Consider the following 141557-nt stretch of genomic DNA (forward strand, 5'->3'; position numbering starts at 1 on the left):
TGGCTGTGTTCTGCAGCTTGTGGTAGGTTAGCCCTGGTGTGCATGGAGTGTGTAGATAAATCGGTGCTGTGGCGTGATTGTGCGCCTACTGTAGCTGGGGGCACAGGCCTCCTGTGGGGTGGTGTGACAAGGTCCTGACCGATGTGACAAAGTGTACACCCCGCTGTAGCCCTATGCAGAGGCCTGGTACTGGGAAGTGTATAAAACAGTGGGGTTGTCACAGTGTCTGCGCTGGTTTGTGTCTTGCTGGGATGTATTGTACTTTCTTCTCTGTACATTCTTCTGTCCCCAACCCCCTTCATCAATACACAAAGCCAGCCACCCATGAGGCAGTTCCGATGGTGACAGTAACGGAAATGTGCTGGATCTGGGATTCCCACCTAGACTTGGAAATTTATTTCCCCACTCTTCTTCCCCCACCCCCCCAGGATGCTTGCAATGGGCAGTCTCTAGCACTCCGGTCACCTGTGGTAGACTATTATTTATTTAGTTAGGATTTTTTCAAGACAGGGATTCTCTGTGCAGCCCTGGCTGCCCTGGAACTCTCACTCTGTAGACCAGGCTGGCCTTGAACTCAGAGATCCACCTGCCTCTGCCTCCCTAGAACTGAGATAAAAGGCATGAGCCACCATGGCCCAGCTAAATGTTTTAACAATTATGTTATGTGTGCTCTGACAACATGTCATGCATATAGTACCCATGGAGGGCAAAAGAGATCATTGGATTCCTTATAACTGCGGTCACAGATGGTTGCTCGTAAGCTGCTATGTGGGTGCTGGGAACAGAACCTAGGAACTCTGGAAAAGCAGCTCTTAACTTCTGAGCCATCTCAGTATATCTCCTAATTAGTGCTTTTATTCATAACTTTTAAAAAGATGTATTTATTTTATATGAATGATTTGTCTGCACCTATGCCTGGTGCTCATGGAGTTCAGATGAGGGTGTGAGAATGCCCTGGAACTGAAGTTATGGATGGTTGCAAGCTGCCACTCAGATGCTGGAAACTGAACCCCAAGTGGGTAGGTCCTCTGAAGAGCAACCAGTGCTCTTAACTGCTGAGCCATCTCTCCAGCCCTCAGTTTTCTTATTATGTAAAATGATTTTATTTCTTAAAAAAAAATATTCATCAAGAAAAATTTATGTCACTAGGCAAACTCATTTTCACCTGGCAAGGAGAACCCTTTGGGTATTATAATGAAAGAAGTTTTTAAAAACGTTTGTTACTACTGGAATGTGTGTGCATGTGTGTGCACTGGCTTAAGAGGCTATGTTTATTGCCTTGGGGAGTGCACAAGTGACAGAACACCTTTTGGGATTTAATTCTTTCCTTCCATAGTGGGATCCAGGATCAAACTAAGGTCCTCAGGTTTTCCTGGCAAGTGTCCACTGGCTGAGGTACCCTCAAAGGGTCCCCATGTTTTTGCCATTTTATTTATCTGAGATAAAGTCTCATATATATATATATATATATATATGTATGTATATATAATCTGGCTGGTCTAGAACTCAGTGTATACCCAAGGATGACCCTGAGTTCCTGTTCCTCTGGCCTTCACCTCTAGACTGCAGTGGTTAACTATGCCTGCTTTTTATGTGGCACCAGAAAGCTACCTCAGAGCTTCACAGGTGCCAGACAGGTGCTCCACCACCTGAGCGACACCCCACGTCCCATGTTCCTTCATTTCTGAATGACTTTGGGTGATTAGATTATTGTAGCATGCAGTCTAAACTGGAATTTATCAAAAGGTGGTTTCCAAATGGTAATTTTCCTTGTAAAGGAAGTCCTTGGCCCCCACCTCTCAGTTCCCTATAAGTATCAGCTTTATGATACAATGTTTTCTCTTAGGGGTAGGGTCCTCTCAAAGGCCAGAAAAGGGCCTTGAATCCCCTGAAATATGGTTGTAAATCATCTACATGGTTTTAAGCAGCCATGTATGAGCTGGGAATTAAACCCAGGTCCTCTGCAAAACTGACAAGTGCTCTTAACTGCTAAGCCATCTCTCTGTGCTCACTTCTTTTTAAATAGTTACTTTTATTTATGTGTATGTGAGTGTGTGTTTGCAGGTGGCCTCAGAGCCAGAAGAGGACATCAGATCTCCCAGACAGAATGGAGTAACTGGCAGGTATGAGCTGCCAGATACAGATATGGGGACTCCAGAACCCTAGTATGGAAGAATGGCGACAGCTCTTTAACCCTCCCCCATGACACTTTTATTTCTAAATAATTTTAACTCTTACGTTTATTTACCCAGACATGTATGTGTGCCTTATGAACATATGTGTATGTGGGAGTGGATGCTGGGAGAGAGTGGGATCCCTATCCCCAGACCCTGCTGGACTGCAAGTAAGCCACCTGACCTGACATGGGTGCTGGGATTGATCTCGGATTCTCTGGAAGAGTACCAGATGCTCTTAACCACCGATCCATTACTCCAGCCCTGACACTTCTGATATGAGGCATTCTGTTGTGACCTAAAAACAATACACCACCTTTATAGCTTGACTCCCTCTCAAGGTTATCAATTTGTCTTATTTATTTATTGTGGAGCTGGGGAAGCCCAGGCCCTTCCATATGACAGCCACTTACCATAGGTTATATTCTACACACAACTTGCATGGCCTTTGATTTCAATATAATGCAAAATGCTCCAATTTGCCTGTCCCGAGCCTTCAGCATTCGAAGGCAGTGAGAAGTGCACTGTCCCAATACCAACCCCTGCAGTTGTGTGGATGACAAAAGACGGAGTTGGACGCATCTGCCAAGTTCTGGAGACCTGCTGTTTGCTCTTTCTCCTTCTACTCCACCCCCACCCCCCACCTTTGGGTCTTTGTTTTCCTCCCTTTTCCAGATTCCCAAACTTCTTGGAAGGCTTCTGGGAAAGAGGAGGAGCTTGGTTAGGGTCATACCAAAGTCCGCCTCCGTTTCTCAGGGTTTCTCTCGAGGTCTTTTGGGACAGTGTGGTGAGTACGGATTTCCCCAGTCCTTCAGAGACAGCAAGTGACTTCCTTGGCTATATTCGGCCAGTACTGGGTATGTCCCAGGATAGCGCATGCCCCTCCCCATCTCAGCCCAGGCCCAGTGGGAGGAGGAGCTCACCTCCCCTGGAGCTGGCAGGAAAGAGTCTCTAGTTCCCTTTTCTCAGACCCCCTCTGAGTTCCTTCTCCCACGCAAAGCAGCTTGATATAGACTTATTGAAGCTTGGGTTCTAGTCCTGCCCCACTGTGAACCCTTGAGCTTCTTCGTTGTAGAGTAGGTTGTTTGCACGGATCTTCCTACAGACATCAGCATCTGGTTACCCCTTCAATCACTTCCTGTGTGTGTGGGTAGGGAGGGGCTTGGTAGGTGGTCCTCTTCCCCTCCCCCTCCTCTGGGGCCTGGCTGGTAGTCTTGGAGGCTGTGGGAGCTGGAGTTAGGAGAAGCCCAGATACAAGATTATCCTGCCCCCAGCGTGTTGCATGGTGTCACCTTACAGCTCAAGCCGGCTCTTTTCCAGAGCTGATTTGGCTCAGGGAACAATTGCTAGCTAGGTCTGTTAGCCAAGTACTCGCTCTGCCTGCTAGGCAGCTGCATTCCCCTCCCGGGTCCTCTCACCTGGCCTCTGGGTCTACATGTGAGGGTTTCCTACCCATCCATCAGAATCTAGCCCAGATATCCCATCTTTCTGAAGGCCCCTTAAGGGCTTTCTAACTTCCAGAGACCTAACCCAAGTTCTAGTTGGAGAATCCCCACCTAGATTGTTAGGTGACCCTAAACAAGTCTCTTCTCTGCAAGCCTCAGTTTTCACTCTGGTCAAGCCTGGGGCAATGGATAAACAAGGATCCATTATTTTAAGGTATCCAGGAATATTCTAAAATTCTCAGAAGCATGCGTGCTTGTAAGCATATGTATGGCATGTACATGAACACGTGGGTATGACTTAGACTTGTGTACACACACACACACACACACACACACACACACACACACACACACACACACACGGCCATGGGCATGGTCAGTGTTTGTGTTCCTGGGGAGGGCTCAAGACTATTGTCAAATTCTCAAAGGAGATGGGTCACACATTTAGGAATCTCAGGGACCACCCTGAGATCTTCCCTCTGGTGCCAAGGCCACCTATTCAGCCTCTGCTCAAACCCCAGCCTTCCATCATTCTTCCAAGCACAGCCTCCCCTGGCCCCCTGTCTACCTTTCTCCTCCTCTGCCTTCTCCCCTCCCACTTCTCCTCCCCCTCCATAGACTTTTCACCTGCAGGCATAGCAGATAATTCACTGTGTTCCTATGGCCTCACCTGCCTATCTCCCTGCTGGGAGGGCAGGGAACTTTACTGACTCTGCTTGCACCAAGCACAGCCTGGCACATTTATCTCGGGAGCTCCACAAACCTTGCCAAATGGCCAGGAGCCTCACGCGCCTTCTCTGGCTGGCTTCTGTCTTCTTTTTGAGGAATACCTCTCACCAGAAGGGTCTGTGGGGAACCAGTAGCAGGAGAGAGTGCAGAGAAAAGTGCCAGCCCCTTGGTGCGGGAGGCCTCGTCCCTGGAAAGTACTTTTGGTGGCAGGGTTGTTATGTGGCCTGGGATAACAGTATCATTCTTACTCCATACCCAACACACCCCCAAGAAACTTGGGCCCCTGCTCTATCTTCAATTCCAACTAGGGCACTCTGGCCCTGTACTTTCCTGAGCAGCCCCAAAGACCCCATGAGGTGACAGGAAGAAATGATTAGGTGTCTGAATAGCAGAGCTAGGACTCCAGCCCAAGTTCTAGATCCTAAGCCAGGGCTTTAGCCACCAGGTCAATTCCTAAGGGACTAGGACATACCAGCCTCTGACTTCATCCTATTGTGGGATGAGATAAGTAAGCCTCCTACCTGTCACCAGAAAAAAAGCTGGGTCTCTGAGAGCAGGAGAGACAAGGGGAAAGCAGGGAAGCAAGGGATGCTGGGTAGCAGCTCATCCTGGCCTCAGAGGTCAGTGCAGACCTGGAAACAGAATTGGAAGGGAACAGCATGCAGGCTGAGGAAGTTCATAAGCAAAGGCAGTGAACTTGTTCACAGTGCAGCCCAAACCACAGCTAGGAGATGGGGGTTGGGTGGGGGCAGGGGAATGAATGTAAGGAAAGAAAACTCAAATTGAGCATCCAAGGAGCTCTGAGGAAGCATCAGATCCCAGAGTGTCCTCAGGCAATAGCTGACATCCCCTATTGGCCTTAGTGGGGCGAGGACAGATGACTGAGGAGACTGGGTCACACCAATGTCTCCACCTAAGCTGCTTCTTGCCTCAATATCCTTGGAGAGAAGCAGACACACCCACTATTGTAGGCATACCTCTGCAGGCACCCAGAGACCCAGCCCCGACCTGTCCCAGCTTTGTAAAATGGGTATTTTACATACCATTCCACTCTCCCTCATAATCACATCACCTTGTATAGACAAATACCACATGTGCACACCCAGGTCATACCCTTGAGCCCACAACCTCGTGCTGGGCACTCCCTGAAAACCAATACCACAACATTCCATGAGAGAAGGGTTGGGAACCAAGCATGAGGACCTGACAGGGGTGATACAGAACTACCCAGAATCCCTCTTCTGCCTTTATGGCCCTCTTGGATGCACAGCAACGCCTGCTTCAGAGCAGGACCAGGATGTTGTCCTGACCTCAGCTTCAACAGCTGGATGACCAGTGGTATCCAATGTCTATCCTTTTCGTAACTGTGCTGGCCCTTACCCAGTAGCCCGTTGTCTCCAGGGAAGATGACAGGGCTGGGCCCGTGTGACCTCAGGAATATCCAGACTGCTTATTTGAGTCCGGAAACCATGGGCTCAGAGGTGACCTGTGTTGTGTGGCTCAGAAGCTTCTCTGGTCTTTTTGATGAGCAAAAATACAATGCGCCATGTGTTGCTTCAGTAGTGATCAAGGGTCCAGGCTGCACATCTGTAGCCAGGATGGAGAGTAGAGCTGGAAGCTCAGCAGGATTCATCCATAAAGAGCAGCTACGAAAAGGCCACAGGACCTACTGTCCATCTGGGTTGGTTGGGAGAATGACCTTTAGCATATGCGCAGCCTGACTGTGGAGTAAGAAAATGATGGCTCAGCAGATAAAGGAGTATGTCAGTCCCCGAGCCTGGAGACCTGAGACCCACACGGTGAAAGCAGAAGGCTGAAAGATCCCCCGACTGCCATCTGATTCCACAGGTGCTGAGACTGACGTGGCTACTTATTTTCTAAATAACACGATGTACATCTCTGTGTGAGTAGGTGTGCACTCGGGTGCCGGTGTTCACATATGTTCAAGACCAGAAGCACTGAACCTTCCTGGAGCTATAGTTAAAGATGGTTGTGAGCTCTTGTCTTTGTCACATGGATGCTGTCACTGGGAGCCACAAGCAGAAGAGGGTCTGCAGAAATGGCTGCCTGCCAGCTCTCCTCCCTCCTATGGTTTCTCCCAGAACCTGGCTGGCTGTGACTTGATCTGTTCACTATTAATGAAGTGAGAGTGACCAGAACCTTTCCAACCTTCAAGCCTCAGGTGACTTTTCTCCAGGGAGAAGTGAAGGCATGTAATCATCCTGCTACTGAGGATCATGAAGAGATAGCGGTCTGATACCCAAAAGCTGGATTGAGGGTACTGAGATGCCAGGGTGCAGAGCCAAGTCCAGGTTGGCCCAGGGTTATGCTCTAGAAATAGGAGCCATTTCTGCTATCAGCTGTGGGGCAGTGGGCTGTGAAAATCCTGGTTCCCGGGTGAGTTAAAGCTAGAAACCCCCAGTGACCCTGAAGGGACAGTAGGTGTTTCACCTGACTCCCAGGGAACCAGGCCCCTATGACTGGCCACAGCCCTCCATAGATTTGTGGCCATCAGTAATGTAAGGGCAACACCCCAAGCCTCTCCACAGGTAGAGGACATGACCACTGGTCACAAAGGCTCAAGACAGATCTCTGTTATAATGAGGTACCTAAAGGCCTGGAGGCTTAGCCAGTGAACTCTCCTTCCCAGACACTCCTCCCTGCAAAAGGTATTTAATCTCAGGCCCACCCTGAGAACCCAGGGTATGGTTTTGTTCATCCACCTTCCACCATAACAATAAATGCCTTAAAACCATGGACTGTCTCTTTTCATTGGGATCCACTGTGGGGAGCCACGGAGAAGGCCTTCATGTCGTGTAGAAGGCCTCTCGGTGCTCCCAGCCATGGCCACCACCAAGCCAAACCAAACCTACCACCGTCAAGCCAAGGACTCCCCTGAGGGACCAGCCGGAACTCCCCCTTTCCCCTCTTGGCCCTGAGCTGGATACAGCCCGTGAGCCCCCACTCTATTCTCAGCTCTTCCGTGACGCCTGGGTGTCTGGGAGCCTGTGAACCAGATGACCCGGCCTCATCACAGACCCGAGGACCCCCAAGCCAGCTCCAGTGTCCCCAGGGATCTCAGACTGTGCTTTCCCGCCCCCGGAGCAGTGTCCCGAGGCTTCTGTACAACAGAACACCCAACCAGCAAAGGCTTTGGGTAAACGCAGTTAACTTCCTGTGTTCTGCCTCCCAGAGCCGTCATACCCTGTGGTGGAGCAGATGCAGGACCAGCCATGTGGACCCTTGCTGTTTCATGGAGGGGAGCCAACAGTCCTATCCCAACAGCTGATGGCTGCATCCTGTAGTTTCTCTACCAGACATGGTAGACACTGGCTACTTTCCCTTGCACTGACCAAGAAAGGTGCAGTTGCAGAGAGAAAAAAGACATTCTGTTTCAAGAAAACAAACAAAACCACCCTTAGGACTTACCCAGGTGTACACTTCCCATGGAGATTAACCAGAGCTGCAACAAGGATTACAGTTGCAGGGACAGGATGCTACCATGTGCCAAACCTGAACACAAACAAAGTAATTGCTTCCCAGCTTCTCAAGACTCTCTTCTCCTGAGGTATAGGGTGCAGCCTCACAAGAGAAGGCTGAGGCTGAAGGAGCTCCCAACCCAGACCTGGCCCAATGTGACTGTATTGTTCTAACGCATGCATGCATGCGCGCGCACACACACACCTCTCTTTGTACTTCCCTGTCCCAAGGAAGAGGAAGTTAACTTCCCAGGCCCAAGGATGAGCCAGGCTGACCCTCATCTCCAATGCTGTCTACCCACCTAGAGACCATTCTAGAAAGCAACTGTTGGGAGCTCAGCTAGAGCAGGGAGAGATGACACCTTCCCTAGACAACAACTCCATGAGAGCTTTCTCGGCCATCCTGAAACATCTGGGCTGAGGGCTGTGAAATTCTACAGGAGGCTCAGAGAGGAAGATAAACTCTCAGCAAACATTTGAATTTTTTGTTGTTTTTCAAGACAAGTTTTCTCTGTAATAGCCCTGGCTGTCCTAGAACTTACTCTGTAGATCAGGCTGGCTTCAAACTCAGAGATATGACTGCCTCTGCCTCCTTTGCGTGCTGGGATGAAAGACAGGTACCACTTGACCTGGCTCAGCAGGCATCTATTTTTATGGGACCTGGGATTGAACCCAGGGCCTTGTACTCAGACAAGCACTTTATCACCACTTAACTCTATTCATAGTCCTTTTATTATTATTTTTAATCTCTTTTGATCATGTGCTGAGGAACCTGTCCAGAGTTGGTTCCTTCCTTCACAGTATGGGTCCAGTTGGCCAAACTTAGATCATACTTGTCAGCAGGCACTTACACCCGCTGAGCCATTACACTGACTCTATTAATTCCAGCCAGCTGGCCTTGAACTTGATGTATAGCCAAGGACAATTTTCACAGTCTGATCCTCCTGCCCCCACCCCTTGGGTGCTGTTTTATGAGATGCTGAGGTTTGAAACCATAGCTTTGTGCACACTGGACAAACACACCAACTAAGCTGCATCCCTTCCTCATATTTTTATTTTACTCAGGCTTTCACTATATAACTTAGATTGGACTCAAATCTGAGATCCTTGTGACTTGGCTAGCTTCCTCGGATTCCAGGGACATATTGTCTTACCTGTGTAGAGATAAGATGGCTATCACTGAGATCTCGTGCATTATCCAAGATCACCCAGAGGCATCTAAATGAAGAAATCCTAAGCACCAAACCAAGATGGTACGCAGAAAGGTGGGCACATGTCTGCCCGTCGGTTCTTATACACCTGCAGATGCTCATGGGTCTCAATGAAACAGCACTGTCCTCTCTCTGTTTGCTTTGCATATCCAAAGTAGCGCCAGAAAACCTGTATTTTTAACAACCACCCCCTGCTGGTTGCCAAAGGACTTGGCTGTATACAGCCAGGCTGGGGCCAACATTACAAGCCTCTCTCCAGTTAATACCAGCTGGTATGCACCTGCTCATGCCCCACCTACCACAGACAACCCCTTCCAACTTCCACAGGCAGCTGTGAGGCAGTCTTCTGAAATCAGCCTGAATGGTCTCCTCATCCCTCACCCAGTCTTGACCCGAGTTATGCATTGCAAGCTCCTAGCAGCCACCAGGAACATAGGCATTTGATTGACATCACCAGGGCCCTGCAATCTTGGGCATCATAAGGTGGGGTAGGGTAGGGGAGTGTTAAGAATGGGTTTAGTTTGCTATAAGGCTAGCAAAGTGTTCATCTTGGTACATCAATTTACCTGAGGAGACTTTTTTGTTTCTTGAGGGGTCGAAAAGGAGGCTCTACAGGTTGTTTCCAATCTTGACCACTGGAGTTTAACCCTTAGGACCTACATGATGCAAGGACAGAACTAACTCACACAAGTTCTCCTCTGGTCTCCACATGCATTCACACATATGCTTCACAAATAAGCAAATGTGAGAATACTTAGAATATTTCATGAAACATCTAAAGCTCTTGGCAGAGCACTGTGATATTCTGTAGGTATGTGCTATAGCCACATTTTGGGAGGTTAGCTCTTGATAGTTTGTGCTTTTGTCTACAGCTGTCACTTTATCTTTTTAAAACAGGGTCTCATTATGTAAGCTTGGTTGGCCTGGAGCTTGCTGTGTAGACCAGGCTGGCCCCAAACTCAGAGATCTGCCTGCTTCAGTCTTCCAAGTGCTGGCATTAAAGGCATTGCCACCGCACCTAGCTATTTGGCATTTTTAGATATTTAAATGTTTATTTTTATATATAAATTGTTATATGTGTGTAGACTTGTTTAATGTATACATTAAATGTTTATATAGGTATGTTTATAAATATATTTATAAATGTGTACACACACACACACACACGTCCCCTTGTAAAGCCAGAATAGGGCACTGGATTTCCCAGGAGAGGGGGGGAGGTTATATGTAGTTGTGAGCTGTTTGATGTGGGTATAGGAACTAAACTTGATTCTTCTGGAACAGATGCTAAGCCACCTCCTCAGGCCTTACCTTTTTTTTTTTTTCAGGGATGGGGGAGAGTGTTTTGAGACTCTCTATGCAGACCTGGTTGTCTTAGAATTATGTATGCTGCTATTTACACCAGGTTGGTCTTGAACCAAGTGTTCCATCTCTGCCTCCCAAGTCCTGATATTAAAGGCATGTTTCACCAAGCCTGGCTTTAAAAAAATAGTGTATGGGTGTTCTGTTGGCATACAGATCTGTGTACCAGGTACATATATGCCCGGGGCCTAAGGATGCCAGAAAATGGGACTGGAAACCCTGGAACTGGATTTATAGATTGTCTTCTGGAAGAACAGCCAGTGTTCTTAGCCACTGAGCCTTCTCTCTGTTCCATCATTTGACATTTCCAGGTTGGTCCTAGGCTGATTGTGTGGAGCACTACTCAGGGCTGGGAGGGACCAGCAGGTTGAAAAATGACTCACGTAGCAGGTCCTGGGAAGGTACACAGATCCAGGTTCTTTGGACCATAGGGTGACTCTGCTGAAGTGACAAGAACAGCGGGTGGGGCAAGGCAGACACAGGTTCTAAGTCCCACTCCTGCCTCCAGCCCAGCACAGTAAGAAACTGGCTCAGGCAGTCTCCAAAAGCAGAACTGGACCCAGCCAGTGGTCAATAGTGATAGAAGCTGGCTTCAAGGCAGTCTGTTGTCCATGAGGCCACCCATGCTTGTTGAAATGTCAAGAGCTTGTTTGTACTCTGAGCTGGCATCACCTTTGTGTGGGAATGTGCTGAACCCGTAGGGGGTGGGGAGTGGGGCTGGCAGTGATGTGTTCTTATTTGGTTTCCAAATAGGGACCCAGAAGGAAGAATCGTGAGATTCCTGTATCACCGGAAAGATTTGGGAGCCTGGCCAAAGGCATCCATCTGGGCTTCCACTTAGAAGCCACTGCCCCTAGATGAAACTGCAGGTGGTCCTGGCTTAGCACCAGTGCAGGTGACAGTTTTGGCTGAGCTGCCACTAGACAAGGTGTCTGGATTTGGCACATGGTAGATCTTGTCTGACACTCTTGTGACCTGTCCCTGGCCCTTGTGGCATTGCACGGACTTACCTCTTGCTGTAAGACTACCTATGTTGGTTACAGTCTTATTAGGAAGCCATCCTTATCTCATTTGAAAGGTTTTAAAAATCCCAAGACTCATCTCCAGTGTCTGTCCAAAGTCACACAACTGTCCCTTCATTTGTTCTAGTTGCTTAACCCCTGTGAGAGACCTCTCTATGCTAGGCACTGACCTTAGGGCAGCTAGGCACATTAGTGAATTTGGATGGGGGAGGCCTCCTCCAGAAGTTGGTATTTATGCTAAACCCTGTGTGACAAGAGCACCCAGAGTGCCAAGAACACCACTGTCTTTGAAGTCAGTAGATGAAATCCCTCGGATGGGTCTTTCCTCCAGGCAAGTCTGTGACCACTGCCACCCCTGTCAGGCTGGTGATAGCCAAGGGCACTGTAAGGATCTGACTGAGCCCAGGGACACACTGATTCAAGCGGGTGCCTCAGTTAAGCCTGGGACTGAGTTCTGGGAGGGTATAAAGGGCTGACATTGTGAGCTTCCTTTCTCATCTAGCCTCGGGACAGGTAGGACAGAACCAGCCATTTGCCTACCTGGCTGGGACACTGCTCTGCCCTAGCTTTCGGGAGTTTTTTTCTGGTCTTCACACTGAGCTCCACCTGAAGTCTAAAGACTCCCAAACTCTAGTCTGTCCCAAGCCATCTCCCATCAAAGGGAGCCTGGGACTCGAGAGAACATATTCCACCCCACCTGCATGAGACAGGTTCCCATGGAATGAGTGGTAGAAAGTCAGGGTGCGATGGCACAAGGTGGAGAGTGCAGGGCCACTGTAGCCCTCAGGACACCTGAGGGCAGAGCTGGATATGAGGGTAGCAGGCCCTAACAGGGAGCTCTACATGTGGAGCCCTGTGCTAAGAGCCTCTGGCTAGCAGAGGGGAGGATGTGGGGAACGCAGTGACCACAGTGGACAGAGCCCAGCTTTGTTCCTAAGCAGAGCATTTTTCAGCCCGTAGGCAGACAATCCAGAGAGGGATGGGTAAAGTCCTCAGATGAGAAAGAGGAGTCATGCAAAAAAAACTTCAATCAAATAAAACCAACCAGCTGGGGGTGGGGGTGGGGAGAAGGCAGCGTCGGGGCAAGGCCCCTGACCTGTGACCCAAGCCTCATGCAGTTACCACTCCAACCCTGCTGTCTGAGCCGTCTTTAGCTCAGACAGCAGGCCTGTGGGTGAGGGTCTGTCAGGTCTGGTTCTCAAATCTCTTGGGCAGAATCGGAGGCAACCACCTCCCGGGTGGTTATAGACAGGCAGGATGACACATGACATCTTTACTGCATTAAGAACATGGTTCTATTTCTAGAGACCAAACAGCACCACATTCCTGGGGTAGGACCTCCTCTGTCCCAAGTCTGCGCATCAGCTGAAAGCTGCTCACCAGCAGGGCAGAGGTGACTTCCTAGTGGAGAGCAGGAAGGCTTCTTCCTCCTTACTCCTCACCACCCCAGGGTTTCTCCTCAGCACTGAGAAGCAGCCTCACTTTAGGGAAATGGAGTCTGAGTGAGAAGTGCTCTGAACTGGCCTTTGCCAAGAGGAGACACTGGACACACTGCCCAGCAGCTGCACACAGTGGGGAGAGGGTTGCAGAATACCAGTTACCAGGCTGCAGATTTGAGCTACTCCAGTCCTGATGGAAGGGCTCAGGGAAGGGGAGCACCTGGCCTGCTTCCTCCTCTGAGCAGAGGCAGCCACACTGCAGGCAGCTGTGGTAACCCTCCTGTCTGAAGGTAGAAAACGTGTGAACAAGTCCGAGTCAGGGCCTGACCAGCACAATCTTTCCCCTGAATGTCCACATCATCACATCTGATGCCCTTGGTCTTTCTGGGTGGACAAGACTCAACCTCTTCTGTCTCACAGCCATCTTCTACTCCTCTTTCAGCAGAGCCACAACCAGCTTCCTCATCAGTGTGAAGGCTGTTCACACTGATCAGCACTCCCGATCACCGGCTTCCCAGTACCAGCTGGGAGAAGGCACTGGCTTCTGACTTGGCCTGCTCCACCCCGGGGCAGGATCTAGCAGAAGCAGACACTGCAGCTGATTGGTAGGCCTGGCCTACCATCTGTACCCCACTGGGAAGCCAGCTCTCTGGGTTAGCTCAGCTGCCAGCTGGCTGACCTGCAGCTCAGGGCTAACATTCCTTGGCCAGCTCTCTATGGTCCTTCCTTGTCCTGCTCCCCTGGACTTTTCCAGTGACATCCAGTGACAGGCACCCACTCCCCACTATTCTCTACTCTGGATCTAGGAGTTTAGGTTGAAAGATGGGAAGGGGATAACCACCCAGAAGCAAAGGACACTAGCAGAGGCCACAGGCTACTCCAGGGGAAGTTGAGGCAGGTAGAGCAGTCTCAAGGGAGCAGTGTCTGTCAGGCCTGTGGCAGTTGGGAGCCACAGGATGGCTTCCTTCTTTGAACATGTCAGGAGGCACTCTTGATGGTTTGTAAGCCACCTGCAGCTTTCCCATTTGCCCTAAGGATGCCTGTGGTCTGGACCAGCAATGCAGTCTGTACTCAGGCTACAGCCAAGTGCTGTGGGTCAAACCTGCAGTACATTAGTGACACACTGCCCACTGGTTCCATGGCACCTGCAGAGGTTAAGAAGCTTGTCTTGCTTTGGCACTAGCCCTCTGTGTCTACACAAAGTTGTGCCAAGGCTGCCCTCTGAGGCTAGACTATGGTGCCGTCATCACACTCTGTTCGCCGTGGTCCACGCTCCAGAGTCGGTAAAACTCGGCAAAGTCCACATAGGGCTCAACACGGCCATCCTCTCCAGGTGGAAGTGAGTGAACGGGTCTGGAGCGGAAGAGGCCCCCGTCAGAGCTGGAGCTGCTGCTCTGGGTGTGTGTGTTGGTAGACTGCAGGGTCAAAGTGGGGCTCTGGCTACAGAAGAAGAGGGAGGGAATCAGTCTGGGGTAGATGCATCAGGGGATCTCACCTTCCCACCCGGTAAAAAGAGTGGCCCTTTAGACTCAGGCCTCTCTGTCAAATATCCCATAAAAGCCAGATGGGTGAGATGTTTTTAAAGATAGGCTGACCTAGGTGACAGACTAAGGCTCAGAGCCAGGGGAGCTCTGGAAGGCTCAGGCAGTCAGACAGAGAAGCATGAAGTTTGCCTGGTTGGCTTGTGGACACGGCTGGTGGTTTCCTGGGGAAGCCTGGTGGGGAGGGAAGGCTACGTCGATTGTGCTGGGAACGACATACAGAGCTATCCCCATGCCCGAATGTATACCAGGCCCCTCCATCCACAGAGGTGGTGGCAGGAACAGCAGCAGCAAAGACTTGGGGACAAATGAGAGGCCCCCTGAAGAGGCAGAGGGAGAGGCTGAAGAAAACAGGGACACTCCCTCCCTGACAGCCCTTCTAATTGGCTACATCCGGCTAAGCTCGGTCCAGGGAGAGGGGCTGGGTGTGGCAGCTGTATTATTTCCTCAGTGCAGGGCTGGAATGTGGAAACCAGATCTCCTTAGAGAGGTGGGGTGGGGGCAGAATACAGTCACAGAAATGAAGGGCGGGTGGACAAAGACCTGTCAGGCAGGTCTGCACCGTGCTTTCCTCTCAGACCAAGACCTCCACCCCCAGTACCCCTTAAACTAGACAGCTGACAGCAAAGGCACATCATAATGAGAGAGCAGCAGCTCTGAGGACCCAGTAGAGGTCAGGCAATATTCCCCAACTACAGATGTGTGAAGCCCATGACCCTATGTTACAAGCTCCAAAACAGAAGAAAAACCCAGAGAAGCTGCCCATGGAGGAGAGCGGGTCTGAGACATCAGTCAGCTGCCTTGCTCCTCTCTCAGGCCCTCTTGTCCACCTTATCTTGAATCTCCACTTACCCCAGGTCCAGTTCAACACCTGCTAGAACTAACAGTACTGCTCCTATCTACCTGTGTCTAATAAGACTCCCTACCCCAAAGATGAAAGTGGGGAATTGGAGGCCAAAGACCCCCAAGGTCCCCAGACCCCAGGGCCTCTCTCATCCCACCCTACTGAGCCCTAGGACTTGGCTGTATAGCTGTTTATCTCCAGGTCCCCAGAACTGCTCCTAGGGTAGGACAGCTTACTTAGTGAGGGTGGGAGTAGCTTCATCCAAGGTGGAGGCACTGTGAGAGCCATTGACCATCTGACCCTGAGAAGGCATGACAAGGGACAGAGTCACACTGGTCTTGCTGGTGCTTTGGGCACTTGAGTAGGGCACAGACACAGGGTACACACGGCCCCCTGCAATAGGAGAGAGAGAGTGGGGGAAAGGGAAATCAGTCTGGAGGGAAGCAAGGTAGTAGGCTCAAGGCTACTCTTGAGTGATAAGGGCTATGTGAGGGCTGAAAGGCCCCTAAAGCCCCATTGTGGTCCTCCACCCTTGGGGTGGCCCAAAGTAGATGTCCCTTGGTACAGTCTCTTCCAGAACACAATGGGACCTCCTTCCAGCAAGGACACCCACTAGAGATCGAGGTGGGAATGGAATGCTGGATGGGCTCAGAGAAAGGGTTACTGCACAGCTTTGCATGCAAGGACACCTTACTAGAGAGGTAGACTTTCTTGTTGAGGCCCAATGAAAATATGGTTGCAGTGGCAGGCCAGAGGGACTCCAGCTCCCCAGTGTCTATGGGAGAGCAAAGCCATGGGGAAGCGGGAGCTCCACAGTTTGTTTAAAACCAGAAAAGGGAATGCAGCGCTTGGACCAGTACAGAAGGTCTCTCCTCTGCCTAAGCAACTTAGTTCAAGGACTAAAAAGAAAAAAGGGAAGGAGCCAAATGTCTCCGCAGCCCCAAATGGTCAGACAGTGCCAGCTTTGGGGGTGGACCATCTGTCCCACACCTGACCTCATCCAGATTCCTCCATGCCGGAGCCTTTCTCCTTCCTGTTGATAGTAAGGGTGAGAAGTGACCACACTGGCCACAGGCTAAGAGGGACTCCCATTGATGATAGCAGCTGTCACCTCTCCCATCTGCCTTTGTGGCTGATGTTCTTATGCAGCAAGACTTTAAGGGTGGCCAGGGCAAGTGTCCTTATTTCACAGACAAACGGAATAAAGACTTGCAGCTCAGAGTCTGGAACTCTGCCTGTGTTGAGCAAGGCCAGGCCACTGGCTCCATCTGCATTCCAAGCGGGGAGTTCATGTTATCTGCCAGTCTGTGCTGCCTCCAGCCCGGGGCTCATCTCAGGTGCTCCAACCTGTATAGTACGTGGCATACGTACCTGGGGCTGGGGTCGGTGTAGGCTGGCTCATTTCACCCAATGGATAGCCAAAGTTCCTCACCAGCAGGGTCATGTCTTCATGCCGGGGGCAGAACTTGGCACGCTCACCACCACTGGCAAAGGTGTCGCTGTGAATACGCTTCACACGGTCTACCACAGCCTGAGCAACTGCATCCAGGGAGGTCTGTTTGGCAAATTCTGTGTCAATCATTGCGGCGACCTCCTGGGGTGTGGAGAAAGAACCTGATGAGGAATCAGGGTGATGAGGGTCGGGGTGGGGGGATAAAAGGGAATGGGGGGGGGCAAAATCCCAGAGGCCTGTGTAGAAGTCTGAGAGATCACTAGCCCAGCAGGTGAAGGAAGTCTCTGCCAATCAAATTGTAATCTGAGCTTTCCAAGCTGTTCAGGATAATCCTTCTGGAACACATTGATTAGAAAAGATGTGGAACCTTGTGTTCTCTCTACCTGCTTCCACACCTCTAAGTGGGTTACATTCGCCTCAGTGGGTTGTCACCAGGAATTAAATAACACACGGGTACAAGGGCACTCTGAGGACTGCTAAGAAATGTAGGGGAAAGGCTGAAGTTATGCCTTCTTCTTCCCTGGATAAAACATTCATGCTACATGCAAGGCATTTTGCGAGGAACTGCCCTCTAAAAAGTCCTGTGTCTGGTGTATTCTAGAACCTAGTAGATGCTTCTACTGTGAAGACCAAAAGAAAAAAAACAACAAAAAACAAAACCAAATTCACACTGAAGGGTCAAACGCCCAGCCGAGTGTGGTACTTTTACCCCAACACTCAAGAGGCAGAGGTAGGGGGATCACTGCAAGTGCCAGGCCATTCATAGTAAGAACCTGTGTCAAAGAAAATTAGAAGAAAAAGAACAAACAAAACAAAAAGATCAGAAGTACCAACTCAAGCCACTCCCTGAGCTCTCTGGCTGTGGCTCCTGGAAGCAGGAGCCCCGGGGAGGGGAAGGAAGAAGAACCTGAACCTGGTGTGAAGCTTGGCTCTGGGTTTGGCAACCACACTGCCTGAGACAGGACCCTAGACCTCCGTGAGGATATCTACTGGACCCTTTATGCTCCAGGCTGCTAGGATGAAGGATAAAATAAAATGTCACCTGAACACAGGGGTCAGGTGACAGACAGCCAGGTTTTAGTAAGATGCAGAACTGAGTGCCAGGGCATACTTGTAATCCCAGCACTCAGGAGGCAGATAGAAGAATTCCAAATTCCAAGGTAAGCTTGGACTGTATCACTAGTTTCTAGCTAGTCTCCATCTCAAAAAGAGAAAGGAAAGAAAATCAAAAAAAAGATTACCTTCTTACACGTATAAGAACCACATCTAAAACAGAGATATACCTGAACTCAGCCACACAGCAACCCCAGGTACAGGCAGCTAACTTCAAATGCTAGCCAAGCATGTGGTACAGGTCTGTCTACCTGAGAAGCTGAGGTAAGAGGATGCTATGCTTGAGGCCTGCCTGGGTTACACAGTCCAAACCTAGCCCAGGCAACTGCTTTTCTCAAAACATGAAGATAGAACAGGGCCTGTGGGTATAGCCTGCCCAGCAGCCTCAATAGGCAGAACACTCAATCCTGTGACCTTGGGAATCACTTTGATGGCTACTGTCTGTCTAGTAGTTAGCTCCAAAGTGTAGAGCACTGGTTGAAGAACTGTATCCTCCCACCCTTAACCCCAGAGGGAGACTGTGTCACAAAGGAGGCAAAGATAGCACCTGAGGCCCTAGTGGGAAGGGGAATTGAGCCCACCCGAATCTGGACACTGTTTGGGGCAGCAGGTCACAGCCCTTCCCTGAAGCCCCGGGCAAGATAGTTCCCAACTCCCCTTTGCTTCAGGCCCTGACTTTGAGCCCTAAAAGGACGTCTGGTGACAAGATCAGGGCTCCAGACACCTGCCTAGCCTTCTCAGCTCACCTGGTTGGCCTGCCCAGGCCCATGGGCTGCCTCCAGAGCCTTGTAGAGCCCCTCTGACATCAGCACCAGGAAGCCCGTCACGCCATCCAGAGGCTGTGCACCATGGATCTCCGGCTCTGCAATGATGGGTCTGGATTTCGCAGCGCTATGGGAAAGAGAAGGCTTTGTGTGGAAATCTCCCACCTCCTATGGGCACTGCTTCTGCTGAGGTAAAGATCTACCTCAGAACATAAAAAATAAAACATCTGACTTGCTAAAGAGGGAAAGGGACAGAAGGAATGAGGAAAGCAGACTAGATCTGTCTGCTGGGGTTATCCACTAATGTAAAGCCCAGGGGTCATGCAGACAACAGTCAGGTGCCAGACCCGGGCTCCACTCTGCCCTTCTTGGCACAGCTTGTCAGAATGGAGCATCAGAAAGACTTTCTATTTGTTTAGTCTTTGATCAGGTCTCATGTAGCTCCTCTGATCTACAACTATGTAACCATGGATAGATAACCCTGGGCTCCTAATACTCCTGCCTCTACCTTTCAAGTGCCAGATAGCAAGCGTGTAGTACCACTACACCTGGCCAGGAGGCCATCTTACAAAAGCCCATATGTCAGATGGGAGATGTGATAATGCCTATCTTCCTAGTGCTTGAGGAAGCTGTGATGGGAGAATGAGAAGTTCAAGTCAAGACAACACAGGTCTCAGTCATTAAATGTCAAAAAAACTCTAGCACACACTCCCTGAGGTAGTCTTGACAAAATACTGAGAAGGGAAGTCTGGAAACATCCTGAGCCATTCTCTTGGGGCTGCTCAGGTAGATGCTGACACAGCCATCTGCTAGAGTCATAGTGTTTGTTACAAGGCAGGACAGCAGCCCAGGGCAGATGTACAAGGGTAAAGGGACAGACTCCACTCGTGAAAACAGAGGGCATGTGACCTGTCCACCACACAAAACTACTCATATTAAAGGATGATAATAAAGTGGCTCAGAGAGGGCAGAGCCCAAGGAGTGTGTGGGTGCACCCCACCTCCCATGACACACACACACAAACACACACACACACACACAGTGCATGTGCGTGTGCAAAGACACCTGGAGGCTGGACACATACAGGCCTAACAGCCTCTGGGTGAGGTCTGGTTTGAGACAGAAGGCTATATGCACCTTTTCTGAAGTGCTCTGTCACAGACCTCCTATCCAGTAAACTGAACCCTGCAAATTAGGGCCAAAGCTTTTACATACTAGATGTTCAGACTCTGAGAAGGGAGGGAGTGCTAACGTAGCTGGGGCTGGTCCCTGCTGAGAGGGTCTCTGGTAGAATTTTCTGGCTGTGACACAATGCTGGACTGGCACCACATAGGCTCTCATGAGATGTTCCTCACCCAAGCTAGACAGCGGTAAAGGACACATGTTCTAAGTTGAGGATGCCTGGGTCCATCACCTGCACTATGACTGGCCAGACTCCTGAATGTCTCCATGCCTCAGTTTCCTCTCATGGACATGCCTGCAGGGCAATGACAGCAGCCAGTTTAGAGGGCCTGAATAAGGGGTGAATAAAAGGCCATGCATTAGGAGTGAGCAGTCCAGGTACAACCAAGGCTCACCAGAACTGTGACTGCCCTGGGGACTGGGGCGGCACTCACAGAGAGGCCCCCCCCCCAGGCTAAGTGAGAGACAAACACTAAAAGAACTCTGGACCTATCAGTTCCCTTCATTCTGGCACCTCATGCTATCACTGGACCCTCCAGCCAGGACCTGTGGCACTTTTGCTTTCAGGACCAGACTGCTGACTTAGGCCCTACTCCACACCCAGCTCTCGGGAGGCAGGCAGTATCTCACTGGGCCTGGGCTTTGGATGGTAACCCTGCCACTGTAGCCGGGTGTCTGCTTCTAACCCAGGCCCTCTGGTCTCAGTGGCTAGGGCTGCAGAGATGACCACCTACCTGAGCAGGTCAATGTCAGTGTAGCCATATTTGACCTTGTAATCCCCAATTCGCCTGGTGCTCTCCTGTCCACAGATGATGCCAACCTGCTTGATCTTTCCTGCGTCTAAACCTACCAAAGAGAGGACAATGTGGTCGGCCCATTTTTCCTCAGTGAAGAGTTCAAAGGACACATGGCTGTGAGATCCATGCACAGGGTGAGGACAAAATGACAGAAAATGGAAACGGTACCTGTGTACCACAGAGGACACATGTCCCATGGTCTCAGTCCCCTATCCTTAACAGAACATCCCTCACTCAGGTCCTGCTATAGTCTGAAGGGGTCATGCCCCCATGGGCTCATGTGTCTGAACATTTACTTCCTAGTTAATATTGGGTCTGGCTGGAAGTAAGAGTGTAGAGTGGACTTTGAAAGGTGTAGGCCAACCAGCTTCTTGTACCTTTCTTCTCTTCCTAATGTGCTAAGATTTAACAATTAGCTGTCACAAAATGCTGCCACCACCTGTGGAGGCTGAACCACCATGATTCCCTGTCACGGTGGGTAGTTACAGCTTTAAAGCAGGAGCCAAAAACCAAATCCCCCCCTCCAAAAAAAAAAAAAAAAAAAAAAAAAAAAAAAAACCAAACAAAAAAAAAACCTTTTTCTTACTTCAGGTACTGCTGTGGGTATCTGGTTACAGTAATACGGAAAATAACTATAATAGGCCTCTCCCTACAGGCATGGCAGCACTAGCCTGCACAGTCCTGTCTGCCTGTGCCCAGAGCCCAGAAGGCAACAGTGTCCACAGAACTGGAAGGGAAGGCAAGGCACCGGAGACACTGGGATTGCAGGACTTCTCTGCTCTCTTGGCCTCTATCGGGAACAGAACATGTGCCTAGTATATGCCAGGTATTCCTCTCAAAGGTGGTCTACAAACATTAACTCTCTGAAGGGGGCTCACTACCCACACCACACAGATGAAGAATTTCCCAAGTCACAACTGGCCAGCAACAAATCCAGCCCTGGCTACAGGCCCAGTCCTATGCTTCCTTTACCCAGCTAACAAAGGAGGAAACAGAGGAAGCCCAGGAGCCAGCCTCCCTGTTCCCACAGGTCCCTCAGCCCAGCCTCTTTATGTACCCAGTTGTGAAAGGCGAAAGAGCTCATCCTCGTTCTCGGTGGTGTGGTCCATGTTTAGCTGTGTTACCTGTAACCCATCCACTGTAGATTTGCACAGAAGGGCCCTGTTTGTACCTGCAGCACAAATTGACCAAGATTAAGCAGAGGAAGGAACAGGAGCCACTGACACAACAGACAAGACAAGCAGATGTTGCACACACCAAGGGGCTCAGAGCTTGGAGTAAATCACAGGCAAGGACAGCAGCCTCAGCAGGGAAGCAGGCTTCGAGCTACAGTGTGATCACAGGACTGAGTTCAATAAAAGACTTCAGGGGTCCATACTAAATCTTCAGATTATCTTGACACAATGTCTGTGGTGGCTTCAAAACAGCTTGTAAACACAGGGCTCTGGATGAAGCAAGACTGCCACAGGACAGAAAGTGTCGGGGCTAGAGTGGGGCGTGGAGGTGTACCAACTACTTATCAGCTGTTTTACATTTCGTAAGTTGATCCCTAAGAAAACCTTAAGGGAGTCAGGGACACCATGAGTGGATGGCTACTGAGTCCTTATACTGACATGTATCATACATACACAGATTCTTGGGTTCCCTGGTGGCCCCTCCTTTGACCTTAAATCCAAATGTCCCCATCATCCAGCTTCCTGCTGTTTTTAAGAATGCAGAGCAGGCCTTCACTGCAGGCAAATTGGTTTTCAAAAGAAGCAGCCATGGGGCTGCAGATATTGGGCACAGAGGTCCTTGCGCCCACAAACACTAGGCAAACCTTGGATGCTGAACATGCAGGGCTGTCTCTTCAAAGGGAGAGATACACAAGCTGATTTTCACCCAGAGGACTGGGAATGGAGGTGGTTGACAGTCTAGGTGACCTTTGTGCTATCTGTACAACCAACATCACAACAGGTCCTCCCCTAAGGCCTTAAGGCCTTAACACATGTAGTTTATCTATAAAACCCATCTTCATGAGAGAAGTGATATGTACTTTGAAGAGTTACTCTGGGTATGGTGGCACAGGCCTTTAAACCCAGCACTCAGGAGGCAGTGGGAGGGGATCTCTGCAACTTCATGGCCAACCTGGTCTAAAGAGTGAGTTCCAAGATAGGCAGAGCTATGTAGAGAGACCTTGTCTCAAAAAAGAAGAGGAAAGGAAATAAGAGTCTTGATGTAATTATGTCTTACTGTACCCACAGAACTATGTGATAACTGGAAACTTACTTATTCCAAACTGTACTCTATGCCTAAAATAAACTGCCTACTGTCAGACTCTAGACCAGTAGTCTCAGCCTTCCTGATGCTCCTACTCTTTGATACAGTTGCTCACGTGGTGGCCCCAAACATCAATGTATTTTCATTGCTACTGTGATTTTGCTACTGTTATGAGTTGTAATATAAACATCCATGTTTTCTGATGGTCTTAGGTGACCCCTGTGAAAAGGTCAAGACCTGCTGCTCTACATGTCTGAACCAACATCAGCTACTAACTCATGTTGAACTAGATTTTCTTCTTGCCTCACATGCCAGCCCTGCTGTGTGCAGAGACCCCCACAGAGATGGCTCGGCAGTTAAGAACATTAGCTGCTCCTCCAGAGGACACAGTTCTATTCTCAGGACCCATGTGGTGGCCCACGATAGTCTGAACTCTACCACCAGGGAATCAGACGCCTCCAGTAACACCAGGCACACGTGTGGTAGAGACAATGCATGTAGGCAAAACACCTGTACACATAACATAACTTAAAAAGGAAAGAATGAATGCAACTCATCGAGAGTCAGGTCACCCACCTTGCCTTATTGCTCTCCTTCCATCTGAGACTGACATAGACAACAGAATGAGGAGGAACAGACCCAGTCACCCTGGGAAGTTTGGGGCACCCATGGACAGAAAGCAGACGGGTATGGGGCAGGGAGGTGGCTCACCAACATTGGCAACGTAGAGCTTGTTGTTGAGAAGAACTGCCACAACAGCCATGGCCCCTCCCGAGATCTCCCTCTCCAGTGCCTTGAGTCTCTCAAGGATCTTCTGATACTGAGGTGGCAACTGGTGTTGGGGCACACCCTGCAAGTAGTCATCAAGAGATCAGAGCAGCACAGGTGCTTGAGGACTGCCTTACCAGCCTTTTCCCCTTGAGATAAACCATGCAAGGCCCCTGAGCAGCCAAGACAGACAGATGACCATAGATGTGGCCAGGCTGGATACCTGTAGGATGCCCTGGGAAGGTCACTGAGGCTTTAACTAGGGACAGCCTGAAGGTGATCCTGGCTCTGGACTGAACCAGATCACAGAACCTGGAAAGGCCTTTCCTCCACCTATCCCTGCCACCTAAAAACGAGCCTCCGACAAAAGCTGCCCACTTCTGGGCTAGAGTCTCCTCAGCAATATACCCACTGCCACCCCAGCCTGCCCATCAGGATGCGGCCTCAAGATTCCTGCTGTAGGCCTTACTGTGCCTATGGGTGGCAAGTGACACAGAGGTCCAGGCCGATGACACCCTCTGGCACCCAGCAGTACTAGTACAGACAGTTGCTTACCTCTGGCAGCTGGGACTGGAGGCTTGCTTTCTCAGCCAAGGCGTCATCAATAGACTCCAGGAAGCTTCTCTCCACCACATCAAAGGCCTGAAGAGACACAGGGCAAGGCAAGGGCTGGCTCAAACAACACCATCACCTCCTGCTAAGATGTCCCTATGGAGAGTAACAGATCCATGGCATTCATGGACGGCCTCGTGTGATGGGTGAGACATCATCTCTGTCTCCTATGTGGGCCTTCCCGCCCACTGTTTGACAAAGACCTTTAGCTGTGGGTTGGGAGAAGGGTGCTACTTGTGCAGCCTGCAGAGGAATGAGAGAGGAGGCTAGAGGAAGGGCCAGGCACTGCACTCAAGAATGCTGGGGTGTGAGGAGCAGCGCTGCACATTTGGGTTCATGTGAAGTGAGATAATCCAGGAGTGCTTGGTCAATGAGTCTGAGGGGGCATAGCAACACCTTCTAAAGAGGCCTTGGTCAGGACCTGCTGGACACTGGTGAAGCAGAAAGCTTCCTCCTGGTCTAGCCTCTGCAAAGCTCCAGTCTAGCACTGAGGCCACAAAAAACAGAAAAAAATTTAGGGTCAATTTCTCAAGAAACCTTCCTAGTAGAAGGAAATCCTAGCACAGAAATATATTAAAAAAAAAAAAAAAAATGCAAAAAGCCAGCCCAGGCCAGTGAGGTATAGGACCTAACAGGAAAACAGGAATGGGAATAGATCCAGAACACACAGCACTGGAGAGTGAGCTCCCGACCACAGCTCAAGCAAAGGGATCTCTGCACAGAACCTGTTTCCAGTGATGCCTTCTCCCAAATTAGTCCTGCTATTGACTTGGAAAAGCTGCTGCCAGCTGTCTGTCCTGGACTCCTGGTGGCAAGGAGCCCCTACCATCATGAAGTGTACCCGGAACTGATCTTTGGTAGGGAATGAAGAGGCAGGTAGTCTTCGGATCACCCTGTCTGAATTTATAGCTCCAAGGCCCAAGTTCCAGGGAGTGGAACACAAGTCAGCCAGGCCACCGGCACCTAACCAATCGATCCTCTTACCTGCAGCAGGACTCGTCGCACATCAGCGTCAGTGTGTTCTGTGTTGAGCTGGCCCAGCATGAGCTCTGCAGAGAGCCTCTGTGCCACAAAGTTGGTCACGCGGTTGCCATCATAGCCATTGAAGACCCCATACAGGAAGCAGTTGTTTTCACTTCTAGCAGAGGAAGGGCAGGGGGAGGGCTGAAACCAGGGACATGCAGGTGGTGGCGGAGGAAGAAGGAAAGGAACTGGGGAGGGACTAAAGGCAGAAAAGGCTTCAGGCACTCATCTGGGTCCCCGCACTGTGTCCATCATTTTACCACAAAAATGACTGCTTGCTGGATGGATCTCCCCTGTCAGCCTCCTCCATCCCTATCCCACAGCAGTGGACACTTCCCATAGGCCCCACTTCACAGGCAAGCCTCATACATGGAGGTGGTAAGACAGTATCCTTTCTTGCTCATGAACTGACTTTCTCTGTTCAGTCATGCCAACACACGTACCTGAACTTGAGCCAGTTGTCCTCCGGAGGGTGACTCTCAGAGCCCTTGCCATCAGCAGAGTAGCTACGGTTGGAAGCCGAACCAACTCCAGAGAGGTGACACAGTGGCAGGTCATCTGTCCAGCTTGGCTGCTGCTCCTGGGAAGCATCAGGAAACTGAAAACCACCTTCTTCCCCAGATCCCATTGCACCTGCTTCTCTAAGAAGGGCAAAGGCAGGCCTGCGGCCCACAAGATGCTGGGAAATAATCATGTTTGTCTGAAGGGACATTAACAAAAGTGTTTCCTGTTTTTATGCTGCATGTACTAACTGGCTCCCTCCCTTGGGAGCTGAAAACTACAGCATTCCTGAGTGGGAAGCTCAGCATGGCTACTTAGAAAAGAGAATGAGCTACACTAAAAAGCAAGCAATGCTAATGTAACACACAGGCATAAACCAACTTAGAGCAAACTTCTCCCACTGAGGTTCTAATTGTACAGCATAAAGGAATCTTTGGGGTACTGGTTCCAACTACAGAATGCATGCCCCACCACACATGCCTGACCAGTGTGCAGCTGGGGCTGTCTGTGCTATAAACAGCTTCCCACACACGTACTCGGGAAGATAGCTTCGTCCTGGCCTCCAGAAACTGCAGCTGCAAGTCACTCTGTCATACTCCCTGGTTTGGAGGCCTCCACTGTGTCCTGCCTCCTTCAAGCTGCAGCCTGAAGCCCTGTGCATACCCTTTTTCTTGTTGGGCAAGCTTTCTGGGGTTGTCAACTTCGAGTCACTGCCTTGTGTATTCATTCACCCTGATCTCATCTCTCTCGCCTGTAACTCTCATCCTTTTCCATCAGATTTGGATCTCAAACCAGGATGTTTTGCTTAATCACTGCACACACGTCCAAGTCTTGGCTTAAATATCCCAATTCTTAATTTTGTAAGGTTCCCGGAGGTGGCCCCTAAGCACCGGTATTTTCTCTTGGAATGTAAGCCTTATTAGTAAGCATGATACAGTGATAAGATACAGCACAATGGACGTCCTCATGGGTGCAGGACTCAGGACTATCTGATCCCACAGCCGCTGGGGTAGGCTCCTCAACATGTCATTCTCATAGGCATTAAACGTGGTTAAGAACCCATTTTAAGATGTAGATCTCCTGGCAGCCAGGAAAGTTGGTCTTGTGTGAGGCTTCAATTATACATTTTCTATCCTGTACCTTGGGAAGGATGAACATGAGGACCTGGCCAGTGTCCTGAAGTTTCCCCAAAGCACCTTGCATATACACCTGAAGCCTAGACAGTGAGAACACAGTATCAAAGACAAAAACAGCCACTGGAAGGCTATCTGAAAGCTACTGCAAGCACATGTGCAAGGCAGGCATCAGATCTGTATGTGGTACACACACATACACGCAGGCAAAAACACATGGATAAAGTAAAAATACTCTTGAAAAAAAAAGTTGGAAAGTCTTATTGAAATATTAAACAATTACGACCACTAGCTGTAACTTCTTACAAGTTAACAGTAATGATCTTAAAAAAAAAAAAGCAGATGTTAAACAGCTGGGGGAGGGTCCACATACCTTTAATCCCAGCACTTGGGAGGGAGAGGTAGGTGGATCTGAGTTCCAGGACAGCCAGGGTCACACAGAGAAACCCTGTCTTGAAAAAATATTAAAAAGGGGGAAAAAATGTGGGGAAGCATGAAACCACTGCAACCGGCTGCTCCACTCAGCTATGAAGTCTTTGGCTAACTTCTGTGGCAAATTTCATCTGCTTACTTACATACACTAGATAGATATACCTCCTTATTAGAATTGCTTTTATGCCACATACATCCATTTCAAAGCTTTTGGAGCTACGACTGCAGGGTGTGGGAGTTTTATTTGAAATGATCATGCAGTAAAATCGATGTCTTTGCAATCATGTTAATACACTAGATTCTGTATTACCACCTTCAGTCAGGACACAGGATGCCCTGCTGATGTCCTTGGGAGTTGTTCCACCCACTGCAGGCCTGCTACATTGGTCTACTCTTCATCCTGTGGTTTTTGCCTTTTTAAGAATGGCATCTGTCAGAGTGTGTGGGGCTGGCTTCTTTTGTGCATCCTGCCCTTGAGATTCAGCCTCACTCTTGCTTATGTGAATTAATAGCTTGCTCATCTTTCCTGAAGCACTTGTAGTTCTCCTTTCTCATTGTTAAATACAGTAGTCTGTTTATCCCAGCATCCTCCCAAGCACATCTGTGCTACCTACAGTCTTCAGCATTTACAACTGTTACAAATACTCATGTTCAAGATGCTTTTGGAATGGAGCTTTTCCTTTCTTTTGGAAACTAGGGTTCAGGCTGCTAGATCTACTGAAAGGCTGACAAGCACGTGGCACACTACTCAAATACCAAAAAAAAAAAAAAAAAAAAAAAAAAGAAAGAAAAAAGAAAAGAACAAAAAGCACCAGGTCCAACTAAATGATTGTTTAGCTTTTTCTTTGATATTTCTTTATTGGGCTGGGAGTGATAGTATATACAACATTAGTCAGAGGATTTGAAAGACAGGCCAGCCAGAGCTATACAGTGACCCTATCTCAAATAGGAGAGATAGGTCTTTATTATTTTAAATTTACATATATGTGTACATAAGCAAACACTCCATATGTTTGGGTGCTCCTGAAAGCCTGAAGAGGGTGTGTGGTCCCCTGGGAGTTAGAACTTGAGATGTGGTGAGCCACTGGACACCCGTCAGAAAAGAAACTTAAGTCCTCCGGAAGAGCAAGGATTTTTAACTGATAAGCCACTCTCCAGTCTCTGGGTGTTTGGCTTTAGAAGAAACTGCTAAACCATCTTCTAGGGCAGAGGTGCCACGTGTTCATCCTGCCAGCAGCAAGTGCTCCAAGTGGACAGCACTGTGGTAATCACTAGGTGTCCTGTCTGTTCTTCACTTCATTCTAAAGCATGCCCCATCTCATGTGTAATTTGCATTTTCCTGATAGTTAACGATTTCAAGTGTTCATTTGCCACCCAAGGTCCTCTCTGGCAAGTTTTTATTTTATGCCTCCTTTTAAATTGGGTCTGAAGAGTTCTTTATATATTGGCAGTAGAGTCCTTTGTTGGCTACATGATTTTAAAATGTCTTCCCAAGTTGTTGCCTCATACTGTTTTTGGTAAAAATAAACTTAAATTTCATGATTTTCATTTTAATGATTTCTTCTTTTGTGGTTTGTGGTTACACCCCCCCACCCCCCAAACACTCCCAAGTTAGCATTTCTCTGTGTAGCCCTGGCTGTCCTAGAACTAGCTCTATAGAACAGGCTGGCCTCACAGAGATCCACCTGCCTCTGCCTCCCAAGTGCTGGGATTAAAGGCGTGTTCCGATACTTAAACCTTCTTGGACTGTGCTTTCAGAGTCACACCCAAGAACTTTTATGAAGAGCAAGCCATGAAAACCTCACATTCACTTGAAGCTCTATGTCTACACCTGAGACCTCTGTTGAATTAATTTCCGTAGAAGGCAGCTGTAGGTTGATGCTCCCCCGAAATGGATGCCTAGCCATTCTAACACCTGTTGGAGAGCAGCTTCCTCCCAATGAGTCACCATCACACCTCTGCAAAACAGTCCTACTGTGTTTCTGGACTCTGTTCTGTTGATCTCTTTGATGAACATTTTATCTTCAGCTTTGTTATAGTGAGCCTTAACTTCACATAGAGCAGCAATTCTCAACCTTCCTAATGCTGTGACCCTTTAATACAGTTCCTCATGTTGTGGTGACCCCCAATCACAAAATTATTTCACTGCTACTTCATAACTGTAATCTCACTACAAACAGCCTCTGGGTGTTTGGCTTTAGAAGAAACTGCTAAACCATCTTCTAGGGCAGAGATACTTCTATGGTTATGAGCCATAGTGTAACTATATGAAATGAAGGATGTCTAATGTGGTCCCTGTGGGGGGTTGTGACCCACAGGTTGAGAACCCCTGATCTAGGGGAAATTCTTTAACTGTATTCTCTTTCCAAGAGTGGTTTGGCTAGTTTGTTTCTCTACCTTTCCATCTAAAGTTTTCTTGCTTTGTTCACATGCTGCACGCACACACACACAAAAAGTATTGTTGGGAATCCTGGCATAGGAGTATGTGCCTGTAATTCCAGCATTTGGGAAACTGAGGCAGTAGGATCACAGTTTGAGACCAGGCTGGGCTATACAGTGAGACCTTGTCTCAAAAAGAATGAATAAATAAGTTAAAAAAAAAAAGGCTAATAAGATGTTGGCTGCAACTACTTGAATCTCTAGGCCAGCATCTGATGTTACAGGATATTTGATTATTATACAAAGCAAACCTAATTGTTAGCAAAATAGAAACGTTAAATGAATGTCAGATGTGGTTAGGTGTGTCCTAAAAGCCTCTACAGACAAGAATGCTATAGAATGGAAAGTTCCTGCCTATTTTAAGACAAGTTGCTTGGGAGAGGCAAAGTCAGCTGGATGGCCTTGAGCTGCCCCACCAAAAAGGTGACTCAGCCCCTTACTGATTCGGCTTGCAGACCTCTCTGTCCTTTTTGGCTTGGAAGAACCTTATGGAAGGAGCTCTGGGTAAGAGACTGGATTTTCCTGGGCCTGCAAGAACATCAGAGAAGCAGTTGCAGGACACAGGTTAAAAACAAAACAAAAACCAGTATTTTAGGAAAGCTAGCTAAGGCACCCTCTTAGGTTTGGAAGAGCTCAAGAGAAAGGTAGACCAGCTCGGTAGAATGACACAGAAAGAGATTTCTAAAGAACTAGCAGTTCAGTTGTAGGATCAGGCTTGTAAATAGATGTTTGTATACAGTGAGGAAAATAAAGCTAACTCGCTGAGCTAACACATTTACCTCAGTTTATGCTTTCACTGGCATCAATATTGGCTGGCCTGATACATATCACACTCTGACATCTCCAGCACGCCAATCTTCTGAGCCATGAATATGATGTGTCTTCACTCACTCATGCTCCCTTAATGGGTTTGCTTCAGTCAGTTTTGCCATTAGAGCCTCCTAGTTGTCTTTCAGAACAGACACTATGTCCAAAAGCTACACTGGCAATGAGTGAAAGGGCTGAAATCCTGCTCAGCTCTGGTGACGTTAGGTCAATGGAGGACAAAGGAAAAAGTGCTTCCTGGTAACAGAAACACTTCCCAGCTCTGTTCTTGGCTCTGACACACATGGGAAGGTACCTCACTTAGCCATATGTCTTACGTCTTTGCTGAATGTTCAGTTAACATACACACTCATTCAACAAATCTATCTGTGGGTGCTTAAACCAGGAGGGTGTCACACTAAGTCCCAGGAACTACACAACAAAGTAAAACAGGAAAACCCGCTGTTTAAAGCCTCCTTTCTAGGAAAGAAGACACCAACCACATAAGAGCAAATTGGCATGGCAGCTTGGCTAGAGAGATGGGCTGCAGAGAAACACCATGAAAACCAGACAGAAAGTGACGGGGTGAGCTCTGCAATGAGGCAGCAAGAGCAGTTGACCCGTAAGCCAGACTTGAGTCTTTCTAGAGAACAGAGATGAGCTTTCCAAGCAGAGGGAAAAGCACGTGCCAAGACCCTGAGGTGGAAGCTGAGAGGCGGGTATGGTTTCCGTGGTGAGCAGGAGGGAAAGCAGCTGGAGACTTGAGAATCTATACAGATGGACACCCAGCAGTGGGTCATAGTAAGGAGGTAACATCTAGGGAATTCATTTTTCAGGAACTCATCTCTCCCCTTAGATCTGGTGACTAAGTCTCTACTCCTTGCTCAGGGCTCAAACAAGCTGATGAAGGAAGTTTCTAGGCTCTGCCTCATACTGTGGTGGAGACACGAATAAGCACAAAGGCACCTTTTCAGCCAGGGGACCTGTTCTGTGAGTAAAGGTGGGTGAGAAGGCACTATCCAGCACCCTACAGGCCGCAGATGGAATGGTGAGATTAAGATGGAGTGAAATCACTACCCTGAGACGTGCTGTCTGATGCATACCATCGAAATCCGCTTCTAATCTCTCAACAAAACATAGTCTCCCAAGACTGGAATCTTTCTAACATCACTGTGACCAGCAACAATAAGTACAGTATAGGCAACTCATTCAGCGTTAGAGATACAGTAATAAGAAGGCTAGTGGCTGGGCCTAACGGCACACTCCTGCAATCCCCGCACTGGGGAGTCCGAGGCAGGAACCCTGGAGCTCAAGGCCAGTCTGGGATACTCAGTGGGTAAAGGTGCCTAATGCCAAACCTGATGATCTGAATTTGATCCCGGGGCTCACATGGTAGAAATAAACAACCAGCTCCTCTCACCTTCCCAAGCATGTCTACACACACACACACACACACACACACACACACACACACACGAGAAAAACTAAAGAAAAAAGCTTGCTCTTACCATGTGTAAATATCGGACAGACGCTTGATTGGAGACCTGCCTTGGTGTTGCACAGTGGGGACCCAGAAAGATGTGATAGGGTGGAAAGACATTACACTGACCACCAAGGCCATATGGGAATAACAAACTCTCCACAAACCAGAAACCTGTGAGCACGACAAAGTCCATGGACACAGCTGGTGCCTTGGCCGTTAAGTGATCACAGTCTGAAGACACCTACACTACATTTTTTTAAAAACCTTTTTCAGGGGGGCTGAAGAGATAGAGAGCTAAGAGTACTAAAGAGATGGCTCAGCAATTCAGAGTAATGACTGCTCTTCCAGAGGTCCTGAGTTTAATTCCCAGCAACCACATGGTGGCTCATAACAATCAGTAATAATGAGATCTGATACTTTCTCCTGGTGTGTCTGAAGACAGCGACAGTGTACTCATATACATGAAATAAATAAATCTTTAAAAAAGAAAAAAGAATTATCTTAAAAAAAGAGTACTGGCTGGCTGGGTGGTGGCCAAAGCCTTTAATCTCAACACTCAGGAGGCAGATGCCAACCTGATCTGCAGAGTTCCAGGACACCCACAGCTACAGAGAAATCCTGTCTTGAAAAACAAAAACAAAATAAAATAATGTGCTGGCTGTTCTTGAAGAGAGCCAGGGTCTGATTTCCAGCACTCACATGACCCTGTGCAATTCCAGTTCCAGAGGCTCTAACTGGTTCCCTCTTCTGGCATCTGTAGGCACTACACGCAGTGCAGACATAGGCAAAGCTCCTACGCACATAAAATCAAAGTTGTTTAGGCGGGGAATGTTGGAACAAGGCCTCACTGTGTAGCCCTCAAATTCCTTCTATGTAGACCAAAAACTAGCCTTGAACTCAAAAGAGATCTGCCTGTCTCAGCCTCTCCCCTGAAATGCTGGGATTAATGGTACCACTATGCCCAACTCTAAATCTTTTTAATTTTTTAATGTTGATTCTGTAAATTATAGAGTTATCCTTTTACACGCTAGTGAACAGTAATTTTCAAGGCTCTAGTGCCACTGTGCACTGCACTTATGAACAATCTTGAAAAAAAAAAAAAAAACTCCCAAAAATCCAATTAACACTTTTTCTTTTTGTGTGTGATGGGGTAAATTTATATGTGTACCCATGTCTAGGTATATATGTGACAAGGGGCTAAAATTGACACTGAGTGTCCCTCACTGCTCTCCATTTCATTCACTGAAGCTGGGTCCCATGACTGAACCTGGAAATGGGCAATTCCAGCTACTCTTGTTAGCTAGGGATCTTGTCTGTTTGAGTGTTGGGATTATAGGTAGGCCAGTAAAGCTATCTGGCTTTTACATGGCCTTCTTTCTGAGAAGTTTGGCAGGTCAGTGTCCCCCAGCCATAGAAAGCTTTTGAAACTTAGATTCACATAAGTCAAATGAGACCTCAATGCTTTCCTTCTAGCCTTCCAGGGTGTGACAGCCAACAATCTCACAACAGCTTCTAGCTTATTCAGATAAAGCCTTCCATACAGCACTTCAAATAACTTCTAAAAACCTGTCCAGACAAAAGCTATGGGAAGCAAACTCACTTCAGCCAGGAGAGATCCACATCAAAGGCTTACCTTCCTAGAAAAAGCTTAACATAGAGCTGGGTGTGGTAGCACACCTTTGAACCCAGCACTTGGGATGTGGATACAGGATCTCTCTAGTTTGAGGCCAGTCTGGTCTACATAGTGAATTCCAGAGTTCCAAGACAGCCAGAGACCTTGTCTCAAAAAAAAAAAAAAAAAAAAAAAAAAAAAAAAAAAAAAGAAAAAGAAAAAGAAAAAGAAAGAAAGAAAGAAAGAAGCCCAATACAGTGGGCTCAGTCCCTTGCTTTCAAACCTGAAGACCTATGTTTGATCCAAAAATCCACATGGTGGAAGGACAGAAACTACTATAAGATGTCCTCTAACCTCTACACTAATGATATTCATGCACTCCTTCCCACCCCTCACACACACAAAATAAGTAAAAAGGTAAAAATGAAAGAAGCAAAGAGACCTCAAATGAAGATCTCAACTCCACAGTCACAGGGATGAGAGAACCCTTAAGCCAACTAATGCTAACGTACCTTGCTTAGAAGTCCTTATTTTACATTGACTGTGTTTAAACATTAAGTTCCTGGTCTGTTTGCCTTGGCTTATTAGTAAAATAAAGACCATTTTTACCCAACAAGGACAACAGAAAGCAAGCACAGGGAAGCAATATTCCTGTTTGTATTTCTCAGTCGTATCTACACCCAAGTCCCTACTCCAATCCACCTAGGAGAGTGGTGTTTCCCTAATCTCAATCAGCCACACACCATCCTCAGTAAATTATACACTTCCAAGTTTACACATGACCTTAGCCAAAAGGCTGAAATCAATCTACGAGCCATCAATCCACTTCCAATTTTATCTCTAAACTGTCCATTTCTTTCTCAGATGACTTCATTTTGAATGCAAACTTTTCCAGTATTGCAGTAAGTGGAAAGCCATATGGTTTATGGTATCTAGAAGACAAAAGGTGTGTGTGGGGGGGGAGGGAGAGAGAGAGAGAGAGAGAGAGAGAGAGAGAGAGAGAGAGAGAGAGAGAGAGAGAGAGAGAAAAGAGCCAATGCATAAGTACTGAGAGCCCAGAGGCCAAACTGAGCCCTTCTCTCAACAGCACCTGAGGTCTGAAGGGAACTGAAAATCAAATGCCTTCCCAACAGTGGCCATTTCTGTTGCTTCTCCAGGAAAACACTGCATAAGAGCTCAGAGCCTACTTCCGGTGGCTTTAGCATGAGTACAAGGCATTCTGGGTCACTAAGCATGTGACCTCTGGCCACTGTCATAGTTCAGTCTAGTACTACCAAATGGCTCACTACTTGAAAGCTGTATTCTTCTGGTGTACTGGCTGAGTTTTGTGTCAACTTGACACATATTAGTGTTATCAGAAAGGAAGGAACCTTAGTTAAGGCAATGTCACGATGAGATCCAGCTGTAAGGCATTTTCTCAATTAGTGATCAATGGGGGAGGGCCCAGCCCATCGTGGGTAGTGCCATCCCTGGGCTGATGGTCCTGGGTTCAAGCAAGCAGGCTGAGCAAGGCAGGGAAAGAAATCAAGCCAGTCAGTAAGCAGCACCCAGCACATCAGCTCCTGCTTCCAGCTTTCTATCCTGTTTGGTTTCTTCTCCTGACCTCCTCCAGTGATGAACCGCAACATGCAAGTGTAAGTCAAACAAACCCTTTCCTCCCCAACTTGTTTTTGGTCACAGTGTTTCACAATTGAAACCTAATACACTGACCTCATAACAGTGCCCTAGACCCTGTGACAAATGGGGAGTTCTCCTATTCTCTGGGTGCTCCTTCAACAGAGGGCCCAGTAGCCTCGTGCCTCAGATGCAAAGCCTCAGCAAGTAGCCAGCCAACACCAGGAAGCTATGTCACTGTGAGCCAGAAATATTCGGTCCTCCCTGACTTTACCGACCCACTCAAAAGCATTCTTGCTATGTCGTGGCTGAGTGAGCTTTGAGCGTGTTCTCCTATTCCTCTCCTACTTTGCCAGGGACTATATACACAAGAAGCGTCCACAGGATTCTATTAACATGTCTGCCAAGTCTCATCCTTCCTCCACACTGCTGAACAATTTTTGGAAAGGTCACATATTTGCTACTCACACAAACCACCCACTCCTCCACCCACACACTAACTGATGCAGACTTTCTCCCACATCCCCAAATGCCAGGCCAAGAGCTCAGGGGGGTGCTAGCCCTGGGGAAGCTGAAAAGGGGGTGTTTCACACTCCAAGTCCTCAGCACAGAGCAAATCACACACACACACACACACACACACACACACACACACACGTGAGCAAACACATGATTCCTCCCTCGTTCAAAAGAATTGCTCCTAAAATTCAACAGAAAGTGTGCTGGGAGGCCACATCAAAGGCCCTCATTCCTGCCTGTCTTGAGAGGGAACCCCCCTACAGTCCTGCTGTGCTTTGAAAAGCTACAGTGACCCGAGAGCATGTGTGTGTGTGTCCTCAGAGGCTCCACAAACACCTGTGCATGTTTATTTAAGCATGAGTTCCTCACATTCTCAGGGACTCTTATCAAAATCAAGGTCTGCAGTAATCGTCCCCACCCGACTCATCTCAAAACCCCAGGCAGACAAGTGGACAATGTCCTGTTCCCTGTTCAGGCCACAGCTTGAATATCAAATTATGGTATGAAAAGGCTGAGTGTTTCTGTGGTGAAAGCAATCCATTGCCACAGAGACCAAAGGAAGCTTGGAAGGGAGAACAATGGCCCTGGGAAGATGGCTTAGGGTGAGGGACAGCAGTTTCTTCTCTCCAATAAGCCTCTTGTATGACCCACTTCTCTGAGGCCAACTCACTCCAGGCTCCCACTGCTCTCCATCAAATGCTCTCTGTGCTGCTGTCAGACTCCATGACGTATGCTCAAAAGGCTCTTAATAACTGCAGGATGGTCTCTGCAGACCAGCGCAGCAGCTGGACCTCATTCCCAGTAGCTGGTGAATGGCTAGTAAGCAGCTCAGGTATGGCCAAATGTACTCCCCCACCCCATTGTTGGGGATGAAACTCAAGGGCTTGTGAACACTAGGCAAACAACACTCTTCCATTGAGCCTTATCACCAACCCTGGAGATTATATATATATAGTGTATGTGTGTATCCTGAATATATGTTTTTCCCCCAGTGGGCAAATCTGTTTAGAAACAAGGTCTCATATAGTCAAATTCAAGCACCCTGCCCTCTTGTTCCAGCTTCCCAAGTACCAGGATTACAGGATTGTGTCATCACGCTGTTTTATGAGGTGCTGGGAATCAAACCTAGGACGTCATGCATACTAGACAAACTACCAACCCAGTGCAGTCCTGTACTTATTTATTTTAAAATACACTAGGAAAAAAGACATAGGTAGCACCTGTAATTTCATAAATATAATTTCTCAGTACAAATCGAAGTCTAAAAATTATTTCAGGTTGACATTTTTTTTTCTTTATCAAAACTTGTTTTTTATATTTTTGGGGATATCATCTTACTATATTGCCAAGGTTGGCCTCAGACTCCTGGACTCAAGTGACCCTCCGATTCAGCCTCCTCAGTAGTAGGTATTACAGTCACAGTGACCAACCAAACTCATTTTGCTTTTGTTTGCTTGTTTTGAAGCAAAGTTTTTGTGTACCTCTCTCTGTCCTGGAACTCACTCTGTAGAGCAGGTTGGCCTTTGAACTCTCAAAGATCTGCCTGATTCTGCCTCCTGAGCGCTGGGATTAAAGGAATGCTTCACAACCATCTGGTTACAAGCCAAACTCTTGGTTCTCTCTGCCTCGAAAGGCATTCCTTTTCCAGAGCTTCTCATCCCAAGCATGGCACAGTGCTCAGAGAGAACCTTGGGAGTCCTTGCCTCTTCTGTCTCAGCCACACAGCTCACAGACAACTCCATTCACCAGCAAACCACACCACCTCTGTGTCCAAAGTACAGCCATACTCTGATCTCTCCGCCTACACTATCATCCCAGCCAGTGTCTTGTTACACAGGCCAGATATTCAGCAGGCCCTAGGCTTCCACTCTTACTCCTCAAACCCAAGTGGAACTTTTCTCTAGCCAAAAACCAGATGACATCAGGCCCCTGGTCAAAGCACTCAGAAGCTTCTCATTGCTGGCAGAATCTGAAGGTTGTCACAGCAGTCACTAAGCTAACAGTGCCTTCAGACCACAGCTATCACTTCCCCAAGATGTTCCAACCACACTGGCCTCCTTGGGGACTCCTAAAAATGGCAGGCTCTCACATACTCTATCCTCTCCCACTACCTCAGTCTCAACAAATAGTGAGATATTATCCCCTACCACCCTGTTGAAAACAGCCCATGTCATCCTGTTTCTAAACCTTGGGGTTCATTAGATATTATTAGGTTACACATAATCTTTATTTGTTGTTTAGTACCCATCTCCTCCACTAGAATATAAGCTTCATGAGGGCGTAACCCTCCAGCTCCAGCACAGTGCCTACCACAGGAGGAACACTCAAGGGACACCTCAAGGGATTGGCTCACTCACAGCAACACTGAAAGCAGAAGTTTGAGAGTGTAGAGGGCACCAGGTCCTTGTGTTCAGAGATAAGCATGAAGGAAACCAGGAATGTTGAACACACAGGATTGTCTCTTCAACAGAAGGGCTGCATATCTGTTGTTGCCCAGAAAGCTGGAAATGGATGTAGTTAATGGCCTGGTGACCTGTGCAGTCTGTAGGGCCAGACCACAGCTGAATTCCCTCAGACTAGTGTGTTTATCCCAGACTCTTCCTCCCTAGACCTCCATCCTAAGAATTCTCAGTCAACAGAACACATCCTTATGGATTTTGCAAGAGTTTCGAAGCAGCCACTCCTTGAGCATTACTATGATAACTGTCATTGGGAAGCTTCTCTCCAAAGCTCTACTGTACTTACATTTGTCTAAAATAAACTGCTGAGTCAGGTTCTAGAAGTTTGACCCAACTACCGATTCCTGTTGAACCAGATTTCGTTCTTGCCGCAGGTGGACACTCATCATTACTCTGGTTGCCCTGGTGTTTGCAGAGCCCCCACAGCTGACTGTTATTAATCTAGAATTGGAGACATGCTGTAAATCCATACGGGACTCACTTGCTTTTTTTCAGGCTGCTATGGCCAGGTTCTTCTAAAGCAGTGGTTCACAACCTGTGGGTCTTTTGGAGGTCACAGGTGTTCTGTATCACATAGCTTACTTGTTATTTACATTACAACTCGTAACTGTAGCAAAATTAGTTATAAAGTAGCAATAAGATAATTCTGTGGTTAGGAGTCACCACAACATGAAGAGCTGTATTAAAGGATTACAACATTAGGAAGGCTGAAAACCACTGTTCTAAGATTTTCTTTAAAACTTCTTTTCTTAGCTGAATGTTGTGGTGAATGTTTTGAATTCCAACACTCGGAAGCAGATCTCTGAGTTCAAGGCTATACAGTGGAGCTGGAGGTCAGCCACTGCTACACAGTGAGACTGTCTCAAAACAATCAATCAAATGAATTCAGCACTAGAGAGATGACTTAGTAGTTGGGAGCATTTACTTCTGTTCCAGAAGACCCAAGTTCAGTTGCCAAATCCTTACAACTGTCTAACTTCAGTTCCAGAGAATCTGGTGCCTTCTTCTGCCCTCCACAGGCACCAGGCATGCACCTAGAACACTTATAGGAGGCTGGAGAGATGGCTCAGCGGTTAAAAGCACTGACTGCTCTTCCAGAGGACCTGAGTTCAATTCCCAGCAACCACATGGTGGCTCACAACCATCTGTAATGGAATTTCATGCCCTCTTCAGACACACCAGAAGAGAGTGTACATTAAATAAATAAATAAATCACTTACACGCAGGAAAAATACTCTTGCACATGGAACTTAAAAACAAACAAATAAATAAAAACAAACCAACCACACAGGAAGCCCTCAAATTCAAAATCCCCCAAAACAAACTCTTTTAAAGCACCACACTGACTAGTGAGGGTAGGTAAAATCCCTTCAAATGCCCTTTTTTCCAGATACTCTACCTACCTGCCCAAGGATGCCCTTTCAAGACCCACATGAGCCCATTACCACAACCCTTCACTACCTGTCAACACACAGACCTATAACACTAGTTATATCTGACACGTGGATTGTACAGGCCCCTCATATACACATATGTGTATTCCCCTTGGATGCCCCTGCTGTCTTGCCAAAACTGAATGAAAAAAAGATTTAAAAGGAAAGGACATGACTGCTCCTAGGTATGGTAGAGGAGAAAGAGTATTACTGTAGAAAAGTGGGAGAGCAGAGTCAGAGACATCTAAGAGTCTAGAGTAGACAAGACCCTAAGCCATGGAGGCAGGTGAGAAGGAAAGGGAGAAAGCAGGGGAACAGCCAATAGGGCAAAGTTACCAAAATGGGTGAATTATGTAGGAAGAGCAGCCTGCCCCACTGGGGTAAAGAGTTCAGGGTAGGGGCTGAGGGATGCTGGGAGAACCTGGCAACCCAGTTCACTATGATATGTTAAACTGGTACCTCAGCTATTTGTCCCAGGGTTTGAAGCCTAGGCAGCTCTCTGCTGCCTGACCAGGGTTCCTTCAGGAAGTCCACACTGACTTAGTCATGGTGCTGTGGTGTATGCTCCTTTTCCCAAGCTGGACTGAGAAATGGATACCCTGCTGATTCATCTTCCTAAGAGGCCCAGACTAGCAGCTTTCAAGGTCATTTGCAGAACACAGATATCCGAACTGCTCTCACCAGACTCAGGACAAAGGGCAGGTCAATAAGCCTGGCACCCTGCCCGGCCAGGACACCAGGATTCCTCTAAGTAGGAATGTCCTGAGGATGGAAAGGGCCTTACAGTTATCTCTGCCTGCTCCTTCCCTAGCATCAAAATGAGTTAAAAGTAACCCCCTCCCCTTTTATTAAGTCTACCAACATACAGAGAACATTCTCTGTGTGCTGGGAAAAGTCTACATTCTACCCTAACTGGTGTTCTTTGGGCTCCATCACATCCTGGAGACAGAAGATACTTGACCCAGCTGACCTTTCTCTGGTTAGCAAGCCAACTCATCAGTCTTTTTTCCCAGACCCTCTTTCTCCCAAGGTCACAATCATATCAGTGTTCCCCAGATGCTTTCTACAATGGAGACATTTATACAAAGGCCTTGCCCTCTGGGACCTTACAAAGCAGAGAGCCAGACCTCTCTACTTGCAGTTTTACAAAGGCCTGAGTAGGCACACAATAGTGAAGGGAAAGGGAAAAATCATCCCTCTCTCTTCCTCCACTTCTCAAGCTTCAGACCCTCCAGGGCAGGCACGCTACTTCATCCTTGAAAAGCCAAGGCCTAGCTTGGCTTTTTTTTCTCATCCGGTTACAGACACGCGACCAAGCATCTAGCATGCAAGGGTGGTAGGTGGTGACATCAACATGCTAAAAGGACCCTGTCTTCAAGGAATCGCCCTTCTAGTTGAGGAACCGCAGACATCCAGAGGCAATTCCTACAGAGTGCCACGGTAGGGAAGGCCAGGGGATCAGTGCCTTGTCAGTCCTGGCAGATCCAGACAGTACTCTGTGCTAACAAGTTTGCACACGTGTGAGAAAGATGCAGGGACAGGAAGACTACATCAAACCGTAGAGGGTCAAATTACCGTGTAGGGGTGTCTGGAGCCAAACCTCACTCTCACATTAGAGAAAGGCCCAAGTGAGGTCACATGGGACCCGGTGAATTGGGAGGCAGAGGCAAAACCCTAAACCAAAAGTTCTTTGAGGAGCTTAATCCTTAGGGGCATTTCTGGGTCCAGACTGAGTAATTTTAATCCTGCCACTGCCGCTCACCAGCTGCCTGACCTCGGTTTCCTCATCTGTAAAATCTACAGTAAACCTATAGTACCTAATATTCTCTGGTGCTGCTGCGAAGCTTATGAGCGTGAGGCGGTACACACAATGCCAGAGATACAGCGCGCCTTAAACAAGGGGGGGGGCTATTTATTATTAGTCGTGTCCGCGCTCCGGATGGCCCGCTCGGCGGCGCCACGTCCCCTTCCGGCTCGAGGACGCTCCCACTCCGCAGGACCCCGGCGCCCTTGACCCCCAGAGGCCCGGCCTTTGGCGCGCACGCGCAGAATGGGCGAGGCTCCAGCCCGCCACGGGTCTCGCGCGCGCTGCAAGCACCCAAAGGCTTCTGGGGCGAGGGGTCCACTCTCTGCCATCTAAAGACAACAGTTCCTGCACCCGAGGACACACCCGAGCTCCCAACCCTCCCAGCCCGGAGAGCCGGTCGGTTTCCTCACACTCTGGAGCAGGCTCCTCCTCTGCGCCGCCATCTTGGAGGACCCCGCGGCGCGCCAGTCTCTCGGAATAGCTGAATGGGCGGCTAGAGCGGCTCTTGCTGTCCCCCACCCCCACCTCGAGCTTATCCACAGCGCCCCCAGCGGAGCGGAAGAGGCGCAGCAGGGGAGCCTTGCGCAAGCGCGGTTTTTGCCTCCAACTCTCCCCAGCGGAAGGAATGCTAAGCACCTTTAGTCTACTTTCTAGACTTTTCTTGTTTCTGGCCGTGCTTTCTCCCGGATTCTTTTCGATGGGGACCCTGAGATCCTATTTAAAGCATTTTTGCGAGGAGAGGGTAGGGGAAAATAGCGATTCCGTTTACAAGGGCAGTGGGTGAGTGCCTGATCGTGTAATGGAGGCCACACCGGGCCAAACTAGCTGACGTTAGAATCGGAGAAGACTGCAATTCCGAGTACTTGTAAATTCTCGGAAATGAAATTTGTGGACGGTAGCATGGGAGTGTGGTGGTAGTTGGCAATCGGGAACTGCAGGCCACTTGGCATGACTGGCCAGTGCCCAAAGCAAGAGTGTGTTTGTCCAAGAAGCGCATTGCTGAGGAGATTCACACCTGTAATCCCAGAGTTCAGGGGGTTGAGTCAGGAAGACTACAAGTTTGGGACTAGCCTGGGCTATGTTACACAGGAGGTTAGCTCTAGAAGGGCTCCCAAAAATAAGACATACAGAATAAGGTGCTTCAGCTTCCTTGCTTGATCTAATTAATTGATTACTGAGTACTGTATCCTGCCTGAATTCGTCTTTTCCCAACAGCACAAGAACCAAGACTTCCGGCTGGGAAACTTTGTAACACAGCAAGATCCTGTCTCAAAAACAGCCACAACAACCAGGAGGCAGCTGTGCATCCCTTTAATCCCAGCACTTGGGAGGCAAGCAGATCTCTATGAGTTCAAGGCCAGCCTTGTCTAACATCGCTAGGACAGCCAGGGCTACACAGAGAAACCTTGTCTCAAAACTCACGCACACACACACCAGCATGCAGGTCACAGAAGGCCCAAAGGCTGAAACGAAGATGGAGGAGGAATGAAGAGATATGGCTTCACTTGGAGGTTGAACAGAAAGCTACGGGCTGCACAGGGTATGGTGGTACACGTCTTTATTCCCTGGACACTGGAGGCAGAGGCAAGCAGATCTCTGAATTTAAAACTAACTCAATCTAAATAGTGAGTTCCAAGACAGTGAGGGCTATGTAGAGAGAAACCTAATCTTAAAAGCCAAACAACACAACACAAAACAACAAGAACAAAATACCAAGGGGCTGGAGAGATGGCTCGGTGGTTAAGAACACTGACTGCTCTTTCAGAGGTCCTGAGTTCAATTTCCACATGGTGGCTCACAATCATCTGTAATGGGATCTGATGCCCTCTTCTGGTGGTTGAAGACAACTGCAGTGTCCTCGAATATATAAAATAAATCTTTTTTTAAAAAAATCCAAGAAAAGGAAGTTATTGGTTATTAAGCAAGCTCTTGACATGAGCTCACTGGTTCTCTGACTACTGAGAACTATGTAACGTTTTATGAATGGGGAAGAAAGATCAAGTATAAAGGACGACTGCTGGCAAGCAGTGACAGCGTTTGACTTGGCTGGTGAGAGGGAGGGATTTTACTTAAGGTATAAAATCAGTGGGGCCCTGGCTCCATTCAATCCTAACTCATCCATCTCCCAAAGACCCTACCTTGATTACCGTGACCAACTACCGCCAATTTTTGCAGGGCCCTACGATTAGTAACTTTCTAAGGAGAGGAAGTGACCAGATAACTGGCTCGCTCCTTCTTCAGAGCCATACTGAAGCAGAAAGACATCAGGGACAGAGGCTGTGCTCTTAGACTTCCCAGCCATCCAGTCTCACCAAGCACAGTGAAGACTTGCCTGTAACCCCATCTCCTAAGAAGAGACAGGAGGACCAGAAGTTTGATACCAGCCTGGATGACTACATGGCATCCTGTTTCGTTAAATAAGTAAATAATCCAGTATCAAATGGTTTTGTTGTTGTTGTTGTTAAGACTTATGTATATGAGTACACTGTAGCTGTCTTCAGATACACCAGACCCCATTACAAATGCTTGTGAGCCACTATGTGGCTGATGGGAATTGAACTCAAGACCTCTGGAAGAGCAGTCGGTGTTCTTAACCCATTTCTCCAGCCCCACCCCCATCCCCAGTATCAAATATTTTATTAAAGCCACATAAAATGGCCTAAGATAATGGTGATGGGAAGAGGTGTGTTAAGGATCTCTGAAGATTTTTTTTTCAGGCTTGGGTAAGTTTATGGAGCAAGAGAAAGGCATGGTGTGGTTCTGAGATGATATGTCAAGTCAGTAGGGAGCTAAAGCTCAGAACACAAGCTGAGCGTGCAAAGACAACACAGATGGAGCAGCTGAAGGGGCAGGATGGCAAGAGTGGACAGGGTCCAAGGGGAACTGTGCAAGGATGCAAACAACAGTGGGAGGCCTTTGGGGAAAATTTGATTGGCACATAACTAGATTCTATTTAGAGGCCCTGAGCTGAGACCAGTCAGGTGGAGGACACACCCCTCGGGGCTTGAAGATGGTGAGTAGGAGACAGAAAGGGCTCACAGGATTGGAGGGTTTTTTTTTTTTTTTTTTTTCTTTTCTTTTTGCTTAATTGTTGTCTTGTGTTTTGAGACAGGGTTGCTCTGTGTAGCCCTGGCTGCCCTAGAACTCACTCTGTAGACCAGGCTGGCCTCCAATTCAGAGATCCACCTGCCTTCACCTATCTAGTGCTGGGATTAAAAGTGTGCACCACTACACCCAGCTTTTTTTGTTTGTTTGCTTGTACGTTTGTTTTGATCCTAGGTTGGCTTAAGGCTTGGCAAATGTCTGCAACATCAAATTGGGTAAAGGCTCCAGCAGAAGGGAAGTCAGTATGTTGGTAAATGAAGAAACTGAGGTGTACCAGTCTCATGGTCCCCAAGTGACTAAGTGGAGAACAAGACTATAGCTTGGGGCTCACTAGCTTCCCTCAATTTTCCCACCTCTAAAATGGGTCCTGTTTTCTCCCAGGACAAACACATGTCTCCCTGGGGTTGGTTTTGATCAGTTCAAGAAACACTTCAACTGTAACTGCTGATCCTGATAATCATCTAAACTGCCAGAGCTGGCGCAGGGCCTTATCACGGCTGTCCAGACGGGCAGGCTGCCTTTGGTTGCACACATTTCCTGGAATATCCAACAACTGCACCGTGACCTCCCCAGTCCCCACAGCATACAAAGCAGGAAGCCTTGCAGCAAGTCGGGCCTCCGAGATCTGATGTGGGTTTTGCAGGAAGACTTGGCAACCGCTCAGGTCCGAAGTCTGCTCCTGGACCCTCAGCCCAACCTCAGATTCTAGACAATCCCTGATCTGGTTATTTGCCGTTACTGCAGCCAATGCTGCAGGTACATGTTGCCTTGAGCAGATGATGCAGGGACCCTAAAGAACAATGAGAATAAATAAATAAAAATAAAAACTTGCCATCTCCACCCCTATCCTCATCTTTCCCTTGGATTTCTTCATTCTGTCTAGAACCACACACAGGTATGGTAGCCTTGCTGCCCAAGAAGAGGGCACTGGACAGAGCATCTTCCCTTTCCGTAATTTCTCTGTTGTATTTTTGCTCTGTAGATAAGTCTCAGTACTGTCTATTTTATTTGTTTATTTTGGCTTTGGCTATCTTGGAATTCTCTCTGTAGACTACGCTGGCCTCAAACTCACAGAGATCCATCCACCTCTCCCTGGGAATAAAGGTATGCACCACCACCGTCCAGCTAGTGCTGACCACTTTCAACAGAAACATCTACTCCTTACTGGAGGTCTAGCAAACTTGCATCCAGTACTCTAACCAACCTCAGGAAGTGGAAACTTAAGGGTTCTTTGGGAAGCCATTTGGATGGTGTTTTGCTAGAGCAAACACATGAAGGAACGTTTAGCTGACGTGGACACTGGTGAAAGGCTAAGGCGGACTCGTGAAGGAACGTTTCACTGAAGCAGACACAGGAGAATGTTCTCCTAAAGCAAGCATGTGAAAGGACACTGTGATGAAGGATTCTTAGCTCCCAACGCATGTATCGGTCTGCCTTGAGCTCCATTTGATGGGACTCCATAGAAACACACACACACACACAAAAACTTCTGGTGATGTGCTGCAGTTTCTTGTGTTTCCTTGTACTCGAGTTGATTGGCAGAGTGATGTCAACTGAGACAGATGCATGTGCTAAGGCCAGACAGGTGGTGAGGCAAGAGCCATGGAGGGTGTGTGATATTTGGACTCAAAGGACAGTGGCTATGGCTGAGCTAAGCTTGCTTACAGAGCTAGCTGTGCAATGCTTGTTGGCCTTGTGTCTTCACTGATCTTCGCTTCCCTGAGAAGCATAGCCGAGAACTTCTTTTGGCCCTCCTGTTGGTCCTGGTCCCTCCTCATGACTTGCACTGAGGCTAAGGCCCGGCTGTCTCTGCTAGGTAGTGCCACCCCCGCTGACACGTGTTTGCTATCTCAGCTCTACCAAACTAGACTGCCGATATATCCATGGAGTGTTTTCAAGTGCAATGAGCTGCTGCTCCTGACCTGTGACCTGAGCTGCCAATTTCCAGACAACACGGCCAGGGGTTGCTCCACAGAACCTTTCTAAACACATCCACTTCCCCGGTATCCTTTCTTTTCTACTACCTCTGGTGGGTGATGGGCTAGAAGGGAGGTTAAAGCGTTTAAGAACCATCATTAAAAGTAGGCTTTGAAAAAAATCAAACTCACAGCCCCACAATAAGGACCGTGAATGGATGGAGCCAATGGGGTCAAGGTTTGATCCCTGATGTATCTGGGCTGGGCTGGACTGGAGATGGGAGTTTCACATGTCAGATCTCTTTTGTCTGTCCTTGAATTTTTTTTTTTCCCCTGAGCCAGACACAGTGGTACATTCCTATACTCCTAGTACTTGAGAGGCTGAGGCAGCAGGATCATCATGAGTTTGAGGCCAGTTTAGGATCAAGGAGGTTATAACTAAACTATTTTTTTCTCCAATTACTACGTAAATAAATAAATGAAACAGTCCTTTGCTCTAACGGAGCCTAGAGTCCGGCAGGGAAACTGGAAAGACTGCAGAGCCTGTGAAGGTACTGTGGCAAGAGACTGGGCTCAGAAAAGCCTCCACAGGTGGCATCTTACCTGAGGCCCGAAGGGTGCAATAGAGGGCACAGAGGGTGCACTAGTGACATTTCACAATGCTGTGATAAAACACTTGACAAAAGCCACATGCGGAAAAGGGGGGTTATTTGGCTGAGGTTTGAGGCATGGTCCATCCCAACAGGAAGTCATGACAACATAAGCTGCTGCCCATACGGCATCCAGACGCAGGAAGCAGACAGATCAATGCCTACACCCAGATCACTTTTTCCTTTTTATTCAGTCGGGGACCCTAGCCCAGGGGATGGCGCCGCCTACATTAACACTGAGTCATCCTTCTTCAGTTAATTTTTCTTTTCCTTTCTTTTCTTCCTTCTGCTATGTATTTCTGGCTATCCTGGAACTTGCTCTGTAGACCAGGCTGGCCTCAAACTCAGAGATCCTCAGAGATCCACCTGCCTCTGCCTCCCCAGTGCTGGGATTAAAAGTGTGTGCCATCATTGCCCTGCTTACCAATGGTGATCCTTAATCCCATCAGGTTGACAATTAAGAGTGTGCATCAGAGACAGAAGGAGTTCCCACTGAGAACACTGAGCTGGTAGACAGTGCACCAACTGGTGCAACTTGTCTGAGTACTGGGAGGGTCAAAGAAGGCGCCTGGAGCAGGGGCAGGGGAAAGACCACATCAATGACATTGTGAACATTGTCCATGTTCCCTATTTCTTTATGACAATTTACAGGACAGGTATGATGGCACACCTTTAATCCCAGCACTCAGGAGGCATTGACAGGAGGATCTCTGAATTGTCCTGGACTATGGAGCAAGTTTCAGGACAGCCAGGACTACACAGAGAAACCCTGTCTCAGGAAAATGTTATTTACACTTCATATGTTTTTGTGCCTGTATGGGTTTATGCATCCCATATACATGCAGTGCCCTAGAGGCCAGAAGAAGGCATTCATCAGATCCCCTGGGCCTGGAGTTAGATGGCTGTGAGCCACCTTGTGGGTGTTGGGAACCAAACCCTGGTCCTCTGCAAAAGCAGTGAGCTGAAGGCTGGCAAGATGTATCAGCAGTTAAGAGCACAGGCAACTTACACAGAATCCCCACAAGGTGGCTCCCAACTGTCTGCCCTCCCAGTTCCAGGAAATCTGGTACTCTCTTCTGCCTCTAAGGGGCTTGTAGTGCACATACTTTCAAGCAAAACATCCAATCATATGAAAAGCTCTGTGGACCAGGCTGGCCTCAGTCTCAAAAGACTCCAAGCACTGGAGTTAAAGGTGTGTCTTACCACACTAGATCTAAAATTAATCTTATAAAATAGTAAATTGTCAGGTGGTAGTGGCATGTGCTTTTTTAATCCCAGCACTTGGGAGACAGAGGCAAGCAGATCTTTGTGAGTTCAAGGCCAGTATGGTCTACTTAATGAATGAGTTCTAGGATAGTCAGGGCTGTGTAATACCATGAATCAAAAAAAAAAAAAAAAAAAAAAAAAGAAAGAAAGAAAGAAAGAAAAAAGAAAAAGAAAAAGAAAAACAACCAATTTAAAAAGCAGCAAGTGCTCTGAACTGCTGAGCTATTTCTCTAGCCCATGTTCCCTTTCTGATACATTTACATTTCTTTTTTTTTTTAAGATTTATTTATTTTATATATGTGAGTACACTGTAGCTATCTTCAGATATCCCAGAAGAGGGCATAAGATCCCATTACAGATGGTTGTGAGCCACCATGTGGTTGCTGGGAATTGAACTCAGGGCCTCTGGAAGATCAGTCAGTGCTCCTAACCACTGAGCCATCTCTCTGGCTACATTTACATTTCTACATGGCCACATCAGTGTTTTCCTTTATAGTCTCTTCTTTCTGGGTTAAGAAGAGAAATTAAAAAAAAAAAAAACAAAAAAACAAAAAAACAAATAAAAACCTCTATACTTTAAAGCTCATATGAACGTTCATCTAAGTGACAATCTCTGCTCCGTTTAGAATTTAAAACTTACAACATTGTGTGTGTGTGTGTGTGTGAGTGTGTGTGTGTGTGTGTGTGTGTGTGCCGCGTAGCCATGGAGGTCAGAGGAGAGTATCACAACCCTTGAGTTGGAATCACATACAGCTATGAAGCACATATGGGTGCTAGAAATTGAACCTACAGCCGCTGAGAGAACAACAAATGCTCTCAACTACTGAGCCATCTCCCTTTTGAAAATTTTAAAAAAGGATTTATTATATATGAGCACACTGCAGCTGTCTTCACACACACCAGAAGAGGGCATCAGAGCTCATTACAGATGGTTGTGAGCCACCATGTAGTTACTGGGATTTGAACTCTGGACCTTTGGAAGAGCAGTCACTGAGCCATCTTAACCACTGAGCCATCTCTCAAGCCCTGGAATTTTTATTGTTCCCTGCAGAAAGCTCTTAGGAGATTCATTTAGTGAGCAGTCCTTTAATTCCTCCACTACTTCAAAGGGCTATCTTTATTGGCTTTGCAATATTTGCACACTAATCTCTTTGTTTTAAAGGTTTCCACCTCTGCAGCTAAGTTCTGGTAGTAAACACAGAAGGCTCAGCCTTGCTGAGCTCAGAAACACCAGGTCTACTCTGAGCATCTTTGTCCTCTTCCCTCCTGTTCCATCTGCTGTCATTTTCTTTCTTAACTAATTTATTTTATAAAATATTATTATAGCTCACAAAATTTGTTACATAATAATATATGATGAATACAAACTTTTTTTCTTTTTTTTCTAAGGACTGAGGCCTTCACATTTTGGCCTTCCTTCTTTTTGAGCTTCATAAGGTCTGTGAGTTGTTTCTTTGGTATTCAGAGCTTTCTGGGGCTATCCAATTATCAGTGACTGCATATCATGCGTGTTCTTTTGTAACTGGGTTACCTCACTCAGGATGATATTCTCTAGTTCCATCCATTTGCCTAGGAATTTCGTTTCTAATGGCTGAGTTGCTGTCATTTCCATGGCTCCAGTGTAAACCGACAGATTGACACGTATGCTATGGACCAGGGTGGTCACAGTGGAAGTGAAGAGGCCAGGACAGAAATGCCTGACAGGATATGTGCAGAGACCAACTGTGAACAAGGAAAGAAAGGCCGAGCACCGCTTCAAGGATTCTGTCCCAAGCATGAAGAAGACAAAGTTGCCTTCTGCTTCGAGGGAGAGGCTGGGGAGCTTTGCCAAGGAAAACATCAAGAGTTTAGCCTTGAGCACAATGATTTGCAGAGGTGCAGCTACAATTCCATGTGCTTCTGGTGTCGGGTAAACGTGGAGAAAGGAGGAAGGACCAGTACAAAGTGCCCCCAGAATCAAAATGGCCTCCTCTGGCACTAACCCTGTCTTCTTTGAACTCCAACTCCATGGAGACATACTGTGATCACTCACATCTGGCTTGGGGCTTGCTGAGGTAGCAACCTAGGCAGCTATATCCCAGAACAAAAATAAAAATAGGCTGCCTTCTGACAATTCTACCGCCACTGAACGAATGGCTTCCAAAATCTGTAGCCAGGCTTGCATGCTTTTCTTGTTCCTTTTTTCCTTCTGATTTTTTTTCAAGACAAGCTTTTCTTGAAATCACCAGGCTGACCTCGAACTCACCTGCGTCTGTTTCTGAAGTACTGGGACTTAAGGTATGTGATGCCAACACCCAGCTCCTGCTTAACTACATACATAGTTATATACTAGCTCCAGCCCTGGACTAGTGAGATGGTTTACCAGGTAAAGGCCCTTGCTGCTAAGGCCAATGCCTAAACTCAACCCACGGAGCCCACATGATAGAAGAGAATTCACGCTTTAACCAGAGGGCCCACACCTTTCTAGTGACTTGGCCCCTCCCTCTCTGTGAAGAAGTACTGGGTTTAAAGCTTTTTCGATGGTGATACAAGTCTTTGGTTCTTGTGACTCTGGTCCTTCTTTCCACCCAATAAACGGTCAATGTACACAAACTCACTCTGTAGAACATGTTGCCCTGGAACTCAGAGTTCTCCTGCCTCTCTCTCCCTCTCACAAGTTCTGGAATTAAAGGTGTTATCACCATGCCCAGCCACAGGAAAACTTAAAAGATGTGACAGCAAAGCTGGCAATGTGACCCAGCTGGCAGTGTTGCCTGGCATGCACCAAGCCCTGAGCTCCATCTCTAACCCTGCATGAGCCATGCACCTAAAATCCCAATGCTTGGTATGTGGTGCCAGGAGCATCAGAAACTTAAGGTCATCCTTAGGATCATAGCAAGATGGCTCAGTGGTTGTATTGGCTGGTTTTGTGTCAACTTGACACAAGCTGGAGTTAATCACAGAGAAAGGAGCCTCAGTTGGGGAAAAGCCTCCATGAAATCCAGCTATAAGGCAATTTCTCAACTAGTGACCAAAGGGGGGAGGGCCCAGCCCATTGTGGGTTGGTGCCATCCCTGGGCTGGTAGACCTGGGTTCTATAAGAAAGCAGGCTGAGCAAGCCAGGGGAAGCAAGCCAGTAAGTGACATCCCTCCAAGGCCTCTGCATCAGCTCCTGCTTCCTGACCTGCTTGAGTTCCAGTCCTGACTTCCTTTTGGTGATGAACAGCAATGTGGAAGTGTAAGCTGATTAACCCTTTCCTCCCCAACTTGCTTATTTGTCATATTTTGTGCAGAAATAGAAACCCTAAGACAGTGGTTAAGAACACTGACTGCTTTTCCAGAGGTCCTGAGTTCAATCCCAAGCAACCACATGGTAGCTCACAACCATCTGTAACAGGATCTGGTGTATGTCTGAAGACAGCAACAGTGTAATCATATACATAAAAATAGAAAATTTTTTAAAAAGAGTCTATATTGGGACAGGGAACCAGGGGACCAGATAGGCTGGTCAGGAAGTGTATAAGGGTGGAAAAGAGGCCGAAGAACTCACTTTGTTGTCTTCGAGGGCACCACCCATGGCTGGCCCAAGAGAAAAAGGTGACTAGTGCAAAGCCTGAGGACTCTGAATCATCTAGGTGGAAATGGCTTCTCATCTGGTCTGAAATCTCTCAAATGCTTTAAGTGACATTTCTAGGGCTCCCACTGGGACACAGCTTGGGGAGACACCAGAGGTGGGGAATGAAAGGGGGCACGATGATAATGACCAAGTGAGAAATTTCCAACAGTCCAGATACACAGAGCTTCACCTTAAGAGCAGTCTCTAAGGGGCAGGATGTACCTCAGCAGCGTGTGTGAGGCCCGGGGCCTCTGTCCCCAGTACCAATAAGCACAGAAACAAAAACACCTTCACCAGGCCAAGGATATCCAACAATAAAATGAACTTAACAAAAAGCAGCCAAGTCCCCAGCAGGTTTGAGAGCGGGGCATGATGTGGGGGAGTCAGGCTGTGCTCATGTGACCCTATGCCATGGCCCAGCTCCTCCATAAAGTGGGACCTATCACAGATGCTGAAAGATGTGACTTTCATCTTGCTTTTTTCCAGAGTGTTCGGCATAGCTCTAGCCTGCAGGCAAGTGTGGCTACCAGACAAGGAGACTAAAGGAAGAAAATAAAAGACCAAAATAGAATAAAGGAGAAAGGGAGGGGCTGGAGTTAATGTTCTGAGCAGGGACAGGCCACCTATGTCGCCATGCATTGTCCTGCTCTCAGAATAAGTCTGGTACTTGATTCATCGCTCTGCCTCAGCCATTCTGAAATTCTAAATATTTTATGCAAACGTGTGCACAAGTGAGTGTGCATGTGTGTTATGTGTGTATGTGCATTCGGATATGTACTCATCTGATTTTGTGTCTGGAGGCCTGACGTCTTTGGTATCATGTGTCCTTCCTCAGGAGTTGCCTACTTTTTTTTTTTTTTTTTTTTTGCCTTAAATGAAAATTTAATTCTAAAACATTTAACTGTGGTATATATGTTCTAACCTCATCTCAAACTAATGAAAACCCATGGTGCATAGTAAAACAGGACACCAATGACCACTCTATACAATAACCATGAAGAGATGAGACTTCAGGGAATAGGGGCAACCCAGCCTCCATTTCTCCAGGGAAACACTTTAATCTCAGTCTTTCCAGAAAAAGACTGGATCCAGAATTACGAAGTGGGTTTTTGTGTGTCGCTTCCAAGTCCCCTGCTGTTGGAAAGACGCGTCATACTTCTTACAGATGTAGGGCCTCAAGTTGTAATGGATGCAGAAATGAACAGTTAGGCTGCCCTTGTGGCAGAAGCACTGCCTACAACTCTTACACACATAAGGCTTCTCCTTCCTGTGGACCCGGTTGTGGCCCTGCAGGGTGAACCTGTGGACGAACTCCTTTCTGCAGACTGCACACAAGTAAGGCTTCTCCCCGGTGTGGCCACGCTGGTGGACTCTCAGGCCGGAGGACTGAAGAAAGGCCTTGTACTTGAAGGGTCTCTGTCCTATGTGTGACCTCCGGTCAAAGTGAGACCTGTCAAGAGACTTCTTCTTGCATTCAGTACACTGAAACCGAGCCCGGCCTGCAAGAATGTTAACTCGTACTACAGGCTGAGGGTTAGCAGGTTCTGGGTTAGCAGGCTGTGGGTCAGCAGGCTGTGGGTCAGCAGGTTCTGGGTCAGCAGGCTGTGGGTCAGCAGGCTGTGGGTCAGCAGGTTCTGGGTCAGCAGGTTCTGGGTCAGCAGGTTCTGGGTTAACAGGTTCTGGGTTAGTAGGCTCTAGCCCATCTCCTGTATTGCCCATATAAGAGGCCATTCCTTTGGAAGTGGATAAGTTGAAACCAGGAAGACTCTGAAGATCCCTATTCAAGGCTAAATCTCTTTGGGTGAACGATGGTACAGCATCCATAACAGTGTCTTTTTGAGGCAGCATGGCACCCTTTACTCTAAGAGAACCAGTAGGACCCCGTGCTGAATGACCAACAAAGCCCTTTGCTGAGAGACCTGGGGAGTCAGGAGACTGTGGGCTCGAAGACAGGATTAGCAAGGCATCTGGACCAGCATCAGGCCTGTCTCTGTGGCAAAATGGGTAGGCCGGTTTAGACAGGAGTCACTTCAAACTTTTCCTAGACCAAGGGGAATATGCACCACAGATGTGGCTATGGATGTGCCATCAGAAAGCCTTGTTAGATCAGGGCACCCGCTGTCACCGTATCCCCAGTAAAACATGGAGAAAGGCAAAACTACAAGCCCGAATCTTGGCACATCAAGTGCCTACCTTCTTTTAAAAGACAGGCTCTTTTACTGAACCTGGAGCATTCAGCTAGATAGGCTGGCCAGCAAGCCCCAGGTTCCATCTGTCACCATCTGTCCACAGCCCCGAGAATACAGGTCACCAGAGCCTGCCGTCACACCCAGACTTCTTTGTGGATGCTTGGGGTCAAACTCAAGTCCGCAAGCTCACACAAGCACTTGGCCAACTGAGCCCTCTCGCCAGCTTCTGCTTTTACCCTCTCACCTATACTTTGTGAGTTAACCCAGTATATAAAGCAGTAAGACCAGGAGCAGAGGAGATGTGGCAGATGGCAGTCAGCAGACTCAGGCCAGCCAGCATGGTGGGTGGCAGGCGGCACAGGTGTGTCGGCATCGCCCTGTGTACCTGGCATGCACACATATGGTTGGGTAGTCTGTGACACTGTGGCACTGCAAAGGAATGGGGAGCCAGGATCTGTGCCCAGATGGACGGAAACAAAGGAAATGGTGGTGACTAAAGCCCACCAAGGCCACAGCAAGAGAAGGGACTTCACGCAGAAAAGCCTGACCCTGTGGGGTGTGTACAAATGCACTTCTAGTGGCTAGGAATGGGCAGCAGAGCCAGCCCTCAGGCAGGGACTTTTGATAGCAAATTGTAAACTATGAGATAGATACATCTGAAGCATGTTCCATGTTACATGCTACATGTTACAGCACCAAGTCTGATTCACAGAACCAAAGAAAAAGACCTTTAAAAAATATGTATGGGTGTTTTGCTTCCAAGTTTATCTATTAAACACTTATGCGCTTGGTGCCCAGAGAGGCCAGAAGAGGGTGTGAGATCTCCTGGGACTGGAGTTATAGACAATTATGGACTGCCATGTGGGTGCTGGGAATTGAACTTGAGGCCTCTGGAAGAGTAGCCAGTGTTTTTATCCAGTGAACCGTCTCTCCTGCCCTGGGAAAGACTTCTGAAAAGAATTTATTGACAACAGAAAGCAAACACCAGGCACAGAAATCAAAGTAAAAGATCACCACACTATAGAAGACAACTGCATGTGTTCTCAATGTGCTTCATCGTTAACAAAGGAATTTTACAGTAAACTCTCCGTAACTGAAGAAAACGAACTGCATAAACAAATCAGGGGCTGCAGAGATGGCTCAGCAGTTAAGAACATTTACTACTCTTGCAGAGGTCCCAGGTTCAATTCCCAGTACCCACATAATGGTTAATGGCCACAGATAACCTCAGTTCCAAGGGAACAAATGCCTTCTTCTAACCTTTGCAGGACTTCACATATGTGATGCAGACAGACAGACAGACAAAACACTCATACACATAACATGAGTAGGTATTTGTACTTGCATAAACGAATTATTAAAATATTTACAATGAGCCTGACATGGCAGCTCACTCCAATCCCAGAAGTCAGGAGGTGGAGGCAGATAGCCGTCCTGGGGTTCAAAGCCAGCCTCGTCTAGGTATTGAATGTCAGGCCAGCTACTGATGACTGAGTTTGATCTTTAGAATCCACACAATGGAAGGAAAGAACCAGTTCCCAAAAGTTGTCCGCTGACCTCCACATGGGCTCTACGGCACTCCCTCCCTAGTCAATATGTAAATGTCTAGAAAGGGAACAGAGCTTAGTCAGCACAGTGCTTGTCTGGCCTCTCTCTCCTGTACAGTAGAAACTAGGGGTGCTAGCATATGTTTGTGATCCTCACTTTAGGACACAGAGGCACTATCAGGAAGGTAGATGGCTCAGTTGGCAGAGTACTTATTATTTAAGTATGGGGACCCGAGTTTGGACTCATAGCATCAGTGTAAAAATAGAGAGGTGTAGACAGGAGGATCCTGGAGTGTTGATCAGCCTGTCTTCGCTGAACTGGTGAACTCCAGATTCAACAAGAGATCCTGTCTCAACAAAACAAGGTGGAGGGCTGGCAAGATGGTTCAGTGAGTAGAGGAGCTTGCTGCACAAACTGGCTGAGTTCAATTCTCTAAATCCAAGAGAAGGTGGAAGGAAAGGACAGATAAGACAAAATTGTCCTCCATTAGCACATGCACATCACACACACACACACACACACACACACACGGGGAGGGAGGAGGGAAGGAGGGAGAGTGTCAGTCCAAGGTGGATACGTGCAACTTTGCCTTGGAAAAAGCAAGTTAACCAAACGAGAGAGGGGAGAAACAAGCTGGTAAAGGGAAGAAACTTGACTCGGGACATCAAAAAACAGAGCAACACAGCCCGTGGGTGAGTTGAGTGTTCACTTTATTACTATGTCACCAGAAGTCACCACCTTCACTTGGTCACCACAGATGGATGGATGTCATAGAGGAGGATGCCTCAGGGCCACTGGGTCCACTGGAGAGGCTGAACCGGGTGGGGGAGGGTCTAGAGCAGGGCCCAAGTTGGGGGCCGCCCTTCACCGCACACACGCACACGCACACACACACTCACAGATATACTGTGGAGCCTTATATTATACATCTTATATATAGAAAATATATATATTTATATTATACACAGGCAGTAACGCTGCGGGAGGGACCAGGGCACCCAGGCAAGAGCTATGGGTACCAGGGGCGAAAGTTATCAGGTCAGGGGTAGCACTGGAAGATAGCTAGCCCAGTTCATCCTCCATAAACTCTGGGGACTCCTGCTCATACTCTTTAGGGATCAAAGGATTTATAGGTCAAGGTCAGAGGTGTGAAGGGGGGTGACAAGTGGGAGCTCTTGGTTACATGGGAAAAGCCTAGAACACCAAGTCTTTGAAAATCAGGAATCATTAGGGACAGATGGAGTAGAGACTGGTGCCAGTCCCCTGGAAATTAGCCCCTGGATTGCTACATCCCAGGCAGACTGAGTGCCGCCCAGGAAAGATGGCCTGTGACTACGCAGGACACGTCATCCCAGCGCAGAAGATGGGACTCTCAATGTCTCACTCTGTGCATGACTGTGGATCAAACACGATTCTCTCAAAAGGTCCCTGTAGCTATAAACCCAAGTTTCCCAGACCTTCTTTTGTGCTTGACAGGGAAAAGGGAACCCCAGTTCCATAGGGCGTGGCTGTGAGGGACCCTCTCCAAGGAGAATGTGGAAGGAAAGCGAAGGCCGTGGAGAGGGGAAGGAAATCCAGGGTGCTGCTGGCCTTGGATCCTCCATGGGCTATGCTCTGTCTGAGGGAGTGTGACCCCTCCCACACTACTGAGTCAGAAGCCTGGGTCTTACTCAATCCTTCTCGAGCCACTCACCCACTGATATCACTACCATGATGGAGGCATGCATGGGACAAGGGGAAATGCTGAAGTCTCATCCCCTGGTCCTGTCACCTTCTCCAGCCTGAGGACTAGGAAGAGTCTTTGACAGATGCCTAAGGCTGGGCAGAGTTTAACCAGCACCCTGCCCTCTGTCTGACATCACCTGCTGTCTGTTGCTGTCCAGGGAGAAACAGATGGGCAGTCCTTGGATCTCTAGTGCCCACAGGCAGGGAAGGCTTTCAACACTCCTTAAGTTACCCTCCACCATCCCCAAGCTCTCCCTACTTGAGCCACCTGGTGGGGGGTATGAGGCTGTACACAGAGCCCCTTCCCAGGTGTGGAAAATGGAAGTTAGCAACAGCCCAGCTGTCACTTAGCTGCCTGGGGCTCTTCCCCAACACTGGCAAACTTGGGAGACCCCAGCTTGGATCCAATTTCCAATGCTAACTCTCCGTGTTTCTGGTTCTGGAAACTGCTTGTTTCCCTTCCTGGTTTCCTCTTCTGCTCAGGAGGAGCAGTGGTGCTCCTTCTAGGCCTCCGGAACTCTTGTCCCCTCCCAAACTCTTCCTCAGGCCTGAGCTCACGCCAGGTTCCCACTGTGATGGACCCTGTGTCTGTATGTGCTTCACGGGCTCCTACAGGACAGGAACCAGTCACCCTTGGTGACATCACACCAACATGGGTACCGGAAGAGCAAATCTGCCTGGCAGAGTCCTGTAGGGCATGGGGTGGGGTGGTGGCAACACTCAGTGGTTAAAGGTGACCCACAGCCCACTGACCTGCTTCCCAGGTACCAGCTTGTGTATACTGGACACACACAGGAGATGGCACGGACAACCTCCCTCTGTGTTCCCTCTGTCACAGGGAGGGACGCTCCCTGTATGAAAATGCCTCCTTGCTGTCCCCTTAGGCCCCACCCACTTTCCCTTCGGTCGCGGAGGCAACCCACTATTCTCTTTCCTGTGACTGGAAGTCTCTCTGCAGCATCTCATTCCTGCATCATTTGGGGTAGTGTGGCCTGTGGCTGTGGCTAAACAAGAAGAGAGAGAGGACAGTGTCCCAGGTGATGCTGGGGGTGGGGGGGATGCTGCCACTTGCTGGGTGGGTGTAGCCAATAAACTTAGGAAGCAAGGTCATCTCTACCACTTACTGGGACTTTGGGTCAGTCTCCTGGTCTCCTGTCTTCCTACACAGCCATGAGCAAAGGGCTCAGTGATCCCTCCAAGAGGCAGGGATGGCCAATACTCCTCTGGGAAACTGCTAAGGGAGTTGCTGGCACAACCCAAAGGAGTTCCCTGTGGGACATGTTGAGCACGGAGCAACACAAAGGGACAAGGGTAGTTTGAGGGAGCACTCTAGGAGGGGACCAAGACTGAGAAGGGGGGCTGCAAGAGGAAAGCAAGCTGAGGCAGAGGAGGCCCTCAGTTTGAGACAGATCACGGGGGTCTCACTGAACTCATGTCTTGAAGTGCTGTCCTGCCCCCACCCGCACCCCACCTCATCAAACACTGAGTGACAAAGACTAGGCGTAGGAGACGGAAGTAGAGAAGGCTGGCAGGAGCTCTATATCTGGCCCATCTTAAAGCGGCCCCAGCAGTCGCCACTTCAGTGACCTTGAACAAGGTGCCTTGACCCCTCAGACCTCGGTTTCCTTAACCATAAAATGGAGGTAACCCTGGCAATCCCAGGAGGACTGTTGTAGATTATAGGGATGACCGCCCACTCACCATTTGGCTAGGCCCCTTGCAACCAAACTTGCCAGTATCTGTCTGTCCCACCTTTTCTGTGTCGGGAACAGGGCCTTATCAGCTCATCTTCCCCCCTCTCTATCTCTCTCACTCCACAGCTGAGTAAGGCCTGGCATACAGTAGGTACTCAGTGAATGCTCAAGGACACAATGAATGACTGTAACCCCTGGGCCCCACCTCTAGACCCCTCCTGGGCACACACTTGCACACATGTGGACACACCCATCACTCCCCACCCCAGCTGCACTGGGCCTCAGTGGAGTCACTTGGAGGCTGAGCATGTGCTAGGCAGGGTAACCTGGGAGGGTGCAGGGTGCTTGGGAGGGGAGCTAGGATGGAAGGGCAGGGGCAGGGTAGGCGGTCACTGTCACCACCATCAGGGGGGCTCAGTAGCCCTGCGACTGGTAGCCCTGGGGCTCAGCATCGAAGGTGTTGGCTGGATGCTGGTAGGTACCACCCATGCCAGCAGGGTCCGACCCAGCACTGGGCTCCACGTAGGGTGCATAAGGCATGCTGGAGTCCTGGCTGGGATCCATGTAGTCCTGGGAGAAGAGGGCGGAGTCGGCTCCGATCTGGTACCGCTGGAAGGCTAGCACAGCCTGCCCCGCCTGGGATGGGGGCAGGCGGGGATGGGGACAGGTGGGAGGGATGGTTAAGGGAGAGACAGACAAAGAGTATTGGGTTAGTAGAGGTTAGTTGACCGGATACAGAGAGTTAGACATTCAAAGCTCCAAGCTTGACTGAGGGAAAGGACTGTTCACACAGCCACCCCTCCAGAGGTCTAGGACCATATATCGGCCATCTATAAAGAGCCTCAAAAAATATCTGCCTGTGTATCCCAAGACAAGACCATTCCACTATGGAGGGTTAAGAAGGCTCACAGACACACAGCCTGTTCCTGAACTGTGTCTTCAGCGATATGTGAAATGGGAGAAAAGATTGCCTAGAACGGAGAACTCTTCACAGCCACCTTTCTATTTCTCTTGTAGCTAGGCGCGGTCATGTGACTAACTCCCAGCCAATGAGATAAAGCCATGTTCTTTGTCCCACCCACTCCCTGATCTAATGCCTGAAAAGCAGATATGCTGGCTGGAGCTCTAGCTGCTGTTTAAAACACACCAGAGTGGAGGATGGGAAAGAGATGGGGACGGAGGAAGCCTGGATCACTGAGGACACCTACAGACACTCTGCAAGCCCTACACAATCCCTCCAGACTTGGCATCTGTTATTCTTCGGAATGGAAATCACTGGTCACTAAAGCTAATTCTAGTTGAAACACCTGGGATACGTTTGGGGGACAAAACTAAACAGTCAAACACATTCCAGGATCGTGGGACTCATCAAATCCTTGACTGTTCAATATACACTGAGTCCTGTTTCTCTCAGCACAGTCTGGGAAAGGTCTGCCTGCAGGCACATGCAGAGAGAAGACAAGGGTGCGGACATCAGATCAGCTCTGTAATTCACAGAGAGCGCCTTCCCTACCCTCTTGCCGGTCTCCACTCCTAGGTCATGGCTGGGAAGATGAAGGCAGACAGGAGGGAGACCATGGCAAAGAGTGCTGAAATTCAGCCTCAAACATGGGGCCCTCGCCTGTGAGGGACAGAGGGGTGGCCAGAGCTCTCTGGCGCTGGGATTAGAGGACAGAAAGCAAACAGGATGAGCAGCTGAGAGATGGGGAGAGCAGCAGGCTCCCCCTTCACTCTCTGACTTCACGATGCTCACAGTGAGGCTAGAGCAGTGGCTTCCACAGACCCTTCCAGGGAGAGATCTCCGGTTAGAGCCACGGTTCTCAACCTGTGGGTTGCGACCCCTTTGAGGGGGTCACATATCAGATATCTACAATATAGCAGTAACAAAATTACACTTGTGAAGTAGCAACGAAATCACTGTACGGTTGGGGTGGGTGGTTACCACAGCATGAAGAACTGCATTAAAGGGCCGCAGCATTAGGAAGAGGCTGTGACCATGTCCTTCCTGCTCCTGTGGTCACCCGACACAAGAGGCCACATACTGGAAAAGAGAAGGACCTGGCCCAGTAGGGCCGTAAGAGGGATGCTGAAGGACTCTGTTCAGTGTTCTGGGACCTGCACTTGATGGACATCTCACCAGGCAGCCGGCTGTCTGGACTTACATGCCTCCAGTGTCTGCAGACCCACTCTGCATTCGGTACAGCGAGGCAGAGGCAGCGCTGTGGGGTCCATTTATACCCACCGCATCCTCCATCCTCTACCTCTGCAGGGAACACAAGCATAGGTGGGTGCTGCCCAGGATCTGGAAGCCTAAGTCTTTTGGCAGAGCAAGTATTTAATATAAGACCCACCCACCAAGGAGGGTTTATGGAGATGCACCTCACCCAAGGAATAAATCAATGAATGAGTGAATGAATGAATGAACAACAGAACTGACATTTATTGAGCATCTCTGTGCCAACCCCCATGCTGCCCCTTGTTCAGCCCTGCTCAGTTGCCTGAAGACATTGATCCATTATCAGTCAGGTTAGGAAATTTGACTAAGCTTCAGGGTGGTGCAAGAATTGGCTCTCAGTCAGACAGCACAGGAGACCAGACCAAAGGTTCTCCAAGAACCCAGGCTAGCCCCTCTGTAGGTAGTCAGCCCAGGGAGACACTAAGCTGGTCTCTCACATCACGGTCATGAACAGGTTTATCTTACTGTCAGCTCAGCCCCTTCATGGAGGCACTTCAGACCTTGCCCACCCCACTTAGTGGAAGTTTGGCTGTTACTGTACCCTCTCCAGCCAACAGCCCCCCCCAGGGGGCAGGAACCTGTCTAATCCACAGAGGCACAAAACGGCTGCTCAATAAATGTTTACTGAAGGAACGAATGCAAAGAACAAACAAAGGAAGCAGCAATACAGCAGGAGTGAGCCTGTGGTGAGCCATCGCTGACTCCTCCAGGCAGCCCCATCCTGTCCTAGTGGAACATCTCCGACACTGGGCCCTGCTGAGGTGCAGCTTCCCTGTCCTTCAGGGACTATGGCTGGGCTGAGGCAGGGAACAGTGTGTTGTATTCTTCCTGGAAGGTAAGGTCCTTGAATCTGCGCACGGCCAGGGCTGCAGTCAGACTCTGCCAGAGAGAGCGGGGTGAGGCCACTGAGGAAGTGGAAGGGCAGAGCTGCCTCAGAAAGGGCCAGCCGTGGGCAGCAGCACCAGGCCATTGGGTGTTTGCCCTCAATCCAACTGCTACCTGTCAGCTGCACTGTCTCAGCCAGAGGCAGGAATAGGGGAAGTCCTACTTTTAGGGTACCTTCTTCCCAAATGAGATCCCCTGAGGTCACCCTGATCTTCCTGCCCAGTCCTGAAGACATCACCATGTCTTCATGGTGACCATGGCTGGCATCTGGGAACTGAATCACAAGACTCTAGCTCCCAATACTGGGGGGGGGAACGACTGGTGGGGTCCTCAAAAAAAGAAGTTTGGGCTGGAGAGATAGGTCAGTGGTTAAGTCTCTCTTCCAGTCTCGAGTTCAATCAATTCCCAGCAACCACATGGTGGCTCACAACCATCTATAATGGGATCCGATGCCCTCTTCTAGTGTGTCTGAAGACAGCTACAGTGTACTCACAAACATAAAATAAATAATCTTTAAAGTCACCCAAGGAGAGTGTAGAGAGGGAAAGCTGACTATGTGCAGTCCAAGGGGTTCCTTGAAGAACATGGAACTTAAAATGGAGCAGAAGAGGGAAGGGGGGGCTCTGATGACACCCCAACCTCACTCGACAGGAGGGAGATGAGGAAGGGAGAAAACAGATATGACCTAGACCCACACAGGAGCCAGCACTGCTGTGGCGCATGGAACCCTTGAGACCCTGGGCTAGCCCTGAAAATGCTCCAGCATGCTGGACCCCTAGATAACACCTTCCTCTTTATTTATTTTGTTTTTTTGAGACAGGGTCTCCCTGTGTAGCCCTGGAACTCATTCTATAGACCAGGCTGGCCTCAAACTCAGAGATCTGCCAGCCTCACTCTCCCAGTGTTGAGATTAAAAGCAAATGCCACCATGCCAGACCTAAAAATAAAATTCCTTAAAAAGACAAAAGATGAATAAGTACGCCATGAGGTGACTGAGCCCGTTTCCTTGTTTGGAAAGCAGAGCCAATAGGAAGCTTTCTCCTAGAGTGGGGAGACCCCAAGAGAGAAGATTCCGTCTGTGAAAGGAAGGCAGCAAAGGCGTGGTGTGTGACCAGAGACTAAGGCAGGAGGCTCTTGAGTTCAAGACCCATCAGGGCTACACTGTGATGTTCAAGCCACATCCTTAGGAAAGCTGTCCCACAACAAGGTAAGGGTCTGCCTTGCTCAGGGAGGCTGCAGGTGGCCCTGGAGCAAGAGTCCCTCCAAGAAGCAGGGACTTCATCTACTCAACGGGATGCAACTTGGGGTTTGACTGGAGTAAGTGTCGACTCTCCAGGACCCGTACTCACCCATGTGAAAATGGAGAAGAACGAGAAGGCGATGGCAGCCCGAGCTGCGTCTGTCCCTTCGTTCAGAGGGTTGTCCTTGGGCTTGGAGACTTGCCACTGGTTGGCCAGGAAGCAGAAACCCACGAACCAGAAGAAGGCCCAGAAGGCTGAAGTGCCCAGGGCCAGGCCGGATGTCAGTGACACACAAAGAGAAGGGGGAGAAAACAGGGCACCAAGGAACAGGGGGCAGTTCAAGAGTGTGTCCTCATGTTCCCTGACCCCCCCCAAATAACGAGCTAAGGGTTGGAGTAGAGAGAGAGAGCTAGAAAAGGGTACAGGCTAGGAATGATAGAGAGCTAGGGTCAGGGGAGACCACAGAGAGGGCAGATGGAGCCAACTCACAAGGCCAGGAGTACAGGGAGGAAGAGAAAGAGGGAGGAGAGGCAGCTATATCTGCGGCATCTCTTAACAGCTGCCACCTCCCTGGCTTGGTCTGGAAGGCCAGCAGCTAATGTATGGGGCAGGATGCAGTGACCCTGCTCAGACTTCTAGAGAACTGGGGGAGGGAACAGTTGGGACAGGACAATAGTGGCTGCACGACCCAAGGCCTGTATTTCCACTTCCCACATGTGTGTAGCTTCCAAAAGCACCCCTAAACGGGGCCCCTCTGAAGCTGAGGTGTATGGGCTGGGTAGAGGGACAAGATTTTCTGTGGGTGCCCATGCTCTACCAGAACTGTCCAGAACAGAACGGGCATATGCCAAGCTGCCCCTAAGAGGCACTTCTGGGGACATTCATTTAGTCCTAGCTCTTTCTAGAAGATCAAAGGGACCCCAGACCTAGAAGCAGGGACCTTCAGACCTACTCATGCCCTGGCTGATTCCCAAGGGTGGGAGACTGGCACAGGCTGGCAGTCTCCCCAGGGAGGGATACAGAAGAACCCTGAGACCAGAGCTGACTTGAACCCCTCCCCTCACCAACCACGGCCTCTAGCCAGTCACTTCACTACCTATACTTCAGGGGAGGGTGGAGGAGAGAGCTCCTGACATGCTAGTAAGGGGCACCCCCGAAGCAAGCTCACCCGAGACACCGATGTCGGACAGCACGGCCTTCTTGCGGTCCTTAACACTGCTAATCTGCGGGAAGTACACGTCAAGCGCCAGGTAGAGCACGCAGGTGAGGAAGGCCAACACACCCACAGTCACGCCGTAGCTGCAGGCATTGGGGTTGCGGTTGTAGATGCAGAACTCCTCCTCCTCCTCCGGGTTGTTGAGGTAGCCCTCATTCACGATGGAGCCGAAGACCACAATGGAGAAGACCTTCGAGGAGAGGAACAGGTGTGAGCAACGTTCCCCCGACCCACTGTGAACACGAGGCAGGTAGGTATGAAGCAGAAGGCCCAGAGTGGGAAGGCCACTTGCTTGAGGTCACACAGCACAGGCAACATCACTGCTTACACTGCTGCATGGGCCTAAGGGCATCTGACTGTACAAACAGCCCCTCCTACCACCTGACACCAAGGGACCCAAGGCTGGTGTGGAACTCAGGTTTAATTCCCTGTCCTCTAGGTCAACTTCCACAGTTCCTGACACCTGCCCAGGTCTGTACTGTGTTCCTCTCTGAACGGCCTACGCTGTTCTGGCCTGGTGTCTCAGCCCACAAGTTCCGGTCCTACCCCAAGGGAACAAAGTGACAAATCCTGCCGAGTTCGTCCCATGGGCCACTTCGTAAGTCACAGCCAACCCTGTTCACTTCAGCTGGATGGGCAGCTGTAGAGACACACCCCTGCTGGTCACACCCGACAGTGCCTGGAACTAGTCATCTGCTTCTAATAGAGAATGTGGTTAAAAACGTGTCTGGGCAGTGGGCAGTGGTGGCACACACCTTTAATCCGAGCGCCTGGAGGCAGAGCCAGGCAGAGCTCTTAGTTCGAGGCCAGCCTGGTCTAGAGTGAGTTCTAGGACAGCCAGGGCCACACGGTGAAACCCTGTCTTGGGAAAAAAACAAAAACAAAACACAAACAAAAAGTGTCTGGACTCATAAGGCCCCATCCTTTTCCCTGGGAACAACAGGTGGCCAATGGTTGCTAGGGGAAGGGCAGCCATCTTCCTCATCACGCAGGGCTGGTGAACTGTACTTGGCCCTACTGTATGCATGCAAGCAACTTTAAATGGAAAGACACAGGCCTGGAGAGACAGCTCAGGGGTTAAGAGCTTGCTACTCTTCCAGAGGACCTGGGTACAGTTTCCATCTGTAATTCCAGCTCCAGAGGATCTGACGCCCCCTTCTGGCTTCTGTCGGCACTGCACTCACACAGTATAGACACAATGCACACATACACAAGTAATCAAAGACACGAAGGTAAGAAGCTTGTTGGGAACAGGGGGTTCGAGAAAAGGGAGGCAAAGGGAAAACTGGGATAAATAATCAAAATATATTCTATAGGTGTGACATTGTGAAAGTGACAAGGGACTGCTTCTGGCTCCCACTTCACTCACCCTCTGGTCTCTCCTGTCCCTGCCTGCTCTACTGGAAGCCAACTGCTGTGTTCCAAGCAACACCACAGAAACCCACATGGCAAGGAGCGGACACCCTGGAGTATTAAGGGGGATACGGATGAGGGAAACCCAAGCACCACTCATACTGTTTTCCTGTCTTCCTGTGTGTCCACAGCATCACATGACAGTGGTCCAATTTAGCTATAGCCCCATGATGGCCTCGTGACATCCCCGAGGCCTCAGTGCACTGTGATCTTTGAATTCTACTGAGTGTCTGCCCTTTACACGATGCTGCAGGGTGCAGAGCAAAGCAATGGACAGAAGTCAGGTACACGCATTCAGAGCATTTACACACGCTTTTCCTGAGTTAAAGCAAGAATGAGCTTGAGACCAGTGGTTCAGGAAGGAAGACTGTGGCCTAAATGTGCATCGATGGGGGAATGAAATCTAAACCCACAGCCCTTTACAAGGTGGAATCTGATTCAGCCACTAAAGGGGAGAACTAAAAGAACCAATGAGAGCAGACACAAGGGCGGGGGGGGGGGGAGTACAGAGGCAGAAATGTGCTGATTAGCCTGTGTGAGGTCCTGGGGCCAAAACTAAAACTCAATCTGGACACAAGGTCACATATTACGTGTTTTTTTTTCTTTCTTTCTCCATTCCCCCTTTTCTTCTGACAGGTCTCTCTCACTATGTAGCCCAGGCTGGCCTAGAACTCTCGCTATGTAGACCAGACTAACCCTGAACTTAGAGACCCACTTGCCTCTACCTTGAGTGCGAAGATTAAAGGCGCTCGCCCCATACTTGATGTGATTTCTTCTATTAGCTGTTTTCACCACAGGCAAAACAGCAACAGAGCAGAGCAGAAGGCAGGGGTAAGGGCAATGGCCTGGTGGGAAGGAAGGAAGGGGCTAGGTTTTTGGTGACCACAGGACACCACAGACCTGTCCACACAGGATATTCTGGCTCACTGGCTCTGCTTCTGGCCCATGAAACCCAGAAGGTGATTTAGAATGGCTCACTGACAGAAAAGAAAAACTGAGACTCGGAAGGCAACCAGCCTCCGGAGGAGGACCTGAAGGTGAGGGATAGAGAGGCTACCAGGCGGCCTTGCTCTACCTTGTAACATCAATATGATGGTTAAGCACGACTGAGTCCAGGCTGGTGCTCAGGGGAACAGGCCTACCATAGAGTTTCAAAGACAAAGTCCCCAGACAGGCAAAGCAGACTCTGAGGGACAACTGCCTGGACTAAGTGACACTCAGTCTCTGCACACTGCCATCTGGTCTGGCAGCTCTAACCACCCAAGGCTTTCTAGCAGCAAATGGGCAGGTCCAGTACATCATCAGACGTCACCAAACCAACAGAATGGAAGTTGTTTGATTAGCGAGATTTCAGAAAAGCCTGCAGCCTTCAAATCTGAGGCTTGCTGTACGCTGGGTAATGAACGGTCTTCTAGAAAAATTACCTTCTGGTGAGATGGCTCAGGGGATAAAAGCATTTATAACACAAGCTTGGTGACTTGAGTTCGATTCGAAGGACCCACATAAAGGTGGAAGGAGAGAAAGAACTCTGCAAACTGTCTTTTGACTTCTGCCTGTGCTCTTAGGCACACTCGTGCACACACACATATACACAGGAGGTGTAGTTCATAGGTAGGTCAGGTACTAACCATCCTGGCACTTCAAAACAAAACAATACCAGCTTCTCCACATGGGGAGGTTCGCACACCAAAATAGAGCATGCCTCACAGGAGTAAGAGAGAGGTCCTTTCAGGTTGCTTTCCTTCCCTGGAGGCTATGGGCAAGAAGAAACAATACCAGACAGAGTACTCTCTTGGGGGGCAATGCCTAAGAGGGGCATGCTTCCTGTGGCCAGAAATGTACCACTGCTGCAGGCGCTAAGAACAAGAGTGGGTCCCACTTCTCAAGAGCAAGAAAAATGGACTCCTCGGGTTGGAGAGATGGCTCAGTGGTTAAGAGCACTGACTGCTCTTTCAGAGGTCCTGAGTTCAATTCCTGGCAACCACATGGTGGCTTACAACCATCTGTCATGGGATCTGATACTTTCTTCTGGTGTGTCTGAAGCCAGCAACAGTGTACTTATATAAATAAAATAAATAATTTAAAAAAGAAAAAGAAAAAGAAGGGGAAAAAAAAGAAAAGAAAAATGGACTCCTCAAAGCTGGGAGAAGGAGCTGGGAAGAGAAGCAGGCAGTTGGAAATCTGGGCCTTGGGGAAATCTTAAGTGGAACCATTAAGACTGTGTCTCTAGGATAAGCCAAGCAGGGAGTCCATGGAGAAGAGGCCAAGAAAAATGTGCTAGAGACATGTGTCCCCAGGAGGGTGAGGAACAAGATGAAAACACTCTCAGAAGGACAGAAATGGGAGGCCTGTGGCCCCACGGTGGCAGCAGCAGGCTCTGGCTCTGGTCAGGCACTTTTGTAGGCTTCTTGGTGCCTAGAACCTTGTAGAAATGGGCATTTAGTACAGTAAGACCTGCCTGTGGGAAGTGACCCTGTAGGGTACAAGTCTGGTCTGAGAAACCCTGCCTGGCCTTGGCTCTTTAGCTATGTAACTTTACCTGTCTGAACCCAAACTCAGGGGGAACAACAGCCCAGGGCTCCCGAGGTACTCTGAAGAATGAATGTATGCCAGGCCCATGAGGAGATGACCCAAGTGAGCATCAGAGAGAAGTACATTGGACTGATGTATAACCGGGGAAGCGGGTGCTTAGGCTGACGGCAGGTTGTGGGGAAGGTCAAGAGGACGCACCAACGGTCAGGGGAAGAGTCCTGAGATCAGGCCCTTTGAGATGGGCTAAGAAGCCAGCCCTTCAGGTATCTAAAGCACGCATAACCAGGCAGAGGAATGGAAGCAGAGAGGCTGGCCGTGGACCAAGGATACCGTGGAGGCAGAAGGAGGATAACTGAAGCCGTCATTAGAAGCCAATGCGACAAAGGCTGATGGACTGTGGGGTGGCCATTGTCTTCGGGTGCAACAAGCATAAATGCTGAAAGAGCTGGGTGACAAAGTCTGGCTCTGAGTCACAGAACCCTTCTCACTGGTCCTGTTACCTCCAATGTGTCACCACCCTACAGTCGGAAGGTCACTTTTGAGGTTCCTCTCTACTGTCTGGAATACAGCCTGAGTTTCTAGGTATAGAGGCCATGTGGGCATCCTCCCTGTTCAACTTGGGAGCTCTGATTTCCTTCAGCTGCACACTTCCTACGTTCCTGTTTCTGTCTTGGCCCCCCTCCAGGCCTTCTTCCTTGGAGGCTATTCCTAGTACAGGTCACGCCTCAAACCTAACATTGGTCTCGGTGGCAGGTGTGGAGAGAGCACACAAACTTCAGGGGTGCACTATTCAGGGAGCTGACGTCACACAGATCTGCACTGCACAGGGTGGGGCCTGAGAGGCCTCTTCCCAGAGGTCAGTATTTTATTCACTTAACAGCAACTCCTGAGGGCTTCATATGCATACACCTACACAGAAACTGAAAGGTAGGCAAGGCCCCTGTCCACACTGAAGGAGGCAGACAAGTACCTAGGTTCTGAAACATTAAATCATGTAAGAATAGACTGGGTGGCCAGGTGGACCTCTGATGAAGTGACCCCAGGCTGCAGCCAAGTCCCCAGACCCATTGGATATCTGGAAAATGGTGGCTCAGGGAGGAGCCACAAGTACAAAGGCCCTATGGTGCAAATGAGTTCAGTGAGTTAGGAGGGAGATGAGAGGAGCTGACGCAGAGCCGGAAAACATCTGGGAATTAAGGTCACCAAGGCGAGCAAAGACTGGGCCCCTGGCCTCTAAGGTCAGGGTGGTTTCATGCAGACTCAGAGACGGTTCCGTAGCTGACCCGACCTAACCTGAGTTTGCAAAGCATCCGCTAGAAGAGAGACTGCAGGGAGCTCCTGCAGTGCCAAAGCTGGACAGAGCCAGAGAGCTTGGACTGCAATGGGGGGGGGGTGGCCTGCAGAATTTGCCCATTTCCCATGCAACAAAGGAAAATATCGAACCAGAGAGTGAACTTAATGATAATCGGGGAGAGAGGTGTGCACCTGAAAACACCATACCCCTACAGGAGACAGCAGACTACAGATGGACAAACTGTCTCCAAGGACCTACAACCAGTCTCTGGAGGTCTCTAAAGTCCCCTACAGGACTCCTTGCTGGCAGTATTGATCTAGTTTCTCATCCAATTGGGACCTCCCCACACACAGTGCTGGGGACAGGGCCTCAGGTGCCTGCTGCTCTGCCTGACACATGAGGAGAGAGGAAGGATCTACCCACTTCCTGTCTCAGGATCGGGACTGGGGGACTGCGGGGAGAGCCAGAACTGGCATACCAGGCTCTCTAAATCCAACGCTGGTGCCCTGTGCCAGGCAGCCTCCCTGGGTAGCTTGTTATGGCCAGATCTGCAGAAACTGCAGGGAACAGACGGAGCAGCGTAAGCAGACACCAGAGAGCCGGAAACCAAACCAGAAGGAAACTGGATCCAGTGGTGGCCAGGACACCGGGGAAAATACATTGCGGTTGCTGGCTATGCTGTGGGGAAAGAAAAAACAGTCCCACAGGGAGCACCAGGGCCCAGAAACAGCAGAGCACCCAGATAGCAGGACAAGACCCAAGGGGGCCAGCTGACAGCCCGGGGCTCAAAAGGAATCTCCTCCACACTAGCTTGAAAAAATGGTGGGGAGGGCTGTCAATGGCTCAACAGATAAAGGTGTTTGTCACCGAAGCCTGGCAGCCTGAGTTCCATCCCAGGATCCACACAGTAGAAGGAGACGTTGAGAGCTATCCTCTGACAGCTGTGTGCTGTGCCAGGCACTCCTGAACAAACACAATAAGAAAATAGAAGGGAAAAGCCCAGATAAACAGTCTCTGCTATGGTTTCCACCTGCTTCTGAAGCCATCCATTCTGTCTTTAGAAACACATCCCAGATGGTGCCTGATGTAGACCCACAGCCAACTCAGAAGCAAGCCAGAGGAAAGATCAGATTGGAGGAGTATTTCAGAATACTGAGCTGCTAAATTCAGAGGTGCAGAGAGAATCGGACATCCCAGAAGCCCTGAGCCTCTTGACTCCTGCACCTGGTCAGCTATGGGGAGGGTAAAGATGGCGCAGCCTCAGGGTGCTGGAATATCCTGCACATGCTGTTCCCTCTTTAGAATATGGCTTCCTTCCTTTTCTCATCTAACTGAAGCAAGGCAATGCCTTCTCTATTAGGATGTGGTGACTCCAACAACCTTCTAGACCTCTCCCTACCCTGATCTCATGAGCTAAGGTGTTTACTGTTTGTCTCCCATGAAACACTGTACCAGCCTGCAGCCCCAGGAAGCAGAAGCCAATAGAAGCACCCCACAGACTTGGCCATTAATACTTGCCCTGTGCCTCAGCCTGCCTTCCCACGGCCTAGCCTGCTGCTTCCAAAAGGGACACATTCCAGACCCCAGTTCCAGAGAACCATGACGGCCCCCCATGCAACCTGCCCATCTCTTAAGGGACCAATGGTCAGTGTAGTTAGAGGACAGATCCAGGAGGCCTTGGGCCTGGCCCAGCTGCAGGGCTCTAAGAACAGCTCCCTCCACAGCCCCATTCCTTAGCCAGCTTAGGACAGCTGTTGCCTCAGCAACTCCAGAAACCCCGTGTGTGCCATGCATGTGCAGATGCCCAAGGAGGCCAGAAGATGACGTCAGATCCCTACAACTGGAGCTACAGACAGTTGTAGCAAGCCACCTGACTGAGTGCTGGGACTGAACACGGTTGGGTCCAGAAGAGCAGCAAGTCCTCTTAACCTCTGGAAGATTTCTCTAGCTCCCTGCTTCCTTTTTGAGACTGGGTCTTAGCTGATATGGTACCTGCTTATGTAGCCCAGTCTGCCTTGAACTCACAACAGTCTGCCTGACTCAACCTCCTGGTGTAGTGCCACCACACTAGTCTGGGAAGGTCTTTAGATAAATGCCAGGTTCACCCAGATTAGCTGTACACACACACACACACACACACACACACACACACACACAATCCCATCTGGCCTCTTACTTCAGTTTCCCCACATAACTGCAACACTCTTGCTACCTACCACCTTGGATGCAGGCCACCTCCACAGATCTTCAGGCAATGGCTTCGGTCCCACCAGCCACCCTCTTTAAACCAAGATCAAGACATGTTAGTTAGTCCCCTACTGAAGTGACACTCAGTTACCCAGGAAGTGAAATCACCATATAGTCCTAACCCTCTTCTCTGGCTCCTTACCAAGCTCAACCTCCCAAAGCAACAAAACCTCGAGGCCTTTGCCCTTGGCTGTTCCTTGGCCTGGGATACCTCTGTCCCCAGGATCTTCTCAGGGAGCCTGGCTCTGCTGCATCTAAGCAGCCACAGGAACCACGCAGTCCTAGGAAGCCCTCCGACCAGGACTCTCAGATCCAGGACAGCTTCCAATCAGCGTCCTCAATAACACCGTTATATAAGTTGTTCCCTATAGCTCAACTGTGGGGTTCAGTCTCCCTAAACCCAGCAGGAAGGTCAGGAGAAGTCTGGAGGGGAGCAGGGGCCACTCTGACAGGCACAAGCAGTGGAGTTCAAGAAAAGAACTTTTCAGTATCCCCGGCTGGTAGTACCTTGCACACACCCCTGAAGTGCCGCCTCTCTAAGCCTTCTGTGAACTAGACCTGGCTCCAGGTCAGCATCTGGCCTGATGTAGGCCCCTCCCAAGCCCCAATCCTGCCTCCAGGGTCCCCAGACAGGAAACCATACTGAGATGAGTCAGGCTGCCAAGGGCCCTACTACAGGCAGGTCCACGGCCCACAAGATCATGTGAGGGAAGCAGAGAAGCCAGCTCAGGGACGCGTGACAGCTCCCAGCAGCAACTCATCTGCCCAGAGAGCTTGAGCCTCTTCTCCCTGTAGCTTTGGATGTGGCCATTGGGGATTAGTTGGTAATCTTCCCACAGTCTATCTGATGGGTGGGTGGGGCTAGTTGGGCAGGGCACAGAGACTTAAGTCTCATTGGATGCTGAGATGCTACATACTTCTCCCTCCTGAGGCCATGAAAGCATGGGTTCCCCTGAAGCCTTACCAGGAAGGAGAACCCAGCATACTGCCTTGACTGGCCAGCACCCCTCAATCAGTGCCACCTCTGCCCCTTTTGAAAAGAAGGAGAAAGTGAGGTGCAGTTACCACCTGGAGAAGTCTCCAAGCATCTGATTCCATCCCAACTGGACCTAAGTACCCAGCCTGCCCATTGAGGGTGGGGCTACTGACCAAGGCTCTGGAGTCCCTCAGGTAGTGAGGACAGAGTTTTCCTCTCAGCTGCTGCCTCTCTCCTTATCAGATGATGCCAGGACCCTGGTCTGATACTGGCACCCCAGCCTGACACCACCTTTCTCCTAGCCCTAGCTTCCTTTTGGAGACAAGGTAGAAGAGGCTGCCAGCAGTTTTGCCAATTCTTAGCTAACTGCCCATGTACAGGGGCAGTGAGGAGTCAGGGGGCAAGCTGGGAAACCCAGGAAGGCTTCACAGAGGAGATGAGTTCTGGTAAAACAAAGGGCAAAGTAGGCGAAGTCCCACCTCCCATACCCACAGTGTGGAGCCCTCCCAAGAAGCCAGCCATCACCCAGTGCTGCGGGTCTGGGAGATCCCTGCCCCCAATATTTATAGCCCAATTCAACTTTGCTACAGCATCAGCTCCTTCTGGCTGGCTGGTTCTTACCCTGTTAAGCCAGGGTACACACCTCCTGCTGGTTTCTCATTCACCACCATGACATTTTAACTGGATTCTGGATCATATTTTCCTCATTAGTGTGAAAGCCTTCATTGCCTGGAGCAGGTTTCCAGAACACACTCAGAGTATAGGTTAAGAGAGAGGACATCCTACGCATCTGGATTTACTGTAAGGGCACGCAGAGGCCCTCGCTGCCAGCCAAGCACCGTGGAGATCCATTTATAACAATCAGCCACCAGATATGGCAACGTGAAGGTCATGGATGAGCCTGACCAGAGGGAGAAATGAGGTAGGAGCGAACTGAGCACACTCGGCCCTACAAGGGACCAAGAAAATGGGGAGGGAGCGGCTTCCAGTGCTGAAGGGGGGAAAGGGACAAGAGCCGAGAGGGGAATGGGGAGGGGGGAAGGAGCAGGAGGATCGAGGAGAGAAATGCCAGATGAGGAACCCGGCCATCACACAGGGAGCCGGCCCAGAAGGGATAGAGTGCAGTTGGGGAGTGGACTGGATTTGACCTAGCTGTGGCAGGTGTGCCAGAGCAGGGACACATAACTACTGAGGGCCCAAGGTGGAGAGACAAGAAAGTCCAGAGACAAGGGTCATGGTGGGGACCTATGGCTCAGAGGTCCAGATACAAGCTCACAGGACAGACAAGAGGGCGGAGGAAGCACATAGCCCGAGGTGTGGATGGCGGCTGTGGCTGTGCTAGATAAGAGAAAATGGAGAAAGGGAGTCAAGCTGTGAGGCAAACAAAGGAAACCAAGAGTTGGCACAGGGGCCAGGACTGAAGACCTGCAGACCAGGGAAGGTATGTGAGGTGGGCATGGGGGCGGCCATCATGCTGGAACTAGTCTGTCAGAAGGGAAGGGAGGTATGGGGCTGCTGTACAGTCCAAGCTGCAGAAGGGCCTAGAAGTGCTTGAGAGACCAGGCCCTGAGCCTGTCCACCTTAGGCCCGACAAAGGGAAGGTGGGGAAAAGAATGGTTTCAAGGTACAGGGTTAAAGGACAAGCCAGGTTACATTGTGATTTACACAACGAGGTCCCAGGTTGGGACTTCAGTTGTTATGCAGAGGCTGAAGACCCAGAGCCCGGGCCCTGTCCACCTGTTCTGTAAATTGCAGGCTACTCGAGGAATCTAGCCTGTTGGGATTCATGGTCCCAGCCTGAGCTGACAGCCTGGAACTGTACCAGGCAAAGTACCTCCTCCCCCAAGCCACTTCACTGGCACCTGCATCCTCAACAGAGGAGATGAGCCAAACTCCATGCCTAGAAAAGAAGGCTCCCCCAGAAACATGGGGGTTACGACTATCCTGCCACGCTCCAGCAACATTCTGCTCTGCTCACACGTGTGTGCCAACGAACCTCCCTCTGCTGTGGTGTTTGTGTGTGCACATACACGTGGAGGCCAGAGGTCAGCACAGGGTGTCCTCAGCTGTTGCTGCCCTACTCACTTTTTGAGGCAGGGTCCCTCACTGAGCCCGCAAGTCATTGATTTGGCTAGACTAGCAGAGCTCCAGGGACCAGCCTGTATGTCCCCACCCAGTGGGGTTACAGACACCTATTACATCTGCCTTTTACAATGCTGCTAAGGATCCAAACCCAGGTCCTTAGGTAGGCCTGCACAGGAAGCACTTACCTGGCAGAGCCATCTTCCCAACCTTTTGGCATTACATCTTTAAGGACGGGCATACAATGGGGCTAGAGAGATGGCCGGAGAGATGGTTGAGCACCGGCTGTCCTTGCAGAGGACCCAGGTTTGATTCCCAGTACCTACATAGTGGCTCACAACCATCCATAAACTCCAGTTTCAGAGGATCTGATGCTGTCTTCTGAGTTTCACAGACACCAGGCAAGTGGTGTGTAATATTCATATAGGTGGGGGCTGGAGAGATGGCTCAGCTGTTAAGAGCACTGACTGTTCTTCCAGAGGTCCTGAGTTCAATTCCCAGCAACCACATGGTGGCTCACAACCATCTGTAATGGGATCCGATGCCCTCTTCTGGTGTGTCTGATGACAGCTACAGTGTATTCAAATCAAATAAATAAATCTTTAAAAAAACAAAAACACACAGTCAGGCAAAACACTCGTAAATATAAAATAAGTAAAATCTAAGACATTGTCCTTCTCTTACTTAATGAATGGGGAAACTGAGGCTTCCAGAATATCTTGCTCTGTCACACAGCCAAGCAGGGATGAAGGAGGCTGCCACAGGTTTGCCCTGTACCCTGAATTTCTTCCCTCCCACCAGGAAGCAGGTTTTTCAGGTCTGGCTTTCAAGCCTGGCTTCTCCAACCTGTTATCCACCTCTCCCTTCCCCTCCTGGCTTTTCCTCTCAGTCCCTCTGACCTCTGTTCTATTTCCCCCCAGGCTCAGATTTGTTCCTGTGAGTCACGGGGCAGTCACGGGGCTCACCTATCCCAGCACCTCCAGCTGGCTTTAGCTGCCACTTGAAATTGGAGATAAAACTGGATTGCGTATCTTTAATCCTAGTACTTGGGAGACAAGAAGATTGTAAATTCAGGGACATCCTGGGCTACACATCAAGACTGTCTCAAACTAAAGTTAAAAAGTGGGGCTGGGGGCCTGGAGAGATAGATGGCTCAGAGGTTAAGAGCACTGACTGCTCAGAGGTCCTGAGTTCAATTCCCAGCAACCACATGGTGTAATGGGATCTGATGAGCTCTTCTGCCTGCACACATACATGTAGGCAGAATGTTGTATACATAATAAATCTTTTTTTTTTAAAAAAAGTGAAGCTGGAGACATGGCTCAGTGACTATGGTCTCACATAAGATGGCCTATAACGCCAGGAGATCTGATGCCTTGAACTCCAACTGCAGGAGTTCTGATACCCTCTTTGAGCACCCACACTCATATGCCATGCACACACAAACACAAGCATATACATAAATTAAAAAATTAATCTTAAAAAAAGTTTTAAAAAAATTAGCTGGGTATGCCTTTAAATCCCAGCACTTGGGAAGCAGAGGCAGATGGATCTCTGAGTTCTAGGCCACCCTGGTCTACAGATCGAGTTCCAGGACAGCCAGGGCTACACGGAGAAACCCTGTCTTTTACAACAACAAAAATTAAGAAGGGTGCTGGAGAGACAGCTCTAAATGAAGAGCCCTTGCTGTTCTTTCAGAGGATGCTCAGTTCTCAGCACCCACATCAGGAGGCTCATGCCTCCAACTCCAGCTCCAAGGTTTCAGTCCCCTGCACAGACGTACACACATACAGACATATACACATTTAAAAATGAAATGAAAATGGAACAGATTTAAAGGAGGCTGAGGATGCGGCGTGGCTGACAGAGGGCTTGCCTGGCATGTGCGAAGCCCTGAGTCCCACCTCCATTTCTCAACAAAGCCAGGTGTGGTAACACAGCCTACATCCTAGCACCAGAGAGAGGAGAATCAGTTCAAGGTCATTCTCAACTACATAGCAGGTTTGGGGCCAGCCTGGGCTATATAAGACCCTGTCTTCTTAAAAAAAGGAATTGGGGAGGGAAAAGGGAATAAAAACACAGATGGCGGCAACAGCTTGCCGCTGGCCTGGACGAAGTCCCAACTCTGTCTCCCCCATCAAGTGCAGTCTGGCCTTGCCCAGCCTGGGGGAAGGAGTGACAGCCAAGAGTAGAGAAAGCTCCAGTCAAGGGACAAGTGGGTTCTGAGAAGACCTGCTTCTGTGCCACTGGGGGTCAATGGACTCCAGGGACCCCAAGGTTTACAAGGTCCAGGGTGAGTGAGGTCCCACAGCTTGTACGGTAAGGGTCTGAAGGCCATCTTTTGGAAAATCAACAACAAAAGATCATCCTGGTACAAGTTCTACAGACACACAAGTCTAGGTGTACATGGTGCTGGGACCACATCTGTGGTAGTGTCCTGGGCATCACTGGTCCAGCCTGGGAATCTGGGTCTATCAGTGCTAAATCCAGGACAGTTTGAGCAAACCTGAGCAAATCCGTCACCTTCGATCCAGAGCCCTGGAATCCATTAGCTCCATGGGGAAATATGAGGCTATCAGACCCCAAAGGAAATGCAAAACTATGAGGGTGGAGAGAAGGCATGGGGTCCACTCCAGAATGTGTTAAGATGTCTATTTCAGCGCAGATTATTCAAAAAGATGGAACACAAACAACACGGCACAACATGAAATTTACCTTTTCTTTTCCCTCTCTTTCATTCGCTCTCACCCCACCACCCACCCCTGCCTGCACTGAGGTTGGTCTACCACCAGCCACACCCCCAGTCCCCTCTTCACCCAAAGTGTGCACCTCAGTGGTGTTATGTATCCCGTGTTGCAGCCCAGTAATGAGCAGGTATTACTTTAATAATCAGATAGGGGTGCAAAACTCTTTCTTTATCTTCCTTCTAGGCAGTCTCATGAAGCGCTGGCCTCGAACACCTGCCTCAGCCTCCCAGGTGCTCAGATCAAAGGCATGAGCCACCACTGCCCTTTTTTTTTTTTTTAAATCTAGGATTTTAAAACATTCTTTTTCTCTAGCCTTTAAAACACACGGTTGCTAAAAGTATAAAGTACCTGGGATCCGTGTGTGTGTGTGTGTGTGTGTGTGTGTGTGCGTGTGTGTGTGTGTGTGTGTGTGTGTGTGTGTGTGGTCCGGAAGGGCTTTGGACTGGAGCTGAACTTGATCCCCTCTACATCCTTTCCAATCTGGAGACTACAGGATTTGCCATCTCCCCTGCAGCAGAAGCCCAGTCTTCTGGTGACAGGAAGACTTGAATTCCAAGATTTGCCTGCTGTTGCCAAGATCAGTGAGTGGGTGCTAGATCTAGCTTAAGTTTCCTCCCTCCTGCCGGGTATGTCCTCCTTTTACCCGGACCTAATGTGTAAGCCCTCTATGTCCCACGAGAACCCACCTGACATCACCTCCACAGCAGAGAGACCCCTGTCCTGGCTCCCTCCCTAGTAGGACTGTGGGCTTCCTGAGCATCAGAGCTGAGCCTGAGTCATGCTGCCTTCCCTCCCCTCGGGGCCTGGCAAACTCAATAAAGCTTTGCTAAATGAAGCCATCGACAGTAGAAATGACCCAAGCACAAGGAACGCCCACACCCCCCTCACAAAGCCTCCCCAGCCAGGGACCCCAGGGGAGAGGTCAGAGGAAGCAGCACAAGGTCAACCCACCTGACCAGGCAGGTACATTCAGGGTTCCCACTTCACCTAGGGCCTGCAAGGGCTTCCGCAAGCTGGGGAGGGCCGAGAGTTGAATAGATTCGGTATCACAACCCTCGTGGATATATCTGGGCTTGCATGGCCATAAAAAGTCACAGAAACAAGGCTTCCCACAAGGAGGGAATTTAAAGGATTCCTAAGACCAAAACTAATCTCAAGCCATTCCGCCCATCAGATCCTGGTATGGCCCTGAAAACCAGGAAAGGAGGGCACCTCAATAAGCCCAGGTCACAGCTGACTTCGGTTATTAGGCCCCAGGCGTCCCTGACCCATGTCTCCAGTGCAGGCTCTTCTGGTCTTAGCACACCAGAAATGGACCCCAGACCTGCAGAGGCAAGGCCCTCCATAAAGCCAGCCAACCCCAGAGGACACCAAAGCCTGCATGCCTCCTTACCCCGGGGTGCAAAGCCCCCAGAGCCACCTTGTCAAGCTGTTTCTGCCCCAACCCCCAGGTTTGAGCTGAGCCCCATTCAGCACTGGGGGACCTGCACGGACTAGGTGGGCTACAGACTGCGAACAGCAGACCTTCCTGCGTGAAAGGAACCTTTCTCCAGACAACATTTAGAAACCACTCAGGTGTTTGCTGGGGATGGAAGTGTTGCGGATTCATAAAATGTCTGTGCCTAAGGGGGCCTCAAGGAGGCTCCTCCCACCACTATAAATCGAGAAACTGAGGCATGACATAAGAGGTGACGCTCCCCACCCAGCTCGGAACTGAGTCCCTCGTATCCCTAATCTTTTTTGGGGGTGGTTCCCTGCCCAAGGTCACGCGGCAAAGCAGATGCGGGTCTTGGCGGAACCCAAGTATCCAGGCTCCAGACTCAGAGCTTTGCAGCGTACAGGGTGAGCAACGAAATCTAGTTACCGGTCCTCGCCCCGAATGCGCGCGGCAGGTGCAGCAGTGAGCCCTAGAAAAAGATCCACGCCCTGATCCGCGCCCCCCAATAAGCGGCCTTGAACTTGGGCTCCGTCCCCACGGACGCGCGCAAACCAAGCCGCCAGATGCAGAGCAGCGACAGCCTGGAGGTCCCGGAGATGAAGCTAAGGAACACCATGGCAGGGGCCGGGATCCGCTTGTGTCGCCAGGGCCGCCCGGGCCAGGTGAGGTCGCGCCCGTTCCCGGAGCCCGGCACCCCAGCTCGCCTTGTTGTGTCCTTACCCAAGACACGACGCGCAGGATAGTGTGTGGCTGCCGCACCAAGGTGTAGGGGTCGAAGGCGCCCCCGGCTTTGCCCGCTCCGTACGCACCCCCTTCCATCGTGGCTGCACCGCGCGGCGCCCCCCTCTCGGAGCGCGCCGCCGGCCCGTGCGCGTGCGCGGCGCCCCCGCCCCCTCCCCTGCGCTCGACTAGTGCAGCCCGGGACTCCCGCCAGGGGGCGTTCGTGCACGGCAGGTGCAGCTCTCGGGAGCTCGCGCTCAGAAAGCGCGTGCTGCTGGGGTCCCAGTGTGGGGCGCGCTCCCTGCCAGCGGGGTGACCTCTTTGCAAAATCGCGCGTAGTCCGGGCGTGGATGGAGAATGCAGACGCGCCCCCGCCTTCGGGAGCCCTCCGAGGTGTAGCTATTCAGGAAACCCTTTTCGTTATGTATGTATGTATGTATGTATGTATTTATTTATTTGCCTCTTTCCTTTCGCTGTCTGCCCCCAAAATTAAGGCAAGAGGCTCAGTTTGACAGTATATGGCTCCTTGAACGCGTCGCTGAATCGCTGGCTGCAGGAATCTCTCTAAGAGATCTACAGAGCCTCTTCGGACCCCCAGAACCACCTTGCTGCCTAGCTCCACCGATGATGTCATGCATGAGCACCCCCACCTGAAGGGAGCTGTAAGGGAGGCAAAAGCTGGGGAAAAACATAGACCTTGTGAGATGCCCTTACCCCTCCACCACAGCTCCCTACCCCTTTCCTTAATCCAGTAATTAGTTAAGTATTTATTTCTTCCATTGTCTTAGTCTGTGGGCTCCTGCTGGTCAGGTTTTGTCTGTAGCCAAAGGCCTCACAAACAGTAGGTGGTCAATAAATACATCCTTGAAACACCCCTCACCTCCCACCCGGTCCCCAACACAGTTTGACCTTTAGGGCTCCTGGGTTTTATTTGTTTTATTTTTTTGTTTTTGTTTTGTTTTTGAGACAGGGTCTCTTGTAGAGGCTGGCCTTTGGAACTCACCCTGGGGGACAGGATGGGATGGTTTTCAACTTCTTTCTGTTCCTCCTGCTTCTTCATCCCTGTGAATGGAGCTTCAGGCCTGCGCTACCATACCCATGAGAAATCTTTGAGGCAGCTTCTGGAAGAAAACAAGAGAAAAATCTTTATAACTCTGTAGATTGGAAGACCTTTTCATCTTTCTTAATCTTTATCTTGTATCAGTGTCTGCCTGGATGTTTGTATGTGCATAGTATAAATGCAGTGCCTGAGGAGGTCAGAAGAGGGTGTGGGATCCTCTTAGAACTGGAGCTACAGACCTTGGTGGGTCACTGTGTGGGTACTGGGGACCAAACACTAGTCCACTGAAAGAGCAAGTACTCTTGAAAGGATAAAAAATACAGCCTAACCCCTCCAAGGACTCCAAGCTACTTCACTCTAAGGGAACCTTAACCCCCACGCCTAAGAACCCCTAAATAACTCAAATAAATCCCAGACCCTGCTCTCTGCCAATAAGTAGATATAAGGTCACACTCCTTGCTGTCCCAGAGCCGCTTTCTATATGAAACTGGGTGAAAGGGCGTAGGACAGGCCCTTGGATACTCGAGCCAGGCCTAGTAAGTTAACAGGAGACAAGCTGACTTAACCGCTTATCTGGCTTCTGCAAACTGCTTGCACCATAGAAAGCCCTGCCCTAGTGACTTATCCTGAGTGCCATTGTCACCCCCACCCAGGAGACCTCGAAAATAGAAAACACAGGCTTAGATAATTTAAAATGATTGGTTTGGGATTCACAGCTGTCCCGATCCTGCACTTGGGGTCCGCAGTCCTCTACCCCTGCATGGTGTACGACTGTGGGCCCCAGCGCACTTGGAATAAAAATCCTCTTGCAGTTTGCATCAAGACTGCCTCTGGTGAGTGATTTGGGGTGTCGCCTTTCCTAGGACGGAGCGTGGGGGTCCTCACTTTGAGGATCTAACACTCTCAAGTGGTAAATTCACTATATAGTCTATGCTCAGTTCAAATTTGGGACAATCCCAATCACAGACATTAGCTTTCACATCTAACAAAGCATTTTCTCCGAAGCACAAAGTGTGTTGTCAGGAGGGCTGAGCAGCCAGCACCGGTCCTTACTACATGTGTCCTGAGTCTATGCCACAGTGTAGATGATTACATTTGTATCTTATCTAATGACAATAAGTTCATAGGGTGGAGCAGTTTCAACAGCAAAAAATGCTAGATAATCCCACCTACACCTTGGTAATATTAGCACTCTTGCCACACATCACACCGGAAATCAACCAATCAATCTATTTACATATATGTGTGTGTAATTTTAATGACTATGCAGTTTAAAAGGCTATTTCGTAGCTGACTGTGGTGGCCCACACCTTTAATCCCAGCAAAGGCGGGTGGATCTCTTGAGTTCGAGGCCAGCCAGGGCTACACAAAGAATCCCAGTCTCAAAAACAAACAAAACAAATAAAAGGCTATGGCATAGTTGAAGAGGTGTCAGAAGTGGGCCTATGGAAATGGAAATAGAATCTGCTCATAAGACAAGGTAAGACAGGCTGGAGAGATGGCTCACAGACTGCTCTTCCAGAGGTTCTGAGTTCAAATCCCAGCAACCACATGGTGGCTCACAAACATCTGTAATGAGACCTGATGCCCTTCTCTGGTGTGTCTGGAGACAGCTACAGTGTACTTTAATTAAAAATAAAAAAAAATTGCCTTCTTCCTCGGCGCTGCCTGCGAGGTGGCTGCCATCTATTTTGCAGCATCATGGCTGCCCTCCAGCCTCTAGTGAAGCCCAAGATCATCAAAAAGAAGACCAAGGTTTTCCTCAGCTGCCGCCAAGGTGCTGGGTCCTTCCGAGGGAGCTAAGGCCACGTTGGGGTGAGGCCCTCACTTCATCCGGCGACTAGCACCGTGCCAGCAGTTTGCAACATGGCTTCCGTCTCCGAGCTCGCCTGCATCTAATCCGCCCTCATCCTGCACCACGACGACGAGGTGCCGGTCACGGAGGATAAGATCAATGCCCTCATTAAAGCGGCTGGTGTCAATGTTGAACCTTTCTGGCCTGGCTTGTTTGCAAAGGCTCTGGCCAATGTCAACGTTGGGAGCCTCATCTGCAATGTAGGGGCTGGTGGGCCCCGGGAGCCGCTCCCGCTGGTGATCCTGCTCCATCCGCCGCCCCAGCTGAGGAGAAGAAAGTGAAAGTAAAGAAGAAAGAATCCGAGGAGTCTGAAGATGACCTGGGCTTTGGTCTTTTTGACTAAACTGCTTTGTTAACATGTCCAATAAAGAGCTGAAACTGTAAAAAAAGAGAGAGAGAGAGAGAGAGAGAGAGAGAGAGAGAGAGAGAGAGAGAGAGAGAGAACCAAGATAAGTGAAAAATCAAGTCAAGAGCCAGATACTAACATTAGTTACAGGAACAACAAAAAAAATCAAACCATGCTGCCGAGCGGCTTTCAGAAGTTTCTGGTCCACAATGTCAAGGAGCCAGAAGTGCTGCTGATGTACAACAAATCTCACTGTGCTGAGACCACTCACAATGTGTCCTCTAAGAACTGCAAAGCCATCATAGAAAGAGCAGCACAGCTGGCCGTCGGAGTCACAATCCCATCGCCAGGCTACTCAGTGAGGAAAATGAGTAGATGGTGTGTGTGCATGTTTGGTGTTCAAATACAACCACAAACACTGCAACAACAACAACAACAAAAAAAAATCACACAAGTAGTGAATGTGAGTGTCTTTATTTTGCTTTCTTTCTACTTTGAAAATAGGATCTCACCGTGCAACACTGGCTGTCCTGGAACTTGTTCTGTAGACCAAGCTGTCCTGAAACTCACAGAGTTCTCCCCAGTGTTAGGATTAAAGATAGGGACCACTTTGTGAAGAATATAGCAGAGTGTAAGGAGCCATCTGGGTGCCTTAACACCCACCCACCACACTCCCACAGGCATTCAGTGTGATGGGCCCTTGTCAGTCAGCTACGGATGGGTGTATTTATCATATCTAGTTGCCCCTGTGAAATGGATATGTGATGTCTGTCAGGTCCTGGTACTGCTTCCTGGCACACAGCCTCTAAAGCTCTTGGAGCCACCAAACTGCTATGTCTTTTTATATGCTAATGAGTGTACAGGAGCCAAGAGCATGTACAGAAATTGTGGTGACCTTATACCGAAAAGACTTCTGGGAGGACATCCTTTCAGCAACTCTGGTCACCATCAGATTAACATCATCTTTGTTATTAAGCACTGTGGCAAAAGGTTAGTTTCACAATATCTTGTGTAACCCTCCTTTATTTCTGAACCAGATTGGCTGTAGTCCTAGAACTTGGGAGGTGGAAGCTAGAGAATTAGTTCAAAGCTACCTTCAGACTTAAGTTCCAGTGTCAGCGTTACATACTTGAAACTATCTAAAAAAAATAAGATTAAAAAAAATTAGCCAACCAACACACAAAAACAAACTGGTGTGGTGGTTTGTATATGCTTGGCCTAGGGCATGGCACCACTAGGAGGTGTGGCCTTGTAGGAGTACGTGTGTCACTATGGGCATGGGCTTTAATATCTCTGTCCTAGTTGCCTGTAAGCCTGTCTTCTAGCTGCCTTTGAAACAAGAGGTGGAACGCTCAGCTCCTCCTGCACCATCTGCACCATGCCTGCCTAGATGCTGCCATGTTTCCTGCCTTGGTGATAAAGAGCTGAAACTATAAGCCAGACCTGATTAAATGTTGTCCTTTGTAAGAGTTGCTATGGTCATGGTATCTGTTCACGGCAGTAAAACCCTAACTAAGACAACTGAAGAAAGGGATCAGTGTTTAAGAGCAAATGCTGCTCTTGTGGTGAGCCAAAGTTCAGATCCTAGGAGTAACACTGGGTGGCTCATAGCCTATAACTACAGCGCCAGTAGACTCCTTAAGTACCTGCATTCAAGCGCACAAACTCAAACACAGACACATACATATAAAATGAACAAAAAAATAACAGCCTCATTGCTCCTGATCATGGATCAGTCAGGATCTATGATCCTGTTGTGTGAAAGATTTCCTGAAAAATGTGAATAAAATATCTACCACTCCAGAGATGACGCAGTTGACAAAACAGAAAAATGATTCCACCAAAGTCCAACTTGATGAAGCAATGAGTTGCTTGAAGGAGCATGAATAGCTCAAGGACAGTTAACGTTAGCACCAAAAAGTTCACTGGCAATCCTGTAGTTCTCTGCACAACACCCAGGCAACTCTACAGAAAAGTCTTTCCTCAGCAATTCCTAGTTTATATAACCTGTGAATCTTGTAAGTTTCAGGAACCTCCTGAGACTTGTGAGTTGCTTACATTCTGAGTCTCAGGAACCTCCCTTCCAGAACAGAATGTTTCAACTGGGAGAAAATTGCTATGGTACAATACCTAGAAGTCTGTGCTTTCTCTTTATGGCTTTTCTGTGGGTCTGCATCTACCTAGTTCCATTCTGTCTCAGGAATACCAAATGCCTGGACTTTTGGTATCAAATATAGGGCTTCATGCAGGCTAGGCAAATATACCAACTGCGTCAAATTTCTAGCCCCAAAGTCCTAATTTTCTAAAGGTATTAATTTAAAATTTTATTTATTAGAGTGAGGGTCTCACTGTATAGCCTTGCCTGGCTTGCAGCTATCTACATAGACCAGGTTTGCTTTGAACTCAGAGATTTGCTTGCTCTGCCCCCAAGTGCTGAAATTAAAGACATGTGGCCCTATACATAGCTTGAAGACTTGATTTTTGCAAACATACTTTAGAATCAGTTTAAGAGCCTTCTCATAGTCTCATGTAGTCAAGGGTACCTTTGATCGACTGATCCTCAAAGGTTTCTCCTACCAAAATTTCACCAACTTGCCTGTCTTTATTCTTCATTGTTAAAGGAGGCAGCCTTGAAGACAGAAAAGAATAAAAGAATGAAAGTAAGGACTGCCACATGGCCAGGAAGTACTTGTGGACAGAGAACTGGATTAAATGCCAAAGCCTGAGTCTCGAAAGCTGGCCTTACTTTGTTTTTCTAAAGCATAAAACACACTGAATTATGATCAGTTTGCATTATTGGGTCATTGACTCCTTTAACTAAATGGAGTTTGGCTACTGTAATCAATCATGTAATCAATCAAAATTCATGTTTACTTCAACTATAGTAATCTTTAATACATTTGACCGGAATGATTCATTGGGTTGGGTACAACTAAAGAATCTACTCAAAATCAACAGCTTACATGTGGCAGGTTACAACTGTCTGTAATTCCAAGTCTGACAGCTTCACACAAACAAAACACCAGTGCACATAAAATAAAAATAGGTAAATTTAAAAGAAAGAAAGAAAGAAAGAAGGAAGGAAGGAAGGAAGGAAGGAAGGAAGGAAGGAAGGAAGGAAGGGCTGGAGAGATGGCTCAGTGGTTAAGAGTGTTCTTCTAGAGGTTCTGCATTCAATTTTCAGTAATCACATGGTGGCTCACAACCATGTTTAATGGGATCAGATGCCCTCTTCTGGTGTCTCTGAAGACTGCAACAATGTTCACATAAATAAACAAATCCTTTTTAAAAAACATTTCTTCTTGGGACTGGAGGAATGGCTCAGTAGTTAAGGGCTCTTGCAGAAGACCAAGGTTTGGTTCCCAGCACAACAACCATCTGTAACTCTGGTCCTTGAGGGTCCCACACCCTCTTCTAATCTCCCAGCCACTGCAGTCTCTTTGGTACTGCATGTATGTGCTGCACATATATAAATGAGGAAAACACTCATACATATAAAATTAAAAAGAACTTATTAATTATATTATCCTTAAGTAGTGTTCCTCCACTTTAAGAAATTATTTTTTGTTTGTTTACTTTTCTTTACTAAAGCTATGTTGTTGTGCTAAAATTAAATTCATTAAATTCTTGATCTTGAGAAATAGTTCAGTGGTTAAGAAAACTTGTTGCCACAGTGCGCACTACTCCTTCGTCGAGGTAGGACGTGCTCTCAACTGTCTGAACCAAACCAAACTGGGCCGAGCTGAACCGAGGTCAGCTGCGGCTAGAGGAAACCAGCATCTCGGGCATCATTCGCTTAGCTCCGTGCGCGCATCAAGTACCTACACCGCAACTCCGTGCCTCGCTCCTGGGTACCCTCTATGCTCCTGCAACAAAGCCACCATGTCCATCACTCAGATGTGAATGAGACCCTGGCTAGAAATGCAGATTAATTCCAACCAAATTCCAGGGCTGATCAGGATTAAGAAGAGATGATCTGGCAGGTCCGGAAAGTATGGCGGCGTCGAAGGTGAAGCAGGACATGCCCCCACCAGGGGGCTACGGCCCCATCGACTACAAGCGGAACCTACCCCGCCAGGGACTGTCTGGGTACAGCATGTTTGCTGTGGGTATCGGGGCCTTGATCTTTGGCTACTGGAGAATGATGAGGTGGAAGCAGGAGCGCAGGCGCCTGCTGATCGAGGACTTGGAGGCCAGGATCGCCCTCATGCCGCCCTTCCAGGCTGAGAAGGACCGGAGGATCCTGCAGATTCTTCGGGAGAACCTGGAGGAAGAGGCCATTATCATGAAGGATGTGCCCAACTGGAAGGTGGGCGAATCTGTGTTCCACACCACAAGATGGGTACCACCCCTCATTGGCGAGATATATGTGTTACGCACCGAGGAAGAGATTGACAATGCCAACAACGGCTTCACCTGGTACACTTAGGGCCTGAGCCAACATACATAATAAAGAACAGTCAAACTCTTGAAAAAAAAAAAAAAAAAAGAAGAGATGATCTTCCAGATCCCGTGGAAGCATGCTGCCAAGCATGGCTGGGACATCAACAAGGACGCCTGTCTGTTCTGGAGCTGGGCCATTCACACAGGCCGATCGATACAAAGCCGGGGGGAAAGAGCCAGATCCCAACACGTGGAAGGCAAACTTCCGTTGTGCCATGAAATCCCTACCAGACATCGAGGAAGTGAAGGACCACTGCAGGAACAAGGGCAGCTCTGCCGTACGGGATACCGGAAGCTGCCACCCCTCACCAAGAACCAGAGGAAAGAGGGAAAGTGCAAGTCCAGCCGAGACACTAAGGGCAAAACCAAGAGGAAGCTGTGAGGCGATGCTAACCCTGATACTTTCTCAGATGGACTCAGCAGCTCTACTCTGCCTGATGACCACAGCAGCTACACAGCTCAGGGCTACCTGGGTCAGGACTTGGACATGGAAAGGGACATACTCCAGCTCTGTCACCGTGTGTCATCTGCAGATGGACATTGTACTAAACAGTACCACTGATCTGTATAACTTGCAGGTTTCACCCAAGCCTTCCACTTCCGAAGCTGAAACAGATGAGGATGAGGAAGGGAAGTTACCTGGGGACATCATGAAGCTCTTTGAACAGTCTGAGCGGCAGCCGACACTTGTGGATGGCAATGGATACTCAATGAACCATGAGACCAGCTCTCTGCTGTCTATGGAGACTTCAGCTGCAAGGAACCAGAGATTGGCAGCCCTGGAGGGGACATTGGCATAAGCATACAGCCTGTCTTCACCGAGATGAAAAACATGGACTCCATCATGTGATGGACAACCTTCTGGGCTCCTCTGTCAGGCCATCTTCCATTCAGGCCAATCCTTGTGCACCATAGTTTGAAAGATCCCCACCATTGAGCTAGCCTGACTCTGACTGCAGGAACAAGGCCTGCACTGATAAGCAGTTAATTCAAGGTAAAAGGCCAGACAAAGCAGTTATCTGTAATTCAAGGTAAAAGGCAAGGCAGAGCAATTATCTGTGGTCAGCCACCTGGCACCAAAAGAGGGAGTAGAGGGTTCTTGCAGAAATCCCCCACCCAAGATAGGGCCAAGTCAGCTATTATCTAAACACCATGTCCTGGGCAGGTGGCTAAGGACCTTGCCCCCCAGTTCAACCCACCATCTCATTTAAATCAACCAATTAAATCCCTGTAACCATGCATCTGCTTCTGTAAGCCTGCTCCTGCTTCCTAAAACCCTATAAGAGGGTGAGTGCCCAAGCCTGTGGCGCGCAAGTCCTCCGAGAGACTGTGTGCCCGCAGGTACCTGTGTACTTTGATCAAATAAACCCTCATGCTGATTGCAGCCAGTGGTCTCTGCTTGGTTTTTGGGCTCGAGGGTCTCCTCTGGGGAAAAGGTCCTCTCTGAGGGTCTTTCAAGTTCGGGTCCCCGACCTGTTCTTGCCCTCCTGAGCGAGCTAGGGCTGGCATCGTTGGTGGCTGTGTTACAAAAATAAAGCTAGACTTCTGTGGGCCCCTTGATGTGGAAAAACATAGTCCCACTACCAAGCAGGGAAGGGACCAAACCATCCTCTTTGGGTCAGTGGACTCTCAAGGATTAGGAAGAAGGGTCTGACTGCCTAGGAATATGGATTGGGGGTTCTGAGGTTAGTGTGAGGACATGGGTAGGAGTCATCTTCTAGCTTTTTACAAAAGCCTTGTTGCTTAGAGAGGGTCTTATCACTGGGCTGGCCCTGAGGGGAATAGACCAGCCGGCCCTAGGGCTGGCTCTGCACCGGGAGACAATTGCACTGAGTCCTATTCCTAAAGAATTACTGCCCTTCCCAACCAAGCCCTGGGATGGTTCCAGAGTCAGTGAAAAGTGAAGGAAAAAATAGAGTCCTGTGAGGGTGGGCTCCCTTAGCCTCAGAGGGATTCTGCCTCATTACCTGCTCCAGCTGTGGGGCTCAGGGAAAAAAATGGCACTTTCTCCATGGACTTTGCCACATTTCTGATCAGAGGTGTACATTTCTCCCCAAGTCTTGGCCTTTGCATTTATTTATGTGGTGCCTTCCTTGCCTGGTGCCTGCTGTCTCCTCAGGTGAGTCCTCAGCAGGCCCAGGGAGGGGGTTGTGAGCACCTTGGCGTGTGACTTTGAATATTAGAAACGCCACCTAACTATTAAATTGTGTTTGATCACGTGTGGGAGTGTAAATATGTATATTTATCTTTTTATAAAACGTTGTTTAAAAAAAAAAAAAAAAACACTTGTTTCCATCCCACGGGACCAGGTTTAGTTCACAGCATCAACAACGGTCTATAACTTCAGTCCCGGGGATCTGACTTCTGAAAATGCCAGACACCAAATGGCTCACAAAGGTACAAGGGTGGGGGTGGGACCTCACACGTTTGTAAATCTGAAAATTAATATCAATGTCATCTGGGGACTGAAATGGCAGAGACAGGACTTGAAGGAGGTGTGCACTAAATCATGGCGTACTAAAGGCAAGTCACGGGCACATCAAAATCACTAGTTAGGCATAAAGCAGATTCATTCAGTCTTTTTATCGTAAGAGCTCGCGAGAGGAACGCAGTCAATTGTATTACACTAGGCCTGCTCCAACGCCGTTGTTTCGTTGCTGCGTGGGACCGAAGGAATTAGCATTGTGTGATTTCGTTCAAGAGGTGAAAGGAAGTACAGTGCCTCCATTTTTATCTTCATTTATCATCAAATTTGGCTGCGGCGGAACGCCGTAGATTGCTTACATTCTAAATCTCAACGTCTCTGAGGCGTTTCGCTAAGTTTGGACCCAACCATTCACCGTACTCATCGTATTAGTTAATTCAGGAGTGGGCGGGGAAAGCGTGTGTGAAATGACGTTGGATACGCGCCCTTCGACCCGACGTCCACTACGGCAGCACGTTCGCACGGTGAGGAGGCGGAGCCATCAAGTGGCTTTATATAGCCTGCCCCAGCGCCTTCCCGGTCTCTATCGGCGGCGTGTGACGGCGAGATGGTACGTACTTCCGCGCTTTCCGTCCTCCTTGGTCTTTCGCTATCCTGTCTGTATCGGCTTTCTATCGGCGCCATCCGGGCCTCCCCAAAACAAAATGGGTGTCCTAGGGGGTCAGTGAGCGGGCTGCGACCATCCTAAACCCAGGAACCTTAGCGGGTTGTGGAGAACGTGTGCAGGGCCCGCCTGGGCCTGTGTGGCAGCCATTTGAGCGCAATCCTAAGGGACTCACCAAACAGGCTATTTTGCGGATTAGTAGACGTTGGAGCCATGATTAGTCTGGTAGGGATAGCCTTGGACTTGTTACGAATCCATTGACCAAAGTGGGGACATGTTTGGCGGTTTTAGTTGGATCCATTTTGTGGTAATAAAGGAAGTTGGATGTCTGGAGTTCCCAGAAGCCACAAATGATGAACCCTTTGACGGGCGGGCAGAAACTCTGTGCTGATTGTCAAGTTCTGATTTGGCTTTGGGAGTTCTAGAGGCCTACTCAGTAGGCTGCTTCTTGTACGCCATGTTGCCCTTTAGTGGTAACTCCTAGAAACTCAACCGTAAGATAAGAGATTTTAGTGTTTCTTAATCAAGTTGTTTATTAATGTGGTTTATGAAAACTAAATAAACTTAGAAGGCATAGTACAGCATTTTCCTGACAAAAGTCCTTAATTGGACTCTCATTTTCGACTTAATGGTAAGTGAAAGGTTTTTGTTAGCAATGTTAGTGATCCTTTTCCTGTTTTATCTCAGTCTCACAGGAAATTCTCAGCTCCTAGGCATGGGTCCTTGGGCTTCTTGCCTCGGAAACGAAGCAGCCGGCATCGTGGGAAAGTGAAGAGCTTCCCCAAGGATGACCCTTCCAAGCCTGTGCACCTCACAGCCTTTCTAGGGTACAAGGCTGGCATGACCCACATCGTCCGGGAAGTTGACAGGCCAGGATCTAGTACGTACAATACTTTCTTGTTGGATTTGGGTCGTGTGTAATTTTGCTTGTCGTTATAGTAAGTTTGCAAAGGAACAATAGACGACCATATCCTGGGGTGCTTTGTGCTAATAAGTCTGAAACAAGGCTGACTTAGGTAGTAGTGCCCATGTGACAGTACTGTCTCAACCTAGAAAAGGTTAAGACAGATTGTAGTCCTGTTCAAAATAAAAGCAGCAGTCCTGCAGAGTTAAGTGCAGGCTCGATGCACCTAGGCCCTTGGGCTCAACTGTTAGAAGCCCCAGTTTGGGCCTGGGGATGGAAAGAGCAGTTCTGGAAGGCCCGGCATTATGGTCCAGAGGCAGAGTGCCCCTCTAAGCGGGCACTTGATGTGCTGAAGTGTTTGCTCCCACTGAAGCCTGTCTGTCTTCACAGAGGTGAACAAGAAAGAAGTTGTGGAGGCTGTGACCATTGTAGAAACCCCGCCCATGGTGGTTGTGGGCATTGTGGGATATGTAGAAACCCCACGAGGCCTCCGGACCTTCAAGACTGTATTTGCTGAACATATCAGCGATGAGTGCAAAAGGCGTTTCTATAAGAACTGGTAAGATTTGAGGAAGCTCTTGGGGTCCCCTAGAATTAAGGGAAACACTGGGTTTTACAGGAATGTACTTTGATCAAAGATATTTTGGAGGCCTTGACATTTTTTAGCCAAAAGATGGCTGTTGAACTTCTTGGGTGTTGGCTCTGACTCTGAAAAATGGCAAGGCAACAGGGAAACAATGTAATTCTTCATATGAACCTTAGTTTAAGATAATCCTTATTGGCTTAGACACTGGCCTTTAAGCCTTGTCTGTACTAGATAGGTCTCTGGCCCAGGTCCCTGATTTCCATTACTATGAGACATTTATACCCAAATAGAAGTTCTGGTAACCTGGAGCAACAATTGTGTTCTGTATATCTGTGGCTTACATTAACCTGTGGACCTCTACCTAGCTCCGCTCGGCCCTGCCCGATGAGCTTCATCCAGGCTCCGCTTGCCGGTGGAAAAGGCTCCTTAGAAGCCGGCAATGAGCCTCATCCCCAAATGGTGCCAGTCTGCCTTCCTCTCACCCACTGCAAGGGTGATGAAGGCCTGCACCAGGCCCCTCCCCCAACTGTGCTCTGCTCCTGAAGGCACAAATCTAAGAAGAAGGCTTTCACCAAATACTGTAAGAAATGGCAGGATGACACAGGCAAGAAGCAACTGGAAAAGGACTTCAACAGCATGAAGAAGTACTGCCAGGTCATCCGCATAATTGCCCACACTCAGGTGAGTACCTACAGTGACTTAGGAGTGAGGCTTTTTATTGGTTGGCTCTTAACATTCTGGTCACTTCACATTTTGTGATCCGAGGGGGTTAGACATTTTGGTGTCAACCTAAGCCAGCAGAGGGCACTGTGACACTTGTTTAGCTCTGATAGGATTGATTCTAATCTTACTGTGCTGTGTGCCATCTGACCTGAAATCTGTGAGCTTGAGCCATGTATTGTTTCTAGACAGTGCTAGTTAGGAACCATTCAGTAGCTTATCCTGACAGATTGCCACCAATCTGAATCTGCTTCTTTTAGATGCGTCTGCTTCCTCTGCGCCAGAAGAAGGCACATTTGATGGAGATCCAGCTGAATGGGGGCACTGTGGCTGAGAAGCTGGACTGGGCCCGAGAGAGGCTGGAGCAGCAGGTTCCTGTGAACCAGGTGTTCGGGCAGGATGAGATGATTGACGTCATTGGAGTGACAAAAGGCAAAGGGTACAAAGGTAAGTTTTGTAGTTCCTGTAGGTGATAATGTGAGCCCCTGAAATATGTGCTAGACAAACTGACTTCATCCTTGTTAATAATAAATGGCCAGGTGGCCATGAAGGTGGGGTTCTGCCGGACAAGCTCAGCTCCCCTGAGGACCTATCTGGTTTTAAATAACTGCCTCAACCCAATAAATACGTAGTAACCTCTGGTCACAGTGTATGTGTATAGCAAAAGATGCAACTATAGGTAATTCAGATGCAAATATTTAGGCAGACACCCATCCAAGTCTTAAAATAGGACAGAAATGTGGGATTGTTGTTGAATTCCGATACTCATATTTACCCATTGTTGATAACTTAATGATCCAGTCACAACTGTCTTAGGTACTAATAAGGGACAGGACTGTGCCCAGCAGCCTCATAATCGTTAACATTCTTTCCAGGGGTGACCAGTCGTTGGCATACAAAGAAACTGCCTCGAAAGACCCATCGAGGTCTGCGCAAAGTTGCCTGTATTGGAGCCTGGCATCCTGCCCGTGTAGCCTTCTCTGTGGCTCGTGCTGGGCAGAAAGGCTACCATCACCGAACAGAGATTAACAAGAAGGTAAAGCTAACTGGGATCCTGCAAATAGATGGTGGGGGATTTCAAACCCATAGAACAGTCTTCTGAAAACACTGATGTGTAGGACACTGCCTAGTTCAAGTTTAATACCCCAACCTGGTCCCAGGAAGATTTTGAAAGATTTGATTTATAAGCAGCCTTTATGCTTTTTGGAATAATGGCAATGCAGAATAGGCTGGCTGAGAGTTGTGGCCATCCTGTACCTCCTTGGGGTTATTAGGATGTGTTGCTACCATACCTGTCACACATTAGTCTTGTGGTTTAAGGTGCTTGGTAACTATAGAAAAGAACAGCCTCTTTTTTTTAATATTTATTTTATGTATATTAGTACACTATAGCTGTCTTAATGCACACCAGAACAGGGCATCAGATTTCATTACAGATGGTTGTGAGCCATCATGTGGTTGCTGGAATTTGAACTCAGGAATGCTGGAAGAGCAGTCGGTGCTCTTAACCTGAGCCATCTCTCCAGCCCAAGAACAGCCTCTTGACCTGTGTTCATCCCAAGTACTGGAACTTCATGCCTGTTATCCAGCAAAGTGTTTTCCTAGTTGCTGGCATCTCAGTGTTCTACCTGACCTTGGGTGCTAGTTTTAGGACTGAATTCTCAGTTAACACTGTGTTCATGCAGATTTACAAGATTGGTCAAGGCTACCTTATCAAGGATGGTAAACTGATCAAGAACAATGCATCTACTGACTATGACCTGTCTGATAAGAGCATCAACCCACTGGTGAGTGTTGGCAGTTGACCCCTAGGATGTCTGGGACATGACTTGGCCACCATGCCCCTGCACAGTAACTAGCTGTGCTTGAGTGCGCTAGGTGGGGTGGTAAAAGATGTTCAAGCTCAGCTGTTCTGTGATGAGGCTTTGGAATGTGCGCTGGGCACAGCGCCTGAATGAGACTGAGGAACTATTCCCTGTTGCCTTCCTTCTGAGAACAGCTGTGCTGATCTTGGTTGGGTTTCTAATACAACTAACTGGCCTTATTGACCAATAGCTTTTTATGATTCTCTAGGGTGGCTTTGTGCATTATGGTGAGGTGACCAATGACTTCATCATGCTCAAAGGATGTGTGGTGGGAACCAAGAAGCGAGTGCTTACTCTTCGAAAGGTGAGACTGGTCCTGGGCTCTAAACAGTCATTCTGGGGGCAGGGCACCAGGCCTAAGCTGTGGGGAAGTTCCATGTCTGTGTGGTAGCTGTTTGGGTCGGAATGCTGGCTCAAGTCACTGACCATTCTTTTTGGCCCATAGTCCTTGCTGGTCCAGACCAAACGACGGGCTCTGGAGAAGATTGACTTGAAGTTCATCGACACCACCTCCAAGTTTGGCCATGGTCGTTTCCAGACCATGGAGGAGAAGAAAGCCTTTATGGTAAGGACCTACCTGGCTGCCTGGTTTTTGTCTTTTTGCCTCTTTGCAGTCTTGACTGTGAGCAGGAATAGTAAAGCTCTGCTGTTTCTCCCACAGGGACCACTCAAGAAAGATCGCATTGCCAAGGAGGAAGGTGCTTGATGCCAGGAGTACTTTGTGCAGCTGGTGGGGTCTCATCAATAAAATGTTTCCAATAACAATGGTTTCTCTTCCTTAAGGGCAATGGCCAGCCTGGTGGCATTGAACATTCTCTAGACACCCATAGAGTTTTTTAGTAATACTACCTAAAGCAAAAAAGTTGTTGGTTAGATTAAAAGGTATACCAAAGGTTCACCATGATCCATTTGATTACAGTTGGGACTTCCAAAGGCTTCAATGTATCAACCCTGCTTGGAACACCTGGATTTGGCTCAGGCCCAAATGGGAGCTTGCATCCCATCCAGATAGTATGGCCCTGCTGTCCAGTAAAACTGACTGGAATTGGTGCTAGGGATAGGTGGTTCCTAGGCTTTTACATGTTTAAGTAGTTCACATCTATTTGGAGGAGTATAGGCCTCCACATTAAGATTTTAGTATTTTGTATTGGGACCTGCTCTTATCTTAGTGCAGCTGTACATGGGAAAGGGCTAGGTCGGTGTTCATTAGTAATTTAGATTGTACTTAAGGCCTGGGCCACTAGGGGGTGACTGGCACATGGGTAAAAACTGACCTTATCAGTGGCATTCTAGTAAAGTCTCTGCCCCGCCCCTAGACTTGGGCTCTTGTTAGGCCTAAAGGAAGAACCCTTTTGTCCATTAGCCCCAGGCAGTCTAGGTCTTTTGTATATTTTTGTATATGTGGCCCGTATGATTACAATACCTCCAGAGCAACATTCTTGTGGTTAGGGCCACAAGTGGAGAGAGCTGTGCATAGTCCTTTGTAGAGCATGGTCTCACCACCCCCCTAAAATTACCAGTGGGCTTTTTGTTGTGCTACAGCAGGTGAGGTAACCTTTATCGACTCTGGAGGTGCTAAAATGTATATGCCCTGCCTTTGAAGAGATAGGTATCTGTTTAACTGCAGTGGCAAGAGTCGATAGTGCTTGGGGTTGTGAGCCACCATGCGGATTTTAGGAACTAAGCCATTACCCTCTTAAGCATCTCAAGTCCAAGATAACCAGACAAAGCCAGATTAGTCTTTGAAAGCTTGCTCACTGCACACTACTACTGTTGGAGTACTGGCGAGACAGACCTGAAACTGCTTCTCTACTTTTTTTTTGTGGGAAGGCAGATTAGGATGTATTTTTTCAGGAAAGAGCAAGCACGGAAGCTCTATGGATAGAAAACCTCGGACCCTGGTCCCCGATGAAAAAGTCTGCCCTACTTATCTGCAGGTTCCCTTGGACAGAGCTTGATGCACAAGCTTTGTGAAGTACAGCAGCATTACCAGGGTGGGAAACTCCAGGTTGCTGTACTGGGGTGACTGGATTATCGCTGCTCCTCACCCTTTCCCATGTAGGTCCTGGAGGGTGTGTCTCATGTGCCTGTGGCATGTTCCTTTCAGACTTTCCTCTTACTAGAGCCCCCAGACACCTCACTGGAATCTGGTGTCAAAAGGAGTCATTCCAATCTTAAACAAAAGTACTTGCTGAGAATCTGAGCAAGTGTGAACAGGACCATCTTTACCAGATGCTAGGACTGCCCAAGGAGGCAGGCCTGGCCAGCTAGCTGCCACCTGGGCTCACCTCAAAGTGCTATTACGGGAATCCTGCTGACAGCCTTGCTGGGGTGGCGATGGTCCCAAGCTGCCTCCTTCCCCAATACTACAGGAAACCTCATATTCTGCCAGCTCTCAGCGAGCAGCTACTTGTCTGAGGCTTCGTGGTCCCTCTACCCATCCCTCCCTTTATGAAGACCAGATTGCCTGTAACAAGGGCCTGGTGCTTAGTACAGCTGCCAGCCAACTCCCAAGAGCTTTGTAGTTCCTTCTCCTTGTCTGGCTTGAGATTTTCACATCCTCGGAATCCTTAGGGCCACTCCTTAAAGTGGGTTCATTACAACCCCACAGTGATACAGATATAAAGCTGAGGCCAGGAGAGGAAAAGCAGCGTGCTGAAGGGTACACAGTGACCAGCTGTGGGCTGGGCATCATGAGGCTCACTGCTGGGAGCAGCTATAAAGCCAGGTCTGGCTGCTGGGGGTGGGATGGGGGAGACTGAGAGCTTGCCTGGTGAGCCTCTGCTATGTATCACGCCTCTGACCAATCTTCAGGCTCTGCTGCTGTTGTTTCCAATAGACGGAGGCCTGCTTTGGTGCATATGTGATCCTGACAGCCCGTAGAAGGAGTCTGAGGCAGAGAGAGGCTAACCATTCCTTGGTGTAGGGAACCTGAAGGCAGATGCTACCTCAGGAAGCTAGCTAGCTAAGCACTACTGTGTCCGCTGCCCACAACAAGCAAGGCCACTAAGGCTCTATGTGGGATAGAGGGGTGTAGTTCCCAGTATTACTACCATCCCTTGAATCCCTCTGTCCTTTCCCCTAAGATCATCCATGGGCTATGTATGCTTCCTTCACAAATGGGGGTGATAGAGCGCTTACCCCTGACAACAGACATAGAGGAGTCAAATATGACAGTGGGTTCCTGAGTGGCTCCAGGTCATTGGTTTCATGTGATTATGGAGAAGTGGCCCTGACTCCCCCCTCTCCTTGTGAGTTCTGCTCAGCCTGGCAGAATCCAAGGCTGAGAGAAGGGGCTAAAGATAGCTGAAGCAGCCACTTCCCTGTCCCTGCAGCCACCACCCACTTGCAGTTGGCTCCTCCAGCAGGCTGTCTGGCCATTGCCCAGCCTGGGGCATGATACTAGGTGACAGTGGCTGACCTGACTTCTGCAGGTTTATCCTGTCAGTCCATAGATGATAATCCAAGCAGAGGGGTCTCAGTCACCAAGTGCACACATGTGCGCCTTGACACTGACACCACCCACCTTTCTCCATGCCAGAACAGCACCACTAAGGCGTGTTAAACAGCCAAACCATCCATCCATCCATGGTAGACCTGGGCCTTCTGCCGGAGAGCTCACCACTGACCTCAATTCTAGGTCTTGTACTGGGGGGATCCCAGCAGCCCGAGACAATTGAAAATGGCAGAACAATTAGGTAAATGCTATTCTTTTTGTTTGGACTTTTTGGTTTTTTTTGTTTGTTTGCTTGCTTGTTTTGTTTGTTTTGTTTTGTTTTCTGAGACAGTGTTTCTCTGTCCTGGAACTTGCTCTGTAGACCAGACTGGCCTCTGCCTCCTGAGTGCTGGGGTAGGTGTTGTGTCTAGAAGCCAAGATTCAGGATATAGAGCATCCAGTGGGAGGGAGTCAAACCCAGGCTTGGGGGTGTCTTTTCTGTGAGCATTTTGTTACCCTTTTCCTCTAAGGCAAGGCCCTGGCTGAAAGTCCTTCCATGGTTCACGTTTTTTATATGTCAACAACATTTCTGAAGCACCTACTATGTGTTGGGCTCATGGCATGCCCCTTAACCCGATTCCAGGTCTCTAAATTTACTTTGCTGGATGTCTGAACAATCTTGTAAGAAGGTGACTTCTTTTCTTCTGGTCTGTAGAAGCAGGGCTGTGAGAACCAAGCTAATGCACCCAGTGAGATATAATGAACAGCTCTGCAGGGCCTTGTACCCCAAAGATCTTTATTTTCAGGTGGGGTTACCCAAGCTGGCCTGGATCTCAACCATACCCAGCTACAACCCAGACTTTTTTGATTTGATTCACAAAACTAGAGACAGTCGTAAGCAGGGTCAGCAGTCTGATTGGATGGAATGAGTACTGTACAGTCATGAAGCCCCACCTTCCCATCTTCAAGACACACTGGTCACAGCAACCTAAAGCTACATTAGTGCTTTCTTTCTTTCTTTCTTTCTTCCTTCCTTTCTTTCTTTCTTTCTTTCTTTTTAAAGATTTATTTTATTTATATGACACACCAGAACAAGGACATCGGATCCCATTACAGATGGTTGTGAGCCACCATGTGGTTGCTGGGAATTGAACTGAGGACCTCTGGAAGAGCAGCCGGTGTGCTCTTAACCACTGAGCCATCCCTCCAGCCCACATTAGTGTCTTCTACATCTTGTACCTGCTGCTTGTCCTGTCCAGTGTCCTGTCAACTAGTAGGCTGGACAGTCTCAGAGCAATTTGTGCAGGCACATAGTAGGTACTCAAAAACAGATAGTCAAATGCAGGGCCTACTGTGCGTTTAAGTTCATCAGCCCATTAGCCTGGATGAGCTAGGGATTTTTGTTGTTGTTGCTGCTGGGTTTTGTTTAAGTTTACTTAAGATAGTCATGTAGCCCAAGCTAGCCTTGGACCCCCTATGTAGCTGAGAAAAACCTAGAACTTCTGATCCTCTACCACAAGCAGAGAACCAAGTACTGCAAGTTGTCCTCTGATTCCCATCTGCATTGTGGCATGCTCCCTCCTACCTCTCTCTCTCTCTCTCTCTCTCTCTCACACACACACACACACACACACACACACACACACACACACACACACACACGGCACGGTTAATAATAATGATGATGATAATACTGATAATGGTAATAACCACAGTAATAGAAATAAACAGCCTGATAGCAGGCAGAAAGCCAGGGGCAGGAACTAGGAGTCTACCCCTCCCTGCCCAGATCCAGACTCCGAATCCCAGTCCACACAGGGCCTTCTTCCAAACCAGGATGAGTTGGGTGGTAGAGAAACCCCTACCAGGTAGGCCACACTTGGCTTATGTCTCACGCTGTCCAATTTACTTTTCATATCTGGGGAAGCAGGTGCTAAGGGGACCCCAATCTCAGAGCAGAGAAGGCCTGAGTGCGTATCAGTGTCTCCTGGGCTCATGCACCTGGGGAGGGAAGGAAGCAGCCCACACCCTACAGTTTGGCACAAGCTGTTCCCTTGCATGGATGTTTCTCCTCTCCCGCCCTAGGAAAGGGGCTCACACTGCTGACCCCTTAGTGGCTTCTCCTCCTGAAGCCTGCTTGAACGCTCACTGCTCTGGAGTCACCAACAGGTTTTTGTTCTCTGGGCCCCTTCACCTTGTGTGACGCCTGTCTCTGTGTCACCACATTTGCTGCTGTTGGCTCAGGGTCCCAGCTACACACCATCTTCTTAAGTTAGGGCCATCTGCTCGATTGTTCTAGTACCCTCCCCCAAATCCACTGAGAGACCTATGGACCGAGGCATGCATAAGGTAGCTGACATGATATTGTCCCTGCCCTAAGGTATGGCAAGCTAACTGCACCTCAGGGCCTTTGTGTAAGGAGGGGGCATGTCCGCTCTAGGCTGCTCCCTACCCACCTCTTCTCTCCCATTGCTAGCGCCTGCCTCAATTCTCTCATTGTCAAAATAATGTCCTATAAAGCATCAACCTCTGTTTTGGTCACCATCCTCCAAGCTTCGAGAGACGTGAGAGTGGAAAAAGAAGCTACTGGGAGTGCGTGAGAGAAGAGGAAAGCGCCCAGCCGCAGTGACTTCCTCTAAGCAAAATTAGGAAAAGATGAACTGAAAACGGCTAGGGCAGCAGAGAGCGCCCCATCCTGGGGTGAGGGGTGGAGGGCCGGAGACAGTGGCTGTGTCTCTGGAAGACAGGCCTGTGTCTTAGTGTGTCTTTGTGACTGGGGGCAGTGGGGTGTTGCCTCCGGAATAATGGGCTTCTAATCCTTGGAGCAGAGGGTTAAATTAAGTCATCTCTAGCTCAGATGCCCAGACTCCCAGAGCTGTGGGGTTTGTTTCCTCTGTCCTCCCATCCCCTAAAAGGCCCCATTCCCAGATCTGGTAGCTACTGTGTGACCTTGAGCAAGTGACTGAACCCCTGGTCCAATCTAAGAGCCATCAGGCTGAGTTTCAGATGGCTCCAGGCACACACACTCCACTCCCCAGGGAAAGCAGTTCTGAAAACTAAGCCTAGGGCTCCAGAGAGACACCAGGGTTCCGGAAGGGCCACAAGGAGGATTCTTGGGGGAGCTGGTCAGTGGAAGAGGAGAGAGAGGGACCCTAGGAATAGGCAGAGGGAACTAGGGAGTGGGTGGGGAGGCAGCAAGTCTCCTCCAGCCTCATGGGACTTAGGCATGAGCAGCCACAGGAGGGAGCTTAGATATCAGGGAGCCACTGGAGAAGTGGCAGTGTAAGGGGCAAAGGGACCCAGGGGAGGGTGAGGCATGAGGGCTTCCTAGAGCAGGGGATTTGCAGGTGAACCTTCAAAAGAACAGTTAGAGAACAGTGGGTTGGGTTCCTTGGCGCACTGCTGTCAAACTGCCACACTTGAAAGGTGGTAGCAGGAGATCAGATCAACATCATGAGTTCAAGTCCAGCCTGGGCTATGTGAGACCCTGCCTCAAAGTAAAGAGAGAGGACACATAACTAAGAAAACAAATGAAAGACAAACTCTAAGCAAAAACAGACTGTAAGGAGCAGAAGCATGCTGGCACACTTTGGGCACAAACTGCTACCCTCTCTGGTCTTAATTCCCACCTGCCCTACCAGGGGTTCTCCTGGTCTGTTTCTATCTGTTTCTAGTTTACTTTGTTTGTTTTTTAATAACTTCTTTTCTATTTAAAATATCTTTTTTTTTTTTTTTTTTTTTGGTTTTTGCTTTCTTCCTTCCTTCCTTCCTTTTCTTTTTTTTCTTTTCTTTTTTTCCTTTGACCAGGGTTTCTCTATGTCACCCTGGTTGTCCTAGAATTTGCTCTGTGGACCAGGCTAGCCCTGAACCTGAGATTTACCTGCCTCTGATTCCCGAGTCCTGGTATTAAAGGCTGCACTACCACCTCCCAGCATTTTTTTCTTTTCTTTCTTATTTTTATGAATGTGGGTGTTTTGTCTTTATGTTTGTCTGTTACCATAGATTTGCCTGGTTTCTGAAGAAACCAGAAGAAGGAATTAGGTCCCCTTGAACTGGGGTTACAGATGATTATGAGCCTTCATGGGGGTGCTGGGAATTAACCCCATGTTTTATGGAAGAGCAGACAATGCTCTTAGCCATTAAGTCATCTCTCCAGCCCCTCTTACAGTCTTAACATTGTGTAGTTAGGGATAGAGATAACTGGAGTCTTCCAGAGTGTGAGTCAGATTCTGAATTTAGCCAGAGACCCTGCCTTCTTTCTTGTCTCAGTTTTCCCTCTGCATCAGCCTAGGGTGAGGCAGGGAGGGTAATAATGGTGGATTGTCAGAAACCATCTAGCCTCAGGGGCCAGATGCCAGGGATTGTTTTCCATTCCTAGGAGGGTGGGCCTTTCCTGCCAGGAGAAAATTCCAGGGGAAAGATCCTGCCACCCCCAGTGACCACACACCCTCCGCCAACCCTTTGGCATCTGCTCTTTCCTTCTCTCCTGGCCTCTCAGGTGAGGAGGAGAGGCCTCCAGTACCCTGGTTTTGCTCACAAATGCCCTGTCTCTTTCTTGTCCTATCCTGTTTGCAGCCCAGGCTCAAGGTACTGGCCTGATGTTCCCAAACAGCACATGTCCTGTCTTGCTACAGCTCACTAGTCTGCATGGCTGGGTCAGTGGGCTCCTGTCTAGATTGGGAGGGTTTCAGCTTCTAAGGGCCTGTGTTCCAAACCCCAGTCCCCAGATTTCTGTTATTCTAGTCCTTGTCTGAGCTTCTAGACTTGATCTTAGCTGAAAGGTCAGGAAAGGCGCAAACCAAGCTTTGGAGAGTGAGTCTTGAAATTCTCAGAGATAGAATGGAAAATGGTCCAGAAGTCAACGGTCCTTCTTGAAATGTTCTAGTTGGAAAAACTTGTTGGCTCAGTGGTTAAGAGTACTGGTTGCTCTTCTATAGGACCCTGGTTCAAGTCCCAGCCCTCAAATAGTTGCTCACATCTGTCTGTGACTCCAGATCTGACCCAGGGGACCGGATGCCTTCTGGATTCTGCAGGCACTGTATACACACACTGCACAGACATACATGCAGGCACTGTATACACACACTGCACAGACATACATGCAGGCACTGTATACACACACTGCACAGACATACATGCAGGCACTGTATACACACACTGCACAGACATACATGCAGGCAAACCACCCGTACACATGAAATAGTAAAAAAAAAAAAAAGAATCTGTCCAAAGGCATTGGGTTCTGGAGCTGCACTGCAAGTGGGGGTTGGGATGATGGCATCTGTGATGGTGGCAAGCCAGGCATGCTAGTGCAGGTGTAGGTGACAGCTTAGGTGCTGATTAGGGTAGGGGCTGTTGTCTGAACCTGTCACACTTGGAACAGACCCAAGAAGGGGAAGGACAAGAGCAAAGGTGTGACCCAGAGACCAGAAAGGAATCTTTCACAAGTTTTCCCCCCCTTGGGACCATCCTCCTCCTCTTCTTTCCTTCTTTCTTCTCTCTCTCCCTTCCTCCCTCTCCCCCCTTCTCTCTCTCTCCCTCCCTCCCTCCCTCCCTTCCCCTCCCCTCCCTCCCTCTCTCCCCCTCTCTCTGTTTCTCTGTCTCTCTCCCCTTCCCTTTCCCCTCCCCTCCCCTCCCTCCCTCTCTCCCCCTCTCTCTGTCTCTCTCTCCCTCCCTTCCCCCTCCCCTCCCCTCCCTCCCTCTCTCCCCCTCTCTCTGTCTCTCCCTCCCTTCCCCCTCTCCTCCCCTCTCTCTCTCTCTCTCTCTCTCCCTCCCTCCCCTCCCCTCCCCTCCCTCCCTCTCTCCCCCCCTCTGTCCTCTTTCTGTCTCTCTCTCCCTCCCTCCCCTCCCCTCCCTCCCTCTCTCCCCCCTCTCCCCTCCCCTCCCTCCCTCTCTCCCCCTCTGTCTCTCTCTATGTTTACCGTTATTATGAGTGTTTGCTTGCCTGTATATATGCACAGTCTGTGCATGCCTGGTGGCTGAGGAGGCCAGAAGGCATCAAATATCCTGGGACTGGAGTTACAGAGGGTTGTGGGTTACCATGTGGATGTTGGGAACTGAACCTGGGTCTTCTGGGAACACAGCTATTGCTCTTAACCCCTGAGTCATCATCTCTTGAGCCCCTTTCTCCCCGTTTTTATTTTTTGTTTATTTTTGTTTTGTTCTGAGATAGAATCTTACTATGTAGTCCTGAATGTCCTGACACTTGATACGTAAACCAGACCGGCCTTGAATTTACAGAGATCCTTCCAAGTGCTGGGATTAAAGGTTTGCATTATTATGCCTGGACCCTTCTTGCCCCTGCATGTAGAATGGCTGAGCATTCTAGAGCCCTCTTGTAGACATCTCTAAATTAGTGGGGTCCCAAGTACTGCCTGGGGTAGGGGTAGTCCTTGCCCCATTGAGGGCAAGGGCAACCAGAGCTTTCTGGGCTCAGCCAGGAGTTTTCCAATGGCTCTCATATTAATCAACCCTTTTGGGGGTTGCCTTTTCTCTGGTTGTTGGTGTATGATCACAGGCTGACACCATCTTGCCTGCCTCTTGTTGGGGTTGTCATTTCCTTCCTCTGCTTCATGCCACCCTTGCCTGTCTTCTTTATCCCGAACAATGTCCCAAGTGTCCCCCTGCTCTGGGGGTGCCCCCATCCCTCTTGGCCCCACTTGGCGGCTCTGAACAGGGTTGTGGGAGCTGGAATTTGGAACAGCTCCTGGCATATACTTACTGTTGTATCCCGCCAGCCTGCTGGGGCGCCTCCTCTGACTCCGGGCCAGGAATTCCTCTTGATTGCTCCCACAAACCCCGGGGCAAGAGGTTGCTGTGAGAAGGGCTAGGCAGAGGCTGAAAGTAGGGATGGAAGGAGGGAAGAAAGAAGTCATGTCTTGGAGATACTTGGCAGGTGGGTTGGAGAGAGACAGTTTCTGGCTTTGTCCCCTCACCCTTCCCTCCTAGCTCACCATTAAAGGCTTTTGATGGTCACAAATGACCACAGCTTGAGTGTTTTGTACCCTCCTATGGAATTCATGATTTACCCATTCTACACATTACTGAACATCTACATTCTGGGCCTGCACTAAATTCTGGGATATAGACTTGAGAGACAGAGAGAAACCCTGTCCACATGGGATCACTTTCCATGACAAGGACACCCTGTGTTGGGGGGAAGTGGAGGAGAAAAACACTTAATGGGAAGATATAGGCAGTGGGTGCTGGAGTGGGCAGAACCTGCTTCATGGGGGGGAGATGAGGCCAGAGGGTCTCGGAGAAGGCACCTTGTCTAGGAAATGAATGATGAGGGCTGGAAGGAGACACAGTGTTTGGATAAGTCTCAAAGAAGGCACAGATCAGGCAGAAAGACCTAAGGCTGGGAAGATTCAGCTGGGCAGGATTCAGCGGTTAGGTTTTGGTTTTATTTTACATATGACTGGTATTTTTCCTGTGTGTATGTCTGTGCCTCATGTGCATGGTGATGCCAGTGGAGGCCAGAAGAGGGCACTGGGTTCCCTAGAACTAGAATTGCAGATCCTGGGAGCCAGGATGTGGTGTTAACCCTTGAGCCATCTTTCCAGCCTCTCTTTTAAAGTTAGAAAGATTTAGGGTGGAGAATGGTGGGGAAGGAAACAGGATGCATATTACAAAGGATGGAAGATGTGCTCAGAAGGACAGAGGTGGAGACTCTGGAGGAGTTTTTATGTGGTTAGTGTCTGATCCCTGGGGGAGGCAGGTTTGTAGCATTTGCTACTTGCTATGGGTAAATACAGCACTGTAGCTCAGTGTGGATTCCCACATCTGAAATCCCAGCACATAGGAAGTGGATGCTAGAAGCACAGGAGTTCAAGGCCAGTTCTGAACTACATGAGACCGAGGGACCCAGTTGTGGGGGAATCTAAAATAAGCCAAACATCATGGTGGCATACACCTTTAATCCCAGCACTTGGGTGGCAGAGGCAGGAAGATCTCTGAGGCTAGTTTGGTCTACACAGCAAATAGAGCCAGCTAAGGCTATGTAGTGAGACTTTGTTTTTTAATAAAGATTTTCGTTGTTGGCGGCGGTGGTGGTATTTTATGTGTTTGGGTGTTTTGTCTGTTGTAGGTGAACCACATGCATGCAGTGACCACGGTGGCCAGAAGGGGGCGGCCGACCCTCAGGAACTGGAGTTACAGCAGCCTGTTTGCTACCATTTGAGTGCTAGACTTAAACTTGGGTCCTCCAGAAAGCAGTCAGTGCTCATAACTGATGAGTCATCTTTCCAGTCCCTGTGACTGAATTTTACAGCTGGAGAGACACTTCCAGGTTCCACCAGAGTTCCATGAGTGTGAGGAGAGAAAGTAGGAGGCCATAGTCCCAGAGTGCTGGCCTGGAAGGCAGAACACCTTGCTTGGGAGACTGGCTTCTTACCTTGGGCCTGCCTCCTATTTGCTGTGCAACCCAGAACACCTTCCCCACCCTGATGGTCTCTGGTTCCCAAGGCCTGCTTAGCACTGACTGGGGCAGATGGTGTGGCTTTCTTTCTTTCTTTTTTACTACTGATGTGTTTGTAGACACTCAGTTGGCTTTGCCTCAGCTTGCTCAGTCCTCCAGCTGTGCTAATGATGTCACCACTGGGGAGACAGTGACTTCAGGTGGGGTTTACCTTGCTTCAGGCTCCTCTGGCTCAGTGCCAGGAACACTTCTTCCTGGGAGCCTTCAGGGGCTGGTCTCTTTTCTGGCTACTTCTCAGTAGGTTCTGGGGACAAACAGACCTTCCCAAGCAGACCTGGAGCACCTAGAGGTCAGGGTAGGGCAGGAGTCTCTGGGGGCAGACGTGGACCCTGTCCTCATAGCTGGCCAGCTGTATGGCCTTGTACAAGTCTCTGCTCCATCCAAAGAGAAGGCTCTGGGCTTCTCCTTAGTGAGAGGAGGCAGGACACCTGAACCAGAGCTTGTGACTCTGGAACTTGAAGCAACGAGAAACGGTTCTGTCAATATTGTGGATAACCCGGGATAACTGAAGCTCGACGGCTCGGAATATCACCTATGCTCAGATGGTGCACAGCTGTTGTCTCTAATCAGTCCTGGGCCCACCTGCCTCCTACCACCTCTCTGAAGTGGCTCCTGGCACAAATAACTGTGGCTTCCTTTTCTTCTTTCTTTTCCCTTCTTTCCTTCCCCCTCTCTGTTTTTTCCTTCATTTTTTCCTCCACCTCCTCCTTCTTCTCACTCTTTCTTCTTCTTCTTCTTCTTCTTCTTCCTCCTCCTCCTCCTCCTCCTCCTCCTCCTCCTCCTTCTCCTCCTCCTCCTCCTCCTCCTTCTTCTTCCTCCTCCTCCTTCTTCCTTCTTCTTCTTCTTCTTCTTCTCCTTCTTCTTCTTCTTCTTTTTCTTCTTCTTCTTCTTCTTCTTCTTCTTTTTCTTCTTCCTCCTCCTCCTCCTCCTCCTCCTTCTTCTCCTTCTCCTCCTTCTTCCTTCTTCTTCTTCTTCTTCTTCTTCTTCTTCTTCTTCTTCTTTTTCTTCTTCTTCTTCCTCCTCCTCCTCCTCCTTCTTCTCCTTCTCCTTCTTCTTCTTCTTCCTTTCTTTCCAGACAGGGTTTCTCTGTGTAGTCCTGGCTGTCCTGGAACTTGCCCTGTAGACCAAACTGGCCTCAAATTCACCTGCCTCTGTTTCCCAAGTGCTATAACTGAAAGCTACACCTGTCAGGACTGTAGCTTCCTAATGGCTGGCACTCCTCTCTACTGGCTGCTTAAGTTAAACCATACCGGTCTATAGTGTACAGAACATGACATCCCATCTAGCACAGAGAGTCAGTGGGGATGGAGTAGCATGTATGCCCTGGTGGCCTCTCACTTGGGCCCCATTTCTGTGAAGGCCAACAGAAGTTGGGGCTTCTGGTGAGAGAACAGAAGTGGATGCCCATGGGCCAGGGGTGGCTACCGTTCATCTTAGTGCTGTCTCTGGGGGAGAAGCAGCAGGGACCAGTTTTTCAGGTGGGTGGAGTTAAATATCACATCACCAGCCTCGATTCTTCTCGTTCCTCCCTAGGTCACTCAGCAAGAAATCAAAAATTCCATCTGCACACATTTCCTATTCTAGGGTGAGCAGGAACCAGGGCATCAACCTGCCATAGATGGGAGTGGACAGGACTGAGCACAGGATGAGGACACAGGTGTTGGGGTAGGTGCTAGGTGCTATGTGCTCCTGGGAGCTGCATCTGCATTGGATGCTGGAAGAGCCTCCTTGTGGGGAGGTTCTGGGCAGCTGCTAAGCACAGACCTGCTCTTTTACAAGGTAGTCTAATCTGATACTAAGACTGCTTAAAGGAAGTGAGAAGAGCCGAGGCTCTCTGCTGGAAGGACATCCCAGGAGACAAGATAACTATTCGGACTCCATGCGTGCAGGAGTGGGTAGGTCATGTTGATCCCTAATTAGCTAGGAAAGCAGAGGAGTGAGCCTAGAGGGGGAAGGGGTTTGATGGCTTGTCCTAAGAGCCTTTGCCACCTAGGAAGCACTTATCCCCAGGTCAATACTACGTCTTCCCAGGTGTCACAGGTCCTAGGCTGTATCTGTATCCTGGCCACACTTGGCATCTGTTTCATGGGTGGATCACTAGGCATGCCTGTCCTGGCCAGCCTGACAAGGCTCTCTTGGATCCACTTTCTCCCCTGACTGCTCTGAGAGCCTTCCACCCCTACACTGAGCTGTTCCCCACAGGAGGTGGAAAGAGCGTGGGTTGGGGATGCACGCTGTTGACCTGGGCTAGATCTCAGCTGCTTCCTTTCTGGGTGGCCTTGGCAAGAGCTCCCCCTTCCTGAGTCACACTCCTGGTCTGTAAAACAGAGGTATGCACACGTGGGCTGGGCTGCAGGGTCGCCAGTGGCCAGTGAGGTACAGGGGAGCCAGGCCTGAGCCGACAAGTGATGGTACCCAGCCTGGTAGAATGTGGGAGAAGGCATGAATTGGGGGGCTAGGGTTTCTGACAGTCTGTGTAGTCTGCTGCAGGCCATTTTCCTTCTCTGAGCTTTGCTTAGTTCCTGGATAAAGGGCATCACTGCCCTTTGGGGTCAGAAACTAAAAGATGGATGTTTGGACTTGTGGGGCTCCACCTGGGAATGGGAGGATGTGGGGAGGTGTTGGAGGCCGGAGGCAGCGGCAGCTCAAAGTGTCTGGGGCAGACAATGGGCACTGTGTGCAGGGCACGGGTGGGGCACTCAGGGGGGCAGAGTGACACTCTGGCAGGAATGTGCCAGGCCTGTCTGGGAATGTCAGCACATGACTCCCCCTTGCTGGCTCCCCTGTGGCAGGCTCCTTCATCTGGCAGCCTAGGTACTCAGAACACTGTGGGTCAGAGATCAGAGCCTGGAACAGGGGAAGGGAAGTTGAAGGTGGAGAGGGCGTGGCAAACCTTCAAGGTTCTGAGCCCCCCAACCCCTGCCCTAAACCTAAGCCATCTCTTTGGGTCTGGGAGGAATAATGGGGAGGGACATCAGATTTGGTGTGCCACTGCCTAGGTGGGGCACTTCAGGGAAGTTCTGACTGCCCTCTAAGACTCAATTTAACCACCTGTTCAAATGACCTCAACTCTCAGGTCCTCCAGGAGTCGAAGCATCTCCTTGGTTGATCTGCCAGCTTCCTACGAACTGGTCATTTTGTCTGCCATGATCACCGATTGTCCCAGGGCTCACCCAAGGAGTGAGGATGAGCTGCCTGAAGGCATTTTCCTCTTATTTCCAGAGCTCTGCTACCAGCTCCTGTCCCACAGGTACCACAGGGTCTGGGAGGTGGGTTCCCAATGGCAGATGGGTGGGCAGAGAAGTGCTCCATTGCCTGCCACACTACAGTTCTCTCTGTTGGCTGCCCCCCTACCCCCACTTCTCTGGCTTTGGACCCCTCAGCCCCGTCTAAGCTTTCTTCCCCCAGAACCTTGGTGTTTTTCATACCTGGACTTGGTGTCTGCTTTCTGGCTCCCCCCCCCAACCACCATGCTAGACTGTTTTCATGCTTATCATTTATAGAAGGGGAAACTGAGGCCCAGGGATGTGATGGGAGCCCCAGGTCCCACAGCTGGAGACGTTAGGATTTGAACCCTTGTCTTTGGTACTCCTGTGCCTGGACTTTGATCTGATTGTCACAGGCAAAAAAGCTTAGACAGCTCAGGTAGACTGCCTAGCAGGTGACACAAAAGAGCAGCCCCTGCCAGGCCCAAGTGCTCAGTCAGGGCCTCCATCTGTCATTGCCTTTGCTCCTCTCTGCAGGGGAGCTGGGATAAAGAAGTTGGGCAATCTAAGCCTATTTGCCTAAAGCCACCTTTTAGGGTCAGGGAGTTCAGCCAGGGCCTGGAGCCTCTGGGACAGTCCCCATCTACATTAGTGTCTCTCTTACTGTCAGGGAACAGCAGACAATAGCCTTTCTGGGATTCCCCAGCCAGTCCAGAGATTGTCTCATGAGCCCCCAAGGTGGCCCAGGGCTACTGGATGACTTCATGGGTCTTTCCCACACCTGACTCACTGTGGCTCACAGACTAACCCTGGGCTACCTCTGGAGGAATGGGACTTGTCCAGTCTGCCAGGAGGTGTGTGTGTCTGTGTGTGTGTGTGTGTGAGAGAGAGAGAGAGAGAGAGAGAGAGAGAGAGATGAGGTGTGTTGTGCTGGGCAGGTCTGGGCTCTGTTGTATAACGAACAGGGGAAACAGAAAGAAGTTAGAGGTGCCCCACCTGGTGTAGCCTATGGAATTCCTGTCCCTCTGAGCCTCAGGACATCTGTGGTTCCACCCCACCCCACCCCCCACCTATCAGACACTCCAGCTAGGGCTGTGGCTGCATCCAAGCCAAGGAAAGAGGACAACTCTGTCTGTCTCCTCCTGGCTCCACCCCCTGATGAGTATGGCTTGGCCTAGGTGAGGAAGTTAACTCACTTTTTTCGACCTGGGGGAAAATCATACTGTCTTCTCTAAGGCTTGGAACTGAAGTTGACTGCTAATCTCAGAAGGTTGCCAGATATTGGGGGGTCGGAGGATTGTCATTGAGAAATCCAGACAGCCCCTCAGTCAACACCATCTCCAATTCTCCAATTCTCCAAGATTTGGGGCTGGAGAGAGGGCTTAGCAGTTAAGAGCCCTGTCTGGGTTTCCAGAGGCCCCTGTTGGATTCACAATACCTATAGAGGTCAACAAACATCTGTAACTTCAGTTCCAGGGAATCTGATGCCCTCTCCTGGCCTCCCAGGATGTTGTACCCACATAGTGAAGAGAAATACATTCAGGCAACACACACACACACACACACACACACACACACACACACACACACACTAAATTGGTAGGCAGTAGTGGTACCCGCCTTTAATCCCAGCACTCATTCAGGAAGCAGAGGCAGGAAGATCTCTGAGTCTGAGGCCAGCCTGGTCTACAGAATGAATTCTAGAATATACAGGGCTACACAGAGAAATCTTGTCTCAAAACAAAACAAAAAGAGTAAATAAATAATAAAAATTTAAAATATAATAATTCTTTAAACAAACAAACAAACAAACAATCTCTCAAAGCTTCCCACATCTTTATTTTGTTGGTATAGAAACTGAGGTTCAAAGGGGAGGAGAGAGTCATCGAAGGTCACACAGTCCTCATATGGTGGTCTGTCCCAAGGCCAGAGAGAGTTCTCATTCTCAGTAGGATTTTCTGCACTGGTTTAGACCTCTGGGTTCCCTTTGGCGTCCACCCCACCTCCCACCCTGTTCCTTTTAAAGCAGCAGGGGCTTGGGAAGAGGCAGGGGGTAGAGAGGCAGAGCCAGTCTCTCCCACTCCCCCTCCTGTGCCATGGTGTCCAAGAGCAGTCAGCAGAGGAGTAACTGCCACACACCCCCATCCGTGAACCATGCCACACGCTGGTTAAACCTTCCAGCCCACTGCTTTGCCTTTGTAAATCTTTAAACAGCTTGATGATTAATTAGTTACTCTGAACCAGGGGTCACTTGAGAGCACCTGGTGCCTGAGGCCCAGGGTACCCTCTCTCCTGTACCCCAGACCTCAACAAGTCCCCAACCACAAGGTAAGAGATTCGCAGACATGTTCTGCCCGATGCACAGACTGATATACAGACATGGCCCAGACAGAGACATGGGCCTGGCCAGTGTTCTGGGCCCAGAGCAACAGCAGCCCAGTCCACTGTAATCATTCCTCGTAGCTCAGCTGGAAAAGGTACTTCCCAGAAAGCCAGACAACCTAACCCTGGGACCCACAGGTAGAAAGAGAAAACTGATTTCCATAGGGTCATCCTCTGATCTACACACACACACACACACACACACACACACACACACAGTAAATAAATAAAAAATCAAGATGTACTTTTTTTTTTTTTTAATTCAAACGAGAGCTAGCAAGATACTGTATGTTATGAAATATAATTCGGTGCACGGGCGCTGGGGGTCGGGGGCTGTACCTGGCTGGCTCACGCCAAGGTGCCTCTGAGAAAACATGCCATATAACAGATCTGGTATAAAGGGGGGTTTATTTGGGGGAAGGGAGGGGAGTGAGGGCCTGAATAAGGGGTAGAGGCAGACAGACCGGAGTAGAGCCATCAGGGCAGAGAAGGGGGAAGGGGACAGAAGAAAGAAGGACAGAAGGGGAGAGATGGAGACCGGCTAGGAGCACGTGGGAACACAGGGAGAGAAAGACAGGAGGACTGGGGTGGTGAGCAGTGCTTTTATATGCAGCCCCCATCTGAAGGCAGATAAAGGCAGCAGAAGGTGAAGTAAACTAAGTCCTGGAAAGAACCTAGCTGAGCTCGTAAATGAACACTGATCAGGACGGAAACCCCAGAATTTGGAAGGTGGGGGCAGAAGATCAGGAGTTCAAGTCTTCTGCTCCATAAGGAGTCTGAGGGAGTCCAGCCTACACGAGGCCACGCTCAACCAAGCAATCAAGCAAAAACCCTGCCACCGAGCTGTGCATAGTTATAGCGCTCCAGAGGCAAAGGCGGGCAGGTTTCTGTAAGGTCCAGGCTAGGCAGAACTACACAGTGAAAACTATCTCAACGAAAACAAACAAAGCCACTCAAGCCTCAAGCAAGCAAGAAAAAAAATACCTCCCCCAAAATAAATAAATAAATAAATAAATAAATAAATTCAATGAGGATCTCACGCCTGTAATCCTGGCACTTGGTAAGCTGAGGCAGGAGGCCGATCTAAGATCTAAGCTACAGAGTGAGATCCTGTCTTGAAACAAAGGAAGAGAGAGAGAGAGAGAGAGAGAGAGATAGAGAGAGAGAGAGAGAGAATGTAAACCAGGGGACATAGGTCTGGGGAGAGTATTTGCTTCTTGTGTGTAAGGCCACCAATGTGAGCCCCAGCAGAGCAAAAGAAAAAAGTCCTCATAGGCTTTCACTAAAGTGTCTCTCCAGCCATGTGCCGTGGGCTAACTAGGGTCCCCCAGGTTCCTGCCTGCCTGGTGCCTCAGAACATAACCTTATTAGGAGGACAGCTGTTCACTAATTAGAGGGAGGCTCTCCAAATGAGGTCATCCTGGAATGGGAGGGGCAGAAATCCAGGTAGAGTCCTTCTGAGAGGAAGGAGTGGGCTATTTGAAAACCAACTGACGGGGAGGAACCCACTCGGAAAGAGGCAAAGACTAGGGGCGGGTGGTATCAGGAGCAGGAAGAGGCCAACTTTTTCCTGAAGTCCTCCCATGCAGACTTGTTACCGGCAGGTTTGGGACTTCCAGTGGCAGAACTATGGCAGTGGCTGTCCGATGTCTGAGCTTCAGTTTGTGGTTTCAGAGGAAACCAGGAGCACACCCCCATCACCCAGCCCCTTCCAGCCCACTGTGTTCCTCTGCTTGCCCACACAGCTGCTGAATGTACACACAGGCTTGGTGTTTTTGGTGTATGCGAGAGTGTGCATGTGACACACGTGCGCTTATACTTGTCAACCTCCACTGTGATTCGTCAGACAGGAACTGGCAGTAATCCCTTCATACCCACCTCCCAAGAGCTAGGGTCACAGGCAATGTACCTCCACATCTGGTTTAGCTGTGATCTCTACCCACTTGGGGGATGTGAATGGAAACAGAGGATGTAGACTATGAGCCATGGAACCTTGGGGTCATCTTTTTTTGGGAACTCTAACAAGGGCTGATACGGTACCCTGCCCAGCCTCAGTCCCCTGTTGCTCCATCCCCTTGGGGATGCCTTCTAGCTGAGGTACCAGGCCAGTGGGGCCTCTATAGCCACACACAATGGTTTCCCTGTGTCTGGTACAAAAGAAAATGTGAATGGAAAGGGTAGGGTAGGCGGAGGAGATAAGTCTGCCTGTACTAGGGTAGTTTTGGCCTTGGTGGAGGTCTGGTGTCCAGAATGGGGTGTGAGTCTCTGGGCCTGACATTAGTTGACTGCCTTGGGGTCACCTCCATTCTCGATGTGCCGATTTTGAATACCCCCCCCCAAATATTTAATCTTGATGCTGATAGATGAGGGTCACATGGCTTTCCGTGGAGTCTGGGTTCTCTCGTAGGTAGGTACGCTATAGGGCACAATGATAGCGGAGGAGATTCTGGGGCCAAGAAATGGCAACTTTGGGGGCCAGAGAGGCGACTCCATGTTTAAGAGTGCCTAATGATCTTTCAGAGAACCTGAAACCATATCAGGACGGCTCACAACCACCTAGAACTGTAGCTCTAGAGGATCTGACACCTTCTTCTGGCCTCTGGGGGTTACCCAGACTCAACTCATGTTCACTACACACACACACACACACACACACACACAGGACTGTGAAAGGCAGCCCGGTTCCTGGTTGAGTGAACTAAGGCTAGAAACCCCAGTGACCCTGAAGACCCTGAGAGGACAGTAGGCATTTTATCTGGCTCTCAGGCACCAGGGCAGATATATAGCGGCAGCCCTCTATAGATTTGTGGCCATCAGTCACTTAAGGGCAATGCTCCAAGCCCCTCCACAGAGGAGTGACCTGTGGTCACATAGGCTCAAGACAGATCTTTATTTTAAAGGCCTGGAGGCTTAGCCAATAAGCTTTCCTTCCCAGACACTCCTCCCTGCAAAAGGTATTTAACTACTCAGGCCCACCCTGAGAAGTGGAGTGTGGTTTTACTCATCCACCTTCCACCATGACAATAAATGCCTTAAAACCATGGACTGTCTCTTTTCATCAGGATCCGCTGTGGGGAGCTAGAAGAAGGCTTTTGCTTTCTAATCTCCTGTAGAAGGCCTCTCTGCGCTCCCAGCCACAGCTGCCACCAAGCCAAGCTCAAGTCAACCGCTGTCAAGCCAAAGACTCCCCCTCTGGACAAGTTGGAGTACTCCCGCGCCCCCCTCCCTGCCTGATCTAGCCTAAGGGACCACACTCCATTCCCAGCTCTTCCACACTCTTCCACACTAGCCTAAGGGACCACACTCCATTCCAGCTCCTAGCGGCGTCTGGGTGTCCAAGTACCGGAGAACCAAATGGCCCTTAGGGGGCCTGGGAACCCCGAGCCAGCTCCAGCTATCTAGAGCCTCAGACTGTGTTTCCCCAATCCCAGAGGGTGTCCTGCAGCTTCCTTACAGCTCAACACACAGGGGACATCGAGGTGTGTGTGTGTGTGTGTGTGTGTGTGTGTGTGTGTGTGTGGCACAGACAGCATGGGGTAAGTTCGGTCAACTTCTGCTTCCCCAAGTGGCCCGTGCCCTGTGGCAGAGCAGACACGGGACCCCACATAACCTTACACACACATAAATACAAATACATCTAAAAACAAAAATCAAACAAACTATAACTTTCACTTTCCAGCTCTTGGGAAGCCAGTTACCATGCTGTGAGGAGGAGACCCACATGGGAAGCACATGGGTCCTGCAGAGAGTCCTGCAGAGCTAATAGGTTATCCAGCCTGGCCAGGGCCCCAGCAGGGTGCCACCTGGGGAAGAGAGGGGTCTGCTGAGCCTAGCTCAACCTGCAGATTTGGGAGCTAGATGAATGCTTGCCTTAAAAACAAAAAACAAACAAACAAAAACCCCAGTATGTGAGAGTGTGCATATGAGCGCGTGTGCGCGAGTAAGTGTGTATGTGTGTACAGAAACACGTGTGTACAGGGGCTCGTGCAAAGGTCAGAGAACCTCAGGTGTAATTTCTTATTTTCTACCTTGTTAGAGATAGGTCTGTTTGTTCTCATAGCTGAGGACGTCAGGATAGCTGGCCTAAGAGCTTCTGGGAAACTCTTTTGTCTCTGCGTCTTCTCTCTCCACACAGATACTGGAACTATAGCCACACTCTGCCATGGCAGTGTAAGTCCTAGGAATCCACACTCAGGTGCTTACACTTGTATGACAAACATTTTAACCACTGAGCCATCTCCCCAGCCTCTGCCCTTGTTTCCAGCCTAACATTTCAGGCCTACAGACTCCATAGCAACAGATAATTGTAATTCCCCCAGCTGGGCGTGGTGGCACATGCCTTTAATCCCAGCGCTCAGGAGGCAGCTTCAGGTGGGTCTCAGTGAATCTGAGGATAGCCTGGTCTCCCAGTGAGTTCTATATGTGTAGTCAGGGCTATATAGAGAGAGACTCTGTCTCAAAAACAAAAACTTGCGATTTTTCCATGGCCAATGATGTCACCTTTGATGCCTGTGAGCTGGCGAGGAACATGAGCTGCGTGGGAACGCTTTACCTCTCCTGGCTCCAGCTTCTGGGTCTCCAGATGACAACTGTAATAATGCACGGCTCATGAGTGTGGCTGAGGGTGAGATGAAGTGATTGACAAGGAACCTGGTGACATGGGAGTGCTCCACCAATGGCCATTGTTTATTATTATCATGGTCTTTTGTTTTTTATATTATTATTACTGTTGTTGTCTGTACTTTTTTTAAAAAAAAGACTTATTTATTTATTATATGAGTAGCCTGTCACTGTCAGATCCCATGACAGATGGTTGTGAGCCACCATGTGGTTGCAGGGATTTGAACTCAGGACCTCTGGAAGAGCAGCAGTCGGTGCTCTTAACCACTGAGCCATCTCACCAGCCCTGGATTTTTGTTTTGTTTTGTTTTAGACTCTCTCAACTTCTGGAATTATAACCATGGTCAGATTTATATGGTGCTGAGTGCTGAGCCCAGGGCATGCTGGGAAGGTACCTGACTACATCCCCATGATTTTCATAAGCAGTAGACAATCCCTCTCTCCAGGCATGTCTTTGCTGCTCACCTCTTCAAGGAGCTCTTCTTCCAAGGAGCCTTCCTTGGCCACTCCAAGCTACATGGCACCTTTGGCCTCCTGCAACAAGGGTCGTTCCACGTGTCCATTGCTTGTCTATAGTTACCACACCGACACCGTGCTGAGGGTACCCTTTGTGAAGCCAGCCAAGGGCTCAAGAATCAAAGCTGGGACAGACATCATGGACACACACAGTGGGGGCTCTGAAAATGTGATATTTTAAAAACATAGCTGTGACCACAGCCCCAGGCTGCCTCCCTTAGACGGTGCAGGTTTCTTTGTCTATCCGTGTGCCTGCTTGGGTTATGTCAATACGAGCATTTGCACACATGGATGTGGTTTTGGCATCTGCAGGAAAGGATATAAGTATGATTACACACCACCATTAACTGCCACGTCCATGCATATGCTCGTGGGCATGGGTGTGTCCCTACGACATGCCCTGACACTGTGGCATGCCTCCGTGTGCCCAGGGCATGGCTGTGGCGGGGAAAGTGTAGCAGCTGCTACAGCCCAGTTCTGCCATCTCTCATTTGGAAACTAAAAATATCCCAGGAGGCAGGGACTAACAGGCAAGCCTCAGAGGACACCCCAGATTGGCTGTTGCTTTTGTCCCTTCGTAGGCTACCATACTCCCTAGCCTTCCCTGCCTTGGGCTCCCATGACCTCATGCAATCCTTGCTCAACCAGGGCCACAGGAGGAGGAAGGGCCAAGGCCCGGCCCATGTCCAGGCAGCTGGACACAAGCAAGGCCTGATAAGGTCAAGCAAGGATTGGGGTCCACCCCCGCCTCCGGCCAGGGCCAGGCAGGCGGACATGAGTCAGCACAGAGGGTACCAACATCCCAGGCCTGGCCACAAGCTGGTGGCAGAGGGCTTGGAGAACTCTTCCTCAGGAGGCCAGAGGTGGGTGTGGACGACTCACCTGGTCTGTGACCTCACTTCCCAGCTCCCCTGGCTCCACTTCCATCCCAGAAGCCCCTTGGAGAGCCCCTCCTCATACCCTTGTCCTCGGAAAAGTTGATAGCCTCTTGCGGGAGAGCTTCTGGCTTAGCTTAGGAAGTGCCTGTCCCTGAGAGCTGTCTCTGCCCTCCCTAGGCCGACCGTCAGCATTGCCTTCTGGTCCAGAAACATCTCAGAGTCCCCTTCTCTGGGGAGTCAAGTCCCTTTCACACACATCCAGACCTGAGCTTTGTAAAGCCCCGAGGCACCTTTTGAAACTCTCCGCACATGATGTTCCCTTGAAGGGTCCAGTCACAGGCCAGGAGGGGTCATTGTTGTCCTCTTTTACAGGGAACAAAACCACAGCCCTGTAGGATACATGCTGGCTGGAGCCTCTCCAAACCTCATCTGAGCCCAAGAGTGCTCCAGCATCCAGTGTGGCCGCTCTGCTCTTTCCTGCTACTGTCTTTAGTATTGATGATCCAGGTCCTGAACCTGGAAAGATGTACAGCTAGGGCTGGGTCAGTCTGAGCTATGTAGTGAGACTCTGTCCCAAAGCAAAACAATTAAAAAACAAAACAAAAAATTAAGAGCAAACAAACAAAACACATGTACTGCTTTTGCAGAGAACCTGAGTTCACTTTCCAGGACATCTAGTGAACTGGTCAATTGCTCACGGCTTGAGCTCTAGGGGATCTGACGCCCCCTTCTGGCTTCTGAGGGTATCTGCACTCATGTGCATATACGAATTTCCGACCCCATATATACATATAATTAAATTTTGTTTTTTGTTTTGTTTTTAAGACATGGTCTCATTAAGTAGCCCTGGCTGTCTTGGAACCCACTTTGTAGACCAGACTGGCCTTGAATTCACAGAGATCCCCCTGCTTCTCCCCCCCAGAGTGTAGGGATTGAAGGCATATGTCACCACACCTGGCCTAAAATTAAAATTCCTTAAAAAGACAAAACAATAAATAAGCTCATTACTAAGTGACTGAGCCCCAGTTTCCTTGTTTGGAAAGCTGAGCCAGTAGGAAGCGTTTTCTTGGAATGGAGAGACCTCAATAATGAAGATTTAGTCCGTGAAAGGAAAGCAACGGTGTGGTGTATGCTTACATCAGGACGCTGTTGATCGATTTATTTAAAATCGTAATTGATGAATAATTTTTTAGACATAGTCTCAGAGCTGGGGAAATGGCCCAGTACCCACAGAAATGTCATGTGGGCATGGCTGTCTGCTTGTAATTCCAGTGCTGGGAAGACAGACAGGGATACACACAACCCCACAAGTGAGCTGGCTAGCTAGATTAGACAAACCAATGATTTCTGTGATTGATTGAGAGACAGTGTTTCATTGAATAAAGGAACAGAGCAATGGAGGGAGAGTCCTGACCACCTTAGGGTACACATGTGTGGTCATGAGTGTCCACACACCTATATTCATGTATGCAGTGTGTGTGTGTGTGTGTGTGTGTGTGTGAGAGAGAGAGAGAGAGAGAGAGAGAGACAGAGACAGAGAGAAAATTTTACATAGCCAAGGCTGCCTTGAACTTGCTGTGTTGGCAAAGATTTCAACTACTTGGGCTGGAGAGATGGTTCAGTGGTTAAGAGCACAGACTGCTCTTTCAGAGGACCTGGGTTCAATTCCCAGCACCTACCTGGTTTTTGTTTAGAGACAGGATCTCACTGTGTATCCCTGGCTACTATGGAGACCAGACTGGCCTTAAGATCACAGAGAGCTGACTGTCTCTGCTTCCCAGGTGCTGGAATTTAAGGTTCAAAGTGTTTGGAGATTAGAGATGAGGGAGGCAGACACTGCCTAATCCTCCTGGGAGGGAGAGAACAGTCATCCAGAGAGCTATGATATGTCCAGAGGGAGGTGTCCTGGCTTGTCTCTGTCACCATGATCAACACCGTGAAGGAAAGCAACTTGGGGAGGAAAGGCTTTATTTGGCTTGGACATCCGGATCACTGTCACTGAGGGAAGTCAGGGCAGGAGCCCAAGCAGGAACAGAGGCAGGAGCCGTGGAAGAAGGTGGCTCAGGCTCATTTTCTTATAGTCGCCCAGGGGTGACAATGATCACAGTGGGCTAGACCATATCCTTAGGTTTGTATCAAGTTGGCAAAAACTAACCAGCACAATGTTGGGGACAAGTCAAGGAAGAAGCATGCAGAAAGCAAAGGAGTCGGTCATGGTGAAGATGTATTCTTATATTTCTTCTACAAGCAAATCCTAAGTGCTGCGGTTTATCTCTGTGTCTCTTTACTGTGTGACTTCAAGCAAATATCTTAATCTCGCTGGTCTTTTCATCAAAAGAGTCAGTTAGATGGTGATCTATCTCTCCCTTGGCCCAAGTGACTCCGTGAATTCCCAGGATGCTTTGCCTAGGAACCCACTTGGGCAGGATAACCTGGGGGGTCCCCAGCTATTAGCTCCCTTGGGGGCTGCTCAGCACCAAGCTATGCCAGAGGGTTAGAGATGGAAAGGCTGGCTGAATTGTAGCCAGTCGCTTAGACCCTGGCTGGGACATTTCAGGAAGAAGTCCAGCTGCTCAGGGCAGAGGGACAGCAGGAGTGTGGGACATGGAGGGGCTGGAATGGCCACCTGGCTCAGGGAAGGAACCTGAAACCATTCTGGGTCAGGAACTGAACTGCCAAAAGCCCTGGGTGAGAACCATTGGCTGACAAAGGGGAGGCCCCAGGACTTGGCCTGCCCTGAGCCAGCTTCCTTGGCATCCGGTTCCTGACTCAGTTTCCTCCGGTGTAAAATGGGGGCAATCACTTCTTCCTTTCACAAAGCTGTATGGAGGACCCAATGAGCAGTATGGAACAGTAGGGTTCTTCTGGGATCCCCTCCCCCATCCTCTGTGGGGACCTCAGGGACACCTGCAGACCCCCTTTTATGTTCCAGACTTAGAGACTTAAACAAGAGGAAGAAGGGGAAATAGTTAAATACAAATAAACAAAGCGGCCTGTTTTCTTGAGGAAAAGCTGCTGAAATCATGTGATCAACCATTAAAATTCGTCAAAAGGTTCCTGGGAAAGAACTTCCCCCTTCTCCCCCCCTCCGCCCCACTGTCCCAGTCCGTTTCTGGTGCATTCTTCCTGAGCCAACGAGAACAGACACATGCCAAGAAGTATTTACCTTTTCCTTAGAAGCACACGTTCCGGTCAGCCTTGTTCTGCACATTGGACAATGCTAGGCTCAGGAGCAGCTCCTGAAGCACTTCCTGGTTCCTCCATGGCTGGGATGGCCACTTTATTGTTAATGAGCTAAGCTCTGGAAGGAAGAGTTTTATAAGCCAGGGAATGGGGAGGTCTGGGTTTGAATGTAGGATCCGCTGCTTTCTACTCTGGGCATTGTATGTGTTTCCCCTTCTGCCTCATTTTCTTCGTCCGGAAGAGCATGGCTGCATCCCTGGAGGAGAGCACGTGGTCCACTGATGGCCTGCAGGCTATATCCTGCAAACACATGTGTTTTGCTCACATAGTTTTCCTTAGAGTGCTCTGGGGAATATACCCTGTCAGTATGGTGTTTACCCAGCATACATGGGACCCTGGGGTTGATCCCCAATATCATTTGAACCAGTGTTACTAGCATATCCTATGACTAGCCATCAGGAGGATTAGAAGTTCAAGGTCACCCTCAGCTACACGCTGTGTTTTTTACTTTTTTATTATTAATTTTTATGTGCACTGGTGTTTTATCTGCATGCATGTCTGTGTGAAGGTATCAGAAACCCTGGAACTGGGATTACAGACAGGGTGTGAGCTGCCCTGTAGGTGGTAGGAATTGAGCTCAGGTCCTTTGGGAGGGCAGCCAGTGTTTTTAAAGGCTGAGCCATCTCTTGAGCCTTGAAACTCTGTTTCAAAAAACAACCAAGCAAAAATTTCTCCGAGATTTGGAGATTTTTACACTGAACACAGATTTATGGATTTAAAAACAAGACCCCCCCAGTATTTAGTGCTAGCTGGCTTGAGACCAGATGGCCTTAGACATTTGTCCTTAGACCTCATCCTTCCCCTATTGCTAACTCCCCTACCTGACTTAAAGACCTTGAACACATGAGGAACTTTACTGCTCTAAGATTAGCAAAGTTTAAATATAAATGCTTTGTGAAGCTCTGGTCACCCATTTGCCAGGTACTTGGAGGTTCTGAGAATCAGGAGACACAATTTAGGATGCGCCAAGCCTATGGACCCAGACCCTGAGCACTGGCTCCAGGATGTCTCCCCAACCAAAGGAAAGAGGAAACGCTGGCACCACTGTAGGAGGGGCTCTGGGCTCTGGGCTCTGGGCCAGATGCTGCATCCCAGGAGGCAGCTCAGGGCTTCTCCCCTAGGCCTGAGCCGGAAGCTGGGCCACCAACACCTGGACTTGCAATCTCCTGGTCCCCAGGATGTAGATTCCTGTGCGCCCTGCCCCCACGCCTTCCTCTTCCCCACCTACATTCAGAAGCCACATCCTGCTCAGAGGGGTGGGCCAAGGCAGTCCTGAAGGAGACAGGGATGTGGGTGGAGTCTCTGGGGACCTAGGACATCCTTTCTCCAGGGTTGAAATCCCTTCTCTGCCTCAGGTTCCTTGGAGCAATTCTTTTTTTAGTTGAGTTTTGTTTTGAGACAAGGTCTCAAAAATGGTCTCTAACTTGCTATGTACTTGAAGGTGACCTTGAACTTCTGATCCTCCTAATTCCACTTCCTGAGCTCCAGGCTTACAGTCTGGCAGCATCCTATCTGGTTTCAAGGAACTGCCTATCTGCAGCAGAGGGCTCACCATAAGTAAACTAAGGCTGAGATTGCAGAGGACGATAGAGACTTGAATCCATCTCAGGCTAAAAGGCAAGAAGAGTCCTCAGCATTACAGTCATTGGAGGTGGGGGGTATGAGGTGGGGGGTGTGTGGGGGAGGGACAATGGGGACAAGGAAGTCTGAGGGGCCTCAGCACTGTGGACCTGACACTTGAGACTTACTACTGATTATCTTCTTTGTGACCTTGGTGAAGATCTTCCTGTGGGACTCAGTTTCCCCCCTAAAGATGATTCTGCTCTAAGCATCAGACTTGGTGCTAAAGCAAATGTGATAAAGGCCACCTGGGAAAGGATAGAGCAGGAGGCAGCTCTGGACTGCTGACCTAGGGGAAGAAGCACATTTGTCCCTTGATCCTTGGTGCCCCAGCCACCTGCTGCTTCCACTAGGGGAAGGGTGGGAGTGGAGAGGCTAGGGAGGAAGCTGGACTGAGGAGGAAGCCCCACTCTGTTGAGAAACTTGTAGACTGACTCACTGGCTTTGAAGACCTGTGGGTGGTCAGCCCAGGTGCAGCCTTGGGTCTCCCATGACAGCTCTGCCCATAAATAGTCGCTCCTTTCCTTAGGGAACTGATGAAGGGGTGAATACCACTGTATGAGAACCCCAGCCCTGTCCTCACTGGGTTCCAGAGGGATAAGGAGAAACAGAAAAATCAATGACAGAAGGCACTGCAGGCGCTTCCCGAAGTGCCATGTGTGTTGGGGCCACACGTGACCTGTCTCCCTCAAATACAAAGCCACTTAGTACAGGTGACATCACTTACAGCTAAACCTGTGCCCATCACTCGTGCCAATGGGGGGAAGGGACACAGGCACACACCAGGCAAGTACTCCACCACTGAGCTACACATCCAACCTATTGTTTTTTGTTCGTTTGGGTTTTCCAGACAGGGTTTCACTGTGCATCCCTAGCTGTCCTGGAACTCACTGTGTAGACTGGGCTGGCCTCGAACTCAGAGATCCACCTGCCTCTGCCTCCTGCCTGCTGGGATTAAAGGCTTGTGTCCCCACTGTCCCCACTCACATCCAGTCTTTTATATACGTTTATACACACATCTATTTTCATTTATTTGTGTGTGTACTCGAGGGCAGATGTGTGGAATTCAGAGGACTACTCTGTGGCGTTGGTTCTCTCCACGGTAATCCAACACAGATAACCAGGCTTGTTTGTTTTCTGACATGGAAACAGGGTATACTGTGTGGTGTAGGCTAGCCCTGAATTTCTGCTGTGTGGTGTAGGCTAGCCTCCAATTTTCGCTGCTCCTTAATTCTGCTGAGTTATTCCTCCAGAGATTATGGCCGATCATAGCACGGACCACCATACTTATCTGGACTGGGGGCTTTAAAGGGTTGGCAGTGACGAATGGCTACAGGCAGTCTGTGCCTTAGGGTAGCTTGGGGGAGTTCAGTGGATGGCGGAGAGGGCAGTTCGGGTGATAGGAGTTTGGGCACAGGCCAACACAGCCTCAGAGCTTTATCTGCCGTCTTGTCTCTGCGGCCTTCCGAGTTGCTCCTTGGGTTTCAGCGTGGAGTTGTGGGGGAACGGATGGGTAGTGAGAGACACGGCATCACTGGCACTGCAGGTCTGTCGGGAGGACCCAGGACTGTCACCCCCCACCCCCAGTTATCTTCTCCCAGGATGATGGTGAAAGTGAGAAGCCTTTATCTCCCTCACCCTCACTTCCCACTACAGATACCACCTCAAAGCTCTGTTGTTCGTTGTTCTCTCTCTCTCTCTCTCTCTCTCTCTCTCTCTCTCTCTCTCTCTCTCTCGTGCCTACCCCCACAACTCCAGGCCCCAGGGAAATGAAGCAAGGAAGGGGGAGCTACCTGTAGCCCTCCCACCTTGAGAAGTAGGGTGAGATGGGGCAGAAGGAGTTCAAGGCCCCTTCCTTCCCTGCTAGCTCCCTGGCTGTTTATCTTGTGGCAGAAAACCATGGGAGACCTCAAGCAGTCACCCCAGTGTGGCTGAGCTGAGGACGATCAGACGACCTAGGGCTTCCAATACCTGTAGTTGCTGGCTCATGACCAGAACTAGACTAAGGGGAAAGGTTTGAACAGCCAGGACCAGCCAGGATAGTAGGAGCAAGGGGCCTAAGGGAGTTTCTGAATATTCTAGGTTTGTACAAGACAAGAATGACCTTAAACTTCTGATCCTCCTGCCTCCACCTCCTCAGTGGTAAGATTACAGATGTTGAGGGGGCTGGAGAGATGGTTCAGTGGTTAAGAGCACTGACTGCAACCACACGGTGGCTTGCAATCATCTGTAATGGAATCTGATGCCCTCTTCTGTTGTGTCTGAAGACAGCTACAGTGTACTCATATATATATATATAATGAATAAATAATTCTTAAAAGACAGATTGATAATAATAAAAAGATTACAGATGTGAGCCACTATCCCCACACACTGTGCATGCTAGGCAACACTCTACCAACTGACCCACATCCCAAGCCTCCTCTTTCAGGGTCTTAACAGCCTGCAGTGCCACAATGAGGAGTCTAGAGAGGTAGACACTCATGCAAACGTGCCCATGTATATGTGGGGACTTTGTTTGCCTCTCTGAGCCTCAGGTTCCTGCTGTAAGATGAGTCACAGGCTTCAGCTGGGACACAGCTGTGTATGTACTGCCCCCACATTGCCAGATGTGAATGAAGGGGAACCTGGTGACATTGTTGATACCGGGCCATCTCCAAAGTGGTCCCATCACACACTCAGGTGAGAGAATTGCTGATAAGCAATGGAGTTCATGTCTTCTGAACCTTGTTCTAAGAACTGGAAAGGACTACGTGTGGGAGGAAGGGGCCGTCTGTGTAGTAGAAACAGTTCTCTATCTCTCCATTGCTGCCAATGACTACATTATAATTCTCAGAACCCATGAATCTGACCCTGGACACAGCTCAAGGATTCTGTGGGTGAGATAAGAGGCTCGGGATGGAGGATCCAGACCAGAGGTAATTCCAGAGTTTCAGGAGACAAACAGAACCATATGCTTAAGAGGTTAAAATAAGGGGCTGACAGATGTTAGTAGTCAGTAGTTAAGAGCACTGTGTGCTCTTCCACATAGTGGCTTCACAACTGCCTGTAACTCCAATTCCAGATCTGGTGCCCTCTGCTGGCTTCTTCAGGCACTGCACACACAATGCACATACAAACAAGAAGACACACACATACATGTAAATAAGAGAGAGTGCTGATTGGGACCATCAGATATGTGGAGGGGACCATGGAGGCTGAATGATTAAATGGTATGTAGGTCCTGGAGCAGGAAAAGGACATCAGTGGGAAGGGTGGTGATGTCACTACCAGTTTAGGTGGCGGGATCCTATGAATGGGGGCGCCTTCATCTGTGAGCATTTACCAGCGCTTGTGTGTTGTTTTGTTGTCTGATTCTGAAAGGCCAGAGTCCAAACTTGGGTTTGCTCTCCTGACTTTGTTTTATCTTTTATATTTTGAGACAGGCTCTCACTGTGTAGCCCCGGCTGACCTCAAACTCGACTCTCCTGCCTCAGCCTCTCCAGTGCCAGGATCACTCTGACTTTGTCATTATTCTAGTACCTATGGCAAAACGGCTCTTCCCCATGGTTGCACATGCAGTTTGATTCATAGGGAATGTGCACCAAATATCTCCACCCTTCAGCAGGGAACCCAACCCTGCATTTCACTATAAGTTTTGGTCTGTGATAGGGTCCTGTCACCTGCAAGTGTGTCATGGCACATACCTGAAATCCTGGTTCCAAGAAGCAAAGCCAAGACACTCTCTGTGAGTTTGAAGCTAGCCTTAACAACAGAGGGAGTTCCAGGCTAGCCTGGGCTACAAACTGAGACCCTGTTCCAAAAAAATTTTTCCTTCTAATTTATCAAGAATCTGCGTCCATGTCTGCCTGAGACGTGTCAGTGGTCATGGTTTTGAAACCCAGTGCACCTTAGTAGGTTTGGAGTCCTGCAGGTTACTATACCTTGAGTTTAAAGTTAACTTCTCCCTAGATTTCTCCCCTACTTTGGATCTGCTTTGTGATTGGTTGCCGAGAGAGAAGCAGGGGCTGAGACTGCATTCCTCCCATGTGTCTCGTCCTTCTTATCGTCTGTCTGTCCTTCTCTCCCCTCACTCTTTTTCCTTCTGGTTCTTCCTCAGAGCCATTTTCCAGTTCTACATCGGAGATGCCTCCCATGTTGGTATCTGATAATATCTGTCTCTCCTTATCAGAGGGGAGATCTTTTATTTTTAAGATGACTACAGACCTATTTTTAGATAAGTTTTCAGTACAGTTTTGAGCTGCAACTTTTTTAACAAAACATCTTCCAGTATTGGGAAGGTTATTTAAAACAAACAAACAAAAAAAAAAGACAAAACAAAAAAATCAATGTTTGTAGGAAGGTCCCCTGCTGTCACTGTCCTTTGTCTCTCATGACTCCCTTTGATCGCTTTCCTGTGCCCTTGAGTTTTGGGGGCTATCTGGAGTGTAGAATGGGTGTTTTGTAAAACTGGACCAGTCTGCCTTGCCATGAGCTGTTGAAAAAACTACCCCCCCTTCTCTTTCTCTTTCTCTCTCTCTCTCTCTTTCTCTCTCTCTCTCTGCCTCTCTCTCTGTCTCTCTCTCTCTGTCTCTCTCTCTCTCTCCCTCTCTCCCTCGCTCTCCCTTTTTCTCTTCCTCTTCTCCCCACCCCGCTCTCCTAGTACTGTGGGTTCACATGGAGATCCCAGGAGAGTGGCTTCTGACAGACAGGCTTGTCCATCCATCCTCCTAAAGGAAGACAGTACAGCAACCAGGGGTGCTCTGGGAGTTTCTGGTTATATTGGATGCCTATACTAAGCCCTCTAGTAAGATTTCAGGTCCCTTTTGGCTGAGAAAGCAAGCTGTTTTTCTTTTGAACCATGGGAAGATCCTCTTTTGTGAAGACTTTAGGAAAAAGAAGTTTCTGCTCCACAATGTGAATAGCTCGGAGTGCAACCCTCTGTGACGGTCTCTGTCTCAGGAATAAGCTTGGGGGTCTCCAATACTTGGGGATTCTTGGAGTCTCCAAGGCGATAATCACAAGAGTCTTATTTCTCTGTTAAATGTATCTGTTGTGTTTTTAATTAAACTCCAAATTTCATTTCCTATGGGAAAAAAAAAAAAAGAATCTGCGTCCATGTCCCATTGCCATGACAGAATGACAGAGGCGGGGTAACTTATAAAGAACATTTGGCTCTCAACAGTGGAGGCTTGAAGTCCAAATGCATGGTGTGGGTGTCCGCTTGATTTCTTGGAAGCCCCTTGGCCTTGTGCTTACAGAGAATTGGAAGGGCAGGCATGGGGAAAAGAAGAAACCCAAAGAGCAGGCACGGTTCCCAAGAACCTGCTCTTTAGGTAACTAATCCAGTTCTGCAAGCACAGAAGTAAGAACCAGGAAAACTAACTCGTCTGTAAGAGACGTGTCCACCCATCCTTCCACCCTGGTCACCTGTCATCTCTCTGTGAGTTTCAAGGTGACCTTTGGTGAACACTGACTATATTAATCTCACACCACCAACTCCACGGTGATCGCTCACAGCGGTCCAGAAATTTATCTTTTATTATTATTATTATTATTATTATTATTTTTGGTGTTTTGCCTGTGTGTAGGTACCAGACCCCTGCAACTGGAGTTATAGATAGATGTAAGTGACTGTGTGGGTGCTGGGAATTGAACTCAGGTCCTCTGGAAAAGCAGCTAGTGCTCTCAACTCCTGAGCCATCTCTCCAGCCCCCACTTATTCTTTTATGTGTATGGATGTTTCACTAGCATGTCTGTGTATCACATTGGTATAGTGCCTACAGAAGCCAGAAGAGGGTACTGCAATCCCTTGGAACTCCATGGTTGTGAGCTGCTGTGGGCGCTGGGAATTGAACTCAGGTCCTGTAGAGAATAGTGTCGCAAGCGAGAATATACACATAGTTAATATGACAAAAACCTCATATTTTATTATGCCGAGGCTTATCACAGATGTTCACACTTTAAATTACTAATTACGGTCCTTAGCCTATGTCCCCAAGGCTGCTTACCTGTGCGACGTATCTTAGCTGAAGGTCAGGTCCAGTCTCCAACAGAAGTCTCTGATTTGAGGGTCAGGAACCTTGGGGAGACTCCCCAGTCACAGGGCAGATCAAGGTGGCGTCTCTCTAGGTGTGCAGAGCAGAACATTGTTTTTGGCCTCAGCTTAAATACTGTCTAATGGCCTTGGAGAACTGTGTCTGGTTGTCTTGAGTGAGTGGTATCACTGGGTTCTGGTTATCAGGGGTGCCTTGGGTGTAGTGGGGTCCTGACTGACCTATTTTTACATGTCTAAAAGGCATTTTTTAAAAAAACAATGCTCATTACAAGCAGTAAGCACTCTTAACACCATCTCTCCAGCCCCTTCCCTTCCCTTTTGTTTGTCTGCGTGTTTGTTTTTTGAGACAGGATTTTTCTGTGTATCCGGTCTTGATACTCACTCTGTATATATCAGGCTGGCCTTGGACTTTTATCGATCCACCTGACTCTGCCTCCCGTGTGCCAGGACCAAAGTCGTGAGCAACTACTGCTCGGATTTCTATCTCATTTTAACAGAAGTCAGTGTTAATTCTGCCTCCCACTCTCCTGGGGAGGCATGCGGCTGAGATGGTGAGCCACCGAACATCTGAATTTTTGCATATAACCACACTTCAGCCCCAGTGTCTTCTGGGCCTTCCTTCTGTTCATGCCTTCCCCTCTCTTCCTGATGGCGTGTTGACTGCTCAGCTCCCTGCGGTATCCTGGAGTCTAGACCTGAGCCTAGTATTCCTCTCACGTACCAAAATGAGGGTGAGCGGAGGGACAGTGACTGGAGGAGACCGATGACCTATAGAGGAAGGAGAAGCAGAACAGTACCGCTCACAGTCCGCACAAGCAGTGGGCACTCCCCCGGGTTGAACAGGCATAGCCATGTCCTCTGGGAGGCCACTGGGCCAAGGGTTCCAGGGCACACATGAGTCACCAACCCAGGAGTTCCATTCCAGGTAAGAAGCTAGCCCTAACTGTGGAAAACAGGACAGTTTCCATACAAAGATACTAATCGTGGCTCATTATCTGTAATTCCCCCAAACTGGAAATAATGGAGGTGCCCAACAACAAGGGAATGGCTAAGTCAACCATGGAACTTTTACTTGATAAAATATTAGGCATCCAATAAAAATGAGGTTCCGAGACAGAAAAAGGAAGCCAGGCCGGAAGTAAAATAGCCCAAAAAAGAGCCTGGGAGAAAAATGGCGGGCTAGAAAAGCAGGATACTACTGTTTGCCCCCCCCCCCCCGCTCTTTTAATATACAGTGTGATCTCAGCTATGCTTTTTAAAACAGTCGTCAAACAAAACACTATGGACGGAAATACATCAAGCCCTAACAATGACTGAGCCCGGGGGTGGGGCTGTGGGTGGTGATCTTTCCTCCTTATTTTGACTTTTCTGCATTTTTCAGATTTTCCCAAGTCCTCATGCATCATGCCTTTTATAGTCAAATTAAAAAATGAGAATTTAGACTTTGGGGGTGAGCACCCAAGATCTGCCCAGGTGCTGGAGGGGAACTGGCCCCGGGCCCAGTTCTGGGCTTGGAGGTGGCCCAAGGGTCAGGATCAGGACAGCCTTTGTGCTCCTGGACAAGTGCTTTGTGACGTAGTAGCCATTCCAATGGGTTAGGGCAAAAAACAGGATGAAAAAGTGGCTTAAACGGTGTCGTTATTATGTTCTCTAGAAGAGCTATTTTGCCACCAGACACTCAGAACAGCGTCAGTCAGTTTCTGGCCCGGGAGTCTCGGGACAGGAGACAGAACTGGGGTAGCTTCCAGAATCACATCACGGGGGTTGGGAGGGAGTTGAGGGAAGGCACACATCACAGAAACCTGGTTTCTCCTTTGCATCTGTGTGACCTCAGGCGACAGCAACTCAACCTTCTTGTGCCTAGGTGTCCCTGCTCTGAAGGCTTTGCACTGAGGACCTTGGGTCCATAAATACTCTAAGTGTCCCCATGCCCTTGGAGTAGGGACAGGGGTCTGAGAGGTTACTCCTTGCACGGGGGTCGCTGACACCTCTCCTGTCTACATTGTTTCCAGCCCTGTCCTTGGATTAGAGCGTGTGTGCGCGAGGCTGTTCCCAGGGCTCTAGAGGCTCAGCGCACTGAGAACTTTGTTCTCGGAGTCCCTCACTCTTGGCACAATTTGCCTGCAGAAGGCATGAGGGTGGAGTGGAAGCTGCCTCTGGGTAGCAGTGTAGATATCCACAAAGACCCCAGGTACAGACAGTCCACACATCCCGCACAGTGGGCAAGCATGCGCTCAGCTAGGGCTGCCTGTCACTGCAATACTGCCAAGGCTTCTTTCTCCCCACACCTTGTTCTTGACACCGCAGAAACCTCATAACAGCCACCTGTGATACACCCGGTCTGCTGTTCTAATACAGTTATTAGATACAGGCATGTCTTATTCCTTGACACACACACACACACACACACACACACATACACCACACATATATTTCACATATTTCACACACATACACCACATACCCACAAACACCCCCACATACACCATATACATAAACACATATACCATACACATACACAAACATCTCCCCACATACACAAACGCATACTCACACACACCACACATAAACACACACATACCATATACATACACCACACACACAAACCACACATACACCACACATATTACACACACCTACATTATACATACATATACTACACACAGACATACCACATACACACACAACATATACACATATACCATACACACACACCACACACATCTGTAAACATATACACCAAACACAAACCTACTCCCCACCTTCTCATGCTATCCTCTTACATACACAATATACACACACATATAAAACACACACACACACACACACACACACACACACACACACACACCCCTAAGACCTAACTTTGACTCCTGTCTGACGGTGTTTTTGTTGTGTTGTCCCATAAACACTCAGGAATCTGTGAGACAGACACTAAGGCTCAGCCCACACATCCATAGAAACAAGCTTGGAGATATTAAAGTAAACTACCCGCATCATACACCTGCTAATGACCAAGACCAGGCTGTCTGCTCCACATCCAACCTTAGGGCTTGTGCCTTGAGAACTGAGACTCTTCTAGCTGCTGCTGACATAAAACTCAAGGCTTCCCAAGGTCACTGCAGATTAATGTGGGGGCTCAGAGTGGCTCTAGACTCCCAGTTCAGGAAGGAGCTCTTTGTCCATGGACACAAGTGCAGTCAACTATCAGAGGGACTCTGGTTTCTTGTTCTGACACAATGCCCAATATTTAGGACTGGCTGGAGTTGAGTCCGTGTCCGTCTATCCTTCTGTTCATCAAGATGCTTTTCAGAGACCAGCCCTGTGCCAGTCCTTGAGGAGCAGAGATTAAGATTCACCCTCTGTTCTTACCCCAGGATGCCTAGGGGACAGCACAGGTCTGGTTAGACGGAGAAGGTCAGGAAGAACACTGTAGGTCAGGGTGAGTCCACTGCGTGGTGCGTCCCGAGGTTCTAGGAAGGCCATGAACAGCAAAAGAGAAGGAGGTACAGGAACAGCAGCTGCTAGGGGGCAGAATGAGGGTCAGTTGCTGGGGACCCCATGCCTCTGGAAGGGTGAATGAGGCCACATGCTTCCAGGGTTCCATCTAGGAAAGGATGTAGCCACTGCCTTCCCACCCACAAGGGGAAGGGGAAATCCAAGCTAGAGTTGGGGTAGGTGGGGCCAAAGGTCACAGTGGGGGAGGGAATTGGGAAGCAGGCAGTAGCCTGGTGTCTCTGACACATCCCCTGCTACTGGCCTCCTAGCTTACTTCCCCCTTTGTCTTCTTACTGTTCCCACCACGGGACCTCTGGGACCTCTGTTCTTGCGCCTCCTCTGGAATGGCGCTCTCTCTTTACCATGCACATGAAAAGTTAACTCCCCTCCCCCCAGAGTCTGTGTGACATTGGTTGGTTTGGAACTCATGAGGCAAATCAGGCTGGCTTTGAATGTATACTGGACTTCCTGTATCTGTGTCCCCAGTTCTGGGGTTAAAGGCTATGCTACCACACCCAGAACAATGGCTGACCAGTGTCAACTCAACTGGCCTTAGATTCACCCAGGAGATGGAGGTACACCTCTGGGTGTGTCTCTGAGGATGTTTTCAGGGAGAATGAACACAGGAGAGACCTGCCTTGAACGAGGTTGAGACTGTCTAGTAGACTGGGAACTCTGAGGAATAAAGAAAGTCCCATGAGCAGTCAGTCCCCTTTCCTGCATCCTAAGCCACTACATGCAAAGTGCTCTCTGCTTCCCCTCCCTAGACAGGATAGGCTGAGCTTTCTAATACAATAACAAAAATGAATCTCAAGTCAGGCGTGGTGGCTCACACTTTTAATCCCAGCACCTGGGAGGCAGAGGCAGGCGGTTCTCATGAGTCCAAAGTCAGCTGGGTCTACAAAGCAAATTTCAGGACATCCAGAACTGTTACATGAGAAACCCTGTCTCTAAACAAAACAAAATCTTTTTTAAGTTACTTGTGCCAGGTCCCTTGGTCACAGAAAAGCAGCTAATGCAGTTCATCCCCTTCGATGCCTTCTTCACAGAGCCTCTGGTAGGATCACCTTTAAAGTAGCCAGATCAGTTCAGAAGATCAGTTCAGGTGACCTGCCTGCTCCAGGCTCCTTTTCTTCCTCCGTTCTGAAAATGCCAATATTTCTTTTTTTGGTAGGGATGGAATCCAGAGTCTCAAACACGTTAGCCAAGCACTGTGCCATTGAGCCCTCTTTTCACTAAATATTATATTATTAGTGTATTAGTATTGTGTGTGGCTACCCTCATGCCCCTGTGCATTGGTGGAGGTCAGAGGTCAGCTTCCAGGGGTCAGTTCTCTCCTTTCACGGTGGATTCCAGGGATGGAACCCAGTTCTTCAGATTTTTACAGCACATTTGATACAGGTTTTCACTAACGTCTTAGTTAGGATTTCTATTGCTGTGTTGAGACACCTTGACCAAGGCAACCCTTACTGATGACAAACATTTCTTTGGGGCTGGTTTAGTTTTCAAGGTCCAGTCCATTATCATCCTGGCAGGAAGCATGGCAGTGTGCAGGCAGACATGGTGCTGGAGAAGGAGCTGAGAGTTCTACATCTTGATCTGAAGACAGCCAGGAAGAGACCGAATTCTACACTGGGTATAAGAGACCTCAAGCCCACCCTCACAGTGACACACTTCCTCCAACAAGGCCACACCTCCTAATTAGTGCCACTCCAAGAATTCAGACACATGAGTCCACGGGGGCCATACTTACTCAAACCACCATAACTAAGTCACTCAAACAGGCCTTACACTAGAGTCCAGGTGAACTTCGGACTCAGCCTCTCGAGTAGCTGGGATTGCAGGTCTGGATTTAAATGTTAATTTTTAATTGGCACAGATTGTTCATGACTATTTATGGGGTGGTGGGATCTTTCAATGCATAGACACACTATGTGCAGGCTACACCAGGCAGATTAGTGCACTCAAGAAACATCTCAAACAGAAGTTACTTCTTTGTGCTAAAAACATAGAGGATCCTCTCTATGAAATGTCTGCTTTGTTTTGTTTTGTTTTTTTCCTTGCTGTTGTTCTCTTTTTCCATACAGGATTTCTCTGTATAGTCCTGACTGTCCTAGAACTAGCATTATAGACCAGACTGGCCTTGAACTCCGAGATCTGCCTGTCTCTGCCTCCTGACTGCTGGGATTAAAGGCATGTGCCACCCAGCTTTGTTTCACTGGAGACAGGATCTCACTTTATAGCTCTGGCTGGCCTAGATCTGTGTAGAGGAGGCTGTCCTTGAACTCACAGAGATCCACCTACCTCTGCTGAGCTCTGGGACTAACGGTATTCACTAGGACAACCAGGTTGCTCAGTAGCTTATGGTGGAGCACTTGCCTGAGACACACAAGGCCCTGGCTTCAAGTGCCAACACTGAAAATGGTCATGCATGTTATTGTTGTCAACTACAGTATCCTCACATAACGATTCATCTTTTAAAAAGGTATTGTCATTGTCAGTGTGTGTGATGTGTATGGAGAGCAGAGAACAATGGTGGGAAGTTGGGAAGTTGGTTTCTTCTGTGTTTATGTAGGTTCTGGCAATCCAACATCAGATTAAAGTAGTGCATTACAGCTTCTGGCTTTATTCTATTTTCTTTTGGTTGTTATTTGAGATGGGTCTGACTATGTAGCTCTGCCTGTCTTGGAACACACTATGCAGGCCAGGCTGCCCTTGAACTCACGGAGATCTGTATGACTGTTTCTCTGGTGCTAGGATTGAAGGCACGCATCACTACCGCCTGGTTTCAGCTTTAAAATATTTATTTGATTTTATGTGTGTATGTGTGTTTGAGAAGAGGTAGTATGTGTGTGTGTGTGTGTGTGTGTGTGTGTGTGTGTCCATGTGAGTGCAGTGTCTCTAGAGGACAGAAGAGGGTGCTGGAGTTGCTGGTGATAAGGTAAAGCCACCTGCCTGCTGTGAGTACTGGAAATTGCATTCAGGTTTTCAGAAGAACAGTATGTTGGTGAACCATCTCTCCAGCCTTGGCAAATCTTAACTACTGATTTGATGGGATTTAGAATCACCATGGAAACAAGTCTCTGGGTGTATCCATGAAGCATTAGGTTAGCTGACCTGGGAAGAGCGATGGGCAGCGTCGCTCGATAGCTGGAGTAAGTGAATACATGCTAGAGTTGAGCACCGCATTCACCTATCTCCACGTCCTTACAGTGGAGGCAGTACGACCAGCTTCCTCAAGTCCGTTCTACCACACCTCTGCACCATGATAGACGGACTGACTGTACCTGGGAACTATGAGCCAAAATAAATCCTTCCTTCTGTAAACTGCTTTTGCTGGGGATTTGCCACAGCCAGGAGTAACTAATACACCCTCTATGTGGTCCAAAACTGGAAGCCATTCTTCCGGTCTGGCTGAACCCCGAACCTGTTAACCATCTTCTCTCTCCCTTCCTCCCTTCCCCCAGCCCAGTGTCTGCTAAGCACTCCTCTATTTTCTCTTCCCAGACGGCCACTTCTTCAACTTCCCCGTGGAAGTGAGAACATGTGGTTTCTGTCTCGGCCTAGCTCATGCCACACAGCGAAACAATCTCCAGGCCTATCTGTGCTGCGGAGAAGGGCAGAGGTTCCTTGTCCCCACCATGACTGGTTCTCGGTGGTATACAAGTACCCGGCCTCTTCCCAGCCATCAGCACTGGACTGATGCTGATGCACCGAGGTTGGTTCCTTGCCCTGGCTGTGGTGAACAGAGGCCCAGGGGAAGGAACAGCCCTCTCCAGCACACTATTTGCCCTCCTGTGGGCAAGTGCACCTAGAGATGGGCTGGCTATACCACGAAGCAGGGTCTTTCTGGTTCCAAGGAACTGCGACGCTACTTCCAGGATACTGGCACAAACTGACAGCGTCTGTCTGTCTGTTTCCTCTGCATCCCTGCCCAGTGCCCATCACGGCTTGTGTTTACTGTTACTTCAGTACGTATGTCTCTGTGTCTTGGGGGTGCAGAGGTGCGTGCTCACATGTGTGGACACCAGAGGTTGGCAATGGGTGCCTTCCTTGATTGAGTTCTCCCCTGTTTTTCTTTTTTTCTTTCTTTCTTTCTTTTCTTTTCTTTTCTTTTCTTTTTTTTCTTTCTTTTTTTTTGAGACAGTCTCCCACTGAACAGGGAGCACACCAATTTTGGCTAGACTAGCTATCCAGAGAGCCCCTGGGGTTATCCGGTCTGTCTCCCCAACACTGGGATTACAGGCATGCATCACCTGGATGCTGGGGAGACTTGGGCCTCATGTGTTTTATCAACTCAGCCATCCCTCCAATTAAAACATTAACCAGCTTCATGTGTTGTTCATGGTGCAGGTGCGCGTGTGCCTTGGCATGACTGTGGAAGTCAGAGGACACCTCTGGGAATCTGTTTTCTCTTCCCCCACCGAGGCAGGGTCCATCTTGTTTCTGTGTTGTGTATTCCAGTACAGCTGACCTGAGAATTTCTGGGAGATTCTCCTGTCTCTTCTTCCTTCCTCTGTAGAAGTGCTGGGGTTCTTACTGGTTGGGAAAATATAACCCCGATACTACCAAGAGAAAAACAGAAAGGTGGGTGGATAGATGGATGGACGGATGGATGGATGGATGGACGGACAGACGAGGAGTTGGCTCAGTGGGGTACTGGGACTGTCATCCAAATGTGACATCTTCAGTTCCCCATAACATAGGTAAAGTGGGACATCTGTAATCTCAGCACTCCTGCAGTGAGAGAGGAGGTGGGGACAGGACACAGCGAGAGACTAAGGACAGGAAGTGCTATTTGTAGTAAGGCCAAGAATGTGAATGGGAAGGCTGGGAGGCTCCTACCATTGGCATGTGTACCCTGTCCTCTGTCCCCTTCTCTCTCAGATGCCAGGTTCCCCAGGAGCCAGTGGTAAGGCCAGGCTCCACTAAGAGATCCTCCATGACTTAGCAGGAGATACAGTAAGAAGAACCCCCACCCCACGCCCTTATCTGACTCAGGGACAGTTGCTTCTGATCACCTTTGGGGATTGTCTTCTGCTGCAGATTTGGGAATTTTATGTTGGGCTGTGAGCAAGGGAATAGTAAGGGGCAAAAGTGAGCATCCCTGGGGGCTGGGTGGGTGAGCTCCTCAGAGCTGTCCCCCTTCCTTCCCCAGGAGGTTGTTAAGGATGGAAGGGATGCTGATCAATTCCTTCCAGGTGCTCATTACCCAGCGTGCTTTGCCAGTGTGCACAAAACAGGACAATGACAGCTGGCTCTAGAATCCCGACCTTAAAGGACAGAAAGGCTAAGCTGAGTGGGAAGAATGGAGTGGCCTCTATGCCTCTCTTAGAGGGAGGACAGGGTCCCCTGGGGACCAGTGCTGGCCTGGGAAGGGTGACTCTCCTCCCTTCCACTCTGTCTTCTGCAGAGCCTGTGCCCCACCAGCCATTGTTCAAAGGTTTAAAAATAAAGGTTTCTTGGCTTGCGCCCTGCAGGGGATCCAAGGGGCAGTGCTAGCCAAGGGCTGATGGGCAGGCTAGAGGGATCTTACCCAGCTCTACCACCAGCTGGAAGCATGGAGGCCCCTCAGTCTTTTGGGGGCTGGCAGTCTGGCTGGGGCGGGGGGGGGGGGGACGGACAGTGCTCCTCACTGTGGCTGTAAGGGTGGGGAGGGGGACTGAACCTCCCCATGTTCCTAACAACCTCTAACCAATGGGGGAGACATTCCCTTCTCCTAACAACCTTTACCTACCTAATGGTTTCATCCACTAGTCACTGCAGATAGCCTGGTGTGGGCCTGGCCACTGTTATAACTCTACACACAGGAGGAAGCCGAGGCTCAGAGGGGGTTAATAACTTGCCAAGGTCACACAGCTGGCCAGTAGGGGAGCCAGGGCTCACCCTGAAGTCTGTTGGGTTCTTCTGAGTTGATGATGTCACCCATTAATTGGCTACCTCCTATAACCAAAACGCCCAGCCTCCCCCCAAGCCCCAATTCCACACCCTCTGCCCATAAGATTTCTGCTTCTCCTAAGCCAAAAGAGAGAGGAGACACCAAGTGGAGTAGGGGATCAGAACCGACAGGGCAGGGGCACTGGAGTGTGCTATGGCCAGGGTATGGCCCGTGTTCTGGTGTCAATGCTCACCAGGAACCTTGGAGCAACCTTGAGCAAACAAGGTCAGATGGTCACCAGTTAAGTGGGAACTGTGCCCGAAGCTTTCTTCTTGACAGTGTCTAGATCAGCACTCCTCAACCTGTGGGTCACAACCCCTCTGTGGGTTGAACGACCCCCTTCCCAGGGGTTGCATATCACATCTTTGTATCATGACTCACAGCAGTGGCAACATTACCGTTCAGAAGCAGCAGGAAAAATAATTTTATGGCTGGGGGTCACCACAGCATGAACAACTGTCGTAGGAAGACTGAGAACCACTGGCCTAGGTTACCTGGAACCCTCTCCCTTTCTTGCCTGCAGCGGGGTTCCTGTGTGAACCAAGGGACACTGAGGAACCCTACATGGTAATTACGCAGGGGAGGTCAGGTGGGCCAGTTCCAAAAGGGGACGTCTCCACATGGGCTTTACTCAGCAGGCAAGCAGGGCCCTGCCTTCTCATGGTGGCAGGGCTGCCAGCTCTCCATTCCAGACAAGGTCTGGTGATCCCCCATCTGCCCCCGAGGCCTCTGGCGAGGTTGGCACATCGATGCTGGCACCGGAACACAACATTCCAGAGCCCCCCACATTCCTGCCAACCCGAGATTCTTGGCAGCACAGGAGAGAGAGCAGGGGCTTCAGGATGTTGGGGTGGTAATGTGAGGAGGGTGGGGGAGGGGCAGGCCGCCTCCCACCCACTGGAGTGGCTGCCTCTTTCCCACCTTCATTAAAACCTGCCGGTTCACCAGCACTGAGCAGAGGGCCGGTGGCCAAAGTGTGGTAGAGACAGTCTGACTGACCCACTGTGTGACTCCTGGGCAAGACACATGCCTTCTCCTGTCAGAGACTCAAGAACACCTGAAGCCGATACCTCAGAAGGTGCCTTCTGTAGTCAGAATAGAGCTGCAGAGATTTAGGCTTGCCTCTTTTACAGGGCATCTCCCTCCCCCACCCCGTCCCTTCCCTCCAGTCACATCAAGTGTCTTCCCTTCTGGGCTTTTCATTTACCCTCCTCTGGCCTTTAGGGAGTGGCCCAAGCTAGGACTTCAGCCTTTTGGTCATTCAGGCCTCAGCTCAAATGTCACCCTCACAGAAGCCTGCTCTGACCTCTTTCTTAAGCCAAGGCCTCTGCCCACTCGGTGTCTGTCAATCAGATTTCTGACCACCCTGACATCATTGAGATAGAGCCTAGCTCATTCCTTGTTTATTTGTTGACTGTCCTTCCCTTGGGCTGTCACCTCCAGGGCAGAGACAAAGCATGGTCAGTTGCTTCTGTGTCTGTCTCCCTGTCCCCACCCTACAGTACTGGTGTCTGCAAGCATGGGTTATCCCTAAGTCACTTTGGAGACGTTTCTGAGATTCAGTGGGGTGGGGCAGGAGGGAAGACTGGGGACCTCTGATCCCTGTGGTTCATTTCCCAAGATCAGGAGAGTGCCCCAGACCTGGAAACCCCCTGGGTCTGGCTGCCAAGGCATGCAGTTCCGGGGTGACCTCATCGCCTTGAAAGGAGGGTAACAGGGGCAGGAAACAGAGGGCGCATCAGACAGACTAAATTTAGAGTGTTTGATTCAATCCGGGTAGACAATATTCCTGGAGTCCCTATTGTTCGCGAGGGGCCAGAGGGCAGGTTGCTTGCTAAATGGCAGATCCTGATCCATGCCAAGTTGTCTGGGTATATGGGGGTGGTGGTTGGGACAGGAGCAGGGTTGAGGGTCCAGGATGGAGCAGGAGAAGAAGCTGGGTGGGAGTCAGGGTACAGTCAGGTAGGCTCCAGGCTCTGGGAGCACTGACTGCCCTTTGGAACTAAGGTCAAAGGTGGGAAAGAGGTGCCCCGAAGCATCTTAGCTATGTGACCTCCTATGTAGGAAGGTCATGACTCTTCACCCTGTTCTGCCATTGTCATTGTCGAAGTGGGAGCTCCAGGGACATTCTACTCAAGGCCCCATGGATACCCCAATATCTTACCTGGCCTAGGACGGACAGGCAGCTGTGCCCTCAGCCTGACACTTTCCTCTTGGGGCTGGTACTGGCTGTTTTCCTGACCTCAGGGTCCTGTTGCCCTCTTCAGACCTGCCTGGCAGGACAGGAGAAGCTGGGCCTTTCTAGAGCTCAAAACCCATTGCTATGGCAACAAAGATTTAGATCTGTGTGGCTCTGGAGATTCGAGATGGGGATGGGGTGCTTCTGACCTAACCTGCCAAATCTCTAGACTGGACTACAGCCCAGCGGGCTGCCCAAGCTAATCCTGCTGCTGGGCCACACGTCCCTCAGGGTGTCCTGTTTCTGCTCCCACACTGCGGCCAGCCTCTGAAGGAAGATGGTCACAGGGCTGTTCTCATTTAGAGCTAATCTAGGGGGGTGAAGCCTCAGCAGACCAAGTACGGAGAACCCAAGCCCCACTCCCACCCGACAAACCCCACCGAGGTCCAGAGAACTGCTTGGCTCAGTCGCCCTGGAAATGGGACAGAA

General features: G+C 49.3%; 5 protein-coding genes and 2 pseudogenes across 9 annotated transcripts; 4 read left to right on the forward strand and 3 right to left on the reverse strand.

Annotated features, from left to right (window-relative positions):
- Positions 1–12743: 12743 nt before the first annotated feature.
- On the reverse strand, positions 12744–41966 carry TAB1 (TGF-beta activated kinase 1 (MAP3K7) binding protein 1). 2 transcript variants are annotated; one of them, XM_080938985.1, is made up of 11 exons: positions 41864–41966; positions 25661–25797; positions 25179–25332; positions 24138–24224; positions 23526–23664; positions 21613–21726; positions 20493–20604; positions 18559–18703; positions 16618–16840; positions 15483–15639; positions 12744–14301 (listed from the first exon to the last, which is right to left on the reverse strand). In XM_080938985.1, exons 1-11 carry the CDS (start codon positions 41894–41896, stop codon positions 14094–14096), a joined length of 1509 nt encoding a protein of 502 aa, XP_080795111.1. In that variant the 5' UTR covers positions 41897–41966; the 3' UTR covers positions 12744–14093. The 2 variants fall into 2 exon arrangements, with proteins under 2 accessions (XP_080795111.1, XP_080795112.1); XM_080938986.1 differs by having other exon boundaries at positions 14156–14297.
- An 11081-nt stretch (positions 41967–53047) lies between these two features.
- Positions 53048–54547, reverse strand: LOC308438382 (uncharacterized protein; the record flags this gene model as incomplete). The annotated part of the gene is made up of 3 exons (XM_080939736.1): positions 53048–53542; positions 53678–53904; positions 54460–54547. The coding sequence occupies 3 exons, from the start codon at positions 54545–54547 to the stop codon at positions 53048–53050; spliced, it is 810 nt and encodes a 269-aa protein (XP_080795862.1).
- A 4397-nt stretch (positions 54548–58944) lies between these two features.
- Positions 58945–80307, reverse strand: SYNGR1 (synaptogyrin 1). 2 transcript variants are annotated; one of them, XM_080938849.1, is made up of 4 exons: positions 80169–80307; positions 64672–64909; positions 63612–63757; positions 58945–59777 (listed from the first exon to the last, which is right to left on the reverse strand). In XM_080938849.1, exons 1-4 carry the CDS (start codon positions 80265–80267, stop codon positions 59556–59558), a joined length of 705 nt encoding a protein of 234 aa, XP_080794975.1. In that variant the 5' UTR covers positions 80268–80307; the 3' UTR covers positions 58945–59555. The 2 variants fall into 2 exon arrangements, with proteins under 2 accessions (XP_080794975.1, XP_080794974.1); XM_080938848.1 differs by lacking the exon at positions 58945–59777 and adding an exon at positions 61983–62256.
- Positions 80308–83094: 2787 nt separating this feature from the next.
- Positions 83095–83426, forward strand: LOC308437857 (large ribosomal subunit protein P1-like; annotated as a pseudogene). The gene has a single exon. The product of its transcript is annotated as a large ribosomal subunit protein P1-like (transcript).
- Positions 83427–87332: 3906 nt separating this feature from the next.
- LOC308438306 (interferon regulatory factor 1-like) lies at positions 87333–88787 on the forward strand (annotated as a pseudogene). The gene is made up of 2 exons: positions 87333–87399; positions 87920–88787. The product of its transcript is annotated as an interferon regulatory factor 1-like (transcript).
- LOC308438307 (NADH dehydrogenase [ubiquinone] 1 alpha subcomplex subunit 13-like) lies at positions 87418–87860 on the forward strand. Its single transcript, XM_080939668.1, has one exon. It carries the CDS (start codon positions 87424–87426, stop codon positions 87856–87858), a length of 435 nt encoding a protein of 144 aa, XP_080795794.1. The 5' UTR covers positions 87418–87423; the 3' UTR covers positions 87859–87860.
- A 2082-nt stretch (positions 88788–90869) lies between the features above and the next one.
- Positions 90870–95801, forward strand: RPL3 (ribosomal protein L3). Its single transcript, XM_080938828.1, has 10 exons — positions 90870–90907; positions 91649–91841; positions 92256–92424; positions 92997–93132; positions 93432–93618; positions 94047–94207; positions 94857–94958; positions 95245–95340; positions 95482–95601; positions 95698–95801. Exons 1-10 carry the CDS (start codon positions 90905–90907, stop codon positions 95740–95742), a joined length of 1212 nt encoding a protein of 403 aa, XP_080794954.1. The 5' UTR covers positions 90870–90904; the 3' UTR covers positions 95743–95801.
- The last annotated feature ends 45756 nt before the right edge of the window (positions 95802–141557 follow it).

The sequence above is a fragment of the Micromys minutus genome (genome assembly GCF_963924665.1).
Source record: "Micromys minutus genome assembly, chromosome: 27".
Taxonomy (NCBI): domain Eukaryota; kingdom Metazoa; phylum Chordata; class Mammalia; order Rodentia; family Muridae; genus Micromys; species Micromys minutus.

What these genes read in the sequence shown, in the direction of transcription:
- TAB1 (XM_080938985.1), bottom strand. Translation starts at nt 41,896, where the DNA reads ATGGCGGCGCAGAGGAGGAGCCTGCTCCAGAGT. An exon ending in GACAACTGGCTCAAGTTCAG is followed by an intron (nt 25,333 to 25,660) that starts GTACGTGTGTTG and finishes TTCCTCTGCTAG; the next exon opens with AAGTGAAAACAACTGCTTCC. An exon ending in TCCAGTCCCAGCTGCCAGAG is followed by an intron (nt 23,665 to 24,137) that starts GTAAGCAACTGT and finishes GACTACTTGCAG; the next exon opens with GGTGTGCCCCAACACCAGTT.
- SYNGR1 (XM_080938849.1), bottom strand. Translation starts at nt 80,267, where the DNA reads ATGGAAGGGGGTGCGTACGGAGCGGGCAAAGCCGGGGGCGCCTTCGAC. An exon ending in TCCTGCGCGTCGTGTCTTGG is followed by an intron (nt 64,910 to 80,168) that starts GTAAGGACACAA and finishes CTCTCCTCGAAG; the next exon opens with GTCTTCTCCATTGTGGTCTT. An exon ending in GTCCGACATCGGTGTCTCGG is followed by an intron (nt 63,758 to 64,671) that starts GTGAGCTTGCTT and finishes TGGGCACTTCAG; the next exon opens with CCTTCTGGGCCTTCTTCTGG.
- LOC308438307 (XM_080939668.1), top strand. Translation starts at nt 87,424, where the DNA reads ATGGCGGCGTCGAAGGTGAAGCAGGACATGCCCCCACCAGGGGGCTAC.
- RPL3 (XM_080938828.1), top strand. An exon ending in AGTTGACAGGCCAGGATCTA is followed by an intron (nt 91,842 to 92,255) that starts GTACGTACAATA and finishes CTGTCTTCACAG; the next exon opens with AGGTGAACAAGAAAGAAGTT. An exon ending in GAGTGCTTACTCTTCGAAAG is followed by an intron (nt 95,341 to 95,481) that starts GTGAGACTGGTC and finishes TTTGGCCCATAG; the next exon opens with TCCTTGCTGGTCCAGACCAA.